General features: G+C 45.1%; 1 protein-coding gene across 4 annotated transcripts; it reads right to left on the reverse strand.

Moving 5' to 3' along the window:
• Positions 1 to 39090: 39090 nt before the first annotated feature.
• Positions 39091 to 112968, reverse strand: LOC146182226 (putative defense protein 2). 4 transcript variants are annotated; one of them, XM_084577282.1, is made up of 6 exons: positions 90039 to 90619; positions 66870 to 67076; positions 65021 to 65221; positions 63411 to 63508; positions 55263 to 55429; positions 52808 to 52893 (listed from the first exon to the last, which is right to left on the reverse strand). In XM_084577282.1, exons 1-5 carry the CDS (start codon positions 90156 to 90158, stop codon positions 55294 to 55296), a joined length of 762 nt encoding a protein of 253 aa, XP_084433408.1. In that variant the 5' UTR covers positions 90159 to 90619; the 3' UTR covers positions 52808 to 52893; positions 55263 to 55293. The 4 variants fall into 4 exon arrangements, with proteins under 4 accessions (XP_084433409.1, XP_084433408.1, XP_084433410.1 ...); XM_084577283.1 differs by lacking the exons at positions 52808 to 52893; positions 55263 to 55429 and adding an exon at positions 39091 to 39736; XM_084577284.1 differs by lacking the exons at positions 52808 to 52893; positions 55263 to 55429; positions 90039 to 90619 and adding exons at positions 58198 to 58776; positions 112889 to 112968.
• Between the last annotated feature and the right edge of the window lie 19883 nt (positions 112969 to 132851).

Raw genomic sequence — 132851 nt, forward strand, 5'->3', positions numbered from 1 at the left:
GATCGGCCTGAGGTTCTCTATGTTGGGTGGCCTGCCAGGCTTGGGGATGAGGATCGTCTTGGCTGCTTTCCATTGCTTGGGTAGCCTTCCTTCTTGCCAGCACTTGTTGTAGAAGTTCGTGAGCGTTTCGATGGCCGCTTCGTTGAGGTTCTTGAGCGCTCTGTTGGTCACTCGATCGGGACCCGCGGCAGACCTTCCATTGAGATTCTGCAGGGCAACTCTGACTTCCCAGGTCTGGATGTCGCGATCTAGCGTCTCGTTCTCTTTGCCTTGGTAATCCGGGTGTCTTTCCGTGGGGGTGGTCGGCAGGTACTTGGCGTCCAAGCGCCGCTTGACCTCGTCTTCCCCGTGTTCGCAGATTGCCTTGTGTAGGATCCTGGCCAGGTTGTTGTGTTGGTGGCCCTTGGTCTTGGTTTCGTCGAGGAGGTTCCGCAGCATGTTCCACGTCTTGCCCTTGTGCATCTGTCCGTCGGCTTCGTTGCAGGCCTCGTTCCACTGTTGGGTGCATAGCACCCTGCAGTGGACCTCGATCTGCCTGTTGAGCTCGGCGATCTTCTTCCTTAGACTTCGGTTGGTTGTGGGTATGTAAAAAAAAAAAATAGTTAAGCCTGGAAATTGCAAAAGCAATGTCCGCTTGGCTACGCAAAGTGTTTCGCTTGTGGTGGTGCACATTGCTAATCTCAATTGTGTATCCACGAGATGACAGGCATATTTTTTTCCGAAGTCTTCCATTTAGCTATACTGAAGAAACCGGCGAGTAGGCGCTACTTTTATTCTCTACACCCCGATAACGCACGTCATACCACACGCTGCAACACACACATCCATCACCGCAGCAAGGCCTGCAAGCTCTTTCAACTTGTATGACGTCAATCGCTTGCCGCCGTTCACAGGCGGTCGTCCGGCCGTGGAGCGTAGCTGCGGCGCGCTGAAGCAACACCTGAAGAGCCAACTTGATCCCCTGTCTCTCGCTCTGGTATGACGTCAGTAGTCACGTGACCGACCGCCACCGTCGCTCGACTGTGAAGCGTAGCTACGGCGCGCTGAAGCCGACTTGCTACCCTGTCTCTCACTCTGGTATGACGTCAGTTGTCACATTACCGACCACCTTCACTTGGTGTAGATAAAACCCCAATCTGCCCTCTATCCAACATTTCTTGGGAGGACTGGGAAGCGGCCCTGCTAAATATACCGATTCCCTTAGAACTAATAGTAAATGGCTGCTTTACAAGCAAAAACATGGGGTCGCTCATAGAATCACGTGTCCCCAGTGCATTTGAGGAGGTCCTAATAAGGAATGGTTTTGCAATGGCTTGCAACGGCTAAAAGCGTCTCTGATTTACGAATCTTTTGAGGCGTTTCAAAAGGTTTTCAGTAATGGTTTGCGTAATATCACGAGAAATTACCTGCCCCCTTGTCCCCTAAAAGAATATTTGGAAGATGCTGTTACCGAACTGTAACTCGCTACAAATATAATTTTGAGTTATGAGATGACACGCACGTCCTCGCTGATCGTCGTACAGATTTAAAGAAGGCATGCGTATTTTCATTTTATTCTCTAGAACCGGTAATTAATGTACCTAACTATCCCCAGGCGTAATTTTAGCCATATGCCTTCGATTTCCTTTTCTTCCGAATGCATAGGCAAACTTATTGCATGAAGTCGTCTAGTGCTTCCGCGCCTGGCGAGATAACTACTAAGTTCCGAAAATACACCAAGTAATTTCAATCAAGACATTACAAATAGTTTTAGTCAACCAGTTTCAACCAGCTCGATCTAAAATGAACAGAAATTAAGGTTGTCCCGGTTTTAAAGACGGGCGATCGTTCTCCTGCACAAAACTAACGCCTATAGTTTCGTTAATATGTATTACTTGTAAAAAACATTAACTCCGTAACTAAGAAAAATGCGAGCGTTTCCTCCAAACACACCTGAATTCATTTTGAGGGGCGGATATGTACTGCCAAATTGCAGGGCTTGGCAATTTGAAATTTGGTGGCTCTATGTGATGCCATCTTTAAAGGGCCACTGTCCAGGGTATGACGCTTTAAGCAAAGGAGCTCAATGCTTCTATCGTGTACCGGATATAGCCTGTGCAAAATGCTACAGTGACACGCGCGCCGCAAAGCAACGGAAATACAAATCAAAGCTCTCTCATGCTCCCCTTCGGGAAGCCAGCTTCCCCGTTCCCTGAGCTGGCCTGTCGAGCCGCAGACATGACGCATTTGTCGAAAACGACGTCCATTGGTCCGTCTCGCTGACTGACGGGAGAAGGATGGGCGTACACCACTAATTGTGTCCACCGCTCGCTGCTGCCCGCTTTTCCCTCGCCCGTTTCGTTTTCACGCACGCGGAGAGGACCACCATCACCACCCCCCTGCTCAGAGTCCGTTCTGTGTGCTGCGCCATTTCTACAGCCTTCCATTCTTTCGCGCAACCTACCGCACACGCACTGCTTCCCGGTCGTCTGCAATTCACGTTCATGACGTATACGCGAATGACGTTCTCTACAATACGCCCCACCTCTCGCCAAACGCAGATGAGGAAGGAGAATTTGGCTTATGGAGGCTAGAAGAACGGGCAAGAGAGGGAAAAACCTCTGAGAGGGAACGGAAGGAGAGGGAAGCGCAAAATCGGTTGATTGCGATGGCTGTAACTCCGTTATTATTTAGACTTTTCGAAACCTTTTTGCGGCCTTGCGATGTGGGGACGAAACCCCACAGCCACCGCGAAAAAAAAGAATTCGACCGGAGGGTGGACAGTGGGCCTTTAAACTGACCACTCAGCTGATTTCATTTCCGAAATATTAGGCGCCCTTGCCAATTTCAAATTTGGCGGCGCTGTATGACGCCATCTCTTGATTGGCCAGTGAAGTAATCTTTTGCATAGGAGCCACAAATTTCCAGGATGACAATCTAAATGCTACCTCACTGCAAGTACCGGTCTCAAAGTCCACGTCATGTTAGGTGAAGCCCAGCATCCCGAAGCGACTTGTGGGCTACAAGGGGCGTTACAGTACTGTCAAAATATTTTACAGCTCTAGCAAAAGGTAGTTAAACAACGTGAATGAATACTGTGTACGGCCGTTCGTTTTCAGATTCGTAATCGATTAGTTATAGCGAAGAAAATGTTCAGTTTTATTAAACTGCAACTTTGGCTCTGTGCACTACCTGGCGCTAATGTATGTATGTATGTATAACTTTATTAGGGAGCCGGCAAACGACGGGTTAAAGCGTCGTGACGCTGGCCAAGCGTCTACCCGGGGTTAAGCCCTACTCTGCACTACCTCATTTGTGAGGCTTGTGCTTTTCGAGCGCACCCCGGGCCTGCTGGACGGCCCATAGTTGCATGTCCTTGTCTGTATTCTGCACAGCACTTTGAATTTCCGGCGGGTATGTCCTCTACATGCCTTATGTGCACAAACGATTAATTTTAATTTCACTTCGAGCGATGGAAAGAGCGTTTCAAGAGCACGGCGCTCGCACAAAATATGCACCATAAACCTGTTACCAGCAGATTTATTGCGTGCTAGAGAGAGTGTTCATCAAGGTTCTGAGTAGGAGTCGCGTTGATAAATTTGGTGTCTCCGTAGAGTTAAAAAAAGGCAGTTCTTCAAAATTAGCGAATTAGACTGAAGGAAGGTAATCAACATAATGAGAGCCCAAATGGGCTACTTTTCATTCGGCAGCAATACGCTTTGCTCAATAATTGAGCATGGCTGATATTTGACATCGACTCTTCTTTTGTCAATGAGAAAATTTATACATCATCTAAAGGCATCTTTCTAGATCCAGGGGTAGCAATTCTTGCCGCGGCAAAAATAGTGCAGCTTAAAAAAGATTCCAGAACAGCGCTCAATATATCTTATAAGGTTGAGTTCAGTGGGATTTCTGTGGTGTTCGATGCAAACAACGTCTCTTCCGACGAGTTATGCACTGTTATGGTTCGCATTACGTCATATGCAGTGTAAACGAGTCTAATTGGGCGCTCTTGATCGTAGGGACAGAGTCCGTGTGGCGCATCCAGGTCTAGCGAGTACACTGCCAGGCAGGTGGGCAGATCAGCCTGAAGCAGCGAGTGCAGCACGGGCCTCATTTTGCTCCACATATACTCGTGGGTCTCGAAGCTGAAGAAGACGCTCGTCGTGTTTCCGTACGCAGCCCGCGCCTCCACGTTGACACTAACCGTGGGAAGCCTGCAGAACTCAGTAAGCTTCTCCAACGTCCAGTGTGAACAGGATGCGCCCAGCACCGCTCTGTCCCCTTCGACCACGTGGAAGACGAGCGCTCCAGCCGTTATGGACACACAGCGAGTCAGGGTGCCCGGGTTTGTGTATCTCAGTGCTGCCTGTTCCAGGAAAGCACGTGCACCGCGGAAAGTTAGGCTCTCGTGCCGCTGGCCGTACGCCGGCTGCAAGGCCGTTGAGAATCCAGCTCTGCAACCGTAACCCGGAGCGGGCAGATGCGTCTCCAACACGAACAGGCTCAAGGGAGTGACCAGCTGGTCTAGCTGCCAACTGGGCAGCAGCTCAGAAGCGGTGCGATCACTGAGCCGGTAGAACGTCGCGCCCAGGACTAGGAACATGCCCGGGTTCGCGCCAGCAAAGGCAGCTAGAGCGGTGGCCACGGACCCAATCTGCTCCTGGGTGATGCGAACGTTCAGAAATGCGAGCCCAGCCATCCGAAGTGCGATCAGCGTCCGGTTCAGGGAGCGTGCCTCACGTGCGCCAAGTGTGAAGTTCGCCCACTCGTGCGAAGGCAACAGGCCGGACAGCGTGTACTGGGATCTCATTTGTAGAAAAAATCTCCACGATTCCGAATTGCCGGGTACGATGGTGTCGTTGCGTGCGTCGTAGCTGACGTGCGTGTAGACGATCCAGTTGCAGACACCGTCGGGAGGGTAGACTTTGCGCTCCGTCGCGTCACTGCCCACCGCGCAGAGGAGGAACTTTTCGGCTTTGTCGCCTGGCGTGTATACGCGACGCTTGAAGTACGCACTGCCACGGTAGGTGCCGTTGTAGTAGGACGAGTTTGGAGACAGTTTGGAGTCTACTGAGTCGAGGAAGATGAGCGACAAAATAATCGACAGGCAAGTGATGGTGGTGAAGATTACCAGAACTTGAGTGCACGCTCGATCGTCATGGTTCTCGGGAGGAACCCAAAGTTCCTCGGGTTCTTCATCGCTCAATGTATAGCTAGAAGAACTGTCTTCTTCCAGTGCGTTTTCGGCGGAAAAAATGTCCGAGACCGGATGGAAATGCAGCGGTGTCCTGGATTCCATTATCCTTCTTCTTCGTCTTCAGAGGTGGTCTCGCGAGTGCTGTTCTTTATTTTTACTTCGACGATAAAACAGCAAGGTCGATTTACTAGACGCAAATTAAGATAGTTCTCGAGGGAGATCACTTAGGAAGCCTTTAAAACATCGCAAAATATGAGTTGCGCAAAATAAGGCGCAGAATTTCTAATGCGGGAATGCAATGGCGAACATTAAAAGCAAAGACCAGTATGAAGCTACTTATCGCAAGAATTGAAGCTTATGTTGTATACACAAGACCCGATGCAGTATTCAAAAGTTGTGAATAATACAACATACAACTATTATAAGACAATTACTTGTTGCACAAAAGGTGAATGATAATAAACGTGTTAGTTTTCTTCCTTCATTTTAGCTGCAGCGTCATCTTTCTTGCCCTGGACTCCCTTAGACGAAGGGACGAAAGAGGTTATGGTGAAAGGCGTCAGATGCGTAGCCTATCAACGCTGGTAATGGTTTGAAAATCATGATGGCACTTACTCAAAGACCTCAACTTTTTTGCATTTTGTGTCTATGTAAAAACGACCCTACCATTTTTTAACATCACTGCTAGTCCCTGTTTTCATTCATTCATTCATTCATTCATTCATTCATTCATTCATTCATTCATTCATTCATTCATTCATTCATTCATTCATCCATTCATTCACAAATCTTTATTCACGAGGATGACCTGAGGCCTAGAGGGGAAGGGGTGGGTTAGGTGAGGTTGAGGGAGCCAGACTCCGACATGAAGGCACCACAGCAACCTTGTGTTGATGCTCAGGAGCTTTACCTTCATACTATTTCCCACAGGCTCAAACGGATTGGGCAAAAGGCAGGCGTCCGTGTTGTGTTCTCGGCGCCTGACAAGCTTTCCAAGCTTTAATACCGTTTCTTGGGCTAGTTGGTTCATATTTCTATTGTGAAAAACTGCGCCGAAATAAACACACCACAAGACAGAGGACGGGACAAAGGCGCTTTGTCGCAGAGTCAATGCCCCGGCTGTGCGAAAGCCAGCTTGCCCTGTTAGGCACCAGTCACCTTTCGTTCCCTGCCAAGTTGGTGTCGTCTATAAGATTGCCCTGACCTGTGGCAAGGCCTACGTGCGGCAAACCGGGCGTTGCCTAAACGAACGACTTATGGAACACTCAGTGTTTACAATACTACAAAAAGAAACCTAGGTGTTCACTGCCTAAAATGTCCCTCTCAGCCCTGTGAGCCATCCCTTCATAAATGCACTGTCGTTGCGAGAAATGCACATCAGTTCACACGCGAAATCATAGAAGCCGCTCACAATCTAAAGCTAGGTCAAAATTGTGTTAGCACACCCTCAATAGCCTTGACTAAACGCGAGTTAGAATATTTGAACCAGACGCACAGTAGTTTTAATGTTTAGATTCTGGGTACACTCCTTAGCCTCTAGCGGCCTGGCCTTGGTTGTTTTAGGTATTCTGTTTTTAATGCCCTTTTGGTCTTGTAATGCTCTTAATTGTCCTTTTGATTCTTTTATCGCTCTTAATGCCCCTTTTGGCCTTTTTTTGATTTTAGTTTACGTATCTTCGGATCGTGCCATCTTTAACTGTTTTTACCTATAGGCCTCCCGTTTTTCGCTTCTTTATTTTTCATAGCCCTGCCGTTCTGCCTTGCTTTGACCTATATTGTTATCGTGCGCCTTTTAACTTTGCGTTCAGGGTTTCACGCCACGTGCAAACTCAGCAGTTGTTATCAATTCTTTCACGCCCACTTTTCGTACATATATATTGTGCCACTCTCTAATAAACACCAGTTGAAGTCAGCGCTGTGTTGTCGTTCTCTTCCTGTGTCTTTGTTTTGAAGTGCGCTAGTTTGCTTTCCAAGATGATTTACCAACTAGCCCGTTCTTCCACCCTTGCATATGTTGATGTATAGCTTATGAGGAATATAACTGCACCTCTCTATTGACTGTCGTAATTAGTTAACTGAGATTAGATGCGAACGTTATGTTATAATATTAAGTCATATGTTTGGACAACTTGTAGCCAGTACGATTGCCCTGCAATAATTTTCACTACACTAATTGTACTACACACGGTGTTGCAGATTCGTGCAGAAACCTGCAAACAGAACGATGAGGACGGAGACGACGATTGGAAGCGAGAGTGCGTGAGAGAGACTGAGCGTCATGTTGGCACATTGACGGCCTTGGGAAGAGCCGGGTATTAAATGTAGTATTCGAGGCGGCCTGGTATGTGCCCTGCTTCTTCGACAATTTATGGTGCCGAAACCCGGGAGGTAATGTGAGTTCCTCGATCGATCCTTCTTGGAGGTTACAAGAGGAACGACAACAACCCTCCAGGAAGATACCAGGGGCTCCGCCATCAAACCCCACCGGAAAGAGAGGAGGGCTTCAGAGATACGCCATGGACCGCATCATGAGGAAGCGCGGCATTCAACGAGAATTTCAGACCCGGCTCTGCCATGAGGCAAGTAAACTACCCAGATCGAACGAGCGGACGATAATTGACTTAAAGCTCATTCACGCCAGACTAAAAACTTGCAACGACGGTCTGCGCGTGCTGAATGAGAAAAGGCATGCGTTCAAAGTCGACGTTTGTGCAGAAGACGTCGATGCTGTACAGGAGTACGAGGAGACTGCTAGACGAACAATGATGCTCCTCAGCCGCCACGTCGAAGGCCTTCAGGCGCCTACTCCTGTTGCCGACAGTCGTCATTTTACGAAGACATTAGATGAGCTCCCTGCAGCAGCATCGCCTACGAACGCAGCTTTACCGGAAGTTTTCACCGAACCACCTTTGCACTTAACGACCGATTCAGCCATTGAAGTTAAAGAGAGGCAAGTGGCAAGTGCCCCAAGTTTTCGCGCCAATGCCCGATTTATTTCCGTTTATTCAAGTCAACCCCAAAGCCACCAACAGAGGAACTATGAAGAGGCATCGCAGAGACTCATAGATAAGAGTGGTAATTTTAATTGATCCAGAGTGCTGTCAGTACTCAACGAGCAGAGGCTGCCGTACTGTGGGACGCATGTTCTGAAGAAGCCATGCACTTAAAAGATGAGGACTGTTCGGACGCGAATGGAGACACCGAGAAGGACAACCTCCTATCACCCCCCTTGGACGTCGCTTTGGAAGAAGATGAAAGCACCGGCACACAGCTACGTGGGACCATTCCCATATGATTTTTCGACCCAAAAGGTTTCATGGCGCCGTTGAAAATGTGAGGCACGAGGACGTCCAGAGCAATGGCGAAAAGCTTCCAGACAGCGCAGACCCTGAGGATAAAGAACGAAGCGAGGATATTGTTACGTGGCGGCAAGCGATGACAACAGGAGAACAGAGGACCGAAAGAAGATGCTCAATGGTCGTGAGATGATTGATTGATTGATTGATTGATTGGTTCATAGGAAGGGAAGGGCGCAGTATCTGTCACACTTGCTCTGTGGACACCTGAACCGCGCCGTAAGGGAAGGGATGAAGGTGGGAGTGAAAGTGGATAGAGAGAAAGGGGGGCCGTAGTGGAGGACTACGCAGTAATTTCGACCACCTGGGGATCTTTAACGTGCGCTGACATCGCACAGCACACGGACACCACTTCGTTTCGCCTCCATCGAAACGCAGCCGCCGTGGCCGGGATTCGATCCCGGGAACTCCGGCACAGTAGTCGGTTAATAAATCTGTGTGCGGGCCTAGCGCGCGCGCTCCACCCCACGCTACTGCCCTCTTCTTCCTCCTTCGTCCGTAACAATATTCTGCTCTGTGAAGAAAGTGATGAGGATGTCATTGCTTCCGACGGCGAGCTAAGTCAATGGAACCTGAGTGACTGCGTTCATGCTAGAAGACTTCGAAAGCGACGGTGAAGACGACTTCCCGAACAAAGGAAAAGACCGCGAGTCTGACTTCGAGAACTTGCAGGAGAAACGCCCAGGAATCAGATGAAACCAAAACAACCCAGAAGCAAATAATAGAAAAAGGCGAAAGTGTATTCAATGACTCTGCGCAAGACAAAGAGAGCCAGCAGTAGAGAGCCTACCTTCAAGAACTCACAAGGGGAACTTCTGAAAATAATGTGTTGAAGACACACTCCCAGACGTAAGAATGAGGTCAGGCAATGCCGCCAGCAATTATGCAGTGCGGAAGGAAGAGGGAGAAAGGCAACGAATCATTGAACAGTCTGGCAAAGTGGCGGCAAGGGTTTCACAGGCGCAGAAAGAAAGCAAGGCCAGTGCGCAGAAAAAGAAGACGTTGGAAACCCAGAGTGTTTTGTAAGAGTGTCGGGTTGTGCCAGAGTGTGGGCGTGAGTGTGTCAGTGCTGAAGTTAAGGGTGTCCGTCAGTCAGTCAGTCGTTCCAGTCCTGATTTCCAGTCCTGGTACGCCAGCGTTTTCATCGTCAAAGTGAGCCTCAAGTCAAAGGTCCAGCTTAACCAGATGAACTGGCAGTGTTTTGGGCATCGAGAATTTGAACTTGGACTCGAGTGTAGGTTACATTGTACGATTTAATATGTGCTGCTACGCCCCTCCTTGTTCCGCACTGTTGGTGCTCCTGTTACGAAAGTTGAAAACCGGTTGTTTCTCAAGTCATTGACGAGCGAGATGTTAGTACCGACTTCACCTTGGTGGTCATCAGAGACCATTGATGTGACACTGTTTCAGCTTCGAGCCGTCTAACCTCAGGGCGCGGAGCGTGTTGCAGATTCGTGCGGAAATCTGCAAACAGAGAAGAGGGCGAAAGCGAGGTTTGAGAGTGCGCGCGCGAGAGAGAGACTGAACGCCATGTTGGCAGTTGATAAACGTGGGGACAGCCGGGAATTAAAGGTAGTCAGAGGCGGCTCTAATGTCTGCCCTGCTTCTTCTACACAGGCTGCCAGGCAAGTTGATGTTGCATTACGCTGTAAACAGAAAGCGCGGCAACTTGGAGAGGGATGGCAACGTGGTCAAATGTGGACGAGCGCGCTGTCATAAGTTTTTTCAGAATTTTCAGAAAGTAACGGGCCCGGTCCGCAAGGAAAGGGTATTTGAGCGTGCGATTTAGTCGCCCATTGACTGAGTGTACATAGTGACATGGAGGAGGAAGGACCTTCAAGCACGAAAAAGACACCTCTTGCATACATACACCCGCACACTTTCCAAATAGCTCTTAGGCAGGGATAATAAAGTGAATCGTTTCCAGCCTTCCCGCCACCGTTATCAGGTGCAGTGGAAACTCTGCGCACCAGGCTGCCACATGAATGGAATCTTAACTCAGCGAACTATGAAAACACAAAAATCTCAAGGAAATAGGAAGACGAAATTCATTATTTCTGGAGCCGCTAGGGTTCCACGGTGTCAAGCCAGCGCTTTGAACTAGGCACGCGTCGCGGAAACGCCTCTAGATGCTGGCAAACGCGCCGGTTGGATGAAGCCTAGTTTGACTGCAGCGCCACTCGCCGCGCGGCGCTTCTCTAGCCGTCTTACCAGCTGCAACATTAAACCTTGTTTTCGTTAAGCGACGCTTTGACGTTTGCCAGATTTTGTGATGTCTGCTGGATACGAGGCCTCCAGGCCAACTATCCTTGGCGCTTGCTATCGCCTTACAACTGTTGGCAGCGGTGAAACGTCTGAAAGCCCCTTGAAACGCTCCCCGAACCCCAAAATACTAAAAAATTCACACATTCGTTCTTTGTCAAGGACTCACTCCCTTCAGAAAATGCATGTGGACCCTCGTTGCCTCGACGGCGAGGTCGGGGATAAACATCACCGAGACATCCAGAAAGCGGCGACTGAGGCAGTTTGCCGTGTTCTATACGACCTACGGATAGGACCTTCTGGGCCTGACCCATGTCGGCAATATTAATGTAAAAGCACTAATAATCCGGAAGGTTGTAACTTACCAAAATCGTTTAATGCTTGTGCTGTCACTCTGATTGACTAAGCTGCTTCGTGAGGTCACAACCACGTCGTCTCACGCGGGTAATTCAAACTCAGTCCAGTATAGGAGGTATTCACTGAAGCCGTACTGAAGCAATATCACGCCTTGTCCGCCATCTCGATGGTCGTCGGTGGCATCGGAACGCATCGGATAGCGCAGTATCAGGTTCGCTGTCATGTGCCCGCGGTACATTGGAAGTGAATCGTAAAGTTTTATCACGTTGTTAAATACTTCCACATCCACTTTTCGTTGTGGATCCCTTTGTGCATGGAGTTGGGGAGGTATTTCCCTGCTACGGGACATAAAACCATTGCCCGTGGAACAGTTCGACAGTAAAAGTGGCCGGCTGCGTATTGACCATAACACGACTTGAAACTCATCAATCATTTAACTGTTGGCTGCAACTGACGCAGGGCACATCTTGGAGAGATCGCATTATTAATTACCCCAATTCCAAAACTGGCGTGGCCTCGTAGCGCACATTTCTAGTAATGGTAGACTAAACTACCGATCGAAGCTTTTACCGGTGCTGTTCCAGCAGTAAAGCAAAGCATCGCAGTTTCTGCATTTGGGTGACATAAGGTCGCACAAATACGGTTACGCGCTTGCAGCATAAACGGCACACCCAGCGAGAAGGTTTTGCAAATTTAATGTCGGTAACATAGCCGTGCTTGAAATGCACATAACCTAGAACTTAGGTTCGCCATAATGCTCTGCGCAGATATAAACATTGATACAGTTGTAACACGCCACTTGTGAGACGACAGAGCTCGCGATTTCGCGCTAGCTAAGCCAACAGACACGTTGCGATTTACAAATAAAAACGGCGTGCCGGACATCGACACCCTCACGCGTGGGCGGCTCTTGGCCGCTTGCCAAACGATTGAATCGCTTTCATGGATTTGTACATTTTATTTCTACACCTGTCGCAAAACTTTAGACCGCACTTTGCAAGGCAGTCACACCACGACGAAGTTACCGCAGTCGTATACGACCCGATCGTTGTTTTCACAAAGTTTTCACAAAGTTGTTTTCACTCCGGAAACTTCTTCCACCTGAGAAAGTGCACTGACATCGCATAGCCCACGGGCACCTTGCTTTTCGCCTCCATCGAAAAGCGGCCGCCGAGGCCGGGATTCGATCCCGCGTCTTTGGGCACAGCAGTCGAGCGCTGTAACCACTGCACAACCTCGACGGGTACGAGCATTCCTACTGTGTATACCGGGTGTCCCAGCTAACTTGAACCAAGGGTTACAAAATAATATATTTTAGGTAGGTCAATAAAACCAGTTGCATACAACTGGCAGTCGCCTTGTGCACTACAGGAAATTTTTTGTTTTGCAATTACTTAATTAGCTAATTTTGTTAATTTTTCTAATTTATGAAATAATCATCTTAGGCCAGAAATGTGAATTGGAAAGTTGTAGAGCACCTTCAGAAACCCCCATTTCATTAATTGCGACAAAGAAAATCTCACGTGTATCTCTTTTTCCGGGCTCAGAAGAAAGCCCGCGAAATACAAATAATACCACGTGACTAGTGCATTTGTGCGCCGCGATTGTGGTGCTCTCAGTCTTGGTTTGAGCGAACGAAATTAGCTGCGGCTGTGTCTTCTTGGCCCCGTTAAAGCGGCAGGCCGATATGCCTGCGATGGCTTCTTCGCCCGCGTCAGACAGCCGGCCCACGTGACGGTGCAGTAGCAGCGAGAGCGGCGAGCCGACGCCACCGACATTCTAACAAGGCCTTTGCATCACCTTCTCTCTCATCAGCGACCGTAACGACAAACGGATGAGCGATAAGGTATCAGCCACTGAATCTGCGCATACAGGCTTTTGGGTAAAGGGGCGAGATGACATCATGTGACTCGACTAAAATTAGCGCTGCACCTTCATTTGCCGGTTCTTTATCGCCATCCGCCTGTTGTGATGTGGGCTGCTGCGGTGTGCAGGCCTGGCCAAAATCGTGGTGGCGACGTGCGAGCTCGAGCTCGCTCGAACCATCGCCAACATTTCTGCCTGCCGCTGCAACGGGACCATCGGGTCACGGCTGTAGCTGATTTCGTTCGCTCAAACCACGACTGAGAGCCCCACAATCGCGGCGCACAAATGCGCTAGTCACGTGGTATTATTTGTATTTCGCGGGCTTTCTTCAGAGCCCGGAAAAAAAGATACACGTGAGACTTTCTTTATAGCAATTAATGGAAGGGGGGTTTCTGAAGGTGCTCTACAACTTTCCAATTCATATTTCTGGTCTAAAGCCGATATTTAATAAATTAAAGAAATCAACATAATTAGCTAATTAAGTAACTGCGAAACAAAAAATTGCCTGTAGTGCGCAAACAGGCTGGCAGTTGTATTCAATTGGTTTCACTGACCTACCTCCCTCAAATATATTATTTTGTAACCCTTGGTTCAAGTTAGCTGGGACACCCGGTATATAGGTATGTACATGTTTTGTTAATCTTTCCATTCCTCTCCAAATTATCAATCTACCGTACCCATTAAACCCGCGCGACCCTAGCCATCGACACTACCCGCATCTTGCCTCTGCGAGAGGGTCCCCGTCAATTAACCAGGGTTCCCCGGAAAGGTCCGGAAAACATAACGACCAAGTTCACCTACTGAGAAAAAAACCCACCACCCATCATCTCATACTATATTAGGAGTCACAGGTCGGCAAGGTGTACAGGTCGGGTTACGCGCGACCGTGGAAGTCATGGAAACACACACACACACACACACACACACACACACACACACACACACACACACACACACACACACACACACACACACACACACACACACACACACACACACACACACACACACACACACACACACACACACACACACACACACACACACACACACACACACACACACACACACACACACACACACACACACACACACACAAGAAAGAAACTGATAAACAGGAAACAAAAACACGGGGCAGGGGAGACGCTAACTCTCCCCTTCAGTATTTATAGAATCACAAGCAACGCAACAAATCGCAACCAAGTCGAGGTCAAGCCCAACAAGAGCCCAAATCACCATTCGAAGCAAGCCCTGTCCCACCATCCACCCCTTCCCCTGACTCCGGAAAACTACTTAATCATAATTGTTACCAGCAAGAAACCTGTTCAAACCGCCAGATATCACCTCAATGAAAATAATAGCACACAATTAAAATGAAATAAATCCGCTATTAGCTGGTCCGTTCCCGTGGCGGCGGTTGGGCTGGATAGTAGATAATTTTTTTTTCCTTCTCTTCAATGCGGAATTCTTTATTGGAGTAATCCCTATTCATTTTATTTCAGTTGGTTTAAACCCCCGTTACATAGTGGCACGGTTAGAGGCGTATTTTTCTTTATTTCTGTTGGGCAGCCTCACCATAATATATGACCCTATCTACTAGGGGATTCGATCTGGCGACCTGATCGTGCCCCCCCCCCCCCTGCCAGCAGGGCTGGCCACGGTGGTTTCGGCTGCCAGACTTTGCTCAATCGCAACTACCAGCGATGAAGGTTGGATTGCCGGGGCCCACCTTCTGGGGATACAAAACTTCATGGGAGTTGGCAGCGAGCTCCCACACAGCTGTGAGGGCCAGCTGTGCACATGAGTTCTGATGCCTGAGCGGAGGCAGACCTGGGTGCACTTCTAGCATTTTCCAGGTTGGACTCATGGATTCTGGCGAGACAAAAGGCACAAAGTGCCCAAAAGGCGAAATCTCCCTACGGCACACGGGGCCGTGCCGTCCAGTCATCGATGCGGCGATTTCCGGTAACCGAAATACTAGAAATAAATGAGGGCTGGGTTCCGAAAGTCACCTCGGGGAAGTGGCCCTATCAGCCAGCCGCTCGACTCGGGTGTCGTTTCGGGTCGCCGAGGATAGGGGAGGCTAGTAGTTCCCATAATGGTGAAAACCTGCCGAGTTGAGAGAGTAGCGGTTTGTAGGCCCGAGATTATCTCATAGAGCCCGGTTCATGGTGGTTGGCCCGGCAGCCAGACTATGAACGCTCGCTCCTCTGTAGGTGTACAGTAAGCTTAGATGAAGAAATAAAGGCAGTAGGGTGGTTGGTATGCCCAGGTGATGCCCAAGCATCACCACATAAAGCTCGGAGCTGGAACCCGTGAAACCACTAGGTGGAAATAACTGCAAGAGTGGATGGTCTCCTTGAAACGACTAAATAAATGATCCGGGCCCGCGGTTGGTACGAACTATGGAAGGGGGTTGTTCTGGAGGGGCCCATAATGGTGAAAACCTGCCGAGTTGAGAGAGTAGCGGTTTGTAGGCCCGAGATTATCTCATATGAGCCCGGTTGATGGTGGTTCGCCCGGCAGCCAGACTATGAACGCTCGCTCCTCTGTAGGTGTACAGTAAGCTCAGATGAAGAAATAAAGGCAGTAGGGTGGTTGGTATGCCCAGGTGATGCCCAAGCATCACCACATAAAGCTCGGAGCTGGAACCCGTGAAACCACTAGGTGGAAATTAACTGCAAGAGCGGATGGTCTCCTTGAAACGACTAAATAAATGATCCGGGTCCGCGGTTGGTACGAACTATGGAAGCAGGTTGTTCTGGAGGGGCCCGATTCGTCACTCCCATGTTTGCTTTTCACCTGTCCCGATGACGGTACCCGGATGCACCCGGTGGGTGAGTAGCATTCCCGCGAGGGGGGGGGGGGGGGGGGCACATATTCGAAGGATTTTGGTGCTCTCACTGTCTTTGCCAGACAGTCCCACATGGGAGCCAAGAATATCAGAAATATATGACCAAATCTAGCTCTCCCCAGATCCCGTCCAACTACCCATAACCCCCTCCTTACTATTATTTCCCATTTCGTATTGTCCCATCCCACTCCGCTACGTCCCAGGGGAGATCAGGGGAGTCTTCCCGAGGCCGCTCTCCTGGCCGTGGGTCGCTGAGTAGCATTCCCCCTATTTTTTTTCGTCATTTTCCTACAATGCAAAAGTTCCTTTAATTTAATTTAAAAATTTAATTTTAAATTAGATTGAGCCTATTGTGTCGCTAGACGGTGCGGGCAGGGCATTGTATCATTATTTCCCAATCTAACCAATGTCCCTATCTACTATCTAGCAAAGCCACAACCACGGGAATGGGCTTGGCAAAATCAGCGGGGAAAGAAGACCCTGCTGAGCTTGACTGGTCTGACTCACACGGTGATATTCGGTGTCGAGATAGCCACCGGGGATACAGCAGCCTTGCCAGTCTTCTCGTTACGATAAGTCGAATTCCGCTTAGTATCGAAAACGCAGAAAACATGACGCTGCGATGCAGCGCAGTAGAAGCTTTCGGCAGCACAGTGTGGCTTCCAGAATATGTGGGTTCATGAAAGTAATTCATGAAATATGCCAGCATGTCTTCCAGGCCGTTTGTACCACTGAAAGGTACTCATTTATCAGAAAGCCAAATTGGAACATCTGCAAGGAGAAAAAAAAAGCCATGTACAACCTACAATCCCCGCAAGCATATCGCAGTAGGAAATACTCACAGTGGCGGCGAAGTAAGCAGGGCGGTTCCCGAGAGAAGGGCGCGAAAGAGGCCGGAAGCGCAGCGAAGCCGAGAAGTAGAAAAATGTGTATGACCACCTTTGCTGCAGCAGAAAAACTATGTGCCGCAGACCGTAGGCAGCGTTTGTTCTTCAGAGTGGCTGGTTGGGGCTGGCGAGAATTTCCGTACACCGACAGTAAACCACATGTCGGTAAACGCACATCTGCATCACGCGGGTCCTTGACTCGACATAGTGGCTTGGCAGAGCAACGGCGTTCGGAACAGGTTTTTACTCCGTGACGCGAACGACAGCGGGCTCGCGTATCTATACCCCTTGAGTCAGCTAGCAAAGCTGGGAAGGCCCGATAGTGTTTTGTGCCAATCATACATGAAGTTATACACCACGCGTAGTTCGACCTCGGAATACGCTGAGCCGGCCGTGCTGCCTAAAAACTCCAAGTTCGGGATTTCGTAAACTCGGAGAAGGGGCCACCCGGAGCAAGAGAAAAAACAGATACGGTAACAGAGTCGGTACGAATGAGGATGCGAAAGAATAAACTCGTTCAGTTGATTTTAAAGAGTGCCATCTTTCTGATTTAACCCTGAAGACAAAGATAGGCGACGACAAGGACCAAGACAAGGCAGAAGGACAGAGACAAGGACCAAGACGACAAAGACAAGGCAGAAGAAGAGGACTTCGAGATGCAGGTGAGGGAGCTTCTTAAAGCTAATGAGAACCTTAAAGCAGAACTTGCTGCACTTAAAGATTCCCAAACTCGGGGAAAACATTACTCCTTCAAAATCCTACACAGTCCAGGCACAGCCAGAAAATAGGAACGCACCACCCAAACCTAAACTGTCTTATCTTAGACCCTTGATACCCATTGATAAGGCTATGGAAGTAGACATCAACCAGAGACCTAAACGTACAGCTGAATCAGTGATCGAGCCCCCTACACACTCTTCCCCCCAAAAAAGAAAAACAAAAGCTAACGGCCGGCCCATGATGAACGGCAAACCAGGAACTGATTAAAAATCTGACCTAGAAAAACTAGAGAAAAGGTTGGAAGCAAAATTTGATAGCGAATTTCAAGAGTTGTGGCAACTACTCAAAGTAGAAATTAAAATTTGGGCAACAAAGATTACTGCCCACGTACCTCAGCCGGTTCAAAAGCAGCATGGCCCCCAGTCAGCAAGAAATTAACGTATGGCAATGGAGCTGCAGATGCTTTAAGTCTAAAAGAGACCTACTGCAGATTCTAGCAAAATTTAATAAACCTGACATCCCTGCTCTCAATGAGAATAAAGGACATACCAGCTTGGCTGAATATAAAACTTTCATTCAGAAAGATGCGGGTACCAACAAGAAACAGCTCACAGCTACTTTAGTACAGAGAAACATTACATCCATACAGTACGAATTCGATAGTGTCCAAGCCAATTATACGCTATTGGAAATTGTACCCAAGAACCGTGGAGATAAAAACCTGTTCATCCTAAATATTTATAGCCCGCCACGGGACAGTGGCACAAGCCTATCTGATCTTCTAAAGAAAGCAATTACGGAAGCCAAAGGTGCGAAACTCCTCGTGATAGGGGATTTCAACGCTTCCCACGAGGAATGGGGATACATAAAATCTATCAGAAAAAGGAATTGAGCTATGGGAAGCCACGAGAGACTTAGGACTCTCTTCTTAACGATCCTCAAGTATATAGGCGCATAGTGAACAGCGTAAGCATAGATACAATGCCGGACCTAGCCTTCACTAAAAAAATAATAGCAGTAAAATGGCTGCACAGGAAATCCAGCAGGAAGCGATCATTGCATCATACAAATCACCATCCATACTACATCCCACAAATAAACACCAGCAAATCCAAAATTACGGACTGGGACAACATTCGAAAATTAAGAGCGGAAACAGCCCCTAATAGTTATTTATATTGGGTTTTATGGCGCAAAAGCGACAAAGGCTATGCTGCGCCAAACAAAAGGTTAAAACTGATGATAGATGTTAAAATGGTGTATCTTGATTGTTATAGTTTGTTTAAAATATTGGCACCTTTAAAGGAACTTAAAAATATGCGCAGAATCAAGAAGTGCTTGTTCAGGGGCCCTAATAATATAGATCTATAAGCTTGGGTTACGCAACTCAAAGAAGACACTACTATTGCTACCCAGGATATGGAAACACCGGAGGAACAGTCCCTCGCAGATTCTAAACTCTTGCATCTCTGAATGGCACACAAAAGCACCCTAAAGAGATAGAGGAAACAAAGGTGTAATAAGAAACTAAGATCCAAGTTAGCATTAATTGAACGACAGATCGAGTTCCACGCACAGGAACTAGGCAAACAACAATGGGGACAGATCTGCGATGGGCTAAACGACCAACTTGGGACTAAAAGAGCCTGGATTTTGCTTAGACGCCACTTACATCCCACACTCAATAAAACAACAAGTAGGTCTCACATCAATCAAATCATACAAGAATACCCAAGTAAAGATGCAGATCTGATAAGCGAATTCCGAAGCAGATTTCAATACTGGCAGCAACCCCAATGCCACCTAAGAGTACCAAGGGGTTCCTAATGAAGACAGATCGCGGAGGCGGAAATTTGCGCCGCGATTAGCCATTTACGTATTACCTCGGCGCCTGGCCCAGATGATGTAAGCAATAAAATGCTAAGAAACCTAGACCTAAAGTCACTCAGCAATTAAGGACTTAATGAATGGATATTGGAACAAAGGTGAACTTCCGCAGATGTGGAAAGACGCGAAGGTGTCTATTCCTAAACCCCAAAAGAAACTAAGCATAGAGAACTTAAGGCCCATTTCTTTTATGTTGTGCTTCGGTAAACTTATGGAACATGTTATTCTAAATAGGCTTCAGAACTACGCAGAAGAGAATGACCGACTGCCCAGCTCAATGATTGGCTTCAGAAGTCAATTCTCTGCCCATGACGTAATGCTACAGTTGCATGCAGAAGTAATAGATCCAAAAGCCATTCTTGCCTTGGATCTGGAAAAAGCCTTCGACAATATATCTTTCACGAAGCCATTCTACGAACCCTCTCCAACATCAACATCGGGAACAAAACCTTTATTTACATTCGTTCCTTTCTCTCGGGGAGGACTGCGGAGCTAAGTATCGTTGAACTCAGGTAGGAGAAAATAGCAATATGAGACGGAGGAACCCCGCAAGGATCAGTTCTCTCTCCCTTCCCATTCAATTACTAGACTGATACACAGACTGATACAAATTACTAGACTGATACACAGAGTAACGGCATGAAAGAGAGGAATGAAAGAGACTGACATTTGTCGTCTTATCCATGCCTTTGTACTAAGTCGATTCACATACTCAGTCCCTTATCTCTGCCTTATTCAATCTGACAAGGAGAAATCCCTCAGAGGCACATAAGAGGCTAGGCTAGGTCTACAAAGAAACACTTTAACCGAAAGAACTTCTCTCACTTGGGATACACAACACTGTATAGGAGCTAATCACAGCACATAAGACAGCAGAGCTACAAAGACTAACGAACTCTAAAGCAGGTAGAAAAAAATTCTCAACCGCATGGCAATTAATGCCCAACCACTAGCCAACCATCCAGGCCCACTACCAAGAGGAGTGCACGACAAAATGATCTTTAAACCTTTTCCCAAAAACGTGCATATCTCCTATGAAGGCAGGAGGAAAGCCAGAGCTCAGGCCCTAAACAAAAAATACCTAAATCATGATAGGGCGGCGTATACCTACGACTCGGCCTACAATATGGCTGAAGATGCCTTTGCCATCTGTGTAAGTAAGCAGTCTAGTAACATTTGTAAATGCGTATCAGCCGCTTCGGTCAAGGTTCGCTACTTGGACCCGGCGGAAGAAACCGAAATCGCTTTAGCCATCGCTGTAACAGATGCGGAAATAATTGTCAGTGATTCAAAAACTGCCATACGTAATTTCTCGCGTGGCAGAATAGCAGAATATCAAATACTGTCAGAAACAGCCTCGCGGATATCAGACTCGACAGAGAGACAGAACTCGTACGGACATCCGCCCACTGCAATGAGGCCGCTCATCAACACGCTCGAGGCTTTGTCGGCCGAGCGGTGAGACCTAATGTCGAGGAACTTGAAATGGAAGGATTGCTCACATACAGCGACCTTACACAACACTTCAAACTCTCTAGGAGAGTATACCTACCCCCACACAAATCACTAACAAGATAAGAAATTGTTTGGAGGAAAATACAAACGGACTCCTCCCCCAACCCCTGCGACTTACGTACATATATTTCCGGACAACACAAGCTCAACCTGCACTAGGTGCGGAGAGAACGCCGACCTTAATCATAACTTATGGGATTTCTCAGAGGCCCCGCCTCCCAAAGCTCTCATAGAAGCTCCTTCACTTGAATCCTGGGAGGACGTGCTGCGTAACGCAAGCCCCGATATGCAATTGGGCGCCGTAAACCGCGCTGAAGATATCGCCGCAAGCCACCAGCTAACGGCCACTCGGCTCTTCCACCAAGACTCAGTAAGACTACTCCCGACAATAAAGTTTTCTCTCTCTCTGCAATAGTAGTCTCAAAAACAGAGTGATCCAAATGAAGTTAGGATATGCGTGGACATTCTGGCACCGAACGTTGGCTTAAACGCAAAAGACGTGTCCTGCCGGCGGTGGAAGACATCAGTAACCTCAACGGTGCCAAGTGTTTCTAGATATCGCGCCTGTACGAAGGCGGCAGATAACCATGTTCGCGACGCACTGCGAACTGAGAAGGTACGAACGACTTCTCTTTGGAGCAGCAGCAGAAACTTTCAAACACGCCGACCGACATATTCTCCTTGACGAAGAAAGAATCATCCACATGAGGGATGCTATTCTCTGCACATTCACACAAAGATCATGATCGCATGCTCCCCATAGTGCTAAAAGCATTAAAAATGAAGTAATTACTTAGAACATCAAAAATAAATATGATCGAGAGAATTAAAATAATATTCTTCGGACACATAATTTACGTGTTCAGACATCACAGCAGATTACGACAAGGCGGAGGCAGTCAAGCGCATGACTGGTGCCAAAGAATCCTTCAGAAATGCGAAGCTTGTTGGTGATGGTGAACTACTGTAGCAGATTCATCCCTCGGTTGGATCAGATCGTGGAATCACTTCAATTCCTGCGCTCACCCGAGAAAAGAGCACATTTCAAGGGACCAGAGAAAACCTAATCCTCGACTATTGCGACGATAAGAAAAAAATCCGCCTCATCACAGATGCAAAAGAAGAATAGGCGTAATGCTCACGCAAGAGAGTAAAGGAGAAAAGCCTACATCCTCACATACCACATAGCATACCACGCACTGATCAACAGCTAAAAAGGGCCATCCAAGAAGACAACAAGGATTTGAAGCAAAATACGGCTAACCCCTATTTTTGTTATGAGGGCAACAATAAAAACAAAAGTAGCTGTGGTTCTGCTTTTGATCAACCTGCAGGTACGCGAGAGCTACCTGCATGGCTACGCTTAGATTCGGCTTGAAAGTAGCGACATCGCTTTAGCACATAGTAGTTTACTCTAAGGTTTCCGTTTTCTTTATGCTGTAGGGGGCACTTTGACCACTAAAATGTGATCGATGAGGCGAAGGCATCTGTTGCGCGGTGGTCTTAGGTAAAGCCCCTTTAGTCTTAGGCTCTTTACAACGCTACGTATTTCTCTCCATTTCCACTCCAACCTACCTCCTTTTCCTTACGACTCGGTTAAGGTGTTCGCGGATAATTGTGACAGATACTGCGCCTTTTCTTGTAAACGAATTCGAAACGCCGTTGATGCCTGTTGCACAGAGTCTGCTTCTATATGCTGTGTAGTGCGACGTTCGAGGAAGCACCAAATGAATGGAGCCGCACGGACGCCTGGATGGAACATCCGGCGTGGTTAACTTCGCTTGGTGACTTCATCACCAGTAGTGCAGTCATGACCAGATAGCGACGTCACTTCAGATTATTAGCTATGACCGGATGTGACGTCATGATGTCACATTCAGTCATGACGCCACAGCCGAGGACATCATATATGACGACGTCATAACCCGTCATTGTTATTACTCATGTCTATTTAGTCATGACTAATTGGTATTAGTTTATTTGGACTAGTTTATTTTGAAATTAGCTGTGGTTTAGCTTGTTAAACCTGGAGGTACGCGGCGCGCAACGCTTTCGTTACGTGGTAGGCGGTAGCTGGCAGCTGATATGGCCGAGCAGCTATTACATTTGGCAGGAGCTGCCAACTCGATCGGGCCTCTCCTTTCATAAGGGAGGGTAATATCGGAATCAACCTGCCAAGACCCTTGCATTCACGTTAGCCCAGAGACGCCGCAAGCTGTGGCGGTTGCTAGTCAACTGCTGAAGGTCAGTGCGAGCACGGCCAAGGTGCGACCACGACAAAAGTTCGATCACGGCGAAGTAGTTGGCACCAGTGTAGCTCTCGCTACAAAACAACAACACCTACTCTGAAGTATTTTGCCCAGAATCGTTAGGAGGAGCTTAGAGCAATCGACAACAAAGTCACCTTAACAGAAACTCGATTATTCCTCTCAGAGAACATTCCATAGCGTTCAAGGTATGGAGCATCGGCTCCCGAGTTTTTGGTAGTTGTATATCCTAGTTGATGTCAACGTGCACGTGACTCCGTTTTTGGTGAACTCGAAGAATTCGACAACTGGCAGACCTGGATACAAGAATCTCAACGGTAGCTCAATGTTTCGACCTATTACCGAGTTGGAAAGTTCGGGAGCAACAACGCCGCTACTAAGTGTCGATGCACCAAAGGGTGGCATCAGCGGTCATGAGCGTGGAGGCTTGGATGGCCATGCCGAGGCATAAACAGACTAAGAAAATGCAAGTCCTAAACGGAGTGAAAACACTACACGAATTGGATCAAAATATGACCGATTTAAATAATTTCCACAAATAAGAATGTACAAGGTTGCAGAACTTTTGTACCATACCAGTTGCGAAACTCTGCTTCAAAAGGCGACTGAATTTTGTGCACATTTTTCAGGTGTGTAGGTGTATGAATCGTCGTGCCATCTGGAAGCGCTAAATACAAGCTTTTTGCGATTGCCGCCATTTTCTTTTGGGAATGAAATTTCTCTCTCCTCTTTTCCATCTTGATTAACTATATGGCTGTTATCCTAATAATTTTTCCGCTGCAAGGCTTCAACTAATTTTATTTTTCATAATGGTTGTATCTTTATCAACAATCAAAGTTTGGAATTTGGACCCGAATTTTGACCTAACGAAAAACGCCGTTTCTTGGTACATGGGCCCTATGGGAAGTTTCGCAATTGGTCGTATTGAGGAGCTCTGCATGGTTGTGGGGAAAACAAGTGAAAAAGTCGCACAGAAGAAGAAGATCCGTTTACAAAGGGAGAAGCAGGACGGAAAATAATAATAAAAAAAGATTCTGCAGTGAGATTGTGAGGAATTCGTCGCCGCCAAAGGCGCGGAGTAAGCAGTAGGCTCGAGAGAAAGGGTCGAATACCGAGGTAGTCGAGCCATCGACAGGTGGATACCCGTTATGCAAGAACGTGCAGAAAAAAAAAAAAGAAACTCTAAAAGGCCAGAATAAACCCCGAGGGCGGCAGTTTGGAAAAGGCCGCACCGATGAGAGAGACCGAGAAGACAGCAGGAGTACCCAAGAAAAGAAATAAATGTTTAATGTCAATAGGAATCCAGCGCGTTGCACAATTCGAGGCGCGATGTAGAATGCTTCTCCCAGCTAAACCGTGGAATCCTCGCCGTTAAAATTTTGCACAGAAAAGGCATTTTGTCGCTAGCATTTTTTTTATACCAAATTTGTTTGGGGTACTTGCCCGATTCTATCTAAAGAAGTCAAATGTTCCCATTTTATGCGGCGGCGACGACGCCAGACGAGCCGCTGCCCCAGCGATGGTACTGGTGGCGCCACCTCATGTTGCTTACAACAACTTTGTAGCAAGAAAAGAGGGGGCGAACATTTTTGGCAGAAGGCTTGAGTCGTTATAAGCAGCGTGAGGTGGCGCCACCAGTACCATCGCTGGGGCAGCGGCTCATCTGGCGTCGTCACCGCCGCATAAGATGGGAACATCTGACTTCTTTTGATCGCATCAGGCAAGTACCCCAAACACATTTGGTATTAAAAAATGCTAGCAATAAAATAACATTTCTGTTCAAAATTTGAACTGCGAGGATTCCGCGGCTTAGCTGGGAGACGTATTCTACATCGCGGCTCTAATTGTGCAACACGCTATATAAGGTCCAAGCAGGATTTGCAACTAAGCCAATATTGAACGGGGGTGATATTGAAAACGAGCTATGAAGCAGGAGGGTAGCATCCAAAATGCCAAAACGTGGACTTACAACTTGAATCCGACCGAACTACACAATACAAATAGTAAGCGTACCGTTACCACAGACAGCGGTGCACTTATAACAGTAAGACAACTGACAATCACATGAGTCGGTTACGAAGGCAGCACGTTCGCGGCGGCAGCTGGGGACGTCACCCGGGAAATCGTGCACGCGTCGCCATGTGCGGGGAGTTGTGCACGCAAAAAATGTTTTAAAGGGGTGTCGTAAATTAATCCAGAAGACAGCAAGGCAACCAAATTTTGCTAGCTGGCTCAATACCTACACCACGGCCGCTCAATGGAGGCGCACTTCCATTGAGCGGCCGTGCCTACACCTTCCTGCCTACAGTGCGAGGTAAGCCTACAACGCCACGTATCCTTGCTCACCGCGCTTCCGTCACGGATAAAAACCTTATGGCGAAGGCCCAGGAAACCTCTACATGCTGGTACTCGTTTAATTTTATCCAACGTTAGCGGAAAGAGCTTAAGTGAGCCCTAATTTTGCACCAATAGCCAACAGAAGGTTTACATGGACACATGTCGCCCTCGCCGAGAGACAGCGGTCTTGCACTCACCTTCGATGCCGATGGCCTGGCTCGAAGATACTCCTCGGCAGGCGCAGCTCCATACGTCGTTCATGAGTGCGAAGGCGGCTGGATGACTCGGAGGAACGGCGGAGACAGTCCAACACTTTTTCAACACACTGCCAGCGAACACAAAGTCAGGTACACAGTCACCGGTCGCACACTTTCACGCATATCCTTTGTGCAGTCGGATCCAGACGTCAGTACCGAGTTTTCTCATAGCGGCCGAAGAAATGATGACTGGAGTGCCGTTCCGCTTTCAGGGCACCGGTATCCAATAGAAAAAACCTCAGCGTTGCGTAGAATTGGAACCAACTGTGGCGAAAACAGTGCAATATCATTTCCGGGTGCTTTTGCCAATTCGAAAACCTTCGAGATTTGTATTGCATTGTATTTGTATTCGAGATTCCTGAACATAACTTTCCCTTCAGTCTCGGAGTGCGCAGTAGCAGACACGGAGTAGCCCACTCCTGGCACATCCGCTAGTACGGCGACGATAAGCTCGGGCTCGTCGGGCACCGTCACTAACGTGGTCACTGAGTGGGAATGCCTGCTATTCTCACGGAAAGCCCGACCGCTTGCGCATGCGTGTTACTGTCGTAGACAGGTTTTGCTTTTTAAGGATGACTTTCTTGTCTGAGCTATCAGCGACCGATAACTGGTGCTGGCTAGAGGCCACGAATAGTGACTGTGCACACTGTCACGCCGCTGCTTCCGCGGGCGACGGGCGGCCGCAAACGCCTTTCTTTGGGTCAGACATTTTGTTGTTTATTTTTTTTTTCTGTCTTGCGAAGCGCCACTAAATAAATCAAGATATTGCTTTTAACACGTACGCGCTTCGCTTCGCAGTTTTTGTTGCATGCAGGTGCGCACGTTTATCGTTCTTGACTGCTGAGATCGGAAGCTAGATAATGCTCTAGCGCAAAATTTTACACACTGTCTCCAAGTCGTTGAAGCTGCGCGCTGCAAATGATTGGTTTCAGGGCGCCTGGGTACATCTTGCAGCGAGTTTTAATTGTGGACCTTAAGTGGAAGAGAATTTAATATGAACTTGAAGGTTTCTGGGGAGGTGCTCGGCACCGACACCGGCATCGAGTGAAGTATTGACTTACCGCACCCTGATTCCTGCGGTACTCAAACAAAAGCAACAATGGCACGCAGTGTTCGCCGAGAAAAGCGAATCGTAGGAGGTTCGACGAATATGTCTCGATTGAGCGCATATTCCGACTTGGGTTAGAATAACAGAACAGCGCTATAGTACAGCCTACGAAATTTCGAACAAACACCGATTTCTTACTGCTCACTAATTTACAGCGGCATGCTGTGGTATGCAATGAACTCCTTTCGCCGCTTCGGTGATTCATATGAATTCTGGTGATAGTTTAGTAGATTCCATGCCTTGCCGCCAGACCAAAACGTTAACGGATATGACTTGACACTGGGAATATCAGTATCGGAGCCTGCAGTTGAAAGAACCACGGACAAAAAGGAAAAAAAAAACTTCTCCAGAAGCGTTGAATACCACAAAGCCTGACTGAAGCACGCAACATATGAATCGGCGTAAAACTCCCCGTTAGACTGTCTACACACTCAAAGCCACGAAACGAAGAGCAGTGTGCTGACAGTTGGTATTTTGCACCCAGATGCACCAATTTTCAACGAAAAGATGGCTAGCATTTGTTACTGCGAAATTCGCCCTTAGTTTTAAAAGCTTAGAAAGCTAAAAACAAAATGTAATGCATGCCATTGCTCACTGAGATGGGTAATTAACAAATACATTTTCATTACATTTTAAATATTTCACCTAAAGTGCATGTTTCAATTCAGTGGAATTGGGGAGATGGGAGGCGTGCGGATGCAGAAGCTGCTTTGATGAATGAAAAGAAATACGGTCGTTTCTGTTACACGAGAAATTATTCCACCTCTGCTGACGTCTTCAAACCGAAACCGGTCAGTAGAAGATTGGTGAGGAAGTCTGTGTTTCCGCTTTAGGTAGCAACGCAGCACGGTATAACCAGTGATGGAGCAATAACCGGTGGTACTATCATTGCGTGCTCTTTCCCCATTGGTGGCGACGGTCTTCGAGCCTGCGGTCAGCGCAAGCTGCGCTCGAAATTTTGCTTGCCTCCCGTGCCAAATGGCCGTGTAACGCCTGCAAATTAGGTGGACGCTGTTATAACAGGTTATCCAAGTCGGGCTATTATTAGCAACGGCATCGCTGTTGCTATGAAAACTCGGGCCACTAGCAACAGCGTTGCTAAGGGCTCGAGGTACGAGCCCTTAGCAACGCTGTTGCTAGTGGCCCGAGTTTTTATAGCAACAGCGATGCCGTTGCTAATGGCCCGACTTGGCTAATTCTAAATTTTGACGTGACTTCCGCCACACTTTCTCCAATGCATTGGGAATGGCAAGGGCCTCCCCTTAGTTGTTTCCTTCCTCCATGCTCTCGATCAAGCCTTTGCTCCCTTATTGACTTAGGGAGCAAAAACTATGCTGGTCACAATGACGAGTTTTATGATGGCCGCGCCCGTGGGCGGGCATAGTAACGTTGGCCGGCCGATCGAAGTTCTACCGGATGCGTGGCGGCCTCTCTTGTCAGGATGCCCACTTGAGGAAGAAGTGGCAAATTCGTAAGGAGGCGCCAGATGACGCCACCGCACTGTTTTTGAGGTTACACTTCAGGATGTGCCCAATACGCACGTTACGCGCCGCGTATATGTCGTTTGCCGTGTGCCCGACAAGTCTAGGGGAGCAGCAGTCGTAAGAAGGAATTAAAATAATATTCCAGTTAGAGACGGTGCTGGCCGGTACGGCAGCCATCAACATTGGAAGAAGCGCTTACTTCGATAAGAGTGCAGTACGTGGCTCTCATCTTTTATTTTTTTCTCTTTCAAGGAGATCAAGCTGCGGCACCGCGTGCTGACTCCTTTTCTCCCCCTCGAAGCAGTAAGAGCCACATTGCATGAAAATCCAGTCGCAGTGGTTGAACAGCTTCTCCAATGCTCAATTAAATTGCGCCCATGAAAAATTAATCCTTCCGCGTGCTGCTAGAAAATTGAGTTCTTGCTCTCTTTTTTCGCTCCATCTGTGCCAAAAGGGTACCGAAAAACTTCTATAGCGAACCTGGACCCGCCGCTCTGTGCGCTCTTTTTACGACTGCATCAGAAAACGTAGACCTGTGGAAATATTTGAAATTTCAAATAGTCTGTGGACATAATATGCCGTTTGACTTCAGCTGTACCGTGGGTTTCTGCTCGAAGTTCCGAACAAATATCCAAATAAAAAAACCACAGACATTTCATGCTCAGACTTAGGGTCAAAAACTCTGGCGTTTCTAAACAGTTCTCACTAGAGCATTTATGATTCCCAGCACGCAAAAAAATGTGGGCGCACTGTAATGATATGCCTTGCATGAAATAAATTCGCCCTTGCCTTGCGCCAATAACACGCAGTCGACGGTTGGCCGTGAACGCAGTGAACACGCTAACCGAGAATGCGAACAGGCTGCAGTTCTCCAGTCCTGTTCAGTTGCCATGATGCGCCGCGCACACGGCTTATAGCTGAACCCGCCTAGCCGGGGCACGCAAGCACTCCAGTGGGGTATTCATGTTGACCGCTTACGCCCTTCATATGCCTTATCCGACATCCTTACCTATCACGATCCTTTTTTTTTCCCCCTTGCCCTTCCCCTGTGCAGAGTAGCAGGCCATATTTTAATCGTTCCGGACATCTCTCCTATCCATAAACCCATCTATCTTTCGCCCTGCACAGTTTTTATCGCACGCAATGTTCCTTCAGGCTATTTTGGATAAGGGAAAGCGACTAAAAGTCTCGGAGCCAGGTCCCACCTATATACACACATTTAGCGTACCGTCTACCGAGTAACCGTATGCGTTACCGAAGCACTGTGAACCATCTTCCTGCCGCGGGTGCGCACGCGCTTAATTGGCCCCGACGCGTGACAGCCCGCCTTGCGGCGCTTGATGGCGCTAGGTGCCCGTAGCTAAGAGCAAGACATCTATAAATTTATCGCAGGGTTCAGTACGGCAGAACCGAATACTGAACATTCCGCATCTCGCCGAGTAAGAAGCATTCGGGCGGAATTTCTTTGTCAGTGCTGCTCTCTTAGCGTAAGACACAACTGCCTGGCAGCCATTAGTTTTTGTGCCCTAGTTGTTGCATCAAGTCAGCGGGGTGACATCTCGTTTTGTTTAAAGGCAATGTTATTCAAAATTCGCGAATAACACTTGAAGGAAGGTAATCGACATTCCTAATGAGAGCCCAAATGGGTTTCTTTGCATTCTGCAGCAATAAGCTTTGTTCACTAAGTCCAAACTGTTTTGCACATGGTTGACGTTTATTTGATATTGACACTTCCTTCATTATTGAGAAAAATTATACAAATGTAATCTGAAAGCATCTTTCTACATCCAGGGGATAGCAAGCAAAGTTAATTGCCGCGGCAAAAATTATTTCCTAGTGCAGCTTAAAAAACAAAACAAAAAAAAAAGCTCGACAATAGCGCTCAATATATCTCATAGGGTAGAATTCAGTGGGCTTCCTGTGGTATTCGATGCAAACAGCACTCTTCCGACGAGTTTTGCAGTGATGGTTCGCATTACGTCATATGCAGTGTAAATGAGTCTACTCGGCCGGGCGCTCCAGCTTGTAGGGACATAGTCCATGCGGCGCATCCAGGTCTAGCGAGTACACTGCCAGGCAGGTGGGCAGATCAGCCTGAAGCAGTGAGTGCAGCACGGGCCGAAGTTTGCTCCACATATGCTCGTGGGTCTCGAAGCTGAATAAGACGCTCGACGTGTTGCCGTACGCAGCCCGCGCTTTCACGTTGACGCTAACCGTGGGAAGCCTGCAGAATTCAGCAAGCTTGTCCAATGTCCCTAAAGAACAGGATGCACCCAGCACCGCTCTGTCCCCTTCGACCACATGGAAGACGAGCGCACCGGCCATTATGGGCACGCAGCAAGTCAGGGTATCCGGATTTGCATACCTCAGCGCCGGTTACTCCAGAAAGCACGTGCCGCGCGGAACGTTAGGCTCTCGTGCCGCTGGCCGTACGCCGGCTGCAAGGCCGTTGAGAATCCAGCGCTGCAGCCGTAACCCGGAGCGGGCAGGTGCGCTTCCAGCACGAACAGGCTCAAGGGTGTGACCAGCTGGTCTAGCTGCCAGCTGGGCAGCAGCTCAGAAGCGGTGTGGTCGCTGAGCCGGTGGAACGTTTCCCCCAAGACTAGGAACATCCCCTGGTTCGCGCCCGCTAGGGTAGATAGAGCGGCGGCCACGGACCCAATCTGCTCCTGGGTGATGCGAACGTTGAGAAACGCGAGCCCAGACATCCGAAGTGCGATCAGCGTCCGGTTCAGGGAGCGTGCCTCACGTGCGCCAAGTGTGAAGTTCGCCCACTCGTGCGAAGGCAACAGGCCGGACAGCGTGTACAGGGACCTCATTTGTAGAAAAAAGCTCCCCGATTCCGAATTGCCGGGTACGAGGGTGTCGATGTGTGCGTCGTAAGTGACGTGCGTGTAGACGATCCAGTTGCAGACACAGTCGGGAGGGTAGACTTTGCGCTCCGTCGCGTCACTGCCCACCGTGCAGAGGAGGAACTTTTCGGCTTTCACAGCTGGCGTGTATACGCGACGCTTGAAGTACGCGCTGCCATGGTTGGTGCCGTTGTTGTAAGACGAGTTTGGAAACAGCTTGGTGTCTGCTGAGTCGAGGAACATGAGCGACAAAATAATCGACAGGCAAATGATGGTGGTGGAGATTACCAGAACTTGAGTGCATGCTCGATCATCGTGTGTCTCTGGAGGGTTCCAAAGTTCCTCGGGTTCTTCATCGCTCGATGTGTAGCTTGAGGAACTGTCTTTTTCCAGCGCCTTTTTGGAGGAAAAAGTCCGAGACGGGGTGGAAGTGAAGCGGTGTCTTGGATTGCGTCCCCCTTCTTCTTCATCTTCAAAGGTGGTCTTGGGAATACTGTTTTTGTATTTTCACTTCAATGATAAAGCAGCGAGACTAATTTACTAGAAGCAAATTGACACCTTTCTCAATTGAGGTCATACAGTAAGCCTTTAAAAAATCACAGAATATGAGTTGCGCAAAATTTAAAAGGCGCAGAATTTCTAATGCGGTAATGCAATGGCGAACGTTAAAAGAAAAGACCCCTGCGAGAATACTTATCGCAAAATTTGAAGCTTATGTTGTGCTCATAAGACCCGATGCAGTATTCAAAAAGGATGAATAATAAATCTTCTATTACGACAATGACTTGTTGCACAAAAGGTGAATGATGATAAGGGTATTAGTTTTCTTTCTTCATTTTAGTTTCAATGTCATCTTTCTTGCACAGTCCTCGCTCCCATTTTAGATGAAGTCACGAATGAGGTTATGATCGAAGGTGTCAGATGCGGAGGCTATCAACGCTGGTAATGGTGTGAAAAGCACGAATGCATTTATTCAAAGGCTTAAACGTTTGCGCACTCTATGTCTATAATAAAATAGACTGTACCATTTTTAAACATCATCGCTCGTCCCCTTGTTCAGTTAAGCTTCTATAGAACTTACGCAAAAGTGCTGCCATCTACCGGATAAAAATTGAAACGAGTAAACTGCGCCATGCTGCGGTCGCTGAAAAGATAAATAATTACCAAAAATTCTTCCGTGGTCCTTTCTGTGTTATTCAGGTTTTCGATCGGTTTTGCAGGTACCTATTATTCGTCGAAAATACAATCGGAGAGGCACCGCGGCAACGAAGGAGTTCATAATTGTGTCGAGCATTGACCGCGGAGCTAATGTAAGCTCCGCGGTCGCATTGCACGGACGACGCCATCATCATCATCATCATCATCATCATCATCATCATCATCATCATCATCATCATCATCATCATCATCATCATCATCATCATTTATTATACCATTAATGGCCCCGGGTGGGGTATTACATAAGGGGGGGGGATGTAACTAAGATAACAATCTTTCATGGTCTAAACATAGGTACAGAAAGTCAGAATGCTCAAATACAATAATTCAAATGAAGGAGGCACTGCAAATAAAAAGGAAGAGGAAACAATCGGTTATGAAGTGAAATGACATGTCAAGTGTTCTTTAAATATAGTAGGGCCAGGTTCAGTTACAATGTGTTCGGGAAGCTGGTTCCATTCTTGAATTGCAGCTGGTAGAAAAGACTTATTAAAGGCGTTAGTAGATCCATGTAAGCGCTGGATGCTCATGAAGTTGAACAGACGAGATGATGTGCGCAATGGTGGAACTAACAGAGTAACTAACAGGTGAAACTAACAGAGAGCCATATCACGATCACGCACTCCTGGGCGAGCTCGAGGGCGACCGCGACATTATATGCGCCGGGCACATGTGCACCTTAGTGAAACTTGCTGATTGCTAGAGCGTTTAAAGCTGACCAAAGACCCTGTGCTGCTGAGCCAAAGGAGGCAAGCTCTATCTCGGCCGCAGCGGCCGTTTTTCTTATGGAAGTTAAAAACTCAAACACCCGTGGGTCGAGATTTCGGTGCCCGTTAAAGATCACCAGGTGCTCAAAGTTAATTTGCTGCCCTCTACTAGTGCGCGCTTCACATCCCTGGTGCAGCTTGGACGCTCTAAAATAGGGCCTGATAATTTGCATCGCTGCTCCCATATCGGTGCCACGATATCAAGTGATCGGCAGAGTGGCGGCCTAACCATGACTGCCGGTGCTTCACTGTGGGTGCACACCATAGGTTGGATAATTCTGCTGGGAAGACTCGATCTCCGTAAAGTACGCGAAGACCGAACAGGCGATCACGAGTGGTGAATGACGCATCTACGCAGCCTTCTGCGTGCGCCGAGCTATCTGACGGTCTTCTCCGGATCCGTTCGCCTGTGTCGTCACTTCGTAAACATACTTGTATAAAATCGAACTGAGCGTTAAGGATGAAACAAATTAAAGAGCACTGCAGAATATCCGTTGGAGTAATGCGAAAGCCCAGATGCTGCGGTTGGTTGCTTCTGGTAGCTTCTGGTAGCTTCTAGTTACTTAATTCAGTTCTTGTTTACCCATTTTAGTCTTTGGTACTTTACAAATTGAGCGCCAATCCCTTCCTATGCCCTTTTTAGGTTCTACTTCCGGCTGCGTGACGTCAACATTCTCTACGTCACATTAAATCACTTCTTGTTTATTCATTTTAGTCCTCGGTACTTTCAAATTGCGCTGCAATTCTTTGCTATGCCCTTTTCCGGCTATACTTCCGGTTGCGTGACGTCACATCCTTGACGTCACATTAATTCACTTCTTGATACCCTTGTTCCCTTAATTCACTTCTTGTTTAATTAGCACCTGCATCCTATATGTTCCACTCTGCTCTGTCCTCGTCCTGCTACATGCTACTGAAATTGACGGAAAACTAATAACCCCGGCGGCTTGTACTTTCTAAATATTTCTAGAGCCGGTTACTACAAGCGAAGTCATAGCCCCCTTTTTATTGCTCAAAAATACTGCAGCTTACATACGCGTCATATTTGCAGATGCTGCCTATAACATGGCCACCGATATCCACCACCGATATCCAGCCGATATCCATGCGCCATGCCTTCACCGCATACTCGATATGGACCATTGCAGTGTGGAATATTCTCGTTTATTACGCAAAATGGGAAATGTTGGTGGTGTTTAAACAGGGAAACAAAAATGAACTGTGAAATTACCGCCCGATTTAAACCTCGCCCCTTTTTTTTCTGAGGTGTGAGAATATTCGCAAACAACCTCGGCTTTTTTACCGACCATTATGACCTTGTCACTACTGCTCAGTGTGACTTCTCTGAGGACAAATCGAAAGAACTACAGGTCTTCTTGCCCAGAAAAAGTTTGTATTGCGAAATTTTCAGTCCTAGTATATGGTACTCGGATTGCGTTGAGATTTCTCAGAAGCCTGTGATCTTATTGATATTTCTGTTTCGCTAAGAAAATTGGTTCATTCTGGTATCGAAGGTAAAGCCCAGTTTCTAATCGAGACATGACGTGCGCACTATGGAAAACGCGCATTAAGAACTTTAAAAATGACATCAAAATAATGAAAAATTCACTCTGCTTAACCGCGCAGAAAAGCTGCAAGGATTTTATTGGGCCTATCACTTTTTTGACGTCTATCGTCAAAAGGAGATTGAAAATGTCTTCATGAGAAATAGGAATATCTGGCACTAAAAAGATGTAGCCCCTTGGCTTCTATGAAAAACTCGCATCTTTATCAGAATGTACTAATTAGATGCATCAAGGTTATGTTTAAAACCTGTGGCAGCTATTCCATTGGTATAATATATATATTAAGCTGCAAGTCTTCATTCATATCCATCCATAATTTTTCCGGCTTTTATTGAGAAAAATGTCCCGAGTAACGACTAAAAAATTCTTAGCTCGTTTGATCCTACCTTTATTTCAGTGTCCGGCATGCTGACATGTGTTTTAGTTGAGTTGTTTTGTACTCCGCACTCGCTATAACTTCCTCTTCATGTGCATAATATCTCGCGTGATCAAATGGTTACGTCCCATTTTTTTCTCGTTGCAACATCAAGTGCAATGTAAAGCAACAGAGGCATTTTATTCTAAACATGCACCATAAGAGATATGTATTATATTCGCTGCTGAACCCTTCAGGGTGAGTCTGTGTAATCTAGAATACCTTCATAAGGCATATTAAATGTTTTAACAGCAATCGGGACTTTTCGCCGACAACATGCACGAATATTAAAAACCGAAAAAGTAACATTATGATCCGACACACTCTTCATGACATCAGAAATGCGCTTAAGGGCAAAAAACAATAACTAAGTCTAAAATAGAAAGTGCAGACGTGCAGATTCTTCTTGGTCTATCAACAAGCTGGGCTAGGTTACACGAAAAAACAATGCCCAGAAGGAGCTCACAATAATTAAAATTAGCACCCACAGTAATCAAGCTAAGTCAGTCTATATTAGACACGTTAAAACTGTAACCTAAAATAAACTCCCCCCCCCCCCTCCCCATTTTGAAAACCCAAAATATTTGACCTTAATCGAACAGTTCCTCAGGAAAAGACAGATTCAAGTATATTAGAGGGTCAATACACTACACCCAAAACTTTAATGTTGTCAAATAATACATTCTTTCAAAGCACGCTTTCGAAGTTATAGAAATAACCGTTAATACTACAATAGGCAAGCTTTCCTTGAGCACCACTGCGAAATCCGTCGGTGTGTCGGGCTGTCTCATTGCCATACTCTCTAGGAGGGAGAAACAATTTGGACATCATGGACATAACGTTCAGTACCAGGTCATAAAAGGACGTTTAGAAATAAGCTACATCGTTCTATATGCTTTGCTCAGCCTTCCTTTCGAGTCTTCGTGCGTCTGGTTGACGGTAAAATGTGGTCGTTGTCACTAGCATGGCTCCCAGGACCATTTGTTGTTTCATTGAATATGCTCATCTTCCGTCTTTAAGTTATTTTTTCATCACGTACACAGGTGTCCTGGTTGATAAATAGGTTGTCATGTTTTAGGTACACCTTATCCTAAGATTTGCGACTATCTTTAGCAGCAGATCAGAGCAGTTTTCGTAATTTTAGAATTCTAAATTCTTCAGATAAAGAATTTCTTTACTTTTTAGTTTCTTTGCATCTTAATTTTTTTTTTTAAATTGAAGTCGAAGTGCCGCATTATCGCTGCTTGCATCTCATCCACTGATTTGCTACCATAGTGGCGAATGAACTCAATGTTCCTGACTGCCATTCCAATCTTTATTCAACCCCATCTGTTAACACAGTAGCCCTCAGTGCGTAAGCAGTTTCAGTGTTGTCCTCTTTGAGCCCATAAATGATCAGATAGTTACGCCTGTTGCAGTTGTCTGGACTTTCAAGTCCAGTTGAAAGCGATGCAGTAGGTTTCTGTAGTCTTAAAACAGAACTTTTCCAGTCTTCTGCCCAGTTTGATATGTACGCGAAGGAGGGAATTTTACTTGAAATGAAGCCAGCCCTTATTTTGATTTAGATATGCGACTGCCTAATCTCTCCCGAATATATTCGAGCTGATTCTAAGGCAGTTTCTTATTTTGAATGATAATTTGCAGCTGTTCGACACAGAGGGGTCAGCGTTGGTTTCTATATCTCCATTCAGCAAGAACAACCCGCAACACATTCGCACAGCACTTGTAAGCAAGGATGCATAAGCAAACCTAAGGTACCATTTTTCAATTCCGGTCACTGTTGTTTATTACTGAGCCATTGTATATGCGTCGACATCATGCATGCTGCTCCTTGGCTCACTGGTTAACACTTGGAGGGCATTGCCCTTTTTGGATTTTAATTTGGATATGTGTCCTTGTTCTTTGTACTATGGATGCAATGATGACGATGCCACTCGGTGGTTGCCACGAATTTAGAAAATCATGTAGAGACTCCGTATACACTTTCCAACTAATTTTTCGTTTATCTATGCCGCTCAACACATGAGTGATCATTTCCAAACCACACTTAAAATTGGTGCTTGACCTCTTTATTTAACCAGTCACTGCAAGCAGCATTTGTCAAGGTCTAGTACTTGGTGCCAGTGGGATTTCAGATGAGGTTTTATTGCGAAAGCATTACTTCGCTATGTTCACAGATTTCTGTCCGCTGGCCGCGTCCACAGGCTGCGTCTGCTAAATCGTCTCCGCTGCAGTTGCGAGTAATTGAGAAGTGGTAGAGGTTAATGAGTGGTTTCAGTCGATAGAGGGTGACGTAATGTTGTGTCCGAAATAATAATTGGGCCAATAAGGTAATTAGGTAATTAATTAGAGGCAAAACACGCAAAATCGTGTCCGCAGCAATTGAGTAATTGAGAAGTCGTAGTGATTAATGAGTGGTGTCAACAGATAGAAGGTGACGTAATGTGTGCGAAAAAATAATTAGGCCAATAAGTTAAACAGGTAATTAATTAGAGGCAAAATATGATAAAGTAACGGCGAAAAGGGTTTCACTAAGGAATGGCTTGACACCCCATTTGAATGTATCAAATACTAAAATAGTTAATTTATTCAGTCAATTAGGGCGCGTCAAGGATGTGACGTCACGCAACCTGAAGCCGAGCCAAAAAAGGGCATACGAATGGATTGGCGCGCAATTTGAAAGTACCGAAGACTAAAATGGGTAAGCAAGAAGTGAATTCCAACTGGATTCCAAGGGAAGGAAAGCGTAGCAGAGGGCGGCAGAAAATTAGTTGGGCGGATGAGGTTAAGAAGTTCGCAGGGGTCAAGCGGATGCAGCTAGCACAGAACCGGGTTAATTGGAGAAATATGGGAGAGGCCTTCACCTTGCAGTGGTTATAGTCAGGCTGATGATGATGATGAAGTGAATTAATGTGACGTCAAGGATGTGACGTCGCACAACCGGAAGTACCGCAGGAAAAGGGAATGGGCAGGGATTGGCGCGTAATTTGGATATACCAAATACTAAAATGAATAAACAAGAAATGAATTAATGTGGCATAGAGGTTGTGATGTCACGCAACCGGAAGCAGAGCCGACAAAGGGCACAGGAAGGATTGGCGCGATTTGAAAGTACCAAAGATTAAAATGGGTAAACAAGAAGTGAATTAAGCAACTAGAAGAAACCGACAGCAGCATCCGTGCTTTCGAATTACTCCAATGCAGATTCTGCAGCGCTCTTTAATTTTTTGATCTACGGGCAACATGCGTTGTGATCACAGTATCTGGCATTCCTTTATTCCAGGCAACATCTTGGAGAGACACTAATAAGGGTCCATTTACTTGCCTCGACTTCCGGCAGTCGCTCAGAAACTTCCCATCACTTCTTTTTTTTGCATGTCACGCCCACGCCCAATCGTGGTAGGAAGGAGGAGGCAAAATAACCGTAAAAAGAAAGTTCCTAGCGCGTATGTCAGGACCAGCGGCAGTCGTCCCAGCTCCGTGCGTAACCGTAAATGTAACAACAAAACACTCTGAAAGTACTCTGGTTATGTCTTGCCGTTGTTGTTAGCGCTATTGTTTTACTGACAGTCATCGACGGACGCTGGCCGACCTATTACTGGCAGTCTCTGCCACTTCGCTTATTCAGTTGGGTGCAGAGCCAACCAGGCATCGGCCTGGGCATGTGTGCCCGTACTTGCACGCAGAAAACCAGACCCGGTTATAAGCGGGCTTCCATGCGTGCTTTCTTCACTCTTGGTGAACAGTGGACGCGTCAGCATTTATGAAGTTCTGTAAGGCCCGGCAAGTGCACAAAGTGTGAAGAAAGAACAAAGAGTGGCTTCACTAGTATGCATCTGTCTTGTGATCCAGACAGCCACAGCGGCAGCTTCCGCTGCGGATCACGGAACTATAGCGAGCAAGAGGCGACATTACGATCTCGCCTGCCTGCTACAAGCAGAAGGCCTATAATTTTCTCCACATTGGTGTTTGCCTTTCTTAGTTTATTGCGCAGATCAAGATGGTGGGATCAAACGAAGGAAAGGGCGGAAGCTTACCCAAAATAAAGTGCCATCTTTGTATTCCGCAGTGCAGGAAGCGACAGAGAAAGGTAAAAGTTCAGTAGTGGCAATCAGCAGGAGGGCGGTAAATGACGCTCACAGAGCATGTAATGACAGCATGTCCCTTAAGTGCGCGAGATCACCAAGAAGTGTAGGAGTGCGTATACATAGCCATTAAGGCTGGCGAAGATCGTTAGGCGTCTTGTGGTCCTGTGGTCACGTAACCATGTCGTTAGTTAGCAAAACAGGTCTGAAGGCCGTCGTGTGCGCAGCACAGCTTTTTTCCTTCTGTGTTAGATGGAGAGCAAAAGATCCAACGTCCTGGACAAGTTACAAGCATAGGCATCCAAGGCACTATTAAGGCTGTCTGCTGTAGTGGGGAATTAATAATTGTTCGCGCATGTAGCGACAAGTAAACAAAGAACTCTAAGATTGTTCAATGTCACGTCAAGCCAAGCTGTAGACGAAGTTTTAGGTGGCTCCAGTGACTTCAGAGTTAATTAGATCCACGGCGGAGTAGCTTGAAGGACATCACTCGCATTCCTGAAAGAAAACAGTGGGTAGTGAACAAAGCGATAATATATAACATTCGAATACACTACTGTTTCAGGGTAACATATGCTTGAAAAGGGCAGCAGATACAATAGTCCCTAATTGTAAATTTGTTGTACAGTAATTTGAAATGGGCGAACAGTTCATCAGTATGGTGGCAGTATGGAACATTACAAATGCAGTGAACAGTTTTCTTTCTTTGAGCCTATGTAATACTGTTACATTTGTTTTAGCAGTCGTGGTCCAAACTGATGTGCAGTAGCTTATGTGTGACCAAAAGAGGGAGTATGAAAGAGCACTGAACAAGGGTAGAGGGGGAGAAGCCTCAGTTCGCAGGTTGAGCCAACGTTTCGATTAGTGGACTTGTCTTCGTCTGAGCAAAACGATCATCATCAAGTGAAAAGAGGGAGTGACAGATTTGAAGTTTAATGTTGGCTGGAAAAACATATCGAGGTCGATGTTGTAAGCAAACAGCAGATGAAAGTGTTTTTACTATCAGCTCATTATGTGCATCCCAACTCATACAGTGCGACACAGTACCACCCCTAAAAACTTGTGCTTTTATACAATATCGACTGGAAAGCTGCCCATGCACAACCCGCCAACCAAGCTTACGGTTTGTTTTTGGGAAGAAACAGTACAGCTTTTGAACGATCCTTAAGCTGTTTTTGCTCGACCAATTGGCCAATTTGCAAAGGGTGTCACTGCGATATGCAACAAGTGGGAACTGTTATCTGATCTGAAAATCAAGCTGGTATTATCAGCGTACAAAACTCATTTGGCACGCTTGTCAATATACACAAAGTCGTTCTCATAGATGGTCCCAAACGCCACCACGAGGAATGCCGCATAGTATTTCTTTAGATGAGGACAGATTGCAATAGATTACTGCGGACTGTATGTGTGCCTTGCTAGATATGATTTTGAGAGCGAGTGAGGTGCACCCTTAATGCCATAATGGCGCAGCGTATTAACGAGAACAGTATGACTAAGAAAGTCAAAAGCTCTACTATCAGTCTAAATATCTCTAGCATCTGTTCGTTGTCCTCTATATTTTTAGTATTAATTTCTTTTGCACCAGAAGGACGGACTAAGTAGTGTATCGTTTTCTGAGCCTATGCTAATATTCTGAGGGAAGTCTGTGCTTTGAAAAACAAAAAAACGAAAAAACAAACAAACAAACAAACAAACAAACAAACAAACAAACAAACAAACAAACAAACAAACAAACAAACAAACAAACAAACAAACAAACAAACAAACAAAAGAAAAACAAGAAAAGGGTTCAAGCCCAGACAGGATGACTTGTTCAAGGTCCTTGAAGAAACTGGGAGAACTGATACTGGTCTGTAGTTGAGAGCATAATTTTTGTCGCCACTTTTAAATATAACTGAAGCTTTTGCGTGCTTCATGTTTAGTGGTAAACAACCGTCTCCAATGTAAAGTTATAAATGATTACAGGAAACCTTAACTAATAGAAAGATAGGAAATTACTTCACTTCACTTTATTACCTTAAAGACCCCACATTGGGGGTATTACGTAAGGGGTGGGAGTACAAACATTGGTTGAATATGATTGCCTACATGATATTTATGAAGTGTATATTTAAACTGTTAGCAAAACTTGATGGGCAGGTGATGGCATCAACTGAGCTGAAACCCCCAGTAGTTGCGCATGTTTTCAATAATCAGAATATAAAATAAAATGAAAACGTAAAACAGAGCTGTGAACGATAGTAGCAGGTTATAAAGCACGTGCCAGAGCCGAGGAAGCTCAATTGCGGCAGCGCAATGGTTTCAGAACACACACGAATAAGCTTTGATCGCTTGTTCGCATTGACAAAGCACACGTACGTTGAAAGCAGATAAAGCACAGAGCTGAAAATGAAGTAACATGGCACCCCGCGATAAGCTCCTATCGTTTATTTGATAAAACGACATGATTAGGACATTTGGAGCTCATGTTTCTCGCTCCGGCGATGACCGTTCGTTTTAAGCCCCTTATGGGCAAGAAGTATATAACGCTGACCTAAATGGCACTCCGGTTAAAATATCTGCGAATTCGAACATTCGTCGTGAATAAAGCGAACCAACGAGCTGATAAAGCTGTGTATGTAAAAAGCTCCATTATCAAATGTGGGAAGAGCTCAGCAGAGCGCATTTCCCCCAAGTCCATCAACACAAACTGTCTTATTCAAAATGTGAAGCCTTTTTAGGATCAAACATTTCAAATGGGAGTCAAGTTCCGAATCGTTCCGACCTAATTTTGCAGTGTCTATAGCTGGTACGAGGAAGCAGACTGATGGAGCAACGCTTACATCATTGCCGCTCAGAGTAACTGACAAATGCACTAGGTGACCCGAATAAGGAAAGTGTAAGTTCATTCAAAGTAGAGGTCAGATTTTTAGGGTGCGACTTCCTAAATGACTAAGAGCGATAACATTTGACGATGAATGCGTAGGTTTTTGTGCCACGCTCACATAAAATCAACACGCGACGAATATCATCGAACACGAAAACCGAAACTGTCTCTAACATTTCCGGAAAAGCGAACTCTTCTGTCCAAATGCTTTCCAAAGCTCCTTCGAAATCAGAACTATCTTGGCATTCTCCAGCGTGTCTGTGTGCGCTTAATCGGATTTATATATTGCATGGCGCTTGTGGTTAAATGGAGTGACGTTCCTCCTAATTCTTTGGTAATTACGTTTTGAATCCAGACGTGCTACCCTTTTTATGTAGCTCGAAGTGCAAAACAATGTGCATCAAAACCTTGTGTAACGAGTAACAATGGCTCGAAAGAATTGTTTGCAATTGTAACAGTAAAAAAAAAAAAAAAAAATACACAGCAGGAACGTAGATCTAGACGCACACGCTTAGGTTTTCTTCAAGCATTTCTTCAATCAGAGTTGAAACACACTGCGGTATTCGCGAAAAACAACCAAAGTATGAATACAGAACCGCATGCGATATCTTTTATTTTTTTTAGTAATATAGCGGAGTCGTTTGACTCCAAGCAGGGGTGAGCAAAGATACAATTAAAAAAGGTACAACAAAGTTACACGAGCTTCATGGAAGGGAAACCAGATGATGCAAAAAAACAAAGAAAGGTTTCACATGCGAGAAGCTCTCAAGTTATCAATAAATATTTCTACATTCGGAAATGCTATATAGCATTTCCAGGTGGAATCTCTGTAGTGAATATACGTTTAGCGCTACCTTTGGATAAAGAAACGCACACTCTGGTTTTTGTGCAATTCACAATGTCCACTGGATCATTGATCATGTAGGCATATTACAGCTGGTTCGGAACGCATAGTGGGATGCTAACCACAACTACCCACGTCCGCCTTTCAGCTTACGCTCAGCGCATGCGCAGTTGAGCCCGATTGTTTTTCTATGCCCCTGCATGATAGGGTCATCCTATTCTAAAGCTCCTTAATAATGTTCGCGCAACGTTTTTTCATTGCGTAATAATGGGAATTCTCATGGGATTGCGAGAAAATAATGCCCGTTAAATAAGAATGTAAAATGGTGTGACGATGCAAGACGAGAAGAAAATATTGAAAGTAGTTACTTCTTTAAGACTAAGGTGTATTGTTTTATTATTTTGTCATCTGTTTCTTCAAGCTCCCTTGGTCATCTTCGTTAAAGGCCCCGCTCACCGAAAATTCAGCATCGGTGTCGGTCACCATTCGCCGGCGTTGGCGTTGTGAGTGAAAAACCACGAGTACGGCGCAGGCAGGCGGTAGCAAGCAGCACATCACATCACATCAGAAAGCTGGGAGGAGCTTCGAACACGAGTGGCTCATTTCTGAAGGGGGAAGTGAAATAAGACCCAACCTTCCAGTGCTCGTAGATGTCAAGTAGACACACTACGACCTGGTTAAAGTGGGGCTTTTACGCCTACAACTGGTAGGTGGATAACTTGGTATCTTAGTGCTGCAAGAATGCGAGACGGAGTAGTGGCACCAATTAAGGCATTGGTAAATAATCGACAAAAGACTATAAGTAAGCGGACAAGGAAACACAATAAGCACTAATCGCTGACAGGAACTCTAAAAGTTAGAACGTCATGCCCTTAAAGGCAGAACTAAAGTGTTCGCATAATCTTTATTTTCTTGAGCTTGTACATTAGATAATGTTCATAATAGGATTACAGTTGTGATGTGTGTATAGTCCCGTTAATGTTTTGGAGGACGGGGATTGCGGGAATATTGTGTCCGTTAATAGTGTTTGCTTTCTTCATTTGGCCTGATATCTATGCATCTTGCAGTGGGCGATCTTAGATGACCAAGATACTTTGTTGGGCGAGTTGGTACTTATTCATTATTAATTTAAACAGCGCGAACACGAATACAAAGGACAAGATAAAAGAAAGCCACAGTACAAGCGCTGACTCACAACTATGCCTAAGTCCTTTACTCCAAGGCCCAGAAAACACAAACATGAAAAACAAACAAACAGAGACTACAGGAACACCGGAACAACCTGGAAAGTGGAAAGTGCAAAACGGTTCTGGCATCACATTGCCATTCATGTGAAATAATGAAGAAGGAGAAGAAGTGCACTCCTAAGTTTGACAAGGTTAGGATTTTGTATCGCCACAAAGAAAAGATGACGAGAGAGATGGTGGAATCATATTTTATTTCAACGGACAATAAGTGTGTCAGCAAGACTTCTCTTGCTCTTTCAAGGAAAGAGTTGTCTTTTTTGAGTGACTTTTTGTGCAGCAGGTGAACCCAGGGATTGTTTCACGTGACTGTTTGGTTTTCGTCACGTTTGTTTTTTCTGGGCCTTAGAGTAAAGGGCTTAGGCATAGTTGTGAGTCAGCGCTTGTACTGTGGTTTTCTTTTATCTTGTCCTTTGTCTTCGTGTTCGCGCTGTTTAAATTAATAACGATCTTAGATATTGGGAATTCGTCTAAAGACAGTAGTGCTATCATTAATACCTGTCTTTTGATGGAAGCAGGAAATGATATATGTTTTCGTGCTTTTGGTGCTTTTTCTGTGGTACTTTCTTCCAATATTAAGCAAGGTCAAACAGGGTCATCGTATATTCTCACCAGAGCACAGAATCTCCGCACCTAGGTCACTAGAAAGGGCCTCAGAAACATTTTCAGTCTGCCGAGAACGGCGGCTATGTTATGATGAATGCCTACTACAGGATCCCTCATTTCTCACCTGAACGGGAGGCCGCAACTCTCGCTCATCCGTTGCTCACCTGGGCCGAGCCAGAATCCCATTCCTTTTTTAGGTGGCTTATGAACGATGACCGCTCTGAAGTTGGGCGCGACTAGCCGCTTAAGTAGGTCGGGTGCAGATCAGTGAACACCACCTAGGAAGTTCACGCAAAGTGCTGCTCAAGAAAGACCCTTGGCCGAACCTTGACTTCTTTGCCATTGCGATGTGCACGGTTTTAACAGGCGATGCACTTTAGTCCTGCCTTCTTGTATTTGTTTGCATAGAATGTCACTTGTAAGGTAGACGACTATGCTCCGCGGGACGACTTCTTTATTATTATGGTTTGGAAAATACTCCAGCGTCGCTGATACAAAAATATATATATTTTTTTCTCTCCTTCGTTGCTTGCACCTGTTCTTCGGCATCCGATCATTCTTATTCTCCCTGCAGGTCGCTTCATTCAGAAAGGAACACATATGTGACCTCATTTCCCAGAAATCGTGATAGATTGCTGGCTCCATTCAGCATGGAGTGTATAATAATGGTCTTCACTGATTCTTTTTTTTTTACTGATTTGTGAGTTAAATATATAAATAGTGAGTTTATATAATAGCCTAACATATTTTTAATATAATGACCGGTATTTATGAAAAGATATGCGGTCATTGAACGTGGTATTGAGTAATTTAGCGCCTGAGTGCACAAAAGCCCATTACAATAATGACAACAGGCCAGAAATATTATGATTGCTGAACATTTGATAGCAAGATGAATGGTATGAATTAAATAATCGATTGCGAAAACACATCTCTTTCAAAATCGATAGGAAGATGAGAAAAAAGATATTCCTTAATAAATAATTGAATTTGATGACCTTCCCGACAGTCTTTGTGCATGAGCATTTTACTGGAACGAAAACAGCTTGTTTACCTTTCGGATTACATATATATATATATTGTTACGGACAAAGGAGGAAGAAGAGGGCAGTGGCGCGGGCAGGAGCGCGCGCTAGGCCCGCACACAGATTCATTAAACGCCATCTCGTGACCATCGAGTATCTTCTGTCCTCTGTTCTCCTGTTGTCATCGCTTGCCGCCACATAACAATATAATCTAAGATCAGAAAAGCGTTGCTAACGTAATGCATTGAAAAAATATAATCCCTGGCATTTCAGAACCAGGTTCTAGGGGAACAATAGGTCAGCAGCAGCGATAAATAAATAATTCTGAATTCGAGGCGCAATAAAAAATGAGAAACATCCGAACATTTTTTTTTGCTAGTACATAGAAGCTATAGGAGACCAGGGAGAAATTGAAGTCTGCCTATATCATAACTGGATTAACTAGTACGAAAACACGGATAGACAAAGGAAAGGAGAAAACACGGCACTGTTACAACTAAAATAGTTTGTGCAGGAAAGTAGCACAATAATATTTTTCATATATGCGCATTCGGCGAGGGAGCCGTAGGAGAAAAAATTGCAGAGGTTCAGTTAGCCTTGAACCAAGTTTCACGAGTGTAAATTATCGGCTGAAACTGGAGGCTCTTGTCTTGCTTCCGCGCTTGGTCAGCTTCTCGGTAATGGTCTAGACTGGCTTCTTGTTATTCAATGTTCTCAGCAGCTTGTCTAACACTGCTTCGGTCTCTGTATTTAGTGAGAGCGGCTTGATCTACGTCGCGCAGCCGCTTTATCACATTGTTTGATAGATTCGCCCAACATTACGCTCGCGGACCTCGTCCGCACTCGCCCAAATGTCGTATGACTATGGTGTATTTATCTAGAATAAATGAAGGAGCGCCGCAGGTGAAATGAGTTTCAGATGATGAGATGAGAGTGTTTCAGTTGGAACTTGCTTAAAGCAACAATGTTTGCTGCACAGCGTAAGAATTCAAGGTCAAGGGTTCGGAGCCAGACGACTTTGAGATCTGGAATGGGTGAAGTAGAGCTTTCGCTGTCAAAATTTAGAGGAACGGGCGACCGTCGATAATGCCAAGCCACACACACGCAAAAAAAGCAGGCTCCTTGCCATACAACTGTACGGAGAGACGGCTGATGCAATCCGCTCAACTCTCCTAAATATGAAAGACACATCCACAGTCTTTTTTTCGCGCTGGTTATTCGAAATATTTCACTTTAGATAGCCTAGTTTGCTGTTATAATTGACATATATCGGCCTATTACCGCTTTCGAAGGAAAAGCGCACTGACTGCATTCAAATCAGAGCTTTTTCAAACCTGAGCAACCAGTTTGCGAGCAAACTGGTTGCACCGACACAGTTATTCTCGGGAGCAGATCCCAGAGGCATTCCTGTTCACTTCGAACCGGCGACTGCTGCAGTGCCCTTTTGGTACAGGCGGCGCGACTTGTTATCGATTGGAACGAAAAATTTTAAATTGAATTTTTAATTGTTAAACGCTTCTTTTTCTACAGAAGAAACATAAACATATCACACCAGGAGCCATGCAATCGATTTGCATGAAGTAAAAACTTAAAGAACCTGTTCAAAAAAAATTTAAATAACCAAACAGAGGCTATGGGCAGGAACCTTGTTCAGTGGTTGGCAAGCGAAAGGCTGCCGTCCTGTGCACTCGTATGGTTATGGTCCTTTCGTTTGTTCTTGAAACCGAGGTTTATTGGAGATTTTTGGCACTTCTCAAGTTAATTCGAGCAAAGACCAATAAAAAAATACTCTTTATTTATACTACATACGCAGGCATTGATTAATGTACCACAGCACGAAAGCTATGTCTTTACAATTGCAGTCTTTAATGTTAGCACGACAGCTTTTGCTGCTATGAAAGCTCGTTTTCATCTACACTTGAACTCCCTCTTTTGCCCTTTTTACGGAGCTTTTGAAGTGACCACCAAGAGTAAGCATCTTTTATGCCTCTCTTTTTCTTTCCATGGCAAAAGAGGAGACATGTTTATCAGCAAGAGAACTTGAGGCGTTCTAAGGGCGTAGCGCGCCTTTAGAACGCGCCAAAGAGAGCGTGCGCCTCCCATTCATACTGCGTGAAAAATATTACACAGCACACTGATTCACCGTTTGCTGTCCTACTGTTTCTATATAAAGAACATTATATAGTTCCAGGGTGGACACTGAAGGAAATAGTGGGGTCAATTCGCAGTTCTACCCAACGTCAGACGAGTGATGTCCACTCATGCGGCCGTGCACGCACTCATGTGGCCGTGGCCGGCACCGTGGTAAGAAGCTAGCAGAAACGTTCCGAGTAGACGAAGCTTATTATCCCATGCTTGTGGGTTGGCGGCTTCGACCGTCACCACGGTGACGCTCCGACGCAACAGGTGCCGCTAGCCAGACGATGCTCTGCCTTTAAGCGTTCTTAGCACAGGCGCACTTTGAGCCACTGCACCTATCAGTGACGCGCACAGACACGATAGTTGAGGTTTAATTCTTGCAAACTTTGATATACAGTGGGAACAGCTTTGTGCAATCGGTTGTCGCTTGACGCCGTCGCCGAAAACTTTATGCACTCGGCCCGGCGTGCATTTCAAATAAGGCGAAACTGGAGGAGAAACCGCCTGCCAATCAACTGTTGTTATGCCCGCTCCTGGTCACGTGCTATCACAGCGATGCAGCCGGGAGAGCGCTCCATAGAGAAGTAGAGCTTTTCGCTCTGAAGTGTGGCAGGTGTGCGTATAACAGAAAGCGAGCGCGGCCGCCTCCGCGCACAGCCCCTCCAATCTCAGTTGCGCTCCACTGGCTCAAGGTCAAACGCTGGCCAAACTTGACCTTGGCAGACATAGTAAAGCTTTTTGCTCTGAAACGCTGGCATCATGAATGTGCCCCTGGTTCCCTACGCTGGCTTCTTATTGGAAACCCGCGCACGTAGCACGCTCTTACATTATGTTTACCATATCAACACGGCGCCCCCCGCGTGAAGCTGGTCATACCTGGCATATGAGCGCGTCAGCCAAACACGAACTAAGTAATACTACATTTTTTTGGTGCATGCATAGTTGTTTGTAAACAGCTGTATATTATTATTTTTTTCCTGGCACAGTTTTCTCTCTAACTCGGTCTTGAATATTTAGGCCCTCCGTATATTCATGTTTCCGCTATGAAAGCTCTCACTGGGCCGACACTGGCTGATCATTATGGAATCTCAATCCTTGCTTTCAATTTCAATTCATTGTACTCTACATGTCAGCAGATTGAACCGGCGACACGTGGTGAAGAAAGCGGGAAAAAAGCTGTGTGTGACGCAGTTTGACTGGCCCCGCCTCCCATTGAAGTTGACAATCAAGAAAGAAAAACAGCTGAAAAAGATCAATAGACATATGTGGGTGTATTAGTTTTTCATTTGGAAAACCACAACGAAGAAAGACAAGAAAATCCCTGTGAGGACAGCTAAAGAAGAAAGGGCTTATTCCTCAACTAAATATTGCATTCAAAACATTATCTGATAATACGTTGAGCTGTTCTAATGTAACGTCAATTTTATTATGTGCACGCGGACGGCTACACCCGTAGACCATAATTGGTACGAGGAAGGGGTACGTTCCAGAGCTCACGAAACCTTGGAGAGATAGACAAAGCGCGTAGTTCCTTCTTAAATGACGCTAGAAGTTGATATTCATACAGCAGATCCATTCTTATAAACTTGTGTTTTAGTAAGCTAACTTTCTGTTTAGCTTAATTGACTTAGTAAAGTCGTCTTTATCATTTATGTCTTATTTAGCTGTCTGCGATAATTCACAAGCGAATAAAAAAAAGAGCTGTCTACGATAATTCACAAGCGAATAAAAAAAAGATTCATATCTTGGTTCAAGGTAACAATCCAGGTGTCACTTAGGGGTTGCATTTCCTGTCAAGAAAAAATAAGTAAAAGTCAATGCTTCTAGACGGCCGTTGTCAGCACTGCCCTTTGGTTTGTGGATGCGGATTATAACTTCATTCGCTCTGTGCCGGGTGGTCTCAGAAATGCTGTTTCACCTAACCACGTTTATCAATACCCTCATTCAACAGTCCATGTCAATAATCATTGAAAGAGTTTCGTGAAAAACTCTCTTTCCATAAGTTCATCGATCCCGGACAAAGAGAGTTATCGAGATTTTCCTTTTGATATATTATGTTTCCATCTTTCGAATTGCTGTCTGATGAAAGTATAAAACATTTGGCGTTATTGTTATCGTGCATTGAAAGCAGTTATGCGCTAGAGAAGTTGCAATAGGGAGAAAACAAAGAGAAGGTTTTATACTTTTTAGAAAGTTGTTGATTGTTACTGTGATGTCTCGCGAAGCTTGCCAAATGAGAAACAATAGAAAATTAAGTCGTGCTGCTGATTGTATCGCATAGTTCTTAACACTGGTGTCCAGGTTCAGATTTAAATTTTAAACTCAAGCATACAGTGAATGAATGGAGACCTAAGGGCATATCTATAATAAATAATTATTGACTTAAGTTCAATCGACCATACGTAACGTGAACTGTTTTGACTACTTATCGATGACACTGCTTTTGGGATGGAGAAAGTAAATTGGTTTTAGCTATGGTATACCGATGAAAGCTGAATATGGTCGAAAGAGAAACGAGAAACGAACTTAATACAACTATAATTCTCCTCTAACAAATTTTAAAGACGGCAAGATAGTTAAATATGAAGAAATGAAGACAGTAAATATTTAAGGAGAAAAGTTGCAAACTAAAATGGAAGGTGTGTTGTAAAATGGCCACAACTAATATTGAATTAACGAATTTATCCAAAAAGAAAACCTGGAGTCTGTGGCAGTACGAAGCAGTTATAGAGATATAGGTATAATTTTGTCCGGTGTAGCCCTTTTTGGAAACAGACCGATTTACCTAGCAGTTGTACAAGTTATTTATTACGAAGCATGAACACACACACACACACACACACACACACACACACACACACACACACACACACACACACACACACACACACACACACACACACACACACACACACACACACACACACACACACACACACACACACACGCACGCACGCACGCACGCACGCACGCACGCACGCACGCACGCACGCACGCACGCACGCACGCACGCACGCACGCACGCACGCACGCACGCACGCACGCACACACACACACACACACACACACACACACACACACACACACACACACACACACACACACACACACACACACACACACACACACACACACACACACACACACACACACACACACACACACACACACACACACACACACACACACACACACACACACACACACACACACACACACACACACACACACACACACACACACACACACACACACACACACACACACACACACACACACACACACACACACACACACACACACATATGCATGCATCAATTAGATAAGGAGGCGGGGCTTCCGTTTTGTTGAAGAGTTTCACTGGCCGGTGACGATTCCCCGAGCAGACAATATAGGTTAAAATTCAGAGCAGGACAAAGGATAAAATATAAGAAAAATGTGAATGAGTCCCAAAATTGTAAATAGAGAGTACCAGGTGTCAACTCGGCAAAGGAAAAGAAGGGGATTTAATGGAGCATCTTGCGACCGCTATAAGCACTTCGGCGCGTATAAAAGTGACGGGGCGGGTAAATGGTTTGACTCGTAGCCTGGAGTGGTCATCATAATGATCCGGTCAACGGCCGCAGGCAGTGAAAAGCTCGTCTGAGTGGCACACAACAAAGCGCTGTCCTTGAGACGCTGTGCCACGCTGACGTGTTTACACCGTCATCCGCGATCCGACAGATGGGCCAAGCCAAGAGCAATCCCGCGAGGTCTGGGGGAGACGCACGGTTCATGACACTTGACGTTTCTTTCATGTTCGTGTTTTTATTTCTCCCATCGCTTGCGGCATGAAGACGGAGATGAAAGCGAAAATTGCGCGGTTCGCCTCGGGCAAAATATGTCTCGTAGGTCACTATTTTTTCTTACTTGGTATTTAAACTTCTCTGAAGTCTATGTAAGCTGCAGAAAAAAAAAGGGCTAGTGGCGAACCATACAATGCTGACAAAAGAATTAAAAAAGAAAACGACGAGAAATATAACACTGTTGGGCCGAAGGACTTGCACAAAAAAGTAGAGTTGGAAAAAGAATCCATTTGTACTGGCGCTGTAGTTCATCGTTATTGTTCAGCTGCGATCATGTAAGGTGTGGTATTTTTTTACCATAGATACAACACTGAAGATAATTACTCTATCGGCACATTACGAAAAGTTCATGTCAACCCTCTGATGTGGTGCGATTGACAATTATTCTTAAAAAAAAAAAAAAGAAAACACAGCTCAAAGATTAAAAATGCAGTCGCTGTTCTAGCCGTATTGGTGGCCATGAGCCGTAACACCATGCCGAGTGCTTAAAATCTTTGACATCTAGTTTATGGAATTTTGTATCGCATCTTAATGCAACGAATACGCCAGCAACCTGGTAGTCAGCGTGAATCTGCGATGTACGTAATCGCTTAAAGGCTTGGCGCTCCGCTACGCAAGGACCAATGAGAGAAGATTTTTGCCAAAAATAATATGCTTCAGCAATGAATTTCTTTGCAGAATGGCACTTGTTGTATGTTGTTATATAAGAAGTGATGTTGTCCACTAGAAAGGAAGCAACGAACCAGCACCGGTTTTTAAGTTAGAAGGATACAATACAATCTTTCACCGTAAAAGTTTTGAAGAAAAAGGCAACGCAGAACGATAAATATATGTGACACTACAAGGAAACAAATTACAAACGGGTGAGCGAAGATTTATGGGCTTCAGTGTGGGATATGCTATAGACTTCATTCCGGCCCGCAATGAAGATGCGATGGCGCTGTCGTCGTCAGTGACTGTCGTGCAGGAGGCAAAACAACAATTCAGTAGCTTTTGTCTACCGTGATTGCGGGATGGTTTATTGCCGCCAGGGAAAAAAAAAGAACCGCACCATGCCGAACGGTTGCGTCGGTGTGGCTTGTGCTGAAAGGTACAGAAAGTGAAGTTTAATCAGCTTGAACGGGTTTTTTCTCGATAAACGTCACAGTAAACAGTGGGCCGCCGCAATGAAGCAGGCGCCGGATCATCGAATATGCGGCAAACACTTTTTCAAGGCTAAGCCGGAGCTTATTCCTGTTTACGCTATAGCGGTCTACCTGCTCAAAGGTCGCGAATAACTCGAGTTTGGCTTTCCTTACGACACGTAATGTAATCTTGGTACCGTTTTGTCTCGGGTGCGACTGCGCGCGCAACATATTGCTGCGAAATATTCAAAGCTCTATTTGTTGTTTATTAGCAGCCGCTGGCATGCGCCTTACAAGTCTAATTCTGTCAAGCCGATAAATTTGTGTTCTTTGTTTGTTCACGCTCGTTGTCAGCTTTATCAATTTATTTGTCGCGCAAGATGCGCCCAGATGTGTCTCGAAGATTCCGGCCACTCGTGTGCATTCCTGCAATGTTCCAGGTTGTGTTAGTCATCGCTTGCGGCTTTATCTCGATGTTTCTTCGGCGTCGTTACATTGAGCGTTGACGGGTGCGACGGGAATTCTTAGTTTTACGACCGACGAGCACGTTTGTTGTTATCACCGCTGTCGATTGCGGTCGTAAGTCAGACCAATAAAGAGCTTCATTCAAGTGCAGCGCCAGTGTCTTCGTTTCTGGCTAGCGGGCTTGTCACCACTACGTGACAACTGGTGGAGGAACTGCTCTTTGAGATCCGGTCTACACCTTCAAGCCAAGATCCCGCACGTCCTTGTCGCCCTGGGGGACTAGCCTGCAGGTCACCAAGCCAGCCGCCGACATAAAGGGCTCCAACCCGAACACGGTCTGCTGCAGGACCCCGTTCAACCCCGGAAGAAGGCCCCAGCATTGATAATGTCACAGTCTACAGCGCAGGTTATCTTCGTATAGACCCGGGAGTCTCACATCTTTCACTACTCACTGAAGATGCGGAAGACTAGATAGACATTTTTGACCGCGCGGTAGCATTCAATAGCTGGATCGACGCTTCGGAACTCTAGCAAGTCTACTTTGCTCTTCAAGTACCTGCACGAACCTGGTTCGAAAATAATGAGACTTGTTTGAAGGACTAGGAGACATTCAAATCAGAGTTTTTGATGGTCTTCAGAAGTTCCGCCTAAAACAAATCAGTCCAGCCCTGCTACAATCAAGAATTCAGCTTCCAAATAAGTCTGTCCTTGTTTACGTCAAGAAAATGAAGCGCCTCTTTCGCCGCGCTAACCCAAACATGACGGAGGAGGAGAAAGTGAAACTGTTAATGACAGGTGTGAAGTAGTCGCTTTTTGCAGGTATTGCTAGGAATCCGCCGACAACAGTGGCCGAATGAGAAAAAGAGGCGTCGTCTATTGAGAGGACTATTGCGTCAAAACATTTGACTACTTGAAGCGGTGTATGCAAGCCCCTACGAAGGATCACCTACAACCGGAGACAGCCTGCGAGACCTTATCTGCGAGGTCATTCGAGAAGAGCTGCGCCGGATGCTTCCATCATACCAGGAACCTCAAGTAGCGACACTTGCTGACGTCGTCCGTGAAGAAGTGCAGCAGACGCTTGGGAATCCTACCTTGCAGATACAATGCAGCAACTCTAATCTATGAGCTACGCCGCTGTCGCACGCCGTCCTGCACCCCGAAACGACCCCCCCCCCCCCCTTCCCCTAGGTGAAAAATCTCCACACGAACGCTGCCCCTTGGCCCGCTAAGTCTACGAACGGCAGTCTAGCCCAAGGAAATGCGACGCCTGGAGGACGTCCAACAATCGACCACTATGCTATCATTGTGGTGAGGCTGGACACATCTTCTTGCGCTGTCCACACAGGCGTATTGGCCTGCGTGGTTTCGCCTTCGACGCCCCACGACTCCGTCTTAGCGAGCGACCGTAGGATATCGATGGCTACTTGCGCAGGGCAGAGTGACCAAGCCGTCGGTATCGCTCTCCATCGCCGTACAGCACCCCATTTGCATCGCTGGGCAGCAGTTACGTGCAAGGAGATCCTCTAGCCCCTGTAGGGAAATCTAAAGGCAGAAACCTTTGGAGGTGAGGGTGCTCAAAGCCAAAAAACCGAAGATCATCCACCGCCGACGAAAAGTAACGACGACGCCTATGGCGATGCTCCTTATAAAGGCGCCCTCAACGATCACGCGCCCAGACTCCAAGGTGACACCGCTCCTACACACGGCGGCAAAGACGACAACACGAACCAACTACAAGTTGACGCCGCCGCCCAGTGAAGTGACAACCCTGTGTCCTGGCCGCGACCTGAACAAATGAGGAAGTAGAGATCGAACACCGAAGCCAACGTGTAATACGATGACACGAACAAGTGGCCTCACCGTTGCTGTCGACGGTCACATGGTTACCGCCTTAGTAGACAGCGGAGCCGACTGTTCTGTTGTCAGTGGAGCGTTCGCCGCTAAGCCCAGGAAAGTAACTACCGCTTGGGATGGCCGGCTGATTCGCACCGCTGGTGGTAACCTCACAACTCCGTCGGGGCAATGCACTGCAAGAGTAACCGTAAATGGGCGTACATACATTTAATTATATATATATATATATATATATATATATATATATATATATATATATATATATATATATATATATATATATATATATATATATATATATATATATATATATATATATATAATCATATTAGTAGCACCTATTCCTATGCACGTATTTTGCTGGATTCTTTTCCAGGTTTACATAAATCGCATTGAGAACATAATCAGAAAAATGTGAAAGGGAATATAACAAACATGAACCACATGATGATTCCCCAGAGGAGCTGTCTCGGAAATACCAAAACGAAAGACGGGAGAAAGAAAAGCATAAATGAAGAGGAAATATAGAAAAGATGAAAAAAGAAAACCTTCAGAAGTTGCTAACGGTCTATACCTTTGTAGGATGTGGCCAAGCAAAGGATGAATTTTAGAAAGGTCGGCTAAATCTTTACGTGATGTCCTGAGCTTGTATATCCTGAGAGGCAAGGCTCATACAAGGAGAGCAAACAAGACTAATACAGAATCTCGCAGTGTTGACATCTTCAAAACATTTCATGTATTGTGTGAAGAAAATCAGTTCACAAGCTCAGTGTTTATTTTTGCAGAATGATGATGCTACAGCCCCACTGAGAGGAAGAACGAACTACTATTAATATTTAGCGTTTAGCAAAAATGGTGAACAAGCGATTTGCCAAAGCCGAATGAAGCCTACTTCAACCTTAGTATATTGCAGTTTGTGGCAAGGCACAACGCTAGTAAGACGACAAGGAAGAAAAATTAGGGTATTTCCGGCAAGGCTACGACTGCTTATGGTTTCATATCTGCGGATAGCTTTGCTCTTACTTACATGTTGTCTCTTAATAAAAAAATTAGAGGGCTGAGATCTCTAACCAAGTCATGAAGCGGGATGCATATAAAATACTAAGAAAAAAGGCACAAGAAAACAGAGTATAAGGATAGATGAAATAGTTATTCTCTCCTCTAAAACACAAGGCGAAGTAGGACAAATATGATCATTGTATAACTCTACTTTACTTTACCTGTGAGGGTGGCTCGTATTGAACTGGCAAAGGTACAGCCGCATTCGAGCAAATAAATTTCGAACCTATCTTCATCTACATTCTATTCAGGGTGGCTAGTATTGAACTGGCAAAGGTACAGCAGCATTCGAGCAAATGAAGTTAGAACCTATCTTCATCTACATTCTATTGCAATTGATTTCCACATTGATCGGTATATGAAGTGGGCTCATAACAAAGCACATGAAGCTGCTTTGGTACAATGTACTTAGTACCTGGATGTTGGGGGACTTGCGAGCAGGCTTCAACCCTTTCAACAAGGCTAGCAACGGCGCGCGAGGAGAGAGCCAGCGTTTCGACGAAGCTGTGACGATGTTGCCGACGGGCAGGCGAGGGTCACTCGCGTATTCCCAGACCACGTGTGAGATGGTTGTGGCACCTGCCTGAAGGCTGTGGGTTGGGACAGATGCAGTTGAATGGGTAGCATACAAGGTTTAGCAGATTGAAGGGAGGAGAACTGGGAGAGTGTTGAACGGCACTCGCCTTTTATGCACCCCGCCCTGGTTTTCCTGAATATACCAAGGAGCTCTTATTAGCGGTACGAGACAGAGGGGCTGCCGCGCTATTCACATCGTGAGTTTTGCCGCGGAAGAAAACGCTTTTGCAAGAACCGAGAATTCTCTGCGGGCCGCTCGGTCTTATCCTTGCGCCAGCCTGAATGCCCAGCTTGATTAAGTTGCACGTTGCTTGCTCTGATATACAAGACGCTCAGGACCCGTAGCAGCATTTCCCCACTCATAATGAGAATACGAAAGCCTAACAGAGTGCGTGAACGGTACTATTGGAAACCGTCCAGAAGAATGAGAAAGGAACGAGCAAATTGCGGCATCTGTCGAACTATTCATTTGGAAGTCTATAGAGAGACGGCAGCTTTGGAGAAGCGGAGCAACACATATCATTATAGCTTATTGTAGCCCAACATAAAATTCACGACAGACGAAGCAAGCACACAGAGGCAAGCTTAGCCCTTGGTCGTGCTACTTCTTCTTCTCCCTTTTTTTGACTGGCGGCTGTGTCGACGATCGAAATCAAATGTTCCAATATGAGCCTTGGCCAAATGTATATTATACAAGAAAGAAAAGACTGTGGAGCTGTACGCGATTATTTCACTTTGCCTGCCTCAACGGGACACTGGGCTAAAATTTACGTATACGCCTCCAACAACAGACTGCAGTGGTCTGGTGGCAGATTGGTTGCAATCATGGCGAAACCGAGCTATTGTAACATGTCCTGAAACGGAACGGTTATATCAGCAGACAAAAACCGGTTATATCAATGAACATCTGCAATGAATTGTAGCAGGTTTTGAGCGGAGATTGCTGTGAGTATACCGCATTGCAATACTACCAAGCCGTTATGACAGTGTGCTTTTTTGATTGATCTTACGGGTTTAAATTGACTGGTGGAGAGAGACGGTCGCGTTTCGAAATCCAGTTTTTTTCTGAAATAAACGCATGCTTCGGTTATAAACAGGAGCCAACATATTGGCAGCAAGATCCACACAATATACTTTCATTGTGAATGAATACTCCGTAGGGTTGCCTTCTGTGTTTTAGAAGTTGCGACGTCGATTTTTTCTTTTATTTTTTGGTCATTCATTCATTCATTCATTCATTCATTCATTCATTCATTCATTCATTCATTCATTCATTCATTCATTCATTCATTCATTCATTCATTCATTTCGTTTATTTTCCATAATGTACAAGGACGGGACGTAGAAAAAGCTGCACAGGGCAGCTAGAAGTACCCACCACGCCGGATTACATATGGCAACATTGGCAAACAGACGTATATTAAGTGGGTAGAATACAACCAGCAAGTGTTTGTCTCTATTTTAAACATCTGCTCCAACATCAAATGAGGTTGGAGTATTCAGGCGGCTACTTGTTATCGCGCTTAATTAAAATACAAATAAAAGGTGAATTGAAGAATCGCTAGCCTAGGGAGCAAAAATATTTTTACAGAGGTTAGACATATCGGGAAATGTGCACAAGACAATATAAATATTACGTTGCATTTAAGTTCCGTAAGCACGATAAACACGTCTGACTACCACCGTGAAGTTTCTCCTCACTGACGTCGCTTGTTATCAGGACATCCAAGTTCCGAGAACAAAGGTAACCACTGATGCTGTCGTCGAGCTGAGCAGACTCGTGAGTGTTAGGCGCATAAGAGAGACTGGGCTGGCAGCTCCGTACTGGACTCGGATGCTGTCCAAGTTAGTGAAGTACTGGTTGTAGCTTTGCACCACTGTAGCCCTGCATTCGTGTGTCATGGTTAACAAAATGTCGTTCGTAACTAAAAGACACTTTTGTCATGCAGAGCTCGAGCAATCATTATTTTGAACTCAATGCAGCATTTACTTTGACATACGCCTATCATCCAGTGCCTAGTTAGGTTTGACATAGTTGTTGACTTCCGTAATTGATAAGACTATGTAGGACGGACGTCGGATGGTGAATAATACAATCAGCAATAACACGAATATCTTTTTCACGTGAATGTAGATGTTAAGAAAATATATTAGGCTGACTGAACGAGGCCCAGGACCAGATGACATCTAATATTGACTGCTCAAACATCTCAATAAAATGTTCCTGCAATAAGCAACGACGTTCTTTACTCACCATTTTAAACCAAGAACAATTTCACAAAAATGGCGGCATGCGGACATAACCAACATACTCATATTGGAAATCAGAGTTAATCTAAATGAGACCCATTTTCCTCACCGTATATGTAGGAAAGCTGCTTCATCTTATTCTGGGCATATTAAAACCCCTCTAGAAGAAGGAAGCATTCCCGCACACATTATTCTGCTTTGGGTTAGGTCTAGCGACAGATGACGTCATTTATATGACATCACAAATTTACAAACAATCTAATTTATATATTTGCCACAAAATAGAGAAATCCACCCCTCGCTTTATGAAAAATTATAGGGCGTCCTAAGCTCTGCCTTTAAGGGTACGACGCGAAAGCGTAGGATACCATCCCACATTAAAAGCGCCGCTTTAACCGAGCCGTATGAAAGTGCCTGCGTGGCCTTGGAATAACGTGAGTGCAAGGGTTTTGGCAGGCTGATTCTGATACAACCATCCTATATGTAAGGAACGACCCGAGTTGGCAGCTCCTGTCAAATGTAATACCAGGCAACCCTACGTCCAGTGTTGTGCCCGGCCAAAGCCGCCCAGAAATTCAGCCGGACGCCAAACTTCTTCGGCGAACGCCTCCTTCACAAAATCCGGATACTTTTCTGCAGAGCACCAGTGCACTGGAGGCGAGCCGTGCCAAAGGGAGAGAAGCGACGTGTTTCAACATGAGCTGAGCGTGCAGACAGCATGGCGCCGTGGCCCTGACGGTGAACCCCTTCTCGACCCGCGGCATATTTGAAGCGAGAGCGCAGCAAGCTCTCCCATCGGCCCTGCGAAAGTGCTGCCGTCGGATTGGACCATTTGAGCGTCAACGGTTCTCGGTGACGGAGTTTCAAGTGCTTCCGTTCGAGACTCCGAGTGTGAGTTCGTCACTAGCGTCCACGCGGCGGAATCTCCCCGGCTGTCGCCGCGCGAAGACAGTCGCGTATGGCTATGTTAACTTTCGGCCCCAGAGCCGAACTCGTTGTTTAAAGGCTTGTAAATAGTGTATAAAGCCTTTTCTTCATCTCACCAGCGCCGACTCGGATTCATCGCTACCGGCCAGGGAGCTGACAGCCCTCGTTCACGAAACGGGTGACGAGGGCTACGCAACCAAATCCTTGGCACAACCCTGTTGACTGTGGGCTACTGTGTGATAACCCCACCGGCACAACACCAGGTAGGGCTCGGCTATATGACCGATGCCAGTTACCGCCTGGTAGCGCTATGCTAGTGATTTTAGAGCTCAGCTCTTAGGCGCCCGTTCCTGCGTTTGGCGTCGTCGTCGGCATCGACCTCGTTACGAGCTCTGCCCTCCACTTAGCCCCCCAGCTCAGCCACCCACTTCCTCCGTAGCGGCGACCGCGCATGTTCTCCGATTGTTGCATCACGTTACGGGTACACCGTATCCATCACATCCTCGGAACCGTGCCTCGTCCGAACATTCGGGGATCTGTGTCTTCATGTCAATGAGCTTGTTCAGTCAGCAGCCTTGTGACGTATCATCCCGAAACCATGGAATATGAAGGCTATCTCACGCACCTACGTGCGCACAAGCCAAAATTGCCGATTGCTTCACGCAACGCTCCCACCACCTCACGAACACCGCTGCCGAGAGGACCTGGCCTTCTGGAGCACACTGCAGACTAACACTTCTCACGCCTCGAGCTTAGGAACATATGTTCTGGCGCATGGTATTCTGCAAGTTTCTTTTTAAATGAGAAAACCTGAAGGATTCCATGTGGCAGATAATCCGGTGCCATTGTCGCCAGTTGTGTTGGACCTGAGCGAAAAATCCTGATTGGTAGACAAGATATTGATGCCACAACCATGTGACCTCGATTAAAACAAAACATGCTGTGGGAAATAAAGGTCGCCGAATTTCTCACATGACACTACTTTATACCGAATTTGATTTCGCTGAAAGAACAAAGGCGGCAATTTCAGGCGAAACGAAGAGGCGTCCGTGTGCTGTGCGATGTGAGTGCACGTTAGAGATCCCCAGGTGGTCGAAATTACTCCGTAGCCCTGCACTACGGCTCCTCCTTCTCACTTTCCACTTTCGCTCCCATATTCCTCCCTTCCCTTACGGCGCGGTTCAGGTGTCCACAGAAACAAGTGTGACAGATACTGCGCCTTTCCATTCCTGTGAAAAACAACAATAACAACAACAACAACAACAACAACAACAACAACAACAACAACAACAACAACAACAACAACAACAACAACAACAACAACAACATTTCAGGCATGGTTCGATCGCACGGAACTTGAGTTGTGCGTCAGACACACTATCGACTATAGGCGAGAAAAGGGAGGCTGGAAGGACTTAGGAAGAAAAGTGCATTTATTTATACGTGGTGCAGTCTTTCACGTGAGGTTGCACGTTACGACTGTGTAATTAGAGGAAAAGGCAGTCAGCTTTAGTGTCATACTTTCAAGGTGGAGCTTAAATGCCCACCAACTTTGTAGCATACAAAGATGCGCTCTCAATCCACAAGATATTATCCTAGTTCCTTTCTGCAGTACTATTCTCTACACCCCCCTCACTCTGAATGGGAATAGCCTGTTTTCCTTGCGTAGTTATTGACGACATGCATCACATGATGCTCGGCGCCAACCAGATAGCTGCCCTTAACTAGCGTGTCCATCTCTTAGAGGCCTACACTTCACTGTGAAGAAAGGAAAATGCACAGAAACTGTCTCACATCTGATTGATTTATAGGAAGGGAAAGGAGCGGTAACTGTCTCACTTGTTTTTGTGGACACCTCAACTGCGCCGAAAGGGAAGGAAGGAAGGTGGGAGTGAAAGTGGAAAGAGAGAAGGAGGAGCCGTAGTGGAGGGCTACGGAGTAATTTCGACCACCTGGGGATCTTTAACGTGAGCTGACGGGGCTGGGGCAGGTAGGTAACCGCCACTTGCGGCGGCGGCTAGCCTGCCACCGAACTTTTGTCTGTTGTAGGCCGTCGTCGCACCCGCCACCACTTCGGTGGTGGACGACGGCTGTTGTTGGGGCGCGCGTCTTTCTCCCCCTCTTCCTTTTCTTTCATCTCTATTTTCTCTTCTGTCTGCACGAGGCAGCAGAGGTGGCTCGCTACAGAGCCAGTAGCAGGCCCGTGCATTTTTTTTCCTTCTTCCTACAGCCACAACAACAACAACTGACATCGCACAGCACACGGACGCCTCTTCGTTTCGCCTCCATCGTAACGGAGCCGCCGAGGTCGGGTTCGAACTCGGGTACTCCGGCACAGTAGTCGGGCGTCTTACCACTGCACCACCCCGGCGGGGCTCTCACGTCTCATACACTCCACAAATGAGCAGCGAGAGAAACGAGGTAGGATTCGGAATAATCTCAACCACCCGGCGATCATTACCGTGCACTGGCATAGCACAGCGCACGGGCACGTTCGGTATTTCGTCTTAATAAAATGCGCTTGATGGGCTAGTATTGAACGCGGGCCTGCTGATTCAGTCCGCGAGTGCTTAACCACTGAGCCACAATAGCGGGTACGTTTTGGACAAAATTATGACCTAACTTTCTAAATGAGGATTTTCAAACTCTCTATACTAACGAGAACGCGTTTATGAGCCCAGAGAAATAATACGATGCCAGGTAGAAAGGGCTAGATAAGGAAGAAAGTCAGATTCAAGAGACCAATGTGGGGGTGGCCAGCTTGCATTTAAAAAACGGAAAAAAAGGAGGAAGATCGTGGAGGGAAGGATGATGCAAGGTCTTTGCAAAAGACCTCTGGTCTGTTAAATGTCGAGCCCTGTAGCGTAACAAATGTGCTAAGTTGAAGGTGGGTATCTTTACAGCTGGGAATATGAGAGGCAAGCTTAATCTGCAGGGTACAGTGTTACAGGATGCCACGTGATACACAACATGAAAGGGCCTGCACACTTTTTGCAGAGAGAATGGCGGACATTAGAATCTGTCACAGTCTGAATCTCAGGTCAAGTGAGACACACAGGAAGCGTTGAGGCACTTGGTGGGCCAGTGATAACGCGCAAGGTTAGCGGACAGTAGTTGGATAAAGAAGTAAGCATTTTTCTTTTTTATAACATAGAAAAGTACAAATGGAACAATATTTACAACGAGTAATTGCTGCCTGAAAGTTAGATCAGATTTAACTTCTAATTCCTATTTCACTAACATTTCAGCAGCACCGCAGATCAGTTAAGATTTATGGCGCTTATCATCGGTGTTCCTATATGCGGACGAGAAAATTTCATGTCTGAGATAAAAAAGCCTTACCGGAAAAACACCTCTGCGGGCTGTCTCGCCCCGGTCTCAGCCGTCCAGTGAACCAGAACCTCCTGCTTCTCCCTTCTGTCAGCGTGGGTGACGGCACTCTGAAAGAAGAGGGAAACGAAAGAGGCTGAAAGATTGAGGCAAGCTTGTCACAACGATGTCATTTGTCATTTGATAGGCTGCATAGGCGCTGAAAGCATATCATAAAATATCACAGTAGGAAGAGGAGCGAAACATAAGCAGGAAATTGTCATCTCTTTATCAGGAACCGTACGTTCGTGTTGAGTTGATTTCCTCTTCCTTAAAGCGAGGCACAAATTAAGTTTGCGGTGTTGAAGCTCACAGAAATTAAAATGAAATAGGTTCAACGTAAAAACCAATATACACAGCAGAGTTTATGTATTACATACTAACATTTTACGTTTCAAGTTAGGCAATGGGATAAGCAATGCTAAAAACAAAAACAAAACTCGATTCATGTTGTTCATGCGGCAGAGTGCTCGTTAGCGTTAGTCTTCCGGCAGCACGCAGCATCCGCTGCTGTTTGCATGTTCAGACCGTGCGAGCGATGGTTGTGATTCAATAAAGCATTTCGCCGGGATAACTGTTTTAACATCTTTTTTAAAGTAATTGGGAAAAGATGGCGCAAAAAATTAATGCGCACAAAAGAGGGAGACGAGAGGACAACGGCGCCAAATTGGCGCCTGTCCGTTGCCGCCTCGTCTCTTTTGTGTGCGTTAAATTTTTGCGCCAGGGTGTGATTCAGTTCGTCCTGCAAAGTGTCAGATGCCACCCCGTTTTACTCCCCCGATCCAATACAGCAACCACATTGCGACAGATTGTACCTCCTGACCACTGTCCTCCACCTGTCAGCCATCATCTCCAACCGTATACTTGTCATTCCACTCGCACATTACCTCTCCTCCCCCTCCCTCCCCCTTTCATCTGAGTCGAGATTTAAATGCGAAAGCGTTAGAGGCACAATCTTCGAGAAAATCATCCTTCGCCGGCGTTGTGCACAAAAATCATGGACATGGCTCTCGAAGGTGGCAGTTGTCAGGTGACATGGCCGGGCGGTGACTGACCAGCGTATTAAGTGAGGAAACGAGGCCACATGACTTGGCAGGTGATTCCAACTCGGGATTCTTTGAAATGGGGAGGTGAGACAGGGATCGACCCCATAGAGCCCCCTGAATCCTCAATAGATGCTCTACACGCAAGCACATTTCTACGGCTCGGTTAAAGCGGTGCTTCATATCTGGATATCATGTGCTTTTACATATGATTAGGCATCTAACGCTTGTATGGTAATGAGTACGTGCAGAAGGCAGGGAGTAAGACATTAGCAATCAGTCAAGGCAGAAACTACACAATAGGCGATCAAAGGCCCGTTATAGAGGACCCACAGACGAAAGTCATTAAGAATGTCGTAGAATGTTATTGTCTTGGCATACACTTAGGGCCTGGTAGAGGCGGAGTTTTAGTGTCCCCCCCCCCCCCCCCCCCGCCCACCAAATTTTTCCCTCCACTTTGACATCGGTCAGCTTGGCTTCAAAGACACGGATAGGTAAAACTAATGTACACACATTGAAAATACTATTAAATGACTACACCTTGGATCTACCGTCACAGGACAGGTAGGTGATATCTTGCTGGAATGAGGAGTCTTTCTCGAAGGCTCCAAAGAAGTCAGTAGGAATGCCGCCGCGAAGCGTCATAGAGCGGATTAAGAACCCACGGAAGGCGACACTCTTGTTCACCGTCACCAGCCGCACCTTGAGGTTGCCTTCCTGGACACCCGTTCCCACGACCAGCTGCATGGACAGTGCTTGGTGTAAGATAGTCAATACCTTGGACAGCACTGATGCTCAAAAAATAAAAGCCAGTGACATTTTGTGTTAGTTATTGTTGGTAGTCGCTTGGCCTTACACGAAGAGAAATGCATTTGAGGGCACTCACTACGATAACAGTGATTTAGCAATTTCGCCATGATTCACTGGACGCACCCTGCAACTGCGTCTCCGTAAAAATTACAACATACCTTACTGAAGCTTTTCTTCCCAATGGTCTTGCCATACAAATGCCGCTTCTATTCATATTCGCATTACAAGCAAATTGATTACCCGGTCATAAAGAACCAAATAAAGGATGGAAACATTCAGAGATGATCAAATCGATTCATAAGACATATGCGAGTGAGCGTTGTCTTTTTACAGCATGCTGCATGATTATTTTATCGCTTACTATGCAGATAACTGACAGAGATCACAATGCTTGTTTATGAATCAATTCATTCAATAAAAGTCTCGGAGAGTTCGATTCCCACCTTCAAGAAGCTATCAGAGTTGGCATCCGCTTCCAACTTGGTCATGCCGTCTGGTTGTTTTGACGTCACTGAAAGCATGACCTATCAGTGCCCGGTAATGTAATCTGCCAACTACCACCTCTCAGAGGTATTTTCGCGCTACATTTAAGGGCGCGAGGTTTGAAATAAGACGCTGCCGTTCAATTTTACCGACACCGCCTACTAACGCTCACGTCTTGGCTCCATCCTATGTAGGAGGAAGCCAAGACGTATGGCTCCGTATGGCTCCGTATGGCTAAATCCGGCTCCGTATGGCTCCATCCTATGTAGGACGGAGCCATACGGATAGCCCTTTGCTGGTACTGCCCAGGTGCAGTGGTCGTTCGGCAAAAAGTGAACAAGCTTCTCATAACACTGTACATACAGCGAGATGCATGTGGGCACGTCCCTACAAAGCATGCCGCCGTTACAATAATCGTGCAGACGCGTCGCGCACCTTAAAACTCGACAATCCCTCGTATGCAGTTCAACCGGCACAATCACGCCATTGAATATCAAGATTAATCTAGACCGTCTCTTAGAGCCTATAAAAATCCTAAATACGCAACCGATTCATACAACCGTTAGCCCCCTTCCCCGAATCGTTGACTGCCTACTCGATCTGGATTGCCAAACAGGGTCACAACCAAATGAACAGTCACTTTATTTGTTTCATTTATTGTTTGAAGATTGGCTATACCTAATATGTAAAGCAAAGTCGAAAGCGTTATTCACATGTGAGGCACACATACAGCCGACAAAGACGCAACCTCAGACCCGAAATTCCCACTCAGAATTACCAACACTTCAAACAACACCGAGAATTCTCCACCATCACCCCATAATCCCTCCCTGTTTCACCCTCTCCCATTGTGGAAATGCAGACGTCTGCGTTGTACGAGATATACGCGTGAACGTGCGTGATGGCTCCGTCCGCACGTCCTCATTAACTGCACCCTTTCCACCTTGAGCTCCTAAGCATACTTAGCCCTATTTACCTTCTACCAGAACATATTGATGCTTAACACTATCTGATTGTGAACGGGATAGGAGTAGTTACGATTGGATAAAACAGTAACTTTCACAGGTTGCGACATAGTTTCAAAAAAGGGATTTGCCTGGAACGGATGCAAAGCAGTGGATGGACTGCCGGGGTGTTTGGGAATCATGTCTATGCAGGCCTTCTCCGGGGCGCCCTTCGGGAAGGAGAACACAAGCCGCTGGGTGCACAGGGCAAAGAGCGCTGCTACTTTCGGCAGTGAGTGTGCCATCACGCTGCGAGGTGAAGTAGCGCGATTGCCTTTTAAGCGGTAACAGCTCTCGGCCTGGACGAAACGAAAAAAAAAACAGCAACATTTGTTTTGTAGAATTAAGTAGCACATACATTTGAAATGCGCCCAGAGTTCAATAAGGTTGGAATTTCTTGCGCTCACCTGAAATACATGGGACGATTACATTTAGCGTAGAAAATAATCTTCGTTGCACTAATAGACACTGGTTGTAAATCATGGAGTTCACTTTATTGGAATTTGTCGTACGAAAATTATTTTCCAGTCTTTGTCTCCGGTGAATGGGCCACATATTCTTGCGGAAACTTAACTAGTATACGCGGCCAGTGTGAACGATTAAAAGTACAGTTAAGATCATTAGGTGACAAGTGACATTGTAGGAACTTTGCAATATGCATGCTTTAAATTGCTCCCACAGTCTTAAAAGAAGGTATAAACAGTCACTCCTGAAATGTTTTATCCAAGACCATATCTTCTTATACCCCGCCGGGGTGGCGTAGTGGTCACAGCGCTCGGCTACTGTTCCAAAGGACGCGGGATCGAATCCCGGCATCGGCGGCCGCTTTTCGATGGAGGCGGAAAGTAAGGCGCCCGTGTGCTGTGCGATGTCAGTGCACGTCAAAAGAATCCCAGGTGGTCGAAATTTCCGGAGTCTTCCACTACGGCGTCTCTCATAACCTGAGTCGCTTTGGGACGTTGAACCCCACAAACCAAACCAAACCATATCTTCTTAATAGTCAGCACTGCCACTGAGGGGCCCGCTGTTTACTGAATGGACAAACAAGGTTGGCATCTTCAGACATACCATGGTAGCCACTTTAGTATGCATATTGTTACGTGGCGCTAAGCAAGAAGACGGCAGAATATGGCGACAGTGCGAAATACGATTTAATGACTGGCCTAGCCCGAGAGTTCCTCTCGCGCCCCTGCCGATCTTCTTCGCAACACTTCCAGAGGCCAACCAGTGATCCTCTCGATCAGTTCGTTGAAGTCGGTGGTGACGTGACGATGAGGATGTTAAAGAAACGATAGGAGAGAATGATTTGCTTGCCACCACGATGACGATGACCGCGATTAATCTGGGATGATCCGCCTGCCCTGAATCTCTCCAACCATCTGCCACCAAAGCATTCATGGGATCGATGGTTCAAGGTCGCGTTGGGCGGCTGGACGGGAGTTGCGTATTCATGACCTTCGGTTCCTTCGGGCATTTACTCTGGTCTCGGCTCTGGTTGGTTCCTCTGTGCGCCTTGTCTTCAGATTCGGGCTGGGGGGTGGGGCGGCGGTAGGTGCGGCTGGTAGGGTCTGGGCAGGAATGGCTGGGGAGAAGCTACGCGGGCGATATCCCCGGGCTTTGGGCCGATGGCACCGGCGTACGGATGGCGTGGACTCCAAGGTGATGACGGGGATGACGTACACCGCACCTCCAACCAAAATATTATGTGGCGACAAGCAAGAAGACGGGACAACATGGCGACAGGGTGAAAGATTATTTATTGGCTGGCCTAGCGCGAGGGCTCCTCTCGAGTCACTGCCGATATTCTCATTCGCAACAATGTTAGCTTTAAGGCCTTAACGCTAATAATAAAACCCAGTTCTGGTGGCTCAAGCGATCGACTGCTGACACAAGGACGCGCGTGCTGTCCTGCCGTGGCAGCAGCTTTTCGATGGAGGAGAAAAAAAAGATGCCCGTGTACCAGAAATATCCCCGATGCGAGATGGGAAAACCTAAATACAAACATAGGAAGCGACCACTATGTACTATGTACCACTTTCCGAGCTACGCATTGCAAAATGCGTCGCCAGGAAGTGAAGCACACGAACTGGGACGCCTTTAGATATGTCCGCTCGCAAAGGCCAGCGGAAAGTATAGTAGATTTAAGACAATGGACGGAGCGTCTGTTGCAAGACGCCGCAAACACTTCAAAAACTGTTGCCCTTGAGGACAGCAGCCCCAGTCCGGACGCTAAGCTAGTGCACATGATTGAAGCACAAGGAAGTATCCATGCTCGATGGCGTAAAAATAAGCATAACCGACGTTTAAAAATTCGGCTAACCCGGCTTGAAAAGGAAATCGAGGCTTACTCGTGGGAACTTAGCCGAGAACAGTGGCATCAGACTTGCGACCGCCTTAATGGGCAACTGGGCAACAAGAACACGTGGTTTTTACTTAGACATTTACTGGACCCTACGAGAACTAAGGCAGATTCCCACAAGAACCTACATAGGATCTCGCAATCTTTCCAAGGCACCGACGAAGAGCTCATGACCACTTTAAAAGATAAATACATTAACACCTCCCAGGATATACCCACGCCAGATGGGTACTCAGGATTGGATAATCCTCGCATGGATAGCGTCTTTACCGTAGCAGAGATTAGGGCTGCTCTTAACAAAATTAACACCACCTCGGCACCGGGGGAAGATTGCATCACCAATAAGATGTTGCGCAATTTAGAAGACCAGTCAGTAGAGGCTCTTACGGACCTCTTCAACAGGTACTGGACAGAGGGCAGCGTCCCTGAGGAATGGAAGCACGCTAAAATTATTTTCATACCTAAACCGGGCAAAAGACTAGAGATGGGGAACCTCCGCCCAATCTCGCTAACGTCATGTCTCGGGAAGGTAATGGAACACGTTGTCTTAAACAGGCTCCTTATGCACACCGATGCGGAAGGCACGTTTCCCCCGTCCATGATTGGGTTTCGAGCAGGTCTTTCGACTCAGGACATTATGTGGCAAATTCAACAAGACATTCTAGATACAAATCGCATAAGAGCCACGCGAACCATCCTGGGACTCGATGTGAGTAAGGCCTTCGACAATGTGTCACACGCTTCCATCCTCAATCACCTCTCACAGTTACACGTAGGCAAACGGACATACGACTACATCGCTGCCTTTCTGAATGCGCGTACGGCTACGCTCCATTTCGTTGACAAAGTTAGCGACAAAATTACACTAGGGACGAGAGGAACACCGCAAGGCGCCGTACTTTCACCTTTTCTCTTCAACATCGTTATGAGCGGCCTCCCGCGTCTGTTAGATGATATCCCACACATACATCATTCCATATACGCCGACGACATCACCATATGGACCAATTCTGGCTCCGATGGAGATATTACAGATTCATTACAACGAGCTATCGACACGGTACAGTCTTATGTGCAGGAAAACGGCCTTACCTGTTCACCGGCTAAATCAGAACTATTAGTTATAAGGAACAAACAAGCTTCACAGGTAAAGCCAGATTCTCGAGAACCTATCCAGTTACACATTGACAACCATCCGATACCCCCGGTAGCCACGATCAGAGTTCTCGGAATGTTGATTCAGAATAATACGCAGAACACAGAAGCTATACGCCGGCTACGCGTCACGGCGCACCAGATAGGTGGGCTGGTGAGACGCATTGCCACACGTCGCAGGGGTATGAGAGAAGCCGACCTGTGCAGGATTATCCAAGCCTTTATGATAAGCAGAACCATGTACGCTTGCCCGTACTATCATCTGCGTCGTAGGGACGAACATGCACTTAATAGCATAATTAGAACAGCATACAAAGCGGCCCTTAGCTTACCAGTATACGCTAACTCAGATCGACTACTGCAGTTAGGAATTTTTAATACACTATCTGAACTAATTGAAGCCCATAAGACAGCACAAGTGACCCGCCTGTCACGCAGCCTTGCGGGACGCGTAATTCTCGACAAGCTCCACATCCACCCCACTGAGGAGGTGTGCGCAACATCCCATTTATCGGCTGACATAACTAGTAGACTAGTTGTTACACCAATAGCCAAAAACATGCTACCAGGTAGACATGATGCCCGCAGGAAGACAAGGGCACAGACCCTTGAGAAACAGTACGAGGACGATCCACAAGCAGTGTACGTGGATGCAGCTCAGCACATCAAAAACGGAGCATACGTGGCATGTATGGCCACTCCAAAGTCAACCTTCATTAACGCTATAACATTTCATGCTAGCTCCATATGCGAGGCAGAGGAAGTAGCTATCGCACTGGCCATCGCGGATCCCCACACCAAAACTATTCTAAGCGACTCAAAAAGCGCCGTTCAAAATTTCGCCAAAAATTCTGTAAGCGCACTCGCGGCGCGAATTCTGCGCAACCGATCTCTCAATCACAACATCAATCTCGTATGGGTTCCGGCTCACGCGGGTAACTCCGGAAACGAAGGGGTCGACCGTCTAGCCCGAGGCTTAACCAACCGGGAGACGGGAGATCTATCGGGAACGGACGCGCCTGTGGAGGCACCGCGCACATACGCGGAGGTAACAAACTTTTATCGCGAGCTAAGATGCACGTACCCCGCCCCTCACCCCGACCTCGACCGGGCGCAAGCCACGACACTCAGACGCCTACAAACAAAGGCCATTCTTAGCCCCTACCGACTATCGTTAATTACAAACGGAGAATTCAACCCTGCATGCCGGCACTGCGGTGACGGGACGCAGGCCACTCAAGACCATATACTGTGGGAATGCGCCAGCAATCCCCCTCCAAAGACACTCTTGCCAGCTCCCTCAGCGGAGGAATGGGACAAGCTGTTGGCCAGCCCAAGGAAAACTACGCAACTGGCCCTCGTCACGCGAGCTCAAGAGGTCGCTCCCGACTGGAGGCCACCCTAGACTCGCCCCAGCCCGAAATAATTCCTTTCATTTCGTGGCAATAAAAGTTGTTACCACCACCTGAACGATGTCAGTTAACGTTAAAGAGTCTCAGGAGGTCAAAGTTGCTGAGCCCTCCATTGCGACGTCCCTCTCAGCGTGAGTAGGTTTGATACGTCAAACCCTATAAACAAAACCAAACTCATACAAACAAAATTCTGTTCCTAAATTCAGCAGCAAGAGAGTTATGGCTCATTTAACTTCTAGAAAGTATATACCCAAATAAAGAATAGAATTCATAGCATACGATATCAGCCCCTTAGTCATTGAATAGTGGAAAACAAGGGTGCAAAGAAAACCGACAGCTACGTCACAGAAAGCTTGCTTGAAAGTGGAAATCGATAGTGCACTTGAGGGAGGATATTTGAATTGCAGTTGCCGTCAGTAATCATATTTAGGCGTTGTGCTAAATGACGACAGGTTGTTGGCCTTTCAATTATTCTGGGCGAATAGTCAATGTAATACTCCTCGAATTAACGCAGCATAGGAAAGCACTCGGCCTTTATAAAATGCTCGCTACTTGCATTGTTGGTTGCATGGATTTGTGATCCAATTGTTGCGCACTTCCTCTTCTCTATCATTGAATATGGCCCATGCTCACCATGGGGAATTGGCCAGAGTTCATTACAGGTGTCATGATGCCGATTTAGACTGTATGATAGATAACTTATTAATTATGAATTAGTGTTGCTCACTTACAGAGAGCAGTGGTCAGCATACACATTTGAGCGCAGATAAATTTAGCTTTTTTTTTTTTTTCTTTCAGTGTTTAGTTCGAGGTCACCCGTGTGAAAGATTTTGATCTCATGAGCGTTTCACATTTCTCAAAGTGGATTGGATTGGTTGGTTGGTTCACAGGAAGGGAAAGGCGCAGTATCTGTCACACTTGTGTCTGTGGACACCTGAACTGCGCCGTAAGGGAAGGGAGGAAGAAGGGAGTGAAAGTGGAAAGAGAGAAAGGGGAGCCGTAGTGGAGGGCTACGGAGTAATTTCGACCACATGGGGATCTTTAACGTGCGCTGACATCGCACAGCACATGGACGCCTCTTCGTTTCGCCTCCATCAAAACGCAGCCGCCGAGGTCGGGTTTGAACCCGGGTATTCCGGACAGTAGTCGGGCGTCTTACCACTGTACCTCCCCGGCGGGGCCTTTCTCAAAGTGGAGCACAGCAAAATTAAAGCTTCTGTTAATGAAATATATCAGTTTCGCTCCTAACGTTATAGATTTTTTTTTCGGGGTTATTTTTTATGGTCTCATCTTCCGTTAGCATACAACTGCGACGTGTGATTCTCAAAGTGGAGCACAGCAAAATTAACCAATCACACGTCGCAGTTGTATGCTAACGGAAGATGAGACCATAAAAAATAACCCCGAAAAAAAAAAATCTATAACGTTAGGAGCAAAACTGATATATTTCGCTAAAAGAAGAAGAAAAAAAAACGAACTTCTTGAGTGATTGAATGCACGAATATTGAAGAAAAAGTGTAATCTTCTTTTATTCGAATGCGTTAAAATTAAAATGGCAGCACGCCATGTCGATATCCTGCCTTGAAAATGCTTAAACGTTGAAAAAGGGACGACGCTCTGAAATACAGCCGTACGAAGGTGATCACAAGATTAGCTAGCACACTTGAAACTATGTTTTGTGGCACTACCCAGATGCCGTGGTACATCGGTACACTACGAATCGTTCCGCTCGCAAGCGTAATATCAGAAACTTCGAAGTGATTAACAGTTCTTTGTGGGCTGTCAAATACCATGGCCTGTTATTCAGGTGACAGTTGTGTCTTTTTTTTTTTTATAATATCGTTCATATATGTTTGTCACAAATATCAGTCACAATAACGGCGCTCCAGAAATTGTAAACTTTCTAAGAACTACACTGTGTTATTTCGTAGCATACGTTAATTTAATCCATGGAAGTTCACAAAGTATAAAATGTATAGAAGAAACAACTTTACCGAGTCTCTGGTTAATTAGATTTAGAGAAAATACAATAAAAACTACCGGTGGCACTTAGGGCTCCTCACGCGATGTGATGCATAAGCTTTAGGCGACAGCTCTGTTTTACCACGGTTTTTCATTATGTCGAGTTTGATTTTGGATTCTACTCAGCAATACCTTTGCTACGATGTATAACTTCATGTAGCCTAAAGCTGAATTGCTGATCGCACACAATTAACTAATTAACGGTTATTAAATGAAATTTGCAATCAGGGTATGATTCTGTCACACTCAATGTAAGCTATCCAACACGATATATATATATATATATATATATATATATATATATATATATATATATATATATATATATATATATATATATATATATATATATATATATAGGGGAAATGAGGGTGCTCGTTATAATACATGAAGGAAAGAAAGCCAACAGTCGGCGAGGCCAAGGAAAGCGTTGGGTATGTTACTTTATGTCTTTTTTTAATGTTTACTTGGATAATCACAGAAATTAGTAGTGTAATCTTGTTTAGGGGAAAGACAATTAAACACAAAAGTAGAAGAAAAAACAACGTGCCGATGGTGGGAACCGAACCCACGACCTCCGAATATCGCGTCCGGTGCTCTTCCAACTGAGCTACATCGGCCGCTGTCCCCCCTGCTACTTGCTTGGGTATTTATATTGTCTGTATGCGAACCTTGAGAGTGTTCACCAAAAAAGGACATAAAGTAACATACCCAACGCTTTCCTTGGCCTCGCCGACTGTTGGCTTTCTTTCCTTCATATATATATATATATATATATATATATATATATATATATATATATATATATATATATATATATAATTCAAGTATTATAACGTTACATTGAAAAACATATTGTCTTCACTGAAAACACTTGCGATGTATCTATTGAAAATATTGCCAAGTGTCTCCAAATATTTTGAGGTGATTCTCGTAAGAAGTTTTCCAATGTAATGTTATAATACTTGAATTTAGATTCTTTTATGTAGGACCTCAAATTACTTAGAGCTAATATGAAAAAGAACTGAACAAGGGTAAGTGGGGTACGCTTCAGTTCGCAGATGAGCCTACGTTTCGACAAGTGGACTTGTCTTCGTCTGGGCCCAGACGAAGACAAGTCCACTTGTCGAAACGCTGGCTCATCTGCGAACTGAAGCGTACCCCACTTACCCTTGTTCAGTTCTTTTTCACACCGTGCAAACCATCTTCTTCCTTTCGTTCTACCTTAGAGCTAATATGTCACTCAACGCAGCTGGATCGAGTGTGCGTCGGTACTTTTTTCTACACCGGCCGACTTTTCTTTTTAGTTGAATAATATTCCTTGTTATTCAAGGACTGCATACACATTTCTTTCTTGTGATCAGTGGCACATAATGAGTTATGCACCTAATGCACCTATGTACTAAAGACGCGAATTCTAACCATAGTTGATTAACAGTCACCGATTCGTTACAGCTTAGTGTTTAAAACGGGCCAAAGTAGTAATCTAACCCGTCAAGTACAGCGATGTCGCCAGCCCTATTACAATCTCTGTAAGATGACACTTCAATCGTCTGCTTTCGGAAAAAAGCAAGGGGCAATTTCATACTAACTAAACAATGATCGGAGAGACCAGGTGACACTTCTACCTCCACAGTCTGTGATGAAAGACCTTCAGTTAGAAAACTGACTGGCCATGTATTCACATTCACATGGCCAGTCAACGTCAGCCATTCGTGACCACTGCGACCAGCCGCGAATAGACATTTCTCGCACTCTAAGGCCTGAGGACCGCCGTGACAGCAGTATTAATTAAAGAGAACAGGGCTAAAAAAAAAAAAGGTCTTTTTCAAAGTCGATTCAGGCGTCATACAGCTCGAACTGTGGAAAGTTCTTGAGAGTAACTCTGCGTATAAAACCAAGCCATTGAAACTTCACAGTTTGTTTACAAATCTGCCCATGTGACTGACAACGTCCTGTTCTAAGACATAATAGCATTGTAGAAATTGCTGAATATTCACTACGCAGTAGGAGTATCATGTGCGTACGATAAGCGAACCGTAAGAAACCATTTTCTTTAAAAGGCGAGAAAAAGGACGGCCTGCGCCACTGGTTGGTGCGGGACGTTAAGCCCGTCTTTGCATGCATTGGCGACGTTTGTTAGGAAGACAATCTTTCCTCGGGTGCACAGCGAATGAAGCTGTAAGAAAATACTAATTGCGAGGTATTGGCATACTTGTGGCCTCGCCATCTTCCACTTCAGCAATATTGTCTAGTTTCGCATGTTAGGGCGAAATGAACTATGTGCATAAAGAGAAATATGTAAATCTGGCGGTATATGCAAATATTTTCGCATTACAATACTTATAGGACCTTTCCAGCTTCCTCTCTTCTGCTTTGCATTTAAAATCTAGCTTGTTTGACTTCCATTGCGAAGATACCGCACGACTTTCATGCAGCCATTTGGTTTTGCTTAATTTTTTTTTTTTGCTTACAAGTCTTTCAACGTTAAGAGGAATCATGTCGAACAGACGTGCTTAAAATATCGATATTTCTACTTTGCTGCATATCATGCCGTCCGGACTTGTTTCCGTGGTAAACACTGAAAAGGGTCTCTCGCATAAGGTGGTTGCCAACTTTTACATATAGACAGTGTATTGAGCCGAATGAGGGTCAAATAAAAGAATGGCTTATGACTTCCGGTAACTGCAAACAACGACAAGCGAAAAACAGCTTGGTTGACAAGGAAGTAATCATGGTTAATTGTCTTAAGCTGCAAGTCGGGAATTCCGTGTTATGCAGGTACATTAATGTTTACACTGCATCCAAAGAAGATTTAATACAATCGAAGCTTGAAAAAATTTCGTTTAAGCTTAAATCAAAAGCCATTCAATTAGCCAGTCGGTCGGTCAGTCGATCTGTGTGTCTATTCCCGTCTTTCTCTGTGCCTGTCTCCTTCCTTCCTTGCTTCCTTCCTTCCTTCCTTCCTTCCTTCCTTCCTTCCTTCCTTCCTTCCTTCCTTCCTTCCTTCCTTCCTTCCTTCCTTCCTTCCTTCCTTCCTTCCTTCCTTCCTTCCTTCCTTCCTTCCTTCCTTCCTTCCTTCCTTCCTTCCTTCCTTCCTTCCTTCCTTCCTTCCTTCCTTCCTTCCGTCCTTTTCCTTCCTTCCTTCCTTCCTTCCTTCCTTCCTTCCTTCCTTCCTTCCTTCCTTCCTTCCTTCCTTCCTTTCTTCCTTCCTTCCTTCCTTCCTTCCTTCCTTCCTTCCTTCCTTCCTTCCTTCCTTCCTTCCTTCCTTCCTTCCTTCCTTCCTTCCTTCCTTCCTTCCTTCCTTCCTTCCTTCCTTCCTTCCTTCCTTCATTCATTTCCTTTTCTTTTTTTCCTTCCCTTCCCTCCCTTTCTCTCCTTCCTTTCCTTCCCTTCCTTTCCTTTCTTTCTGTCTTTCTTTTCCTTTCCGTTCCTTCCTTCCTTTCATTCATTCCTCCCTCCCTTCCTCACACACCTCAGACAACATAAAACACCGCATAACGAGGAAATACATTACAGATCACAATTTACATATGAAAAAATTCGCTGCTCATGATAATTTGAATCGCAATGCACGCTAAAGTATACACAGTGTAGAATAATGTGCCAAATAAAAAGAAATTGGAGGACGCCTAAGCTTCGATTTCAGGAGTTCAACGCTATAGCGTTTAAATCGCAATGCTTTGAAGACAATGGATGGATCTCAAAATAACGGCTTGAGGGGCTAGTTGGTGCTGGATCATATTCAGATATGTGGCGCAAAAAACACAAACACAGGAGAAGATACGCAACACACGCGCACACTACCAACTGTAATTAGAATTTGAAAACACTTCCTCTTCACCACGCCTCCTCTTCTACACTCAGGCACATTTCATCTTCCTCTTCTTCTCATCTTCCTTTTCTTTGCCAAGGGGATAATGGCACTCTCTTCCTCGCAGACCTTAACATCGTCCAAACATGGTATTGACCAATCTCATCTTCCTCTTCTTCTCTTCTTCCTCTTCTTTATCAGGGGGATAGTAGCACTTTCTTTCTCACAGACCATGAGAAACATGACATGTGAGAAAGAAAGTGCCACTATCCCCCTGATAAAGAAGAGGAAGAAGAGAAGAAGAGGAAGATGAGATTGGTCAATACCATGTTTGGACGATGTTAAGGTCTGCGAGGAAGAGAGTGCCATTATCCCCTTGGCAAAGAAGAGGAAGATGAGAAGAAGAGGAAGATGAAATGTTCCTGAGTGTAGAAGAGGAGGCGTGGTGAAGAGGAAGTGTTTTCAGATTCTAATTACAGTTGGTAGTGTGTGCGTGTGTTGTGTATCTTCTCCTGTGTTTGTGTTTTTTGCGCCACATATCTGAAAATGAATGGATGTATAAGGTTTTGAATCGGGCGGCGGCTCGCGCCATCTGTTGCGGCAGACCTGTACGATCGAAGGAATTTTGCAGTAAGCACTGCATCACAGGTAAAGCGGAAATGTCCTTTGCTACTCATTTATCTGTTACTTCCGTAATTACTTTCTTTTTAATGACGCTCCTGAACATTACCTAACAGTCATAAGGCATTGCATACATTAGGCCCACCTGTATTCGGACAGAAGCAATGCGGTTCTGTGGCGGAGTGGTTGCGTGCTTGCCTCGCACTGCGAAGGAGCTGTGCTAGACTCGGTGGATTTCCACAAGACCTTTATTTTTTCTCTACTTTGCTCCGATTTTCGTGTTACAACCAAAAAGCCAACACCGGCTCTTGTGCCACACGGAGCCCTTAACGCTAGCCCATTAAAATATTCCTGCCAGTCGCGATTTCCACTCATGAAGTCATTAATGCAAAGAATAGGTCACCAAAGCTCGCCGCGTCGTAGTGTATGAAATTCGCGCTAAAAAGGAAATGTGGAATCATGCATTTTAGTTGTGAAATCGACCTGTATGGTGTCACACATGCCGTATTTATATTTATTTATTTAACCATACCGTATACCAGTGCTTTGGCCCTAGCAGGAGGGGCATTGCAAAAAATAATATTGAAGGGTATCAAGGAGTTATGCAACAAAAAGAACAAAATTAAGGACACCATTTCAACTCTGGTCACCTTAAAAATTAGTGACTCTTAAGTTATCTCTTAAGAGGTGAACGGCGAAAGCATAGTAGTAGTAGTTGTAGTCATTCTAGTCCTTTCTTCTCATTACTAAGCATTTTGAGTAATTTATAATCAATTGTAGTCGTTAAAAGTGGTCGTTATACATATTCGTCATTATACGTCATTTTAGTCATTACTATTCACCACGCAAGTCTCGATGGTGTCGCACCTACACATAAGCAAGCTATGGCAACACTTTCATATTGTTTGTTGCAAATGGTACATCGATTTATAAGAAAGAAAAGGCACAGTATCTGTCAGACTCAAAGGAAAGGAAGAAGGTGGGAGTGAGAGCGGGACAAGTGAAATAGGTATCATAGTGGAGATCTACGGATTAATTTCGGCCACCTGGGAGCTTGTAACGTGCGCTGACATCACACAACACAGGGCTGCTTCTATATTTAAGTACAATTAGGGGAAAGGAGGGTGCTGCATACTGTTTGCTGGACACAACAGAATCGGGGACACCTGCAATTAATTAGATCAAGGCCACTTGAAGTTCAAACTGAGTTTTGCGCAGTGACTGGCTTACCTGGCATAGTGAAACTTTTGCTTCAAAAGGACAAACTTCAAGAGCACAGTGCAAATGAAGGCGTGTTTGTTTGGAGAAAGAAAGGACATTCCTGTTCTTTAAAAAGCCGTTTGCCTCAAAGACGGTTGGTGACAGTTCATTCCATTCCGTCACTGCTTTTCACTTGGCCTTTTTTTTGCAGTAAATGTACTTTGTCGGAGTGGCTTCTTTTCGTTTGTAAATATTATTCCTGTCAGTAAATATTAGCTCCAACACGTCCTTAGTGTCCTTTAGCGAAAAGTGGGTCAAAAATAGGCAGACTTCAGAGATGCCTGTGTCTGTGCTTTATGTATAACTAGGCGGGTGTAACGTTTCTCCATAAGTTGTTTCCCACCAAGCAGCGAAATGGCTATATAGGTAGAAAATGCGAAGATCTGTTTTATGCTTCTGCTATCGAGATGGCAGAATTAGAGATTTTCTTAACGACGCAAACAACTTCAAGAGGATAGTCGCTACCATTGTCTGGTTCTGTTTCTTTTAGTTTGCGGATGTTCCTGAGCTGCCGTAAAGAAACTTTTGGAGGAGACATGCTTGTGCACGGTACGTGACGCCATTGAGGTTGACTTTGATGTGAAAAAAAGAAAATAAGAGGGTTGATAGGATCCCAATTTTCTCGGTATCTGGGCAAGTGAACGTCATTTTTGTAAGAAGTAATTCTAGATGCTGTGGAAAGCGCTGTTCCCTGCTCCCGACGCTTCTCACGTCTCATGTCGTGCTTGAAGAGCAGGGGACCGCCTCTCAGCCAATTTCGTCGCATGTTCTAGGCAACTTTTGACTTTCGTTGTGTTATGAGTTGCTTCTTTTTGTTTTCACCTTTCGAAAGGCTAAGAAAGTTTACGGTTCTTCCTTACGTAAACATGAAATCTTATGTTGTTTGGGACTATAGTTTCTGTCTACCAGATAAATTGTGATTTACGATCAGGAGTCATTAGCTCGGAGTGGAAACAAGCATCCTCGCAATAAACCCATTTACCTCCGCAGGCATTTTCAGCGGCTTTTAAGTAGTTCTTTTTGCTCGCAGCTATTTACGCAATGTTTCGTTTTATATTTATTTTCTGATCTGATATTATATATTTTATGTAAGCATTCTATGACCGCTTATAGAAACCTTTTCTCCAGTTACTCTTGCCAACAAATGTAGCGAACAATAATCTGGCGCTGTTTTTTCTCACTAAAAGAAATATTAGCATATCACGATTTTCGATATTTTCCGGTTTCCTCCAGAGTATGTATTCGAAAGGAGTTTCAGCCAACAATGACCCCGTTCACAAATCAACTCAAAATAGAAATAGATAACGCCTAACAACGTATATGCTAATGAGTAGGAATGTAAAGAATGAAAGTGAAGGGACTTTTATGCGAGATGACGTGCGCGCCTCTTCTAGTTCGTCCTTAAAATATTGAAATAACATTGTGTTTTGTCAAACCTCTTAATGTGCTGCGCCTTTAAATGGGTCCTCGATGAACTCCACGTACGAGCCCGCTTTGCGGCAATGTCACCAAAGGTGAATATCGACACTCCTTATCACTTTTGTTAAATATTATGGTGCGTCCCAAACAAAATCACCAAAATGTCGGCAGCAGCTTCGCTTTCTCTAACAACGAGATGTAGGTCAAGATGCGCGCGCTCTAATTTATGCAGAAAATAAAGGGTACGTTACAGCGGCCGCGTACCTAAGTGTGGTCATAAGGAGTGACCTGAGGGAGTCTGTCTGAAATCTTTTGTTTTTGAGATGAGGTCCTGGTTCAGCATCTCAATGCCTAGGGTCCTAGACCCTTGATCCGAGAAGGCGGCAAAATGCAAGGCGCCCGTGTGCTGTGCGAAGTGCTGTGTTGGTCTGTCGAAGAAAAACAATGGGGCAATTAGCCCAGACCAGAAACCTTATAGAAGAGTTGAGTTCAGGAAATTCTCACTTTCCGCGCGATCTTAACGCGCTTCATAGGCAGATCATGCATATATCTGACTTCTTTCAAGAAGTTTTTACAAATATAATCCACTGCCGCAGTGTGCAAATTTGAAGTTCTAGGGGAATCGAGAATATTTTACCAGCCTTGTATCCACATAATATTTACGTCTGAATCTGCCATACCCTTTATAACATGCAAGGCCAGAAAGAATATCAGACTTCTATGTTGCCATCGCTGCTCTGCCCGCGTGCAAAAGTGAACACGATAGAATCGAAAAGTTCGTAAAATATTCGAATCGCTGGCTAATGAAGAGCGAATAATTTTTTGCTGGTGTCAATATTATTGGTCGTTATCCACAGAAATCAGGGCTTCTCCCTGCCAAACAAGTTTTGTCCTGTGTTTATTATACTTTTCTCGGCAGGGAAGCTTAACCTTCTTTTCGTACAGATACATGTAAGTTGATTCGCATAATAGAAGGCTACAGGAAGCGAAATAATTGATAGTGACATAATTATGTCCCAGATTATATTACAAAGTACTTGCGAACAATAGAGTAAATATGTCATAGCGTAGAGTTTAGAGACCCTTCTGTAGCGTTTGGAACGAAGAGGGATTCAGCCGACGAATGTTGCCGGGTTATGCCTTGCATCAGGTTGTAAGCGGTGTACACAAGACTACCCTGGAGCTCCCGTTCGAAGGGACACAGTCCACGTGGCGCATCCAGGTCTAGCGAATACACTGCCACACAGGTCGGCAGCTCGGACCGAAACAGCGAGTGGAGGACGGAAGTCATCTTGTTTGACATGTGCTCGTGGGACTCAAAGCTGAAGAACACTCCCGTCCTGTTGCCGTACACTGCCTGTGCATCCAGGTTCACGCTCACTGACGGAAGCCGGCAGAAGGCGGCCAGCTTTTCCAGCGACCAGTGAGAACACGGTGCTCCCAGTACCGCCCGGTGTCCGTCGAGTACGTGGAACACTAGTACTCCGGCCGTTACGGAGACGCAGCGAGCCAGGGTCGCCGGGTAGGCGTATCTCAGCACTGGCTGCTCTAAAAAGGCGCGGACACCCCGGAACGTGAGGCTTTCGTCCCGCTGGCCGTACGCCGGCTGCATGGCAGTTGGGAAGCCTGCCACACATTTGGCGCCCGGAGAGGGCAGGTGGGTTTCTAGAACGAACACGCTCAAGGGAGTGACCAGTTGGTCCAAGAGAAAGCTTGGGACCAGATGAGATGCAGTGCGGTCGCTGAGTCCGTTAAATGTTGCACCCAGGACTAGGAACATCCCCGGGTTCACGCTTGCTAGGAACGAGAGAGCTGCGGTCAGCCCCGGAGCTTGATCCTCTGCGATGCGAACGTTGAGAAACGCGAGTCCGACCATTCGAAGCGTTGCTAGCGTCCGGTTGAGGGTGCGTGCTTGACGTGCATCAAGGATGAAGTTCGCCCACTCGTGCGAAGGAAGCAGGCCGGACAGCGTGTACTGAGACCTCATTTGCAGAAAGAACCTCCACGATTCCGCGTTGTAGGAAATGAGGCTTTCATTATGGACGTCGTAGCTGACGTGCGTATAGACGATCCAGTTGCAAAGACCATCGGGAGGGTAGATGGTGCGCTCTGTCGCGTTTGCGCCCACCGTGCAGAGGAGGAACTTCTCCGCTGTCTCGCCGGGTGTGTATCGGCGTCTCTTGAAGGCGCTGCCAAGGTACATGCCATTGTAAGAGGACGAGTTTGGAGACAGCTTGGCTTCGATGGTGTCGAGGATAATGAGCAACGAAACAATCGACACGCAAGTGATGGTGCCTGTGATTACCAGAGTTCGAGCCCGCGCTCGATCGTCGTGACACTCGGGGACAATCAGCCCTTCTTCAGATTCTTCGTCGCTCGATGTATAGGGAGAAAAACTGTCTTCCTCCAGCGAGCTTTCAGTGGAAACAATGCCCGATACTGGATGAATTTGCGCCTGCATCTTCTTCTTCTTCGTCTTGGCCTTTTGAAACATAGCCCGTACCTGCATGGGGGATTATTGGTGTTTATAAAATACTATATGGCACATACCCACACAAACGTATCGACCAAGAATTGGTCAACAGACAATGTTTTTGATATATGGTGGCATTTCTAAAAAGAATATGATTGGACATAGAGAGAGGGATGGCCAAGCGCATATCGGTTCCGTTCTTCGTCTTCTTCCACTGCAATACACGTCGATAGTCTCGGAATAATTTTTCACTTCGATTAAGCCGAGAGCAAGCACTAACCCAGAGTCCTTCACAGCCTTTAAAAAGTATTGAAGGACTATGACTACCCTGAGGCACCTACAAATGATATCCAAACAGAGTCCCGTAAGAAAAGATATTCTCCACACAATACAAAAGCGAATGTGTCTGGTGCGGAGACAGAACTAACTATACCACAAAACATGGTAATGTAGGGCTATCCCCTCAATGCATAAAATAGATAGCTCCCGTCCTGACCAGTGGGAGAACATTCCAGTGCATTCGGACGCGCAACATCAGATCATACTGGTGCAACGAGCCAGAGCCGCAGCTGAGGCCAACGGACCCCTGGACCAATGACTGCCGACCCCAATTGCTCCCCCACCAACTCTTTCCTAACCCAATACCCTTAACCTTCAGTTTTCAGGTTTCTTGGCCCTACAGGGCTGGTGCGGTAGGTCAACGCCGCTTGCGGCGGGGGCTAGCCAGCCACCCAAGTTTTATCTGTTGTAGACCGTCATTGCACCCGCCACCGCTCAGGTGGTGGACGACGGCTGTTGTTGCGGCGCGCGTCTTTTCTCCCTCTTCTTTTTATTTCTTCTCTTCCGGATAATTTGACGGGAGAGCGTTAGAGGCCCCGTTCACCGAAAATCCAGCTTCGGCGCCCGGCCGTGAGCGTTGCTGTTGTGAGCGACCAATTACTAACATGGTGCTGGCAGGCAGTAGCTGGCATCTGACATGGTCGAGCACTACCTGGACTTAGGGTTGGTTGCCTGACATTACGTTTGGCAGGAGCTGCCAACTTGGGGCTCTCCTTTCATATAGGGTGGTATCAGAATCGGCCTGCCAGAACCGTTGCATTCACGTCACCCCTAGGTCACACAGGCACGTTCATACGGCTTGGTAAAAGCGGGCTTTATATGTGCACTGGTAGCCTACGCTATCGCACCGTACCTTTAAAGCCGCAGCTTAACTGTCCCTTATAATTTTTAACAAAAATCTGAGGCGTTATTTTGAATTGAAATACTCCTAATTTCAGGAGTGGTGTAAAGTACTCATAGGTAGTAGTTTTTTTTATTACGGCTTTAAGCGCAGATGTGCGAATACGAAAGTTCTCGAAAACGCAAAAATAGTTCGACCCAAGTGTTTCCGATGAGGTACCGCTAGCATAATCTTTTCTTTTTTTATATCGGCGAAAATGAAAGCCCTCGTAGCTTAAAAATGCCATGGCTGAGAAAGTGCTCGGGGTGCATCATAGTGCCGCTATTACAGCGCTGTCATCTGCGACTTAGCCAAACGTCGCCACATTCGCTGCTTTTGCATTCTTCACAATGGAACTATCGCTATGGTGACCAGACCGCGAGACCGCCATTCAAGAAGCTGATTGAGGCCTACGAAGTAACTCAGCAGCCCTACCATCCCCCTCTCATCCCTGGCCATGCTCATGTGAATCTTTGGTAATGTCTCTAAACAAATACCTTTCAATCGCCTCAATCTCTTCTCTTATTAGCCATCTATCTTCCTTCACCTGTACCCTCTGTTCCAACACAACGCCAGCGCTCTCCACATAGTAACACTCTGCCCGACAGATTCTCCCTCACGGGGCCTGGAGTACTTGATCACTTAGAGCGACAGGAAGACCACACTCCTTCCTACAAACCCTGCTTATCAGAACACCGTCACCAGTTACTGAGCCTGACAACCCGGCTTTGAATCTGGCCGCCTTTCGGTGGCAGCGGAAAGCAAAACGCGACAGCGTGCTGTGCTATGTTAGTTCGCGTTAAAGGCCCCAAGGGTGTTGAAATTATCCCGCATCCCTTTTGTTCTTTCTTCCTTTTTTAACATCTCACCTTCCTTCCTAAGCTGACGGTGCGGTTAAGGTGTCCACCGAGAAGTAAAACAAGTCTTCATTTTCTCTCACACCCACTCTTGGAGAATCTGTGTCAGCGGAAGTTGCAAAATGTTTGTACGACGGTGCCAACTACAACTACGGGTTGTATAGTAAAGTGATATTTAAACATTCTTTTCGCCTTAAAGTAATTTTTGTTTATGTTTAACGTCCCAAACTGACTCACGCAATGAACGACGCCGTACTGAAGCGCCCTGGAAATTTCAACTGCCTAAGGTTCTTAGGTTCTTTGGTAGGTAGGTAAGTGAAAACTTTATTGATGAGTCTTAAATAGGATGTTGCACTCTAGGATTAGTCTAGATCTTTATCCCAGGTGGTGGCCAACCATCCATGACGTGCAGCGGAATTTCCAGCCCAATCTACCAATCGCCTTTCTGTTTGGAGCTGGGGACGGCGATCTACAGCTCCTCAACAGAAAGGCGATTGGTAGGTGGTTGGAATTGGAAGTAGTGGGTGGTAGATGGTTGGAATTGTCGGCAGAGGTTTAAAATATGATCGATGTTTGCTCTCGGAGTCTCACAAACAGAGCATTCAGGTTTATAATGGCCTGCGTAGGGAAGAGATATCAAAGCCGGTGAAGGGAATGTGCGAGTATGGAGCTGTCTCTATGTAGTTTGTTGTTCCTTCGAGGAAGAGCCGAGTGGTGGGGGATTTGCGAGTCTTTGCTTCCTGTAGTGAACCATGATGATGTGGTAGGTCACGAGCCGGTTCCTATCGCTATCGTGGTCTGTGGTGTGCCCTGCTCTGTTGATGCACGCTCGGACAAGGGAGTGGACCGCTTCGTTGCCGACGTTACCTAACTATTTAGATTAGCCTGGGTTGTGTGGAGGAAGAATTGAGATTGTTTGGGGAGGAAGAATGAATCTGTCTCTATGCGAAATTCGTGATTGTGATCTTAGAGTCGCCCAGAATGAGTGTAGCAGCGGAGGAGGAGATGGGAAGCGCTATGACTGCTTCATCGGCCTAGAGTGAGGTTGTTGTCTTGAGCCAGCATGTGGTTATGTGTTTCAGGTCGTGCGGCGCTGCATTGATGGTGCAGGACGAACTGTGGCCATATTCTGCCGCTTCCACGTAGACCGCGGGTGCCCTTCGGGAACATGCGGTCTACGTGGACGCTGAGCTCAGCAGAGGATGCACAACTCGGGCACCTCCGGTCTACGTGGATGCTCAGCTCAAGTAAGCTCAACAGATGATGCACCTCTCTTGGAAGAAGGCAGCAGAGCAGGTAACACCAACACAAAGCACAAGAGGCACACACACGCACACAAGGACAACGCTGCACTGACAACTATATTAACTGGAAACCGCACATCTTCTTCCTTCACTTCTTCCTTCACTTTACGTCTGCAGCCAACTTCTTTCTTGTCGTTAACATCCTGCCGGTTTGCGCAAAAATTCTACTTCCTTCTTCAACAAAACCACCGATGGCATGCTGACACATTGGTCTTCCAAGTCACAGTTTGCATATGCTTCATAAATCTCTCTGGCTAACTTGTCTTTCATCCTTTTCATAACCTTAACATTGTGAAGGTCAGCCGGACATTTTTGGTCTATACAATAAACGCAGTCTTTGCAGTGCATAGCCAGATTTGTGCCAGACTTGTCCGATATTGCCTTAGCGTGCTCTCTAATTCTTTCATTGATGCATCTTCCTGTCCGTCCAATATATTTCTTTCCACAATGCAAGGAAATCTCATAAACAACCCCCCGAATACACTTAGAGTACCTAGTCCGGTGTGAAGTTTTGCATCCAGAGTTGAAGTCCTGGTTATTAACCTGCAAACACATCTCTTTAGCCCTGTTTGGTGCCGTCGGAATAATCCGGATGCCATGTCTTTGACCAATCTTCATTAGATTATGGGTGAAGCCATGCATATATGGTGCAACTGACCACTTGTTTCCTTGAGTAAGGTTTTCTTTTCGAATCCTCCGCTTGATAGGCAGGACAATGCTTTCTATTATGCTACACAGCAAATGCTCAGGATGCCCTGCCTCCAGAAGCCTCTCAGTCTGGCTTAGAAAACTTTTCTTAACATGGTGGTGGCATGATTTGTTGAGAGCCGACGTCAATGCAGCCTTCACAACACCTCTTTTTAGTCTTTGAATGTTGGCACATGTACGGAAGAAACTGCTTGTTCCCTCTTGGCTGGTAAGTCCAACATAAGTGTTCTGGTAAGAATTCAAGACTCAAATCCAGGAAGCGCAAAACACCTTCCTTTGGAAGTTCCCAGGTGAATCTTAGATCAGGGCAGATGATGCACAGCTCAGCAGGTGCCCGAAGGGCACCTGCATAGCTGCTATAAAATCAGCTACAAAGAGATTACAGAAAACTATCGGCAAAACAGGTCAGAAAACCCACCGGCAGATAGGACACGAAATAAGATACAAGAAAGCGTTTGAAGGCGCTTGCAAACAAGGACTTTTCCGAACCCAGCTGCCCTAAGTCAGTGGTAGCCGGAACAATTCTCAGATAGACGCAACCTATGATAGGATAAAGTGGATCTGGTACGGTTAATATGGCTGTGACCAGAAATAAGAAAAATATAAATTAACAGACAAAAACGGTAGAATTTTGGAAGACTACTGTTGAGCTTACACCCCGAGACTCAGCTAGGTGTAATCCGACTGGCAAACACGCCGTCCGGGTCCAAGGGCTCCAGTCCGTCGTGTAGGCGGATAAGTTGACGCCCATCCTGTATCTGTTGGAGATTAAGTTTTACCACCGTCACCACCACCACCTAGGCGGTCAAAATTATTCCGAAGCCCTCCACTATTGCACCTATTTCTCTCTCTTTTTTCATTCCCACCTTTCTCCCCTCCATTACAGCACGGTGCTGATGTCCGCGGAGATGTGCGATTCTCATTCATAAATGTTTCTTTTCCCGCTGGTCGCTCACAACAACAAACAACAACAACAACAACAACAACAACAACAACAACAACAACAACAACAACAACAACAACAACAACAACAACAACAACAACAACAACAACAACAACAACAACAACAACAACAACAACAACAACAATAATAATAATAATAATAATAATTGGTTCACAGGAAGGGGAAGGCGCAGTATCTGTCACACTTGCTCTGCGTAAAATCAGTTCTCACCGGCATGAAAAGGCGTAGTATCTGTCACATACATTATGTGGATTTAAAAAAACTGATTTATTTATAGGAAGGGAAAGGCGCGGTAACTGTCTCACTTGTTTTCTGTGAACCGATTTATTTATAGGAAGGGAAAGGCGCGGTAACTGTCTCACTTGATTTCTGTGGACACCGCAACCGCGCGTAAGGGAAGGGAGAAAGGTGGGAGTGAAAGTGGAAAGGGAGAAAGAGGAGCCGTAGTGGAGGGCTACGGAGTAATTTCGACCACCTGGGGATCTTTAACGTGCGCTGACATCGCACAGCACACGACGCCTCTTCGTTTCGCCTCCATCGAAACGCAGCCGCCGAGGTCGGGTTCGAACCCGGGTACTCCGGCACAGTAGTCGGGCGTCTTACCACTGCACCACCCCGGCGGGGCACTGCAACCGCGCCGTAAGGGAAGGGAGGAAGGTGGGAGTGAAAGTAGAAAGAGAGAAAGAGGAGCCGTAGTGGATAAACCACGCCGTAAGGGAAGATAGGAAGGTGGGAGTGACAGCGTAAAGAGAGAAAGGAGTGGAGGGCTATGGAGCAATTTCGACCACCTGGGGGTCTTGAACGTGCGCTGACATCGCACAACACACGGACGCCTCTTCATTTCGCCTCCATCGAAACGCAGCTGCCGAGGTCGGGTTCGAACCCGGGTACTCCGGCACAGTAGTCGGGCGTCTTACCACTGCACCACTCCGGCGGGGAGGTGTCCACAGAAAACAAGTGAGACAGTTACCGCGCCTTTCCCTTCCTATAAATCAGAGAAAGGAGTTCCGTAGTGGATGGTTTCGGAGTAATTTCGACCACCTATAGAATCGTTTTTTGTTATTGACCTATTACACTCAGTGACTGCAGGAGTTCGGCAAAGTTTCTTACATCTTAATTGGTTTAGCCGAGGTAGTAAGTAGATAAGGTATACTAATATCGAACAGCATACCGACGCCTCTTCGTTTCGCCTCTTCATGAACTATACGGGACAAGTTGATCGAGATACTGACCGCCGCCACAATGTCTCTCTGGTCAGAGTTGATATACTAATTGTATACAGGCTGGCGCACAACCGTGGTGACTGCCATTGTTTGACCCAAGAACGGGGCAATACCTTAAGTGTGTTTATACTCAAAACTTTTAACTAGGAAAAGTGCGCTGCCACGATCGGGCACCCAAATTTTATTCTTAATGTGTTCTTGTGAGTTGCGTAGTCCTTATGATGCTTTCCGGATTATTGCTGCTAACCCCCATTCCGCGTGTTTGATAGATTTGAACGCTAAGTTTGTCACATAAGGCTGATTGAAAGAAGTCAGTTGCATCGAGATTATCGGGCGCTCCTACGGCTTCTGGACCTAGTGCCAGCGCCAGCCAATGAGACGCGGACGTTGAAATTCTCGTCGCCGATGACCTCGACGCTACCGGAGGACGTGCGCCGAAGTTGATACGGACCATTCCCACCGTCGTCGTCTTCGCTTGTTTCGCTGGTCTCTTCTTCGGCCCTGCCACGGAACTCGTATCCGCGTGGCAGGGACCGGCTCGAGCGACCACTCCCTCCGCCTCCGGAACCATTGGGGACGTACGTTCTTCGCTCTTCGAACTCCTGGTACCTTCTACTACCGAGTCCTCCGCTGTACTCGTCGTCGTTTTCGAACTTGTCCATCATGCGCCGCTCCTCGGATATCAGCCGATCTCTGACCCGCTCGCTGTGTCCTCTCGGTGCTTGTGACGCACCGGGAGGAGGGTAACCAAGGGCGTAGCAGCAGTTGGGAGCGTGTGGTATAGGTGGCAGGGGAGAGCCGTAACCTCCGGGTGAACCTCCAGGTTGGAACTGGTCGAGGCAGTTGCAAGTGAACTGGATGTGCGTGTTGGAGCCAGGAATCGACTTGACGACGTTCACCATACCTGGGCCGGCGCACGCACCTCCGCTGGTGGAGGCGGCCACGCCGGGTTGTAGTGCCGCTGGAGCGGGTGGCTTGGAGGCCATCTGTTTCGGGTCGGCGACTTGTTCGGCTCCGCACTTGCCGCAGCTAATCCTGCGTGAAATGAATTTCGTGTCGTCGTTGGTAGTGACGAGAGGTACGCGATGAAAGCCACAATGAGCACTGTTTATTATATAGACGATATGTGGCGGAAGAAGTAAAAATAGAAAGAACGGTTTGGTTGGTTGGTTGGTTTGTGGGGTTCAACGTCCCAAAGCAACTCAGGCTATGAGAGACGCCGTTTGTGGAGGACTCCGCAAATTTTGATCACCTGGGGTTCTTTAAGGTGCACTGACATCGCACAGCACACGGGTGCCTTTCTTTTTCGCCTCCATCGAAAAGCGGCCGCCGAGGCCGGGATTCGATCCCGCGTCCTTGGAAACAGTAGTCGAGCGCCGTAACCACTGCGCCACCCCGGAATACGACGAAAGTACGCGCAACTCACCGCGTTCTATTTTGTTGTGTTGAGCTCCCGCGTAAAGACATACCTCTCACTTAGCTGTGCGAAGACATCAAAGAATGACCTTCACCCGATTCGGGCTGAAAATCTTATTTGGACCGAGTAACATAACTTCTTTATGGAACCCGTGAGAAAATTTCAGTCAAGTATTCCGTAATATTTTGGCCGCGTTTCAATTCGCGAGTTTGCTGGAAGAAGGCTGAGTTAAGAAACTTCTGGTTGCTCACTCTTCAACAGATGACAAGCACAAGTCTCTTTCAGCCCCCACCTCACTCTGCCAGCATCTGCCAATGATCTGGCAGATGCTGGCAGCTCAACGAAAATTAGAAGGGTAGTAAAAATGTTTAGCTTGCATATGACGTCATAGGTCCTATGATGGCGCGCTAGGCATACCGGCTAGGTTACTGAAAGAAGAAGATGGGGATGAGCCTTACGAACATGCGCTTGCATTTTCCAGGTTCCTGACTAGTGAATATTGTGTCCAAAGTGACGTCGGCGTGAGTAATTTGTGCAAACCACGCTGTCAGGCTTACAAGAAAACCTGCTGGTCTGGTAGCTTCCCAGCGTTTTAAAAGTAACGAGGCATGGACAAGAAACTGACAAGCCTTATTTGATAAAGGGCAACTGCTGCGTGATGCCATCCGGGAGTGGCGGCACCTGCACAGAAACGGGACAGCTCTGCGTTAGGGTTTGCGACTGCACCTTGAACGGGCACGGCCGTTGTATGGACATGTTCGACACGGCCGTTTGACCATAGCCCGCCGCGTCTCTTCCTTGAGCTCAGCTATGCAATTTACGCAAGGGACCACCGGCTCTGGAACCTTGGTATCTAGGTCATTACAGAAGCAGATGTCGACGATCTGCGCCATGGTGATACGTACCTTTTGCAACATTCCAGTGGCGTCTGGTCGCGGAACATTGAATGTCGACTCGCAGCCAGCAGACGTCCCATAGGGGCCCGGGAAATGAAAGATCACGAAGTCCTTGTTGGAATCATCGGGCTTCTTCTCACAGGACTTATCACCTTCCTTCTTCTCGCCCGCCTTGTCTTTGGCCTCCTCCTTGGGGGCTTCCTTGGGTGCCTCCTTGCTGTCGCCCTTTTTGGCCGCGTCCGCCATGCTATCCAGTCAGCCTTTTGCTTGTTGTTTAAAACCCCGAAGCGCTGCTTGATGCCTGGCTCTCTTGGTCCAAGTTTACGGCTGTCTCAGTCGTAGCTCACTCGGAAGCGAGGATATGAAGTGAGCGAGGCGAATTTCAGGAACGTCATCAATTTTAGCTGGCTTCCAATGCCAGCGCTCGGAGAGCCCGACTCAGCTAGGCTAATAGGACTGTCGGTATAGCCGCTGTCTCTAGAGTCTTCGTCTTCCTGTGCATGCTGCGTGCGCCTATCATGACAACGGGCCCAGGCTTAAATTTCAGGATAAATATATTGCTGCACGCAAGAGAGAAAGACAACGTGTTTGTTGCTAAAGAAACACCCCGACTGCCAAAGCGAGACCTCGGGTGGCCGCAGCTACGCCGTGCAGAGGAGCTACAATCTCCTCATAATAAAAATTGTGTCTTTCGGGAATCAAAGCTCCATCACTCGGATCCCCAGCCGAGCGTTTTAATCAACCGAGCCATGCCTGGGATCGTGAATAGTGCATCTTGTTTCTCCTCTAGCGTGAGGATGATAGCAGTGATGATGATAGGCTAGTCAGCGGTGCATTTCTGGCGAGAATGTACTTAGCATGGGACATGATTGGATTGAACTACATTAGATTGGATTGGACTGGTCTGGATTGAATTGGACACGACTGGGAAGAATTGAACATGATTGGATTGGATTGTACTGTACTTGATTGGACTATACTGGATTAGTTTGGACTGAATTGGATTACACTGGATTGGATTGAATTACACTGGATTGGTTGGGATTTGATTGGATTGGAGAAGGATATGCAGCCTAGAGCCAGGTACACATGCTACTATATACATGCTTCCGCTACGTATATCCTGGCCTAGCTGAGCTAAGCCACCGCCAATTTCCAAGGGCAACCATAGCTCCCTAGCTTGCACTAGCCCTTGGTTTAACCAGATCTAAGCCAGAGCTAAATATATTTCTGGGAAGGCTGCATGCAGAGAAAAAAGTGATTCCGGAATGAATGCAGAATCTGCAGTGGAGAAGTGCGTAAGCCTGAGCGTTGCTGCACACAGTATATCACCAGACCCTTGTAGAGATCTCACACTACGGAAATTATGATAGAAGCTGCATCGTTGAAATGCGTAGCAAGCTGCACAAGTTCTTTTATTGTTTACCATATAATTGGTTCACAGGAAAGGAAAGGCGCAGTAACTGTCTCACTTGTTTTCAGTGGACACCTGAACCAGGCGGTAAGGGAAGGAAGGAAGGAGGGAGTGCAAGTAGATAGAGAGAAAGGGGTGCCGTAGTGGAGGGCTCTGGAGTAAGTTTGACTTTCTGGGGACTTTTAACGAGCACTCAGATCGTTCGATGGCGGACGACGGCAGTACTCTCTGCCATCACAATTATTATTGTCACTTACTACATCATCGTCATCGATACTATTATACTCTCTCTAGATAAGCCCAATTACGATTGATTCATCACAAGCCCGGCGAGTCATAGTTGGAGAACCGAATGATGGACCGTCATGCTGAACCACCATGATCATCGAAGTATTTATTCCGAGAGCAGTGCGCTTTGATGCGGGAGGTTATGCTGCCCTGGAAGAGCTGCCTGGATGGCTACCGCATCTGGATGCTTGAGTGCACCTTCCGGAATTTTGACATTTGCTATGGTGGCGAATAGCTGAATTACAGCGGGAATGCATTATGCAGCCCTGTGATTTGAGGCATGGGCTGCTTTAGTTTCTCTTCCCCAGTTTTCCCATGCATTTAGAAAAAAAAAAAAAAAAACAGCCTGGCTTGGTGGTTTGGTTTGGTTTGGTTTGTGGGGATTAACGTCCCAAAGCGACTCAGGCTATGAGGACGCCGTAGAGGAGGACTCCGGAAATTTTGACCACTTGGGGTTCTTTAACGTGCACTGACATCGTACAGCACAATTTGCGCGTTCGGCTGGGAATTGGAGGCATAGTGGTTCGAGTCCATGTGCAGAGAGTTTGTTTTCTTAATTGACAGTTCGTGGGAACGTTTCCTGCGGACATCTGCAGCCAATATTTCTTCAGTTCTTGAGCTTAGAAAGGCTTTCGCCTTAGAACTAAAAAAATTATTTCCGCTTTCACTCCCAACTTCCTCCCTTCCCCAACTGCGCGGGCCAGGTGCCCACAAAACAAGCGTGACAGACACTACGTCTTTCCTTTCCTGTGAATCAATTATTATTATTATTATTATTATTATTATTATTATTATTATTATTATTATTATTATTATTATTATTATTAATATTATTATTATTATTATTATTATTATTATTAAATTATTATTATTATTATCATTATTATTTTTACGTGTTTAAAGGAATGCTCCTTAGTTTAGTGGAAGTTATCTCAGTATCGTCAACAAAGAGTGTTAAAATCATCATATGTCTGAAATTAGGCCTGTTAACTCTGCGTTACCTTCGCACTGCATGAAGTATGAGAACAGTGTCTGTTTTCTTCCGACACTGATTTTTGTTTATTGCCTGGTATTGACACATTGCTTTTCACGAGAACAAAATCGACAAAAATCACTCAAATGCTATTTACATACTCTATTTACATATGACAGACTAAAAGTCACACATACACAACAAAGGCTCTAGCCTTGAGAGCCACTCGGGAGGTTCTACTACAGCTTTCTGGATTGCCAAAAACCTGTCCACGCTTTCCCAAAAATAAACTCTGATGGGCCGTGCATTTTTATCGCAGTGGTAACCCGCCATTCTTGAGCGCCATATACAGTGGAGGCCCATGAGCATACTGACACAGATTCAGGACCTTGTCATAACTCAGTGTAGAACCTCGGGTCGAGTGTGCCGCATCGGGTTTGCAGACTACAGCGCATATGAGCGCTAGTTAGTGACCTATTAGTTCCGAAAGTGCAGTAGGAGTCAGATACTGTGTGGAAACGCCGGAAAATGTGATTTTATGTAACGAATAATTTTCGACACTCTACCTGATTAACCTGGACCACTGTAATTACAGAATACAGAATTTATCTACAGCTACACACAAATTGCAGCACAACTTTTTTGCCAGGCCGCGACCTCTCTTCTCGGCACCCGATTCCAGTGTTTTCTTGTAGCGTTGCTTGTACTACTCGGAGCCTCTTCTTCCTCTCCGGGTCCCCCTTTCCCGTCATTTTTCTGCCATGGGCGTCGTAGCAGTTAGCCACAAGTGCCTGTCAAATTCTTAGAAACCCTCTCGCTGGCCCGTCTGGGGATGGTTGAGGGAGGATCGGATGTATTTTCAGGAGAGGCGCTTTCCTGCGGCTAACGTCGTTATTCTTTCGCTGGCCGTCTGTGCGGCGCCAGCCCGCAGACCTCCTCACAAGTTGGAACCTTTTACATGGAAGAGGCGTGAGCCGCGGCTGCTCCCATTTTCTCGCACACACACACGAACGCAAGCGAACATATACACACATATATATCAGCCTTTTCGCCCGCTTGTTCGGTTTGCGGTCAGGGCGATGCAGCCGCACACTTAACGCTCTTCACATTATTATTTGAACAGAAAAAAAAAAAAAGCTCTGCGCACCCCCGTTACCGCCTTACCTCTGGATATGTCCGAAAACCTTTAACGACAAATATATCCTGCATACACTTGGCAGAATTGTTTAACTCCACCTTGGCTATATTACACAAGGTAAAATGAACAGGGCTTGAGGTCTATCGAACGGAGACCTCTGTGCGCCAGCCAATGTTTTGAGAGGAGGGCGTGTCGAAAGGGCTTGTGCTTGGCCATTTTAGAAAATAGTCGCTGGTAGAACAAAATGACGCTCTTTTTTGTGACGATTTACTTTCAGATGACTCTAGCATTTTTCTAAAAGAACATTAGAAGAAAAGCTAAACCTAATAAATGTTCAGGCAGAAAAAACTGTGACAAACATTCTACTCGTCTGGCCCCACATTTCTACGATCGTTTTTCTGTCTACCTAGATGCAATTTTCTATCCTTGAGGGGCTATATTGTCTGATGCCTGCTTCGGGAACGTGCTGAGCTGCCATCTCCCTGGATGCAATTTTCTATCCTTGAGGGGCCTTATTGTCTGATGCCTGTTTCGGGAATGTGCTGAGCTGCCATCTCCCTGGATGCAATTTTCTATCCTTGAGGGGCCTTATTGTCTGATGCCTGCTTCGGGAATGTGCTGAGCTGCCATCTTCCTGGATGCAATCTTCTATCCTTGAGGGGCCTTATTGTCTGATGCCTGCTTCGGGAATGTGCTGAGCTGCCGACATGACAACAAAACTACTACTCCTTCCAAACTTCTTTACCTCTATGAACAATATCAACCGCGTTATCCACCGTACTGTTTGGCAGATGAATGACATGCGCAAGGATAACACAAACTGACCTGCCAAAGGCCAATGCAGCCTTCCCTACGTCCACCTTCAAAAACTCCACAATTAATGCTAAAATCCTAATCCGTCCACCCTTTAAAAGCGCTCTCGGACTCCCCATGTGCACTTCAAGTCCTCGGCTTGTCATATTGGTTGTCCACAACACCTCCATTGAAATCCACTTGAGTTGAATATTTATCGCCTGCACTATATAACGCTTACCTTTTTCTCTCGCTATTTCTTCCCAGGATCAATAAATAGTCTTGCACATGAGAAAGCGCTTGCTCGAATGTCCTGATTATCAAGGTAAAAATCACGTATATTTATCAATTCTTAGAGATTGGTATATTTTTGGCGACATTTAGTGCCGTAAATAAAAAATAATAAAACGTCTGAATGCTTTTCTGAAGCAAAATTACTTTAAGCGACGAGATGCGATGGATACGCGGTGGCATTGAACTTGAACCGGAAAACTTCATCCCACTTGCGAGGCGTGCAAAATGACCGCTTGAAATTACATTTTGTTAGGCAGCAATTTATATGCCAAATGACGTTTAAGCGCAGAATCAAGCATATGCGACGAGACTATGCAATTACTGGATGACTGCAACAAAGTGCAAGCAGGGAGCGACGTATTTGTTTGCTTTTATAATGCCCATAACGTCATCTTCACTTCCCTTCCAGCGCCGAGTGAAATAAAGCTGGAGGGCCGAATATCAATTGAGGCGCAATTGATATGGACAGGTATTGCCTTAACTGCAATGTAAACCGAGAGCGCATTCACGCTCTTTTCGTAAGAGGAAGGTAAGCGCACACCAGCGTTGCAAAAAATCGAAACAAACTGCGGTCGCCGAACATATGCGCATCGCAGGCGCGTATAAATAGTACTAGAAAGGAGATGCGAGCAGGATCGGCCACTAAATCTGGTACCATAATATATTGTTACTGACAGGACAAATGAAGCTGTACTACTATTTCGAGAATCACACGATTGCACCGTTGTGATAGTTCTGACCTGACGACCCCTGTCCAGTTTCATGTCGTGCTATGTTCACCCGAAACCTTCACCAAAGATGTTACTGCCAAAAGGAACGGAAGACACAGTGACGACCAAAGCACTGAGGCAAAGAACGCAGAACGCGCAAAGAGTACCGAACACTAAACACTCCTTCAAGATATTATATCGATGGGCATTACGGAAAAATCTCCGCGCCATTCATGCCCATATTTAATCCTTATGGTCAAAGCTTGTTTGCACCTGAAATCTTGCAAACTGTTTTGCCATATCAAGCTAAATATTTATTTCCCGGTCCTGTTGTTGTTCCCGGACCCAGTGTTTTGTTGCTACTAGGACATATAAGGGGATGGTGACGGTAGTAAACGCGAGAAAGACTCTTATGACATAAATCGGAGGTTTTTTGTGACAATTTTGGGAAAGCGCTGTATTAAATTGCTGCTATTCTAGCCACATTAACTGGATACACTATCAACTCCTACTTAACATCGAACTGCTTTGACTTCGAGTTTTCTGCATTGTTAGCTGTCTATAAAGCTTAGGAAGTTCAGTAAAAATTGTCCCCGAAAAACTTCCAAAAATCTAAAAGGTAGGTTTTTGTTTAATTTTCTAATTTTTTTTTTAACAGCAGGTTAAGTTCTCGTGTGCCTCATAATTCAAGAAACAAAGGCTTCTAGGGTATTATTCATGCCGTTCAGAAAAATCCGCGTGGTAAATGAAGTGAAATTTCTTGAAGTGAAAGCAATATCATTCCCATCCCTACACGAACATCCGCGTTGGATAATTTGCGATGATATATTGCCTGAGTTAGCCACCAAGGAACCATTTCTTTTACATCGCCAGAGAAACGAATTTATTAACAAAGTTTCTTCTTTCGCTTGCAGCTTTCAATTCAACGCAAGAAATTTACGAGCCGAAGTTGTTCAAGTGAAAAAGGTATTGTGTCAGGTTGTTTTTAATAAAGCGATGAACGCTTCAGGGCCCCTTTTTAGAAAGGCGAACGTCCGAACACACTGCCGTGCGGAATTCTCGCTGCATTTCTCTTCATGGTGACGGTCTCTCTACCAGATGTATTTCTTGGTCTTAATCCCAACTTTGAGAGTCAATGCCAATGCAAGTTTGTAAGCGCTGAATTAGCCAAGAGTAGCTGAAAACTCTGCTCTGTTTGATTATTTGTTATGTGGAAGTCATTAACCTCACAACCGGCTTCATCTGTTGATCGCTTTCAGATATTCTATTCTACATTCCTATGTGCTGCTCGGAGAATGCATGCACAGTCGCCGATTCTCTGATTCTTTATTGTCATTGTCTCTGCGAGTTTTTTTTTGTTTTTGTTATGTCCAGAACATTAACCTCACACACAGCCGATTGAGATCATAGGAATCTCAATGTGGAGAATTTTCCCAGCACTTTCCAGAATCTGAGCATGCGCCTGTGCCCTAATTTTATTGAGCGAATTTATTCTTTCTCTCTAACTTCTTAATCAGCATTGCGTTTCTAAGCAATGGTTGGGTTTCCGGTCCCGTCGGAAAATAACTCAGTATCGACAAACGCAGACAGGAGTAAATGGTTCATGTTTTTTGCTCTGTTGGCAGCAGCTGGATGATTTGCAGCTGACTCGTCACTTTTTTGCTTTGTTCGGTGAAGTAATATTGTTTCTCTAAGTCAAATGTTTCAGAACCCACGTCTCGACGGTAAGTCACATATTCGTCGTTTGCTGTAACGACTATTGCTCTCATGAAGAGTAACATGCCAGGACTGAATGGAGTGAAAAGTAAGCATGACAAAAAATAGGCCAAATGTTAGAGGTAAAAACAAATCTGATCTTTCCCTTTCAACAGGTCACACACTGCAGAAGAGGCCTCCGTTGAGCATGAGCTTTCAATTGTACAGGAAATTCTTAAAGAGTGCTCTTAGGGGCTTGCCAATTTTAGCGTGCTGCCAACACAACGCGAAAGGTACAACTGGCCCATCAGATCGAGGGAGACATATTGATGTCTGACAAGATGCCATGCTGTCTTGTAATAGCGCAGTTGCGTCATGAACCATGAATAAAAATCATAGCGATAAGGGCACTTCGTCAGCATTCCTGATGTGATATCGTGAATAACAATGCTTTTTTTTTTTGCTGTCCTCGAAACTGCATCCGAACACGTATCCAGAACCGCGCCGCAGCCCCGAAGCTGTCATTATCCAGTGATTTGAGGCGCTTCAGCAGATGACCTTTACTATCAAAACTTACAACAAGCAGTGTCGTCAGCACGGCTATTATCGCTATAACCTTCACGTGATCCCTTGTACTGCTTGTCATGCTCGACATCCGTCTTATCCAGATGGATACAAGGCCATGCGTCACCTTGCATGACTCACGACCACATGCGTAACGCACGCCTACTCTGCACACCTTCTCCCCATCCCCCGTCCATCTATATCCTCGTACTGGTGACTATGCGCCAGAAGTTGCACGAATAGTGCTTCTTTCATGAGAAGTTGCGTGTTCGATAGTTCATCGGTTTGTGCAACATAACTGTTCGCAGAATGAGACTAGGCCCTTTTTGCATGCGTTGCATCATGTGGCCATGTATCGTTTCGAGTGCGTTCCAGTCTCAAAACGATCGCTGACTTTGGGTTGTGGAATATAAAAGCACGCGCCAACTCGGAAACAGGCAATTGATTTGGTTTAAAGTATTGGTTGAAAAAAAGACACAGACCTACGGTGCTTCGCGCTGATGGTTTCTACTACCTCGCTTCTAACGTTTCTAACGTGTTCCATTTAAAACGAGCTAGTCCGTAAAGACTGCCCAAAAGGTTGAAAATCCACCCTATACGCGTTGTCGCCGGCCCCGTTCTCTAGCTGCGGCAAGGCCTTCATCTCTCGTCGAAACTCGGTCTTGCTACGCTGGTCACTGGCTTCACGTTCAGCTGTGAGTAAAAGTAAGTATATGTATATCGCCGAGAGAGCTCGAACTGCTACTGCTGGCGATTTTGCCGATGAAACGTTTTACAAGACAAAAATCATCTTATGTTGACAGAAATCAGTGAAGGTGGAAGCCAACTATTTTTTTTTAACGATTCACCACGAAGACATCAACAAAAGGACAGGTCATGCACCGCAAGAGCACAAAATTACAGGATTGCACTCAGCTTCACTTAAGATTTAAATGCGAAAGCCTTTCCTCATCTTTCTGTTCTTCATCTTCTGTTTACCTATAAGCGATAGACCACATTCATGACTGCTTGGCTATTTTCGCCATTTTCAAGCAACTGCAAGCATCTTATGCTGGCTATTGCAAACATTCCCTTTTATTGGCTCGGCTGGCATTGGCTGCTAGGTTTTGGTTATAAACGGCAATTCTACCTTAGAATCAGCTTCTGCAACGCGATTCTCTCCTCTGTATGTAGACTGAATTATTTGCATAGTGCGTATTTAACTTCTTCAATAATCATAACGCTATCATTATGTTTGTGTTGCTGAGCTCCCGAATGGCAACTGTGTGAGGCCTTGCGAAGCCGTTATTTTTCAACTCTTGACGAGAAGCTTTATGCACAAGCTGCCAAAGGCTGGGCGCGGACTAGTAAACACTCCTGTTCTTCAATTTTAAAACAGATGGAAAAATGGGGGCAATCTCCTTAATGTATGCATATTTCGGCGCTGCTTGGCGCATGCGTGTGCATAGTCAAACCAAGAAGAACGATTTACAGAATGAATGCGAATATTTTCCACGCCTTTAGAGCGAACAAGGAAGAAGATGATTCGAGAAGAGAACGTGTGCAAGCGGAAGGAAATGACAGACACAGAGCAATTACATTTGCATCGTTCTTTTTTAACTCATTACAGAGCTGTCAGATCATTCATCTTGAGTCTTCGTGCCGCGTTTTCTACGAGCTTGAATTAAATGAAGAAATGACGATGTAAAATTAGGGTAAACGATTCTTGCTGGGGCGTACAAATAAAATATAGATGTATACTTCGCTGGCTGCGTTCGTGAACTGCGCACTGTCTCAACGAAGGCGCCATTTCGACCTGCTTTTTTTTCTTTTTTTCTTAGCGAAACAATAAAATACGCCTATAACTGTTGAGACAGAATAACTCTATAATAAGTGGCAGGAAACAACTGGAACAGTGTTAGCTCATTCGCAACTGAACGGTTTCAGAAAATCTGGTCCCAGGGCAAGAAGATCTGGGGAAACATTGTTCCAGACGCATGCATCTGTTTTGCACGCTTTTGCCCCTGAGTATAGTTCTGGACATCATGACTCTGGAAGCCAGCATTACGCAATAAGCGAGCTATTTTCCTTTCTTTTTCGCATAGAAAAAAAGGTATATTTAATTTCGAAGCATATTCCACCCGCTTACGTAATGCGCGATTTTTTTTTTTTCAGTTCAATCCCGTGGAAAAGTGATACGCAGTATATAAAAAATGCAGCCCATTGTAAATCATTGTTTTGCCTGAATATACATTCAAAATAGGAAGGATTAACAGCTGTGCAGCTGACATTATTTTAAGAATAAAATGAGCGAGAATTCTTGAGAAAGGACATCCAGATTTAAATAAAGGCTTTTTACGGCGTTCACGGAATGGAAATGTGGAATAGGGCTTGTCAGTATCACGCATATTTGCTAAATTATACTTTGCCTTCTTCGAACTAGGCCCTGTATTGCAGTGTTGATTGCGACACAGGGAGATAGTCGATTGTATCGCATCTACTTTTCCTTTCTATGACGGTCCTTTTTATGCTATTTCTCCGAGAAAAATGTACACAATTTTGTTATTAATACGTACGTTGAACAAAATATGTATCTGATCATTTCACAATACTGCGCACATTAAAGGTCGAATAAGTGCCGTCTCAGTTTTTCTGACCGACAGCCACTTCTAGTTAACACTGTTGAACGTGCCTAAGTAATACTTTCGTTTCAATGTCGATCCTTTATTCTGGCTTTCTCTTGCTTAGGGGTTTAGACCGCTGACGTGTAAGAAAGAGAAAAACTGTTGAGATCTTAAGAACACCAGCGAGTACTATTATTTTAGTAAGCTTCTGTCCACTACACGCCCGCTCAGTAATTTGCAGTCCGAGAGCCCCAGGAGCTAAAACTACTTTGCAGTAATGGCGACATGTAGGCGTGGTGCTGTAATCACGCGACTAGCCGTGTAATGAATGTCTTGGTGGCACGGCACAATCGGGGAAATCGCCTAACTCCCAATCACTCTTGGCTATTGGCGCTAACCATGCGGCTGTTAGCAGCGAGGATCTGCAAAAAATCTTTACTGAGTGTTTCTATTTAATTCTTTGTATTTGGTATTTTTGCTGGAATCCGGTGATGGATGGCAGGCTCGTTTCCTACCGCCCGGAAATCACCCTTTACCGAAGCCCTCTCTTACCGCACATCCTTCGCTCCATATAGATCTTGTCGGTGTCTTCGGTCCTTGTTGAAGGTTGCAGCTCATTATTAAATGCTTTAGCTTCAGTGCCGCTAGTGTAGCTGCACAGTTTTTGGGAATACGTATCGAAATACAACTTGCTGGAGGTTCGCATCTTGTCTGTCTGCACTGGTATCACGATCACTGTGGCAATGGGGAGCATCAAGAAGGTGACGCTCCTTCGCCGACCAGACATATTGCGGTACTGCTGGAAATGGAATTCGTAATGATGCATCCGACACATGATATACGTCGGATAGTATGAACCGGTGCGGCCGCGTTGGCCGCTTTTTGATGGAGAAGAAAAACTAGGGTCCCGTGTGTTGTGCGATGTCCGTGCACGTTAAAGAACCCCAGGAGTTGGAGCTTCTGGAGCCCCCCGCTACGCCGCTCTCATAACCAGAATCGCTTTCAGACGTTAAACCACATAAAACAAACATAAACCAGTGCGCTGCCTTAATTATTTTCTTTGTGGGGACTCAACTTTAAAAGGTAATGGCAAACTTAGCGTATTATCGAAACAGACTCGGACAGTCGGCTCCAGGAACTGCTCGCCTCCTGAGCTCTTTGTTGTTAAGGCAGCCATGAAAACGGCTTCCGACATACCGCAGCGGCAAGTGGTTAAAGTACTCGACTACTGAGTTCGATGATGTGGGTTTGATCTCGCTCTCGGCTCCCACGTTTCGGTGGAGTCGAATGTCAAGGCGCCCGTGCGCTCTGGAATAACAGTGAACGTTAAAAACCCCATGTGGTTTGAATTAACCCAGAGCTCTTCATTAAGCTCATTAGGTCATGCGTCATAGCCCATGTGATTTAGAGACGTTTATTCCCATATTACATAGCCTGTACATCATGTGATAGGTGCCCTGCAATACTGTATTATCAAAAGCATCGATATGAATTTAGGCGTGTGCGACTTTGACTAATGGCTATTTCTGGTAGTATCTCTTATCCCAATGCAAGTGGTCATGCTTCTTTGGGTGCATTTATTAGATAATATTTGTTCTGTTATTAAAAGAACTGCTCGGCAGAAAGTTTAGCGGGGTATAAGCAGAGACAGGACAGGTTTATGTCCGTTTTTTTTTTTTCTCAAAGTGGTGCGATCGACCCGCTTAAAAGTGCGGTCGTGCAAAAACGTTTCTTCTCCGTACACGATTTATTGAACTCCCAGTAAAGTGGGTTCACCTTTCTTTTGGGGCTGTGGTATAAGTAATTATTTGCCTTCATTGATATTATGTTGCAAGCGCTTGGAGCGTCACGGATCAGTTATGCATGTAGGCTGTACGATGATATATGTAGATATAAACTAAGGCCTGTCCCGCAGCCCTGTATACATTCCTATTTTCGCTAAGAAAAATTGTGAAGTTTCCGTGACGGGATTCACAAAAAAGTACATTCTTTTCGACTTTGCTCATGAGGGAGCATCGGATAGAACCACCATAATTCTTCTTTTTCACTCTAGTCTGCTTTATCTTCCTACATCATGAGCACGGTTGTGAACAATTGTGATGCGACCTTTTAACGAGCCAAGGACAGGAGGTAGAAAAGAAACGAACCGCTGTATCATGCCAATGTGGGCTAAATTCCACGTCTGTGTCGACTGGTCGCTTCGGCGGAGGCAACGATTTGGGCGGCCTCCTGAACACAATTTAGTTCAGTATGTTAGCGAAGAGAAAAAAGCATAAAACATAACCATCTAACAATGGCACATGGGTAGATGCGCTGGCAATACAAGAGAATCATGGTGACCCATATTTTCGAACGGCTCCGATATTGCTTGGCGGTCATAAAATAGATCGAACGACCTATCCAGACCTTCTTCGCCGGTGGTTAACATTACTTTTGTGACCTGCTGTAGCTAATGTAATTCACCTTGTTAAGAGCACTGATGGTATTTTACTTTAGTTCCAGTTTTTTTAAAATACCCCACGGTTAGAATCAAAAACATGACTGTCGATCCTGGTTTGAAGCCTACTTTTCTTTTAATAAAATAATGAAACAAATAAACAATAAAAAATAAATACAATTAGGTAGTATTTACGCATTAGACTAACGTTGTTTCCACTTGCCCATCATTTCAGTCGCGCCCTACACTCTGCTAGCCGTAGATGCTAACTCAGGTGGGAGAGCGACGGTTCTTGACAGGCAGTTGTCCATGGTTCATTTTTTGGACTAGGGGATAGTTTCTTGAACTTCGAAAGTTCCGGAAAACATTTAGAGCTCTCCTTTAGGGCTGTATGGCTGTGTGCAGGCGGACGCTAGTGAGAAATTACTCCCTATACCTAATAATTCTATGGCACATCACGGGTTGGCCATAAATGCCATGCAGTAGAAAGTAATATTCAGCAAGCAGATAGAGTAGCGTAACTTTTAAACTTGAAGATAGAACCTAGCCAGATGTGATTGTGATAGAGACCAAACATTTTTATGCGATCTAAGCCACGCAGTACGACACTTTGTTTAGAAAAGCAAAAAGCGTTAGAGATCACTGCAGCCACTCGCATTGAAGAGATGATAAAGCCTTGACGCCTCCTCCCCACTCATTGCCTCTTTTTGCCCCTCTTTACCCCTGTTTGTCTCTCTTTGCTCGCTTCAGCATCACGTTTTCGATGCTCGGCAGCCGTTGCCTTTTTCCGGACCTTCTAGTGGAATTTGAAGACGCGCTCGCTGACGGCGTCGATGGACCGTTCATACTGTAACGTAGGGACGGTTGACAATAATAGAATAATTGGAGCTAATGTTTTTAAAATAAAGTTCTGAATGGACAATGAACAGTTACCACTTTGTAATGCGACATTCACTTAATTATAAGAATAAGAATAATTGGTTCATACAGAAAAAAAGCTTCAAGGTGCTGGAAATTTTGAAAAATAGGTTTTGATCTGTCCACGGTATCTCTAAACAAATAAAAACATATTTGGACGTTTAACCTCTTCATCCTTCCACTTTTCCTACAATCATATCCGGGTGGGCACTTTTATGCGACTTGTACTAAAGTGTTAAAAAATATTAAAATAAACTATTTCGCCACGAGCATGTCATGGAGAAAGGTGACGCTGCATATATGTTTAGTTATTCTACTCACTTCCACCAAGTAAGAAACACTTGCAGCCTATGTAACATAATGTTCTACTAGCAGACAATTTATTACTCCAGACAACTCACGTGTTCACTTAACTGGGCCGCAAAGTCAGTTTTCGGACTATGCGTAACCGTCATTGAAGTTGCCATCTTGTTCTCCATAATTCCAACTCTCTGCGCTCCTCGCAACGCAACACTTGGGACTTGCCACTCTGACAACGGTAACGGGACCACCGAGTGGACAAGTCTGGTAATATTACACTCTCCAACGTACCGGTGAAACACTCCAAGCTTAGCATCATGGTTTCCGTGAGAGGTTTGGAAACTACCACAGTCGAGTCACAGCTAAGAAAGTGCCATGAATTTTTTTGAACACTTAGGGCTTTTTGTGGAATCATGCGCTTTAAATTTAAGATTAGGCCTAGACAGAATTTCACTTAAGCACGAACTTAGTTTTGAGTTTGCATTTGGAATTTTTTCGTTACTGCTCCTAAAACTCTAATATATATGCATAATCACGCGCCGTGGTTGAAGTCAATGCAAATGACCTGAGGAGTCATCTAAAAGGCTCGCAAAAAGCCTTACCAAGCTCAAGCCCTACACTGTGCCATCATTATTTTGCGTATGCATTATTAAAACTCAATTGTATTTAATATAATCAAAAAGGGCCTTAAGGAGAAGTCAAAGGATATGCACAGCTGTTTTTTCTAGATATGTCGGCAAGTGGCGTGATAGTTAAATATGTGAGTTTAATTGTGGCACGTTCGCAAAATCAAGCTCAGATGGAAAGATGAAATTTTCCGCATAGTTGGTTTTGGTATAAGCGGGCATGAATACATCTTTAGCGCAAAAATCGCTATGATGCACTTCCTACATTTCTTTTATGTTCCTAACGGGCGCCTGCGCTCTTCGCGCCACCAAGTTTCTCGAATTTGCTTGTGCTTTATAGCATGTCTTTTCTCTGCCAGCTACATCACCAACAGCTGCCAATCAAGAATTCATTAAACTGCCCAGATCCTTAAATCGAGCGATTTCTTTCTGCACATTTACTAAGTATTGCTCTCCACAAAGGCACTCACTTTATAGGTTGCCAGAACATTTATTTACTCGAACGACAAAAGTTACACGAGACATGTCGTTCAAAAGAGGGGACAGACTCTTAATGGGAAAAAAGCAGGAATGTCCGAGTGCTTAAGTTCCTTTAAATAAATGGCACAGGAGTTGAATTCAGGCAAATGGGAAACGGTGAATAAGGCTGTGCCCCTATCACCTCATCTCAAACGCGACCTACGTACATCTAACACAGGGAAATGGGAAGAAAGCTTTGCTCGAAAGGTCAGAGAGACAACGCTGAAGCAACTCGGTACACAGAAGAGATTCCGGGTTGTCGCTGGGGGAGCAGCTTCCACCGCCAGTTGCCCCTGTCCAATACCACACGAGGCCCGATGTGAAATGAGGTCGCGAAGCAGAAAGGGCGTTTGAAGGACAGTGGAGACGCATCATTTGTAGCTTTCTGTTTAATTTGTTTTTAGCTTGCAGTCAGCATCTCTAACCTCAAAATGTTTTTTTTTTTTAACTTCCCTTAAGTTCATCTCGTTTTATATTAAAGCTCTTGGATCTAGCATTAAACTGTCTGGAAGGTGGGAAATGACTCCTTCGAGCGAACAGTAGTGAACTGACAAATAGGCGCTGAGTTATTTTAGCCCACAGTTAAACTTGTTCTTCAAATAGACATTATTGAGATTTAGTGAACATTATCTTTCGAGGCAGCGTGCCTGTATTTTTTTGTACACATGCAACGTTCCTCCTTCCTTTCAACTTAAGCCGCAGAAAGCATCTCTCAAGAAATATGCTTTTCCTAAAAATGCATTTTCAAACAAAAAAGGGCGATAGACATCATAGCAAGGTCATTGGAGCGGTTGATAAAAACTTTGGCAGTGCTCCTGCTCTTCTTTGTGGTCCTCCAAGAACTAAAACCAAACGAAATCCCCAGTGAACCCAACTCTGATGGGGCTATGAATTCCGTGAAATATAAAAGAACCAGTAAATTATAGTAGCTACAGCGCAAATTTACAGAAATCTCCAAATTCAATAAAGAAAACGTAGGGCACGGAAAAAAGTAAAACCTCAGCATATGTTAACCAGGGCAGAATGCCCTGAGCGGAACTTGTGTTGAAAGCCATGGTGAGAAAACGAAGGAGATGACTGAGTCCTCCCATGCTGAATAGCACTTACGAAGAAGGCACTGCCAGGCAGACCGGGGTTACGATTTGCTAACGTTCTGAGAATGCATACGAAACACAACAGAAAATTCTGGGGGTGCACTTAAGTCTTTTTAGCTGCAGTAATGCGAAAGCATTTACCTTAATTCTGCTGATTACGTTGAAGTATGTACGTTTCGTTATAACTTTGACTTTGCCATTTCTAGTGCCTGTAGGGTCTCATGTGATGCTCCCTGGCGAGAGACGCATTCATTAATTCAAAAACCTTTACTCATGAGTATGACCTGAGGCCTCGAGGGACGCAAGAGAAGACTATGCTATTTTATGCCAACCTCGTTAGATGGCGCTATGCGTTTTGTAGCAGGAGAATTATTTTCTTTTATTAGTTTGGAATTTTGAATGCGCATATTTCTAACGCATCCGTTGGTCTCCAAAACATATATTTGGCAGACTGTTTTTGAAATGTTATTTCATTTCAACTTTTTTTTTCTTGCTTACCGGCGCCGTTGCCCTTTCCCTCAGCGCCGTCCGGTGTCCTCAGCTAAACAAGGAGAATCAGGAAGGTATCCTCAAAAGGCCGGCGTAGTGTAATGGTTTACGCGCTCGGCTGTGGGTTCTATGGATGGTGGTTTGTTTCTTGCCGGTAACACGATTTTTTTTTTCTTCGCTTCATTCTGACATTTCTGCCGGCATTTTTGTCTGCGAGCTCTATCAACAGCCGAAGTCTGCACCGTTCATGAGCCAATAAATGTTTTCACATTAAAATTTATATGAAGATTTGGTTCGGTTTGCTTTGGTTTGTGGGTTTTACGTCCCACAGCGACTCGGGCTTTGAGAGATGGCGTAGTGGAGGCTCTTGAAAATTACACTGAGGGCATCATGATCATCATCATTAGTTCTGGCGGTGTATAACTGACGGTGAACTATTGTGGCTACCTCCGTCTACTTTTCCCTAATAATATGAAGCCTCACTTTAGGCAAGCTTTACGAAAACATTCCTTCCCTCACGATCAACCTGCAGAGACTGCACTAAAGTATGTTGCACGGTTTTGAAAAGACAAATCAGCATTGAATATTTTGAAATATCCTGTATCAAGAAAAATGACTGTAGATTCTTCGCTTGGCCCCGCACAACTTTGCACATGGGGCACACACTTGTGTTTCACCAAGGAGTTCGGCAGCGGTTTTAATTGTCACACGGGGATCACGTTAACGCTGACTGATGACGCATTTCCTTTTGATTTGCTTTTCGAAACGTGCATTATTTTAAGTATGACAACGTGTTTAGGCCGGAAAGTTTGGCTATCCCCTTTTGTTCCTCTTCACCCACTAAGGACGGACCGTTTTCGAAAGTATTGAACACCTGAGGTATTATTCCAACTCTTTTTTTTTTCAATATATTGGCTACTTTTTGTCTTTCTCAGCATTTCGACCTTTTTTCTCAGTTTTGTTTATTTTTCTTGCTTTGTTCTTTGTTTAATATTTAAACAAATATTTTAAATATTTTAAATATTTTAAATTTTTTAAATATTTTATATCGTTATTCTCTTCCCTTTGCTTCGTATTCTCTCGTCCGTTGCTTCTGTACGAAGACACAATCTTGAAATATCAAAACGCCCTTAATATATATAGGTAAAATCAAACATGGGAATACCAAAATGCTCTGCATGCACCAACATTCTGCGCTAATGTAGTCATCTGTTTTCTTGCCGAATGCGGGAACACAGACAACAGCCCGAGTGCGGTGCCGGTTTTCATCCTGTGTGCTGGCGCTGTTTAGGCCCTGTGCTCATCACGCGATTAAGCGTCGGCATCTTTTCATTGCTTCACAACAGCACCGTCGCCTGCACACACACACACACACACACACACACGCACACACACACACACACACACGCACACACACACACACACACGCACACACACACACACACACACACACGCACACACACACACACACACACACACACACACACACACACACACACACACACACACACACACACACACACACACACACACACACACACACACACACACAGACACAGACACAGACACAGACACAGACACAGACACAGACACACACACACACACACACACACACACACACACACACACACACACACACACACACACACACACACACACACACACACACACACACACACACACACACACACACACACACACAGACAGACACAGACACACACACACACACACACACACACACACACACACACACACACACACACACACACACACACACACACACACACACACACACACACACACACACACACACACACACACACACACACACACACACACACACACACACACACACACACACACACACACACACACACACACACACACACACACACACACACAAAAAAAAAAAAGCCTGTGTTGGCACCGTATCTACACGATGGTTTCAATGGTTTTCTCTAAAGTTCCCCTCTTTCACAGCGCCAGATTGTATACTTCCTTCCGGTTTTCTTTACTTCTTTCATGCTTTCCGCCTTTTTTCACGGGTTTCTCGTAGAAACCCGTGAACTTCTTTTATTACTTTTCACGCTCACTTTTTACTGATTCCTGGGCAGGCCGCAGTGGTAGTAGCTGTTACACGCTCGACTGAACGCGACGCCAAACATTCTTGGGACTCGGTAAATTCGGGAAGCGAGCACCAACGCCTGGGGTCAGTGAACTCGCACCACCACTAGCTGTCTTTCCTCTACGCCTCGTTCAGGACAAAAATAAAAGTTAGTTAGGCTTGATGGTTTTTATTCTGCTGCAGGAAATAGCTTCTACCTCCGAGTCACTTGTATTAGGAGGTTCTGACTTTAATTCTTCCTTTTATAATTCTAAGTAAATTTCAAGGAATGTTAAACTTTGAATTTAAAGTCCATGTGTTTAAACGCTATGTTATTGATACATTGTTGTCCCCTGGTATAGAATATAAACAGAAATGAACTTTCTTCCTTTTGTAAAATAATCCTTGAGTAGCACAGAAAGTTCACTCTGCATCTTGTCTTGTGATCTTGTTTTTTGTGTTTATTTTACGTTGTGTGTAAGTTCTTCCCCAATTTATAAATTCAATGCGTCTTAGTCTGTGTCTGCTATTACACAAGTTACATTTGACATACGCTGATCGAAATTAAGCTAATATCATATAATGTGGGGTGTATTGTTTCGCTATCGTACGAGTGAAAAGTGTTTGTAATTGTAGAACAGCGTCGCGTTATATGCCTGGTCTTGTTAAGGAAAAGATTGTTGTTAATAAATATGCGCTTCAGCATCAGTCCGAACCGCATAGGACAGAGGCGTCACCAGGCACCAGTTGCCTTTAGCTTCTGTTCTTGCATCAGGCATTGTATTTCTCTGCTGTCAAAAAGTAAATAAATAAATAAATAAATAAATAAATAAATAAATAAATAAATAAATAAATAAATAAATAAATAAATAAATAAATAAATAAATAAATAAATAAATAAATAAATAAATAAATAAATAAATAAATACTCCATGACATCGGCGTGCCAACATTATCTATAAACCTTCCACACATCTCTCCCAGTCACTTGAGAAGCTGGGCTGCTCAGCACTCAACAACATCATGAACGTCGCTTAGTGGAACAAGTCGAGACAGTCGCGCTCAGCACTGGAACTCCTACCTAAAGGACCCACCTTTTCCGCAACTTTCTTGTGTGCAAATAAATGGTTTCGCTGCCCCCTCTTTGAACGGAACTGGATAACTCTACTACAGCCTTAATAGCACCTTGGCAGCTTCGTACACGAGTATACTGTTCTTATATTTTTACAGGTTCGAACGACACAACTGAGGACACGTCATTCGTTAAGCTAAGCGCAAAAAAAAAAGAGAGTGGTGGTAACGTCGCATTTCTTTGTGTGTCCCGAGGCGGAGTAGGACACTCAGAGCGTGGCGTCTGTGTTAGCAATTTATTCTTTCCCTGTGAAGGAAGTTCCTTCGAGATGTGTTTCATATTTGCCGATCTCGGTTCTATCCTCGCATGTGTTTCCTGATAAGCGAATTCCAACTGGAACGAAGAAATGCGCCCACGAATACCGGATAGTTCAAAGGCTCCTAGCTTATCTATATAGATGTGGTTAATGTTTCCAGGCATTGTACCTAGCGCATAAGAAGAAAACACACAAAGCAGGAGCGACGCGAGGACACACGTTAGTATGTGTCCTGCAGTATTTTCTGCCTGGGTGTATGTTTTACGCTTAGTTTGCGAGGTACTATGGCTGGCTTGAGTAACGGAAGTAAAATAACGGAAAAAGCAGGTTAGGACTGCGCCCCCGTGTATTCCGTCTAAGTACTTAAGACCCTCCTTAGTGCCATCGTTCTGCTGTCGGTCGAAACGAAGCAATCTCAAACCATGCTCGTTTTATTTTTACGCTAACAAGACAATAACTATAAAGGTCTATACAAGACATGGTCACACGAGTAGTGCTGCGGTCTCTTTAGGCTATTTCGTCACTGTGAAATCTCACTAGCCTACTTAGCTTTCAGTAATTGATAAAAAAAGAAAACGTTCTACATTGCAACCATCCTGTCATCACATTCTATCCCCTTTCAACCATCCTGTCTTTACTTACTGCATTATACCACCTTTCATCAGTGAAGGTGGCTCATCCGTGTGAAGATCATGGCAGGTGGCAGCGTGTACTTCCTGGAAAATAGATAGAGGCTCCAGAAACTCGCACATCAATTTGCAGCTTTATGACACTGCTATTGCTATCAGTATAAATAAAATACTCGAGGCAACAACACCACTGCAGTTCCTTGTTTGTTCGATAGCCAGATAAACATCCTCATTTTGCGTCCTGTGGTATCCGCCCCTTTAATACAAGCAGCGCAGTGACTTCTAAAGGCGGAAATATCAAAGTGTGGGCCAGCTCCTAGAGCGATTGATAGCACTGTTTATTTATATACTTTTTGTTTCAGCGGAACAGAAAGAGCGTCCGCTTCAAGGACAGATATCTGCTGAACACATCCACTCTGCCACTTTATACGATTTTGTTCTATGATTTCCAAGGTGTTCATTGAAAGAAAGACGGATACCACCGGGCTTCAGCATCAAACAAGCTTTGGGCTGGACTTCCCCCTTCTGGCGCACAACCTCTATTACCTTTTGCCCAGCCTTTGCACGCCTCCATGCTCCTAGGGGTTTAGCTTAGTGACAAGCTTCGTCGAAGGTCGTTGAACTTTAATCTCGTCGGTTCACTCCTTGCACCTTCGCGGTTTCTCAACTTGTCGCTCAGGAAAGCAGCACATTAAACCAAAGTCGCGCTTTTAGCTTGCTCTGCACAAATTGATTAAAAAGATGTTTGATATATCTGCTCTCCTCTCTCCCTCACAGCAGGCTGGACCGCTTTTTTCTAAAACTCTCAAAACATAAAAATACGAAATAAATACATGTGATAGAAAGGCGGCACCGAACCGGAGGTTATCAGAGGCAAAAAAAAAAAAAAAGAAAACCAAATGAAGATAAAAGAAGCGGGGCAGACGCACATGCCACAAAAAATTTAAGGAAAACCAATTAGACAGAAAACAAAAACAAAATGGCACAAATTACAAGAGGAAAAGTGGACAGAGATACCCCATTATAAAGGAAAAGTAAAAAAAAAAACAAGGCCAGAGCTAGCATGCCAAGAAGCTTGACGTCTTCAGGTAGGTGGCCAGGAGGGGGGAAGGTGCTTGGAAATGAGAAGGAAAAGTAGTAAAAAAAAAGAGAGCAGAATAAAAAAACACACCGGATGATAAATTATATGAAGAATGCAGAGCGGTTTCAGAGCAAAAAAACAAGCAAAAAAACAACAATTGGGCCAGAGAAATGTAAAGCAGAAAAAGTGACAGCTATCAATCAATCAATCAATCAATCAATCAATCAATCAATCAATCAATCAATCAATCAATCAATCAATCAATCAATTAATCAATCAATTTTATTTCAATAAAATGTACATATTGCAAAAAATGTTGGGCCAATAGCCGAAGCTAGTTCAGGCCCGCACATACATACATACATACATACATACATACATACATACATACATACATACATACATACATACATACATACATACATACATACATACATACATACATACATACATACATACATACATACACACACACACGTACGTACGTACGTACATACATACATACATACATACATACATACATACATACATACATACATACATACATACATACATACATACATACATACATACATACATACATACATACATACATACATACATACATACATACATACATACATACATACATACATACATACATACATACATACATACAGCAGGGGAGACATGGTATAGGGACAGGCCCGGCTCTTGGACAGGATTCCCCTGCACATTTACAAATTGTACATTGTGCCGTCCTCACAACACGACAGGCTTGCCCTGAAAAGTTGCCTCATTCGTTTACTGCGGGATTAGTTTGCTGAATTGATCTTCTTGCCCGTAAGCCAAGCCTATTGTCTGGAGGCATTCTTCAGCCCTATTATGCAGCTCCTTCTAGAGTGGGTTCTTAAATATTAGAAAAAAAATGAAATGAAGGATCTTTTATTCTGTGGACAGTCCCCTTCTTTATTAAGTGGTAGAAATACATTATTGATGTGGTAATCAAACAGCCTTACTATTCTTCTCTCAATATATTGTTGTGTTTTGCAGTTAAGTTGGTTTCCAGCCGCAATATCACAACTCACGAAGAAAAAACGGAAGTAAGGAAGCAGAAGGAAAGGGTTCTATTAGTTTATAGAAAGACCGAATTGAAGCGTAATTGCCGTTTATGTTATTGAATATATGAACAGGACAATCTGTGGCAGTAATTCTCACAAAACATCGGAATGGCTTCATGCTTATGTTGAAAAGAAAAAAAAAATGCACAAGCTAATAACATATTTCACTATTTAGTAAATTAAATAAAGCAGTCTGCCTCTTACATAATGTCTACCATGGCCCCCAACAAGGCAGATGTCGTTAATATCCAGCACAGCTACCCATGACATGACAGTAACAGTATGGCAGAGACTACGGCACAGTAAATGTATATACTAGCAACTATTCTCGAGACGTATTAACCATGAACATAGTGAACACTGCTTGCTGAAGATGCATTGAGATAATCTACTGCACCCACATAAAAATATATTTTTCCTTAAGACGTGTTCACATGTTGATCTGACGCACATTGAGCTCAGTGAGTCACTGCAACTCAAATAGAACCTTAAAAGAATCTCCTGGCGTTTTTCGGGTAAGTGGAACAAAACGCCTAATATATATTCATCATTCTATAAGAGCTATAAACGCCTATATAAACAGCGGACAGACACACGTGTGTACGTTCTGTCAGAAAACAATTCCTTCCCACGTAGAGAAAGAGAGAAATAAAGAGAAAGTGAAGAATTAAAATGCAGGAAGGTTTATTCTGCCTTACACGTGAAAAGGGGAATAAAAAGAACGAAATAATGATAATCCAGAGGAACAGAAAATCAATAATTGCAGGCGGACAGCTGCATATCAGGGTGTGTATATTGTTCCAAATCCCCTCTTTTAAAGCGACGCTGGCGAGGAATCCAAGTTCAAGAAGCAAAATTAAACAAACAAAAGACGTCGCAAAGATGGACAGGTCCATTATCTACTCATCACCATTTCAGTCGACGTGGGGCGGCATTCGAATTTCCCGAATTCTGTTCGCAATGCGTTCTCCGAATGTTTTATCAAGGACGCAAGCGAAATGACAGCAAAGGAAAAATTTTACAAACACAGCCCAGAGTGAAACGTTCGCTTCTACGGAGCGCAATTTAGATTGTCGCCTTGTTTCAGATACGCACATATTTAGGTCAGTAAGGCGTTCATCGCGCAGAAGTGGTTATATTATACAGCTGCGCCAGTCTTGATTGAATAGATAAAAATAAATTAAAGAAATAAGCTACAAATGGACAATATCACTGAAGCACTGCTCGTTTACGCAACAGCTCTATATCGGAAATGTAGGCGAAGGTCAGTTCTGACGAAACGCTGTTCGGCATATCTGAACAGTGTTTCCGGGCATCCTGGCCACTAAAATTTTTAAAATACTTTACTTTAATAAATTGCCTATGGCTGGCTTTAATGCTGGCTTTGAAATCTAAAACCATTGCATAGGCTCAGCTCCAATATACAGTTGCGAAAACAGTGCCAGCTTTTGACATTCGTGAATTCGAATACAGATTAGGCAGTGCGAAAGTTGGCTGCTTCTGCATTTGGACCGCGATTGTAACTCTGCACCTGCGGATGTAGCTACACAGCTAAGGCATACCGATGCTGATGCAGTGATTGGACTGAAGCGCGAAACAGACAAAACGCTAAAGCTGCGCATTTGGTGCATGAGTGAGCGCACGTTCAAATATTCTAGGCGGTGAAAATGACGCGGAGGATTCCCTACAACACGGATGAAAGAAAGGGATCTGGTAATGGAGGAAAGATTTTCTAAAAATTGATTTTCACGCTATTGCTCCGCCCATTTCTCTCATCCCTTTTCTACATTCGAACTCCCCTTCGTCCTTTATTTCACAGCGTGGTGCAAGTATTCACTGTCGTTCCGACGGTACTTTTTCTTTCCCCTCCCTCATGACAAGGTGTATTTAGGTTCAAGAAAAGGTGAATCAGACTGCACACGAAAGATCCAAATGTGGAGTGAAGAATTCGCAATGAGATGAAAAAGAACTTGACAGTCTAGAGCGAGCACTATAGTTGGAGACCGGAGTCTTTGTGGAGAGAAATGAGTGTACGGGTCTACCACCAAGTTTTTCAGGCGACGGGAAATTTGTCTGCGTCTACACGCATCTCGTCTTCTGGAGGCTGTGTCCCGGTTTTCTGAGATGTTTACAATGCACCCTTAAGGCAAGAAAATGGGTAGGAGTATTTCTGGGTCAAAGCCACTTTATCTCACTCTCAAGTGAACTTGAGATTTGATGTGCAAACAATGAGCTCAACAATGATTCTGTTTCTGTTTTCTTTTTGTATTTGAAGAGCGTTTGCTCGCTCGCTTAAGCAGCGTGATGAAACGAGTGCCTTGTATAAGTGCTGTTATATTTCACGGCAGTGTTTATTCAACAATAACGCTTTAGAAAGCTTTGACAGGCAGCTCCCATATCCAAGGAAACGCCTCACATAGATTCAACCGGTGACTTACAGAAATCAGGTGAAGGTGCGAGTCTCGTTTCGTTTAGTTCTAAACTGGCTTACGGTCAACGCATAATTAACATATTGCTTCTTCAGATCAGTGTATGAGCAGAAAAATGGAACGTTCAAAGCCAGGAACATTTGTGTTCAACGACCATTCCTTTGTATGTAATTGCGCAAAAGCTTGGAATGCAAACAAGCTCCGTATTCATAGACCCGACAGGGGTATGTCTAAGCTGCCGGGTACAGAACTGGTTACTTTGTTAATGTGAACGCTGTCGGGTCAGGTCGGGGAGTAGATGAGGGGTCAATTCCTGTCAAGTCCGTCGCAGGGATTCGTTGTCTAAATCCACACATCTGCGGAAAACATGTATGAACGGCCGAGCCGGGTCGCGGGATCGATGGGGAGTATTGGGGAGTATTGGGGAGTATTGGGGAGTATTGGGGAGTATTGGGGAGTATTTGGGGATCGATGGGGAGTATTTCTGGTGATATAAAATCAGTCGGCCGAGAAAATGGCTGCTGTCAGCAGGCCTAAACATCGTATTGTCTGGTCTTATGAGGAAAACGTTTATTATTATCGTTTTGATTACGAAACAACGTAGATGATGCGTTCGACAGCAAGCGCCAAAAAAATCATTGTTTTCAGAAGGTGCAAGCGGAAATATCAACCGTGATATATAAACAGACATGACAACTGCTTTGTTTGCGGCCCAGCTTTAGTAATAATGGGCCCGTTCAATTCAAAACTCTGTAAAATAGCTTTTGATACTTGGTTTTGCTTTTTTACTTATGTTTAATAGTGCCTCATGCAAGAGAAAACTGGAGCAGTGACTTGCGCTTAAATGTGGTCTGGATATGCGTGCAACATTTTGTAGCATAGTGCTATAGACGTATGCAGAAAGCGATGGAATTTGTAGTATATATTTATCAGCAGACTCGCCGAGTGCTTATACTGCTACTGGTGATGAAGACAGTTTTGAAGGGGAGGAGGAGAAAAGGAGGGCTGAAGACAGGGATGTTGACCAAAAAGAATGAATTGTGGTTAGCTACCCTGCACTGGGGAAGGAGAATGTGGGATTAGAGGGGAAGGGTAGAAGAGGAGAGACAGTTTTGAAAACAGGATAAATAAACTGGCTTCAGATTTATAACTACTTTGTCGTGGTGTCATGGAACTGCCACGTTTCGTGTAAAATTATTTCGTTTAACTTCGCCAGTCAAATGATTCGAAGCAGAAATACCTTATTACAAAATGAAACCATTGCATCTTTTTAAAACAAGAATGTCCTAACAGGTTTCCTCTTTCGTTTCACATGCCTTGCTTAATGCACCACTGTGGAATCAGCAAAAACAGTTCAAATATAAGTTGTTGTAGGTACAATAAAGCCAAATTAGCAATAACAGCCACCTCAAAACAATGCGATTGATTGTAACATGACGTAAACACAAAATCACATAATTGTCGAGGTGATCGCATGGCGTCCAAATCGAGAGAAACGGATGCAGAAGAACGAAAAGCTACAGGAACAGAGCGCGAGCAGCCGGAGAGGAAGAGAGAGAGAAAACCTGAACCACCGCCTGCTAGTTCTTTGTCTAGGGGCTAGGTGGGGTTGCAGCCGCAGCTCGTTAAAATGGCGTATATCGGTGGGGCCGAGTAAACCCAACCCAAGCCCTGAACGCGACCCACTCTGTCGGATCAAACAGGGCTACGGGGGCATGCACTGCATAGTAATCATCCCTATTGTCTTTTCTTATTTTTGGATTATGGACAGCAGTGCCTTACAATGTAGTATTTGTTTCGGCCTATACAACTGATAGAAAATAAACATAAAACTCTGAACGGTTTTAATTGAATATGGCATTAGCGGAGCTAGAAGTTTTATTAAAAGAGCATTTTCATTTCTGAAGGAAGCCTGCTGTATTATTGCCTGTAACAACTAGATCGTTGTTCTAGCACATAAGAATGACGGGACGTTTTCAAGCAGGGACATTTTTTGGATACTGTAGTACTAAACGAGCCCGACATGTTCAGTGACTGAGGAACAACTTATGTTTATTGGCGCCGTACCGAAAGTGCCCGAGCACGTTGCCAGACTGGTTGGCGTGCGTTGTACAGTTTTAGCGGATACTGATACAGATACGACGACAGAAATAAAAATATATATTACGTGGTTAGTGTATTGTCACAAGCTGCCTCACCTATTATACAGCGGAAGATGCGGGAGCTTATGGCTGGATTATAGAGCGAAATTCACGGGACTCCGTCGCTCCTCTGGACAAGATTCGACAAGCCGATGGGGCAGCGACCGCCTGTCCTTGACGCGGCTGCTGCATAGTCGGCCGAGGGTATAAAATAACCGACAGCAGCACGCCCTCACCAGTGCGTTTGGGAAGATTCAAACTTCCGGCCACTCCGCGGTGCTCCGAAAGCGTATTGTGTTCTTCGGGCCCGCGATCGACGCATCGTCCTCTGCACCTGTACGGCCGCCGCTACCGAGCAACACAGCCTTCGACGCCTCAGCAAACAAGAAAGACGTGAGAATTTCATTCGCCACGGACTGTTGTTCAATCGAACATTATTTTCGCTTTGTTAACTTTTGACCTGACTTAGTAGTATTTTACGCTGTGTTCTTATGTAACTTTTGCTCATACTTATAATATCTGAAATACCTGCTTTATTATCTTTATAGTCTTCATATTTTTATCACAGTGTTTTGTTCATTGTCGGGTTATTTTTTTTCTCTTATCATTTATTTCTTCGTCTTTATCAATATCTTGTCGTGGCGTTGTATTCTCTTTCATTGTACTCTATTATTATCAGTGTAATTTTGGTCTGCTATTTATAAACCTTCAATTGTTTGTAAAAGAAAGTGCCCTATTTGTACTTATTCCACAATCACACACCGACACACGTGCTTCACGGGTTGACCGGCCTAACTTTTAAATGTGTTCACAACCCTCATAGAGGAACGACGGGAAATCGTAAAGGGGATCCCGCACCTCTTTTGACCGTAAAGGCGGGGGTTTGTGACATGTATCTATCTACGTAATGTGTGAATGTTCTTGTTTTCTAGAGCGACTTGATATGCTCGAGTCAACGCAAACTGATTACACGGAAATAAAACTGTACCGAGGGTACTGCGAAGTTGATTTATTTGTTTGAATATATTATGGGCGGTTCTCGGGTTTTTGCAAGAGACTGTACATGCGTTCATGTAGAAAACAGAAGAAACACAATCATAAAAAAAGGCCGAGATATTTCTTCATCCAAATACAAACAAAATAGGAGAAATGAAATAGAAAACTTAACTCTCCGAATGTAATTAAAAAAAAATCCCACAGATGTACAATTCACCACATCTTGAAGTAATTTATTCTTATAGAATGGCATGTGGAAACGGAGTTCTTGTAGAAATTTAAAACGGCTAAGCAGTTGACGGAGTATTTTACAATTATTAGTCCTGGTGTCTTAACTGTTTATTTTTCTTCATTCAGATGTAACCGAATCGAAGCTATTCACTTTACTTACTGAGTAGTTCCATTCTGCAATATATCACAACCCTAAATTCCCGCACAACTAATAGAAAAGTACCCGACAAAAGCCGGCGTCACTCTTCCGTGAAAATTCCGACGAAGAAGTGTACAAAACAATGACTGCCATATGGTTTCATTAAACGCAAAAATTAATGCAAGGAACCAAATTAGCTCAAAAGAGATTGCTCTTTTCTTCGCTACCTCTTCAGCTAACTACAAGCTTCAGTAATGATGTATTTTTACCATTGTTCATTTATTTATTCAATTAATATATATTATATTATCGTATATTCAATTATTATATATTTAACACCGTCCATAACACCTTAAATATTGCCACTCTGCTGTTAGCTACTCATGCGCTTGAATGGATTGAATAAATACTAGATAAAAACTAAAGTCAATCTGGGAACGTTTGTTGGGAATGAATTGCGTAGTTCTCGCTTTTACGGCCATCTTTATTAAGTTAGGCATAGAATGTGATGTAAAGAGGTACGCCAGAGAAGGCACCCACTGTCGGGAACACAATGCAGCACCATCATCTCCGGGTCTGTGCACAGACGCTTGTGGTACCGCCTTCAACTTGATCCCTCATTTGGATTGCCGGGGCGTTATAAACAGGCGAGTGCAGCGCGGCACGCGGCGCAATGCTCTAGTCTGCGGCTGTCTGGCGTCAAGACTGCGTCTCTCAGACGCACTCTTGACGCCCGGCAGCCGTTGATTGGATTATTACAATGATCATTTCTGGAAAGAAGCTCTACCATTAACGCTGTCAATGCGATAATGGTTAATAAACAAATAAAGTCCCCTTATAAAATTTTTCTTCGCTTCAGTTGTTGAATCCAGTTCTTCGCCATTGTAGCTTCTCTTGTATTTCACAGTTTTTTTCTTCTTGACATCAGCGCTCAGGTTCTCATTGCGTTTGCTTTCGGATTGACCTGTTTCGTTGTGGTGAAATTTTCTTCAATTCGTGGAGCTCCGCACACAAATGCGACCTTCATTTCTTTAATATAGTTCTGCGCACGTCTGTGTTAAGAGAACTGTGCAACAAACCGCAGCGATAGCGCCACTTCATAATCCGGCGCAAAAAAAAAAATGGCTGTAGGAGAACAGTACTACTGGCCTGACCTCACACTGCTGTCCTACCACACTCAATAACCTCCCTTCTACTCTCTGATAACCAGCTTTGAAACGAAAGCTTCAAGTATCAGCCAAGTTTTTTTTTTTTTTTTTTTTTTACTTATCACCAAATATCGTTGTGAAACAAATGGCCTCTAGTCGGAGGTCTTGGGAGCTCAAAGATATAACCTTAAATGCAGTGGTAGTTGGCTTGTGTGACTGGCCTGCTTTCCGACCCGGTTTTCATTCGCTCTTTGTTGCTCTTTCAGATTTCACGAGACAAAAGAAGAAAACAACTACAAAAATAACCACTGAAACGGTCGCCATTTACTCTGTTTCGAGAAGAATAGGGTCACACAGCATACACTAGTGTTGTTTGCTCTGTAACGCGCACCGAATGTGATATCGCATTTATATTTACTCCTTTCTCCGCCCAATAATGCCGAGTGCGAGGCACGTGTTGGAGAGCAATGCCAGTCGACGACACGTGTCACGGCCCAAGGTCTGCGTCCAAGTCAAACACTCAATAACTCTCTTCCTGCCTGGGTGGAGTGGACTAAAGGGCAGACGGTGCCTTTGCTAAATTGTTTTCAACAGATGTCCACGTGACTCACAGCCGTGATTCCGGTCGAGTTGTATTTCTGAAGGCACACCGTGCTCAAAGGATAGCTGATAGAATCCAATGGCACGAAAACTAAGGAAGAAAACCACACAATTCAGTTACAGCCAGTCCCGTCCTCTCTGCAGTGAGTTTCTGTCCTTTCTTCGCGCGACTACATTTCATCAGCTGTGTTCTGTAACTAGTTAGCCTAAACTTGCATTGTGAAATGATATGGTTTCAATACTTATCAACACACCATGCAGAAAGCCGCTGTTCGCATCGTTGGTTTTAGTGCATTCGCCTCTTTACTAAATTATAGAAAGAGTACCGATGTACTTCCTTTTTAGATTGCAAAAGGATTACGATGACCTTTTGCTATGGCTCCACTGAAGCGAAGCATGGTCCCTTCTTTAGGTTCCAGAAACACGAATTGAGTCTGCAGCGTTCGCTTCGGCCTTCATAACAGTAAAAATGAAATACAAAAGACGAAGGGGAATAAACTAGTTGAGGGAAGAATTCTTGCTCATTCTCGGCACTACTGAAAACTTTCACCCTCTGCTCTAATGGCAGCCTGACAAAAAGTTTGTAAGTAACTCAATGAGAACGAAAGAACTGAATCAAGACAAAAGAAGCAACATATAAATCCTTAGACTAACACTGGCAGCAAATTAACAAAGTAATACTCGTTAACTTACGTTAAGCAAATTACTTTGGTGCGAAGCTCCAACACTAGCCTGTGAGTTCACTTTCTCTCAAGGACCATGCAATATTTGGAGGCTGAGAAAATGCATTAGCATGCAGTGGCAGTAACTGCAAATAATATTCATAGTCGTTTTTCGTAAGGTATCTTTCTTTTCCTATAGTTATCAGAAATTCTACGTCTTCTCAAGAATTGTGGTTACTGTGTTCCCTATGCTTTCTTAATGAAAGAAGAGCCATAGGAAGTACGTGTCATGAACTGGAAGCGACCTGGGCAGGGAAGAACAAATCAGCTGGGGTTTAAATGACGAGAAGAGGGTGAATAATGAGAGAGTGACGAGAGTCAAGCGTCTAATTAAGCACTAATTAGTACACATTAATGCTTCCCAATGTTACGTGGGAGGTAGCGATATTCAGTGCCAGCAGAGCAATCAATAATCTTTAATTATAAATAAACGAAGTGGTCACGGCTCGCAAGCTCTCATCGTAAATATGGTCACATGAGTAGTTGTTTTATGTAGACTAGGAAGCAAGAATGCATGAGCCAGAGGGCTCTTGCTTCTATAAGCTATTGCTCAACAAGCGGAGATGAAAAGTTCACATACTGGTAAGAAATTGACACGCGCTAACACAGATCGGTTTTGCATGCAGATCAAGAGCACACACTATGGCGTGGCTGGTGTTGCTTTACGCGAATAATCAACAAGCGCACAGCTAACGGCGAAGACAAGGATAATGGGAATAAAAAAGAATGGGAAAAATAAATGTTTACCTATCCTGCAGCTTGTATACACTTTGGAAATTTTTTCCTGTTACCCTTCACTAACATTCCGTCACTACGAGGTCGTGCTCTTAAACCTCCTTTCTCTACAGGCGGAAGATGAGTGTGCCACACTAAATTTCCTATCAAAAAGTGTTGGAAAGGCCTCTTTACTATACTTAGCCAGAGTATTTATGCCTCTTGTAGAAAATATAGTTGCCTCGAAACAAATTAAAACAAACAAAACAAGAGAAATAGCTCGCTGTCATCGTCATGTCTTCCTAAATACTTGGACGCGCCTATGGTTTCGAAGTTAGGGAGACAAATGAAACCAATTACAAGTAAAAAATGGCGCTGATTTAACCCTTTTTAAATCTGGTTAAATCAAGCGAAAGGACCCGCCATTGTGGCTCAAGGGTTAAGACGCTCGGCTACAGACGCCGAGAACCCGTGTTCGAACCCCGGATGGAGTCCGCTCTGATGGAATTTTCATTGTTTAGACTGAAAGCACTACATTGGGCTAGTTAAATCAAACCAAAATGACTAAGTTCTAGTTTGACGCTGCGAAATCTTGAAGGTCATTCGTCGACACCTGGTGAACTCGGGAATTGCTGCGAGGAAAGTAGAAATTCCGCTCCAATAACTGTTTTTTTTTTAAATGTATTGCTAAATTCTTGGGTAGCACTTTTTCTTTTTAGCAAGGCCAACTTTGAATTAAGGACGATTTCATTCTTAGTCATGCTCAGGCGCTGTCGAACATTTATGACGCAAAATATTAACAATATTTACTGATTTAAATGCCATCTTTCCATGCAACTAAGAGTAGACCCACGCAGCCGAACTTTAAATGGAGGATTATAATCGTGCAACACAAAATCTCAATCAGTGCGGCTCGATTGTAGATAAATTACCAAGGCCGTTTGCACGAACTTGTGAGGGACTGTGTAGATGCTTCCACACTGCGCGGATTGACCGTTACGGCGCATGCGATGTTCTGAGTGTCCACAAGAAGCGAAAATGTTTTACCTGGACCTTTCTACCCTTAGTCCGTGATTTAGGAGTGCCTGAGTTGCGAGTACACCTCACAGCAAGCAAATTGCGAGGAACTAATACTAGTGACAGCTCCTGTACTTGCCTTTTTTAAAACTTTGCGGATGTTTCCTGAGTTTCAAACGTTTAAGCCTTGTGTCTGGTATTGAGTTAACCCTCACTGTTGGCTCAGTAGCTCTACGCTCGGCTGCTTACCCCATATTACGGTGGCCGTATCTAGACGGAGGCAAAGTGCAAAACCGTCGTGTGTTATGCGTGGTTAGCGCCAGAGAACTAAAAGTGGTCGTAATAACTACACAGCAGCGTGCCTTGTAGGTCTAAACCCCACAATATACAATGTACATCTCAGTTTGGGTTTATCAACCAGTCGGTTTAGGTCTTACAGTTTAGTTTCAAGGCGTCTCAGTTTGGTTGATCACAAAGTTGCGCAGTTTTTTTCGGCTCAGGAAGTTTGAAACTAATGATGATACGAATTTCCAAGACGAAGGGCTCGTGTGTGCGTGTGTACGTGCGTTCGTGTGTACGTTTGTCTGTGAGTGTTCCGTATCTAGCCATACTGATCGAAAATTTGAAGCATCGGTAATTTCAAACTTGACACGCGCGCGCGCACGTGTGTGCAAGTGTGTGTGTTTGTATCTTCATGTGGACACCAGAACCACGTATTAAACGATGGAAAGAGACACGATTAGAGATATTGCGGAAGAAGAACAGTGCGTAAATAGGCCATGGAGGAAGTACAAGCTTAGGCAGCAGAGGAAGAAAAACTGGATTAATGGTGTCTCTTGGCCAAATGACGGGGGCTCTTTTTATGTTCCATAATGCGGTCAACGGCGGCTTGAACGCGCTTTAGCGAACACGTCGATCGCGCGGAAGTTCCCCAGCCGACATCTTTACGGCAGAGTTCGGGAAACCAGCAGCCACAATAAGGATCAAGGCCCAGGGAAGCACGTCGAGCTCATCCCGTATGACGGAAGGAAATAAAGGAATGGCAGCAGTGACGTCAGAGTTCGTTGGTGTATAACAACAATACATGCCATGAGCTTCGTGTTTTGTGCCGTATGTTCAGTTTGTGCCGTTGCATTTGTGCGGTAACATTTACGATCCAGACAAACATAAGATCTAATCTTGTATGCACGGTTTTGTTTTCGGCGGGTGCTGCTGGCAACGTCCAATTTTGTGCGACGTCTGTGATTGGTCACTTCTTTCTGGTTGATTACCTCTTTGTGACCTCTAAACTTCTTTCTGGTTGATTACCTCTTTGTGACCTCTAAACTTCTTTCTGGTTGATTACCTCTTTGTGACCTCTAACAAGAAGGCGAGCGACCAGAGACCCTTTACCCCACCCCGTTTCCCTATCTGCTTTATTTCTGACATAAGCGTAATACCTGCACTCGTACTCGCTGCTTGGCAGTTTTGCTCATGGCTCTGCATATTACGCGTTTGATTACTTAAACTCTTGCTCGGGAGCCACAATATTACATGGTCTTTCTGTTTCCCTTTTACGGTAATTACACTGAATTCATTTGTTAATAAGAATGGAACAGCATAGGACCTGACAGTATTCATGCAGATGTCATATTTTTCTGTTTACGTTTAAGTAATGAGAACTGCTTGTCACAGTAAAAAGATAATTTTAACCAGGAAACAGAAGTAATAGAGACAATTAAAATACAAACTACTAAAAAACCTTCCTTTTAAGGCTTGTCTCAGTGCAGCTTGTGTGAAACAACTTGACTACTAGCTTAGTGGCAAGCCACCAGCAGCACAGAAAGACTCATATTCGTTTTTTTTTTTTTTTTTTAAAACGAAAGCTTCAGTTGGCTCATGGTGAAAATCTCGCGTAGACGAGATCTGTCACGAGGTTCCACGGGTTATCGGCGGGGTTTTGTCTAGCCTTTAATAAAAAGAAACAATCCTCCTACGGCAATCAAACTCGTACCCCTACAATCACCAAACCGAGTGTGGTAACCTACCCGCACGTGAGAAACATATCTTAGTTCTTTTTTTATCGTCCCTGCCGTCTCCATGGCGTAGGGGCGCGATGACGACGCCTTCATACCGGTCTCCAGGGATGGATGGATGGATGGAATATAGGAGCGTCCCCTTTGAAACGGGGTGGTAGCAGTAGCTATCGTGCTCATTTTTCTCCCTATATCTTAATTATTGATTTAGAATGGTTAACTAAACCATCATTCTATTTATTAAATTTTGTTCCTACATTACTAACATTATGTCACTTCTCTGCTTTTAAGCCACCAATCTTCCAGTCGTTTTTCGCTAGTTTCCACCGCCGGTTTATTCACCCGGCCATTGTTATCTCTAAACCCCAGAGCTTCAGGAACAGTGATTGCGCCTGCATCAACCTCTGGATTGATACCATTACATTCGAGTATAATAAGGGGAAGTATGAATCACGCCATCTACCGTCATTTTTGAAGAGCAAGCGCCGCAATGAGCGCTCGCCATCGCCGCTGAGTGAAGCTACTCATCTCAAGTCCAGCATGGAAGAAGCCACTGCCCAGCACTGTGTTATCGGCGGTGTTCTGCTAAATACGCGCTAAAGTAGAACCAGACCCAAAAGATTTCGCGTTCTCGCAGTCGCCTTATCGCAATTCTTTATTTACCCTGTCGACATAGATATGTGAAAAGTGGTTGTTGTTTCGTGCGTATTCAAACGCACGCACGCACAAACAGTACATAATCTTATAGGCCATATTTGCCTGCCCGATATGCATTTTACTATGATCTGAGGTGAAGTGTAGGCGAACACAGACGATGTAAACTCTGAGAGTAGAAACAGTACAGAGAGTACTAGATTCAGTCCAGTGATAAATGTTTCTAATTCCTCGCAGCAAAACGACACAACAATGTGGAATTTACAGTTACAGTCTAAAAAAAGGCACAGGTGGAACTGCGATTTTTAATTGTTAAGATGAATTGGCATAGCCAAATATAGCTTATAATAAAATCAGACGAATTGCAGCTAAAGAACAATGCCAAGGGTAATGTTTCCAGCGTGCTAGCGAAGTGTTGAGATTAATTTTCAAGCTTTCACGCATCCAGGGGAATAGAAGGAGAGAGAGAGAAAAAAATTAATTTCTCAGCTATTCGCTGACGTAAAGCGTCGCGCAAGTGTGAAACAAGAATAGGTGCAGTAATTGTCTCCAGAGAGATCCAAAGAGAGTGGCTTCAAAAAGCGAAGGTCTTTTTCAAAGAGGTCTGTATGCAGACCGGAAACGGGCTTGTGTTTTTAGACGGCGCCGACATTAATGGAAAGTGGCTGAAGGTTTCCCGAGTTAAGTGAATGCGGCATATCTCGCGCCAAGGTTAGTGGCATCTGCAGTTCCTGCTTAACTCAAAGACCAAGCACAGGAACAAACTCAGAGAGATAACGAAAACACCGCCGTTGAGACTGAAAGCCTGGAGGCAGTAAACGTGGCTGGAACCGAAAGTGAAGTAATTGTTCTTGCATTTCACTGTCTGAGATAGAATGTAGCGGGAAAAGCAGAAAAAAAAAAAACTTGAAGGGCGGTTTTTAATGGTCGTCGGCCGCTCTACATTTGCCTAACCATACTGAAATCAGCGGAAAATACATCTCCGCATAGTTTATGGTAATTTGACTGCTTTCAGAATCCTTCACTTTCAAAAAAAAAAACTATACCTGCCACAGAGCTGCGCCTTCATTATTTATGCTCCCTTATCTGCTATGCATTTCCAGGACGTCGCTTAAGCTGAAGGTACAAAGTCACTGCCTTGCAGTGGCAATTATTATATTCCCCATTCCTATGTCGTCCAGTGTTCGTGTTTCAGTTCATCTTTGTAGGAAATGTCACGTAACAAACAAATTGTCTCTGCGTTTGGAATTTTTGAAGCATTTAAGGAGTTCGGTGTTTCCTTACTAGCTCGTTTTTATTCCCATGTTTTTCTTCAGTCGTAAATGGGAACTCATTGTTAGAAAGGATGTTTTATTAGTAGCTGTTTTATTTCTTTTGACCGGTGAACATGAATTTTTATCACGGTTGTATAACAAAAAAGAAGCATACCAGGTCCCACGTCTCGACCATTATGTGGAAAAATTGTGACACTTAGATTGAAATGGAAAAATCCTTGGGATGAATTTCTTCAAACACGACATAGAAATTCAGGAAGGAGTCTTCTTTAAGGTGACCATTTTCTGGGCCGTTTATGTGCCTTCGGAAGGATAGCTGTTTTTGGTGCCTGACTGCTTCGTGAGGTGTTTCCTTCTCTAGTTTCGGTACTAAATTATGGGCAGAAATTTTGGTGAATTCATGAAGGAAGTCCATGACGAGTTCAAGCCGTGATTAGTTCATAAAGCTGTTGTTTTAGATGACGGCGGCATGGGTTTGGAAACGTGAGGGAACCCTCCAATAAAGTTCGCATAGTTTGGCACGCACGTAGACTATGCTTGAAGGTATTTCTATTCCTGCCTTGCCCCTGCCTCCTTCACTTCCTCCGCCTTTGCTCTCAGAGCGTACTTTAGGTGGACACTCAGATTTCAGAAGTTAAAGCACTTTTCCTTACTTCATAACGTCTTTTACCTAAAGTCGCTTCAAACACTGTGCCGACACTGGTCAGAATCCTGCGTTGTTTAGTATCCAGGCACAAAGGGAAAATCAAGCATGTCGATTGAAGGCATGACTCATTGACGCGAACGTAATTAAAATATAATGAGCAACATAATCAGAGCTGCCCTGTTGTCATCAGCATCCTCATTCCGAGCATCAATCATGTTAAGTACATTGCTACATAAACGCCACTTTGTTTTATTGACATTGAAACTGAGACTAAATTTAGTGAAGGAAATTTAAGGACGTTTTTTGTGCATCTATGGAAGACATTTGGAACATGTGGCCAAGAATTGTGGTATACGACCAGAAAACAAACATGACGAGAAAATTTGGAAAGGAGAATTCAGGTGTTCGGGGTAGCAGTTCAGCAACAGCAATCTGTGTAGTTTCCCAATATACGTTTACTGCGCCATCGCAATAATTCAAGACGAAAGCGCGAGGTGTCGTAGATGCCAACTTATACGTCGGCGCCAAATTAGTTTAAGCCAAAAGTAGTTTCCAGAATAAGTTTCTCAAGTATCAAGACTTGGCAAGGAGCTTTTCAGATCAGAAGATTCTCCGAATGTTAAGTAAGAGAAAAGGCTGTAATGCATGTTAGAATGATTATCGGTTAGTTGAGTGGCGCATGGTTCTTCTAGGCGAATATTTGTTCTTGAATTAGCACAGAAAAGTTATTTTTCATGTTTTGTGCTCCTACTGAACCTTTTTCAGCATGCGGAAGCAGGTTTTGCTGTTTAAATGCTTCTTAGTGGGGCCTGGTACGCGGCACCGGAGGCTGTGGAGTATTTTCAAGTATGAATCTGTCAATGAATTGCATCATCAGAGCAATGAGTGTCTTCGTCGGTGCCATTGGAGGCGCCGCTATTATTATAAAAAGTTATTTTAGGTGTTGAACGCCCAGCGGCTCGCATTTGTCGGTGTCGCAAACAGGAGTCCTGCGGCCGCTTTGTGAGGGATAGTGAACTCCATTTTTGCCTTTATAACATGGCGTGCGACGGGCGCATGAACAGCTTAGCTTCCACTGTAGGCCTGTAGTATAATACAACTTTCTAATACACTCTATTGAAGAGATGTAGTACTGCGTAGACCAACTCTCCAAAGCGAAATGTCAGCGCCGTGTCCAGACATGTAAAGGAGGCTGTTGGCGATATATGAGACAAGAATTTATGGTGGTAGTGCCATACTTAGGCCTCATTTTGTTTTATGCATCTGGGTAATGCTAACACGTGAAATTAATAAGTGGCCGTGCATTTGGGACCTATAGAACAACTAGTGCGTGCGTGGGTTACGAACACCACCACCCACTGGACAAAAATTACATTTTTTGGATGGCTCTCTTTTCCAGGCACATTTCCTCCAAAGCTATGGCAAATGAAATGTTTTAACAAAGTTTAAAAGTTACACATTGACAATAATTTTCTGAAATAACATTAATTTAAAATAATGGCGAAGATGTAAAATAGAGAGGAAGGAAGTCAGATGAAATGATACGGTGCAAATAGGATGAGCAAGCTTTCAGAGACTACTTCGAAATGAGGAAAACGTATGCTAAAGGTATGGCTTCTGGAACCAAATCATTACCTTTTTGATTTAAAAAGGAGTTCTGACGCTCCATATCATTTTTAAATCAAAGCTAATTTCTCAACGTTCTTTCTTTTAGTAAGCTATCATAGCAGTAACATATTTATAACTAACATATCACTCTTCTTGTAAACCGGTTTAGGCAGGCAAGAATGCAAGTCGAAGAAGGCTCTAAAAGCAAACGTTTTGGCCAAAACTGCACCGTTCAACACACGTAGGAGGCGAGGCGATGGTGATAGTCTCATTTAATGTTAGCGACTGTCGGAGTCACGAGTATTAAAGTAGCTATGAGCTCTGTTTAAGTAGAGCGCCATACGTTTACGATGAAAGCAATGGGGGTCCTCATGGTGCAAAGAAGTGAGAAAAGTGAACTTTTTCTTTATTTTCCATACAAGAAATTTGTGGGGGCCAGCAGTGTAGGTTCTAACCCTTGCTTAGTGCGTCAGCTTTTCTGATCAACATGTCGGTAAATTTTTCGTTTCGAAGCAAAAAAACAGCCATTTCCGCCCCGTTAGAGTGCACAGTTAAACGGCCAAATGATATTGCACTCACATCAAAAATAGAAATGGTGTGCACAATACGTACCTCACTCATTAAAAGCTTTTTCGTGAGTACGTAACAACCGGATGAGCCCTATAACTGGCGGTCCATTACTCTTGTTGGCCGTCAGTTGTCTAATCTTTGCGGAGATCGCAGTGGCTGACTCAAAATTGCGCCCCTGACCCACTTATAGCAGCATAAGCCTTGTTTCCCCTTCTACGTAACAACTTCCGTTGTCCTGTAGTGACTAATCTCAAGGGGTAAAGGAGGCAGAAAAAGGCAACGCTAATTACCACCTCATTTTTCTCGTTCGGGTAATTACCCCGAAACTTCGTTCCCTTCTATTATGCGGTGTTTCGTGCGGCGGTATCTTCATGCTAACCTTAAATGTGGTTCCACAACTTTCATACAGCGGCTAGGTTGCGAACAGTTTTTAAAGCATTTTAGGGAACTAGGAGAATGAAACCTGTTCACGTTCCTTTAATGCTCAATTGTTTTGCTTTCAGCTTTGCTGCCTTCGTGTTCGTCGGGAAGCTCGTATTGAGACACAATGACGATGGGAAGGCATACAAGTCGCCGGTGCTGGTACAATCCCAGTCGAAAAAAACTAAGAACTCTGTCAAGAATACGACAAAATATTCCCTAGTTCTGTCGTAACCATCAAATTTTTCTGTAGTTCTGTAGTATTTTTCTGTAGTTCTGTAGTTTTTCTGTAGTACAATTCTGTTGTCTGTAGTTCTGTAGCACTTTTCTGTTGTAACTACAGAAGTTTCTGATGCTACTACAGAATGTTCTGTTGTCACAACAGGTTTCTCGTCAAAAACAGCACAGAAATTCTGTCGTAACATCAGAAAATTTTCTGTTGTGTTTTCCGACTGGGAATATCTTTGTTGA

The sequence above is a fragment of the Amblyomma maculatum genome, chromosome 8, assembly GCF_055883805.1.
Source record: "Amblyomma maculatum isolate TAMU_Amacu chromosome 8, ASM5588380v1, whole genome shotgun sequence".
NCBI classification, from domain to species: domain Eukaryota; kingdom Metazoa; phylum Arthropoda; class Arachnida; order Ixodida; family Ixodidae; genus Amblyomma; species Amblyomma maculatum.

Excerpts from the sequence above, each read along its gene's own strand:
- LOC146182226 (XM_084577281.1), bottom strand. The coding sequence starts at position 90,158 with ATGGTTCCGGAGGCGGAGGGAGTGGTCGCTCGAGCCGGTCCCTGCCAC. Across the intron at positions 67,077-90,038 it reads AGACGACGACGGTGGGAATG|GCCGAGAGCTGTTACCGCTT; the intron begins GTCCGTATCAAC and ends CGTTTCGTCCAG. Across the intron at positions 65,222-66,869 it reads CTGCTTTGCATCCGTTCCAG|CTGGTCGTGGGAACGGGTGT; the intron begins GCAAATCCCTTT and ends CTGTCCATGCAG.